Genomic DNA, 144,179 nt, shown 5'->3' on the forward strand with positions numbered 1-144,179 from the left:
TTGGGAACTTCCTCCAAAGGAAGTTTTCTTCCACCCAAATTTTGTGGAAGTATATACGTGCTTAGAGGAATGGCAGTGTTCTGAAAAGGCCTCATGGCTATGGCTAGCTGATAGCTTAATATGAGATAAATCTTGAGTGATGGTTTACCAAATGCCTAAAACTCCTTGTCTAGTCCATGGTTTGAAAGAATGAAAAATGCTTCTGCTACCTTAAAGGATGAATCGAGCTAACTAAGGGCTTATGGCAAACTCAACGTAGGGCGAGAAATGGATTGAAAAGTCAGCCCATGACAATATGAGACATTCATATTTAATTCACATATTGAAGCATGCTTTCAGTGCATATTCATTTTGCTCATGTGATTTATTTATTGAACGTTCAACTGATATAAACATTTTACATAGCATGACTGAATTGTATTGACTAGCATAGCAAACACCATCATAACCAATTATAATCACATGAAAAAAATTGTTAACCGACAACATGAATTTCAAATCCAAAATCAAACGACTCATGACATGGTAAGACCATAATCACATACACATATCCACTAACTTGCACACAGATATATACCAAATTACTTTGATTCATATCAATTCGATGTAATTAAAACATATGGGATCTATATCCATATCTATTGGTCTAATACAATCATTACTTTATCTTTAATGCAAAATTACCTTTCATTTTTAACTCAGTAAAACACAAAAAATAGAATCTGGACTAGTGTACGTTTAGCAAACTAGGGTAAGTTAAATGTAAGCCCATATCATAATAGACGAATCCAAAATGCACGTATTCTCAAAATGAAGCAAATTTAATTCCAAACCGAAATATATAGGTCCTAAACAAGTGAGATCCATATTCAAATCCATTTACAACACCCATGATATCTAGTTTAAAACAAGTTGGATCTGAATCCAGATAGGTTTACAACATATAAAACAAGTTGGATCTAAATCCAAATAGGTTCACAACATAAATATATAAGGTTTTGAATAAATTGAACACATATTGAAATATATTGACAATGGCTAAATATACAGATATATATTTTAAAAACAATTGGACCCATTTTGAAATCCCTTTGCATCCACTAAAATACATAGCATATGGATTTGCATCGGAATCTTAATTTAATTGAAACTACGATGCTTTCATTTCAAGGTAAATTCAAACATGGATCCAAATCTATTTGGATTTCAAAAATCTCATCTTGGCATTTCTAAAGATGTGTTAAAAATTAACATAATAGAGAGAATAGAAAACTAGACTGTAAATAATGTTGGACTAAATCATGCTTTTACTGATTCAATTTACATCATATTTAAAAGAAAATAGAATTGAGACCAACACTTTTCTGAAAAAATTATATATTAGCAAAGGTAGAACCTGTTGAAATCATATTTATGTCAAAATTTGTCTAGAACAATTAAAACATATACTTAAAAACAATGGATCTAGCTCCAACCTTGTGGTCCTTTATGCTACAAATATTGTATATATTTCAGGATAATTCATCTCAAAAATAGTGATATGAACATGTGAAGATATGAGCACTGAAATATTGTTTAGTAAAGTTAGCCAAATTAGGCCCAAGTCCATATCTAAATATAAATCTTGTTGAAAATAATAAAGTCATGAATAGGACTATTATCCTATAATTAACTATATTGTCAATTAAATCGGCCAATCATATACCCCTTTATATGATATTGTAATAAATAAGTGAGATAAAATGCCAATAAGTAGCATTTTAAAATTGAAGGAAAATCATATCATAGAATTTGCATAAAAATGATGAAAAAAAACTGCATTCAAATTCCTTCAACTTAACTTGACTGAAGTGAAATTTATTTTCCAAGTGCAAATGCCTCTTTTAAAATTTAAACAAGTATAGTATTTTCAATTTTCAATTTTACATAAAATTGGTTGGTTCAGAAGTAGGGATTCAATATATTCAATTTGAATTGGATATCCGATCAACTGATCCAAAAAGATCATATATGAAATAAAATTTACTATTTGATTAACAAATCAATCATATTCAGATTTTAAAAAATCACATCTGATAGGATTCCTCACAAAAAACACTATTTTTCAAAAAACAAACACGTATTATACGCCGGAAACCCCTCTGGCTAATAAAATGGAAATAAGACATGTCTTTTCAAAAAAATGGCAAAAAATAAAGACGCGTATAAAATGCATTTTGTACACATCTTTGATGATTTTTTTTAAGGCACGAGGTTAGTTTTAAAAAATGGCACAACGTGTAATCTTTATAAAAAAAGTTGGCTTTTTTTTTTTTACTTGATCACCCCTTTCAATGGCAAAAATGTATTTTTAGATAGGAAAAGACGGGTTAGGTTAAAAACTTAAAATCGATCCTGGCTTTCGTCTCCTTCTCATTCTCACAGACTGAAGAGGGCAATCGAGTGAAGAGGGGACGCCGGACGGACGAGCGGTGAGAGGGGTCGACAGGAGTCGCCGGAGGCTGACGTGAATCGCGATCGTCTCCTTCATCTCCTTCTCGTTCTCATTCGACTGAAGAGGTGAGTCGTCGGATGGACGAGCGCTGAGAGGGCTCTGTTTTACAATTTAAACTTTACACTGTACTTTTATTATGTTATTTGTTGGTTAGGTGAGCATAATGGTGTTGGGAATGACTTCATTTATTAATCAGGTTGGGTCGACGCCCGACAGTTTATTAGGCCTCGAGCTTTTTATTGTACTTAAAATACTTTCTGGCCATCTCCGCTTACTGTTGTTCCTTCAATTTCTAGCTGATTAAGTTTGGCATCTATTTACGACAACTGTAAATTCTGCAACTGTGGCATGAAACAGTCGACATCAAAATCAAAGCACTCAAACTCTGACTGCTCAGGGACATCAAAAAATTCATCAGCTGCATCATTCAATTGAACAAAAGAGCCAGCCAGCCAGACATGCTGGTTTGACGTATCACGTATGCCGCTTCCTGTGATTCTTCTGCCTGCGAATCCTCACTTTCCACAGCCTGAATTCTTGAAGATCGCGGTTAAATTTTGTCCGCCTGTTCAGACTGTGAGAGCCAACCAGAATGCTAAATTTATAATGCAAAATTTTGTCTAGCTATTCACAGCAGATGCCTCTGGGGTTCATTGTCATGCTGAGAGAACATGTGTAAAGTGGTGTGTTTCTGCCTTTTCTTTTTTTCTTTTCTGTTGCTTAATTTCTTCTTGCATACACGACCCACTTTGATGATATTTGGTTTGTTTAGGGTTCAAAACTTTATCTGTCCTCTGGCTTGAAGCCTTGAACTAAGTTCTTTGATTCTTTCTTAATTTGTTAACTTGCTGAATGGTTTATGTTGTGAAATAAATTTTTAATCATGCCTAAAGGCAAAGACATATTTTGGCAACATGTATAATTAAATGAGATGGAAAATTGATTTGCAATTTCTGTGGAGATAAAATATGCAGGAGGAATTACTCAGTTTAAGTATAATTTATCAAGCCTTCTATGTCATGTCATCATGTGCCAGAAAATATGAGACAAATGGCACTAAAAGCTTTGCAAGGTATTAATGAGAGGCCTAGAAAAAGGAGAAAAATGCAAAGCTGCCCAATAAGTTCAAGTGGAAGTGGAGCATATTTAGGTTCTTTCGGTTCAGAGGACAACATCAAACAATTTCAAACATGTTCAAAAAAAAAGAAAAGGATAATATTGATAGGCTCCTCTTTAAAGCTATGGTTATGAATAATCTACCATTCAACTTACTTCGATCGAATGATTTCAAGAATTTTGTTGTTGTTGTTTCACAGCATGGCCCAGCATACTTCCCACCAAATAGTGAAACATCGAAAAGAACTAGATGATGCAAGGAAAGAGGTTGAAGCATATATTGAAGAAACAAAATCTACATGGGCATAATATGGGTGCCCTATTATGTCAGATATTTGGGAGGATACAATTAGAAGCAGATCATACTTAAATTTGTTGGTAAGTTGTCCAACAAGTACAATATTTTGAAAAGCAAAACATGTAGAAAAGGTTCCTAAAAATGCAGAACTTATAACTGAATTTTTATCTTCAGCTATTAAAGAAATAAGACAAAAAAATATTATATAGATTGTGACAGACAATAGAAGCAATTACAGAAAGGCAAAACTTATCCTTGAAGAAAGGTATTCAAATATTTTTACTACATCATGTGCTGCTCATTGCGTTGATTTAATGTTTGAAGATATCGATACTTTGAAAAATGTAGCATCTATCATGACAAAAGCTAGACAAATTGCCAAATTCATATACAATAAGCAGCAAACTTTAGATATAGTGAGAACTTACACAAAAGGAACAAAGTTAAAAAGGCCAGGTGCAACAAGGTTTGCTTCTCATTTCATTTGTTTACATTCTATTTTAAAACAAGAAGAAAATTTGAGGTTCATGGTTGCCTCCAATGATTGGAGACTTGTAGAAGAAGTGGAAAAAGATCGTGCAAGAGATATTATATATCTTATTCAAAATGAAGACTTTTGGAATATGAGTAAAGAAATAATCATGTTTGTTGAACCATTAATGAAAGTATTGAAAATGGTAGATGGAGAAGTAGCCAATATAGGATATTTGTATGAGGCACTTGATAGAGCTAAAGAAGCTATAAAGACTGCAAGTAAGGACAACAAGGAAAAGTATATACTATATTCGAAAATATTTGATAGGAGATGGACTCGTAACTTGCACAATCCAGTACATGTTGCAGCTGTTTTTTTAAATCCTCATTTATTTTAGAATAAAATGGTAAAAATGGATGAACAAGTTCGTGAGGGTTTGGAACTTTGGACATAGTGACAAGAAAACTTGTACCTCATGAAGATTATTTTGAAATAGCTAATGAGTTGGTCAAATAACATTGTTTTGCGAGGGATTAACTATGATAATTATTCATATGCACATCCATGTAAGTGTCTCATTTTACTAGTTTGTCTATTTATGCAATCAACATCCATTATTTGTTATGCACTTCTTCTTTTAAATTTTGTTTTGTTTTTAATTATATTAGAGATTTGGTGGGAGATGTTCGGTTCTTCTGTTTTGTGCTTCAAAGTATAGCAATCAAAATATTAAGTCAACCATGCAGCACTTTACCCTGCCTGTAAAAGAAATTGGAGTGCATTTGATGCTGCAAACATGAAGAAAAGAAACAATCTTGCACTATCAAGATTAACAAATTTGGTCTTTGATAGAATGCATATGCATTTGCAAAGCATGGGTCTAGAATTGAAGAAGACCAATGCAAATCCTATCTACATTGAACATGTGAACCCATTTGTTGAAGAAGAAAATTTAAATACTGAGATAGCGAACTTGTCTTCAGATTCAAAAGAGAAAAATATTGATGAAAGTGAGACAAAAAACTTCAAGGCGTACAAGAAATGAAGAAGAGGACTCCACTTCTTGGGATGAAGACTAGGACATGTTTTTTTTCACTTTCCAAGTGAAGAATGACTTCATTTGTGTTGTAAAGCCATGAAGGCAATAGAGTTTTGTTAGTAACATAGTTATGTATGTGTTTAGTTTTCATTATCTAATTTTAATTTGTTGCTTATCTAGTCATTTTTCAATTTTTTTAATTTCTCATTTATTTTATTTTTATATAATTGTCAGGATTTTTTATTTATTTTTTAAAAATTTGTTCTCCTTTTTCCCATTTGATTCTCGAGATATACAACTTTGTCGTATTATATCCATTTTTTTCTTTGCCATATAATACTCGTACATATTTTTTGTGACAATTATTCAAACTTTGATCTGGACATACATAAGTATTCGATTGGATTCAGAGATGGATTTGGATTAGACTTATTGTCAAAAAATTATCTCATATCCAACTCTTACATTTTGAAAATTGGCAAATTTCAGTTCAAAATTCGAATTTTGATTCAGATAGATTATAGAAATTAGGTTTTAGATCAGATTTGGATTTTGAAATTGGATTTCAGATTTAGATTTGAATATGACTTTTATTTAATCGTATTCAAATCCGAATATGTGAATATTCGAAAAAATGAATATGATTAAGGGTATATCCAATTTGAATCCAATCAGTTGACATCCCTATTCGAAAGCTCTTTTGCTAACTATTTCTAAATTTGAGAATAAAGCATAGTAAAATTCTCTAAGGTCGAACCTTATTTCAAAAATTATAAATGTATGAACATTCTCATCGTTGCTAAGCAAATTCCAAAAACCTTTTTCTGTAAACAAAATCTTAGAAAAATGTGGAAACAAAAGATTCAAATTTTAAGCCTGTTTCTGAACATTTCATCAAATTAGTGGGTTGATTTTGAATTTTATTTTCCAAAGGTATGTTAACCTAATGTCGGACGAAACCTGCAATTTTTCAGGATTGAGTTACATGTGCCGCTTTGGCACGCAATGAGCATAAGCTGGGGGTAGACTAAAATTTCAATATTGACCTTATTGAATGAAATGATATTCACCATATTTAATTGAATATCGTTATAGGGTGGTTCACACTATGTATATGTAAAGTTTTAGTGATGACCTTTGTGCCATAAAAGGTGCATGTGCATATTTACTTGAATGCCCTTGCATTGTACAGATGCAACATATGCATACTTAACCTTCACGTCGCATGCATTATTTCATGCAAATGAAGGAAGATGGTCAGAAAGAAACAAGAGAAAGAGGTTCCCGCTAGAGGAAGGAAGAAGAGTGGAGGTTGCCGGTGAAGAAAGCTTGGCATTGAAGCAAAAATGATTGGAATAGCAACAAATGGAAAGAACAGTGAATTCACAAGTTTTTTTGTTTGTAGACATTAAATGACAAAGGTAATGGCTTTTACAAGGATTTTTTCGATGGTTGGACATTCGAAGAAATCAAAAGAGCAGTTCCTGATGAACTGAAGGCAAAGGTGATGACAAAGCTTAAAAAGAAGAAATGTTGATGCAACAAATAATGAATGCTCCAGTTCATGTGGGAGATAATGTTACAGACAAAATAACGAGTGCATCCCAGTCCATGTGATAGATAATGTTACAATGTAATGGGTTTGAGATAGTCGGCTTGAGATAACGAAATCATGGCGTAACGAATGTGTGAGATAACAATTTCAAGTGATAAGTTTATGCATCCCAGTTTATTTCATTATTTCATAACCATTCCTATCATTATTGATCGATGGAATGGGAGAAGATATGTATAGTAAGTAGGCAATAAGTAAACAAAGACAAGATAATGCAATCACATTATGAAATGAATGTTTACGATGTAATGAGATAACAACAAGTCTACCACAAAGGTCAAAAATGGTAACGAAGGAAAGAGATAACATTGAGTCTACCACTAAATGGCGTGAGATAATGTTCTTTATTGATCAATAGACTTTATCATGAGATAATGTTGAATGTTATTTGATGGAAGGTATTTATGAGTAAAACAAATAATTTGTGAGATAATGTTAAAATGTTTTTTATTTTCTCTTAACTTTATCTATTGTAGATGACACAGTGTATGAAATATCTACATCATCGAATCGAATGACAACAAACAAGAGATTGAATTCCTCTGCGAGGAAATGAAGTATCCTGAATAACATGCTCCTTCTATAGGAATAGAGTTCAAGATGGATGAAATAAAAAATTGTAGTCCTACTATAGGATTGGATTTTCCCACTATGGAAATGGAGTCTGAGATGGAGTATTTCGATGAACATGTTCATCTTTGTAGGAATGGAATTTGATAAGGAGGACATAACATATAGTTTCTATAATTCTTATGCTTTTCGTCATGGATTCAGTATAAAGAATGGCAGGATGGAGAGAAATGTATAGGGTGTAGTTGTGCAAAGGTCATATGCTTGTTCGAAACAAGGATGACAAAGATCATTAACATGTTTAACCAAACATAGGATTGATACAAGGTGCGGTTGTGCTGCCAATTTGGAGTTGGGAAGGCATCTAAATGGAAAATATTATATTCACGCAATGACGATTGAACACAACCATCCATTAGCACCTTCTTGCATGAGTTGCATGTTGAGGTCGCATCACAAATTGTCATTGTCACGTGTTGAAATAAGTGAGCTGGCTGATAGTATAGATATAATACCGCCAAAGAAGGCATATGAATTGTTTGTTAAAGCATAAGGTGGTAGTGAGAATGTTCCATTCACATGCATAGATCATAGAAACCACTTGAAGAGAAAAAGGATAGAATCGATGTCACATTGGTCGAATCCATTCAAAAAAGATTAAGCAAAGACACAAGTTTTTACAATGCCATTTAGATGAACGATGATGGTTTATATTACAAATGTCTTCTAGGTAGATTCAAGGTATAGATTACATTGTGGATGCTTCTGTGATATGCTTATTTTTTACACAACTGTGAAGGTCAATACCCACGGGTGGCCCTTTGCTAAGTTTTTGAGGGTGAACCATTACTAGAAAAGTTGTATTTCGAGGGTCCATTCTACTTTGATCAGACTACTATGACATTTGAGTGATTGTTTAAGGTATTCACCGAGGCCATGAATGAGAAGCACCTCAAATTTGTATTAACAGATGGTGACAGTGCAGTAGCAGCTGTAGTGTCCCTTGCATGGCCAGAAGCACATCATCGTTTGTGTTTATGGCATATATTCTAAAATGCAGTGATGAACATTGTAATGAATCAGAAAACTGTCTTTAAGGAGAGTTTTGCAAATTGTGTCCTTAAATGCAAAGATAGTTAGATATGTTTGAGTGAATGTGGACACAAATGGCTGAAGCATATAACCTATAAACAATATGTGGTTTCAAAAATTATATAAGGACAATGAAAAGTTGACATTGGCATATGGAAGATAATATTTTGTGTAGGCATAATAAGCAACACACAGAGTACTGCATGCACGCTGCATTGAAAGAGGGATTGTACTCTTGCTCACAAATATTTCAATTTATGAAACACTATGACAGATTTTTGGATGGTCTTAGGGATTGTGAACTTGAAAAAAATGTCAAAACATTTGTTTGTTGGTCTCAAAGTCTGGGTATGAATATCATTGAGCGAGTTGTAGCTGTGTACACACCAACTGCATTTGAATGGTTTAAGGATTCAAGCAACTAACTGTGACATAGAATTACATGCACAACAATCAAGTTTTCGCATATATCATATGATAAAAAGGAAGTGATATTCGATTAAGATCAATGATGTGTTCATGACCTATGTCAGTGAAACATGTGATGTCAAATGTTCATGTAAGAAATTTGAATTTAAAGGTTTTTTTTGCTGCCACACTTTAAAGACTCTCGATCGAGAGAACATTCGGGAACTGCTAGAAAGATATATCCTAGATAGATAGACAAAAAAAATTAAACCTAGAGTTAATGAAGATTTCTCTCGAAATTCCTTCCTGTGATTGTCATAAGTCTCGCAACCTATCCCGCTACTAGCATCTATGCAAGACACTGACGTATGTGTAGACCTGGCAGCAAGAAATGACCATATTTATAAATACATGATGCAGTTGGCAAAGGTTGCTATAGGGAATGTTTCAATCTATGTTGTGACAGCAAGACGACAATTAAAAGCTAGCCTGAAGCTACAAGTCCTGTCACATCTCCTCGAAGAAGAAGAAGAAGAAGAGCCATGGTTTTGCTAATATGGTATTCGATAATGTTGGGGTGAAAGTTGCAAAATATGAGGTCACTAGTCTACCAGTACTTTCAAGAGAAAGCCAAATAGGAGTTTGCTAGGAAAAAAAACACCCTAGAGAAAAGAGGCAGAACTGGAAAAATCAAAAAAGAAAATCACCATAAAAAAGTTGATTGTGTTTTGTATACAAACAATGTAGTTGAGACTTGCATGTCATTGACATGTAGGCAAGATGTATATGATCGTGGCGGTTTTACGAAACTCCTGGTAATTTTTTTGTATTATGCGCATTATATATGTTTGAACTTTAAACACGTTCCGATAATCAACTTTGTTTAATTGTTATAGTGCCACATAGATTCAATTTGTCCTTCACAATAGTAGCCAAATATTGCAATGTATCATACAGTAAATGATTTTGTAACAACCATTGAAATATTAACGAAATAATGCGATAACTACACACAAACCTGATGTAGGGAAGGGTATGACAAGGCACATAGTGCCAAAAGCGAATGAGATTACAACGAGTATATCATAACGATACAACATGATAACGACTGGAATAGCCGGAATGGATACGAGAGAATAAGATAACAATGTGTCTGTTGCCATCTGCTGCCAAGAAAACAATTAAGTAAATGAAGTCGAATTAATGTGATAACGATAGGAAGGGTCGGAATGGCACCAAGTGATGAGCAAATGAAATAACAACAGAATGTGATAAGTGAATTGACACCAAAAATACGATAAATTAACATAACAAAATAATGAGATAACAATGAGTCTATCATAACGATAGAACGTGATAATGACCGAACCTGGCAATATGCGCCATATTGAAGGGCTATCATGGATAAGAAATAAGAAGATAACAATGTGTCTGCTGCCAAGAAAACAATAAGTAAACAGAGACAAATTAATGCAACAAAGGCAGGAAGGATGAACTCTTAGTTCACACTGCACAAGGTCACGAGCAAATGAGATAACAATAGAAGGTGATAAGTAAACTGACGCTAACAATGTGATAAATTAACACAATGTAATGAGATAACAACGAGCCTACCATAACAAAAGAATGCAATAACAACTGAACCTGGTAATATGTGCAATATTGAAGCACCGGAATGGATGTGAGAGAACGAGAGAGAGACAAATTAATGCGATAACATCCAGAAAGGTAATACGAATGAGATAACAACGAAAGATGATAAGTAAATGGACACCAAAAATGCAATAAATTAACGTAAAGAAACAATGAGATAACAACGAGTCTACCAAATGATAGAACACGATATGGCCAGAATGGATACGAGAAAATGAGATAACAATGTGTTTACTGCCAAGAAAACGATAAGTGAACGAAGGGAGTTAATGCGATAATGATAGGAGGGGCTGGATTGGATACAACAATGCACACAATGATGAGTGAATGAGATAACAACGAAAGGCGATAAGTACAAAAATGTAATAAATTAATGTAATGAAATAATGAGACAACAAAGAGTCTACCATAACGATAGAATGTGATAATGACCAAACCTAGTTATATGAGCCATATTGAAGGGTTGGAATGGATAAGAGAGAATGAGATAGCAATGCATCTACTGCCAAGACATGATAGGTAAACAAAGAGAAATTAATGTGATAACAATAGGAAAGGCTGGATTGGACACAACAATGCACACGGTGATGAGCAAATGAGATAAAAATAGAAGGTGATAAGTAAACTAACACAAATTTGTGAAAAATTAGCATAAGAAAACAATGAGATAACGAGTCTACAACAATGATATAACATAATAACGATAGGAAGAGCCATAATGGATACGAGAGAATAAGATAACAATGTGTTTGCTGAAAAGATGATAAGTAAATTGAAACAAATTAATGCGAGAAGCACATTACTTATCGAATCTCCAAATCTTCTTTTTGTTGTTTTTGTTTAAAAACTCATTTTTATATTAACCATGGGCTTTTTTTGTTATACCTAAAATAGCACACAAAATTACATACACAAACGAGGCGTACATGACCAGCTTCTCAACTTTTCCCCAACTTTTTCTTTCTCCTCTCCATTATTTTCTTTTCCATGACCACTGTCAGCAGTTAGTTCCAGCCATTGGCTCATGGTAACACACCGATGAGAGCCTATCTTTCTCTCTCTTCACCCAATCTCTTCTTTCCTTTTTTTTTCATTCCTTCTTTTGTTTATCTCACATTTTAAGGGTTTGTTTCTCAGTCGATATTGCAATGGCTGTCTCCGACAACAGCCCATGTCCTACGAGACTGCAAGCGTGCCATAGGCCTCCGCCATTTTCCCTTCCCTCTCCCCTCCCCTCCCACCACTTTTTTTTTTTTTGGTTAGTGGGTCAAGCAGCAAAGGCTTTGTCACTTCCTACTAACAGTGCAGAGATGGTCGACTTTATTTCTTACTGATATTAGTTATCTTTTTTTTTAGATGTTGAAACAAAAGTGCTTCAGAGCTTCGACTTTAGCATGCATAGGCTATGGTTAATTCGTCATGGCCTACTAAAGAAAACATCGTTTATGCATTTACATAAGGTGATACTTAAAATGGACATACCAATAAATAGATGGTACCAAGATAAAATGAAAAGAACTAAAATATGTAGTAAGCATGCACATGAACATTGTCCACATATTTCACACTAAGTGCTAAACATGTTTTAGCATTCATTTCAATATCAATTATTTTCGATCATGTATGGTGGATACATTGAAAACATGTGTGGATTCTATTAAACTTGGTACGTAGACAGGCATACTTTCCTCACGCTAGCACCATACCAGACGTCTTATAAACTGACAATATACGTACATTCCTAAAAATGAAACAATGCATAGTTATTTCACTCACGGTAGAGGTAAAGGCACACAATCAATGAATGTACCATACAATGTACAATATACTAATACCTATAAAAGGGCACAAACTAAAAGGGTTAGCAGTAGACCTGGGCATCCGGCCAGCCCGGCCCACTACAAGTGTGCTTGATTCCAATGGCCGGCCGGCTTGCTATCCAGCCCGCCGTTAAACAGGCAAGGCTAGGCCAGATATCGAGCCAACATCATCCAGCCCAAGGCCCGGTCGAGCTTGGACTGTCACGAGGAACATCGGCTTTTGTCTCGAGAGTTCATTTCTTCGCTGGAGTAGCAATAATGGTCGAACAGCAGGTTCTTCGGCGAGGCCACCAGCTGCCAGTACTACACGATCAGGTTCAATCTCACCGTCGTGCTTTCGGCGAGCGACTGGAACACCTCCTCTACTCAACTTCATTCCAGACATCACGGAGGACATCAACAAGAAAATAAAAAATAATAGGAAACCGACTGATGCCATGAGAAAAAAAGAGTTGAGGAGAAGCACAAGTGGAGAGGATGGGTGGCACACGTTTTAGATGGGGCATGTCAGTGGGAATAGACTGGAGTTGCCACACCTTGCATCGAGGAGCTGTCTCTAGATCTGCTTGGGGGTGGTGGGCAAACAAGACGACGAAGAAGAAAAGGAGGACGAAGACATAGAGGAGGGCATGGTGCATTTCCATTTTATTCTTATCCATTTTCATCAGCATTATTTTCGAAAGCTACCCATGTCACGAGCTAACTTTTTCAAGTCTTATTTGGCCCGCGTGGCGCCGAAGGCTTCCCCAATTCTTCAACCAGCATGACTCAATCTCGATGTAGCGAAAACATTCATCTATCTTCTGGGACTGTGGACTAGACGAGGAGTGCTACGCACTCGGCACACCATTAGCCAGGTTTATCCCATAGTAGACCATCGGCAAAGCCGTAGCCATGAGGCTTTGTCAAAACATCGTCATTCTTCCAAGTGTCTATCTACTTCCATACGAAATCTAGGTGGGGGTAGACTTCCCTTGGGAGGAAGTCCCCAGCCGAAACCAGTTGACGACTATATATCATTAAGCAAGGCGGCTGACCATCGCCCTAAGCAAGGCGGCTGACCATCGCCCTACTCGACGACGAGTATTCACTTACTCGCCCCCGTGTGACTCTACGCAGTTGTGGACACAACATATGCGTCCACTGGGGGAATTGCCCCTAACCCACGCGCACCCCCTTGCGCATCCAAATGCTACGCGTGGTAAACCCATCTGATTCCCCATTGACAGACTTGCACTTTCAAATAGACTGATGACCATGATGCATTTCTACGCTTCGTTGCTGCACCACTGCACTGCACATCTACGTGCATTGCTTTCTGCTTGACTTAGCGTTTGACTGAATCTCACATGCTTCCCGAGCAATGCCTAAGCTGGCCAAGCAGCATATCCTTCTACTGACTTGGCCGGGCCATACACAGTCGGTCTGCAACATTCTCCCACCACCAAATCGTCACTGTCCTCAGTGACTTTGCCCCTGGCAAGAGAAATTCTGCAGTCATCCCCCTTCATTTCCTTTCAATTGAGCCTACATTCGTCTGATTGATGCACTTGTCACGTCGCGACTGCCTGCCTTATCGGGTGTTTTGCCTCTAGTCCATCCTTAATTTCTTCTCACTTTTTTGTCACTGTATGTACTTTTCCTTAATAAAGCTTGGAACATCTCCGACGACCACTAAGTCTCAAATTTCTGAGTTGTGTTGCCAACCTTCCTCGAGTCATGTCAACACCAAGGGCCCTTACCCTTCCTGGACAATCCTTTTTCACGTCGGGCCTCTTATCCTATCTGCCTCAGCGAATGGCTCTCCTGGCCCTTCTGCTCCTGACACCTAGATGTCGTCTTCATAACGTGTGATCTCCATCTGGCCAACACCAACACGGTCACTTGAACTAGTGTCCGACGAACATGCCTAAACCATGGGCACCAAACAAGCCAATGTTTTTCAGAACCACTTGTTGATTATGTCTTTTTGCAGCATTCTCATTTTTCAAGTTCTTTTCAAGAAATCGTCTGCTCTGATACCACTTGTCACGGGCTGACTTTTTCAAGCTTTATTTGACCTGTGCGGTGCCGAAGGCTTCCCCAATCCTTCGGTCAGCCTGACTCAATTTCAATGTAGCGGAAGCATTCATCTATCTTCTGGGACTGTGGACTAGACAATGAGTGCTACGCACTCGGCACACCATCACTTAGGTTTATCCCATAGTAGACCATCGGCAAGTCGTGGCCATGAGGCCCTATCAGAACATTATCATTCCTCCAAGTGTCTATCTACTTGCATACGAAATCTGGGTGAGAGTAAACTTTCCTTGGGAGGAAGTCACCAACCGAATCCAGTTGACACTATATATCATTAAGCAAGGCGACCGACCATCGCCCTACTCGACGACGAGTATTCACTTACTCGCCCCCGCGTGACTCTACGCGGTTGTGGACGCAGCATATGTATCCACCGGGGGAATTGCCCCTAACCCACGTGCACCCCCTTGCACATCCAAACGCTACGCGTGGAGAACTCATCTGATTCCCTATTGACGAATTTCCACTTTCAAAGGGACTGATGACCATGATGCATTTATACGCTTTGTCATTGCACCACCGCGTTGCACATCCACGTGCATTGCTTTTTGCTTGACTTAGTGTTCGATTGGATCCCACATGCTTTCTGAACAATGCCTAGGTTGGCCAAGCAGCATATCCTTCTACTGGCTTGGTCGGGCCATACACAGTCGGTCTGCAACAACCTAGGCCTGACCAGTTGTTTTGTTGGGCCAAACTTGGCTGGATGGGTTGAAACCAACCTAATCCATCACCATACCCAGACCCGGGTAAGGCCGGCTACCAGGTGCCAGTCTAAGCTTAGGTGCCAGTCTAAGCTTAGTTAGCAGTGTACCTTCTATAAAGCAGACTTTTGACATCATTAGTAAGTAAGAAACCAAATAAGCAAAGAAAAAAAAAAACTTAGTGAAGACCCCCCTTTTATAAAATTTGAAGATATCACCATAGGTTTCTCTTATTTCTCACCACTAAAAGAAAAGAAAATAAAAATAATTTTAATTAAAAAGATAGTTATGAACATAAGAAAATCTCTTTAACTCCTTAGAAAAATAGTAGTCTGAAGAGCTGAAACAATAAAGTTATAAAAACATTGTAGTTGCAATAGCAGTAAAAACTAGTAACAAGAGAATAATTCTCTTATCCTAACTTGCAGTGATAAGAAAAAAATGATAAATCCATTGAAAGAATCTTGCTCAAGGCAGAAAATCAACATTACGAAATCAACCTTTCAATTGTGAGTAAAGTAGAAGCAATATAAATATCCAAAAAGACTAAATTATGAGAAGAAAGACTATACAACTAGACTATGCAGAAAATATTGCCAACAAAGGAAATACTATATCAACGAACGGTGGAAAACAAACTCATAATTATCTGCTAAACCAATCAAGTTACCCTCAAAAGTTTAACACCAGCCTTGATTATTATTTCCATTGTATAGAAGTTTTAAGAATGCATAAAACGTAAAAGAAAAGAAAGAAGGCTGACACTGGCTGGCTTCAATGTTACTAAACAAATCAAATGTACAAAAAAATGCGTTTCGTCAGATTCTTAGTAGAAGGGCAATAAAATACAAAAAAAAAAAATGTCAACGAAAATCTTATTATGTCGTCTTTGTTCCTAGCTAAAAAAACCAAGCAAGAGAGAGAGTTCTTGCCTGACTGTTAGAGAGAGATGATTCAGATGTGAGACGGCAAAGGACGATCCCCTGATACATCGCATCAAGAAATTGAGAGACATTAGGGCTGAGGATAGTAAATTGGGTCGGGCTGGGGAAGGAGTGTGTTATTATGGAAAATTGAAATATACTGGCTGTCGAATATTGTCAGCGAATATTTAAAAGTCGTGACCAAGCTGTTGCTAAAAATGCTATAAACCGTTGTCATGCTTGTATTTTTATTGCATGGTACTTTTTAGCTATAGTTTTTCAATATTTTGTCATCTTGTAATATTGGACAACTGACAATTTCTCATGTTATTAAATTCGTCAGGTTTTATAAGGTAATGGTTCACCCATCTGCCATGGCTTTCATGCAGGCAGCATCCTTGGCAAACAAGCCAACTTGGTGTAGCATAATCGTGCAATATATAGAACATTTGATAAATCAGATATGAATATGAAGGGCTTATATGATTTAACTCCAATATACTGTCATTTACGAGAAAGACAAGTATAGTTGAACGATAAGAAGAGAAGAAAATGAAAAGGTAATGCCAGGGAGAGATCGATGACAATTAAGGGTGGGTAATGGGTCAGGTATTTAAGGGTGGGTAATGGGTCAGGTATCCATTGAATAGTTTGGTACCCTGCCCACGGTGGATGGGCTGGCTATTTGACATTCCAACCGCCGCGATAAAAAAAAAACCTTGCCAGGTTGGGTATTGAGGGCTCTACCTGCCTGAATATGTAATTAAAATTCATTTCTCCATATTCTCTCTCTCTCTTTATATATATATATATATATATATGAGAGAGAGAGAGAGAGAGAGAGAGAGAGGATTGGCAAAAATCAGACACCTATGTTAAAGAATAGAAACCAGACCCTTTGATTTTGATTTCAACAATCATTTTAAATATAATATGAATATCTTCATATATTTATAAAGATTATTTTGATATAAAACATGCTCAGAATTCAATTTGTTTTAATGAAAATATTGATTCTTTTAGTATCTGTTCATTTTTTTTTATGAAAACACCACTAAAGTCTAACAAATGATCAACTTAGTATTTATTTTGCATCAGCTCAATCTTAAGATCATGTCAATATGGTTGGATTGCAAAGAAAAGAATACTTTAAAAATCAAAATCATAGGGCCTAATTTTTACCACTAACACTAGGTGCCTTGCTTTTACCAACTTCTCTTTCTCTCTCTCTCTCTCTCTCTCTCTCTCTATATATATATATATATATATATATATATATATATATATATATATATATATATATATATATATATATATATATATATATATACTTGTTTAAGCTCATTTATCAACTCCCCTTTTCACTTGATCTCTAAATCTAAAAATTACAAAAAAAAAAAAAAAGTAACGTAACTTAAACTAGCTTAGTGAGTCTAATTGAGCAGAGCTCCTGTAACTCGAACTGGATTTATTTATAAAATCGAGTTCTCAGTTAAGTTCAAGCCTAACCAAACGAGTGTGAGTTGATCTTGAGTGGACTGGACTAGTTGTGCAGCCTTAAAATAGGATCTCAATTGGGTTCGGCGCCAGAGAGGTAGCTCGCTGGAGCAAAATATTACGAGGAGAAACGGTGGCTGCCGGAGAATGATACAACTGCATGGAGGGCAGAAGCTCGAAAGTCATCTAGAGCTCAATCAGGTGAAAATTTTCCCGAGCTATGTTCCAATTACACTTGTTAATATAATCCACAAACAAATAAATAAATAAGCATATATTAGGTATAGACAAACTTTGCGTTAGCTTCATCGAGGCTTTTGTTTGTAATTGTTCACATAAATCATTTATTTACATATTAATACTTCCTAATGAAATTATTTCTTTATTTGCATATTGCAGTCCCGAGCCGTTGATATTTTGTAGGGCCTGCCCCTCGGTTACTCGCTGCACCGTTGGTTCCCCATTTTTTAATTCAACCGAGGCGTTTCTTTTTCCAGTCAAGGGTCCGACTGCTGGGTTGGGATCTACTCCGGAGACTTCCCAGGGGATCCGGGTCTGAACCACCCAATGTAGAAAGAAACCGACCCGTTGCAGCCTCTTTCCCTAACCCAATCTCCAGTCGCGTGGGTCCATCCAGGGAAGGGTTAAATTTCAGAAGGGTATTTTAGCCTTATACAAAACCTCGCGAGCTTCTTCCCGGGCCCCCTCCCTGCAGCTCCACCAAACCCTGACTATAGCCCTACTTCACCGGAACCCCGGCCGTCCCTTGCCGGAAAATGAGCCGCTGCGGCCTCTTCTTCTTCCTTCTCTTCCTCCTTGCCACTTCCACCTCGTACGCCTTTCCGCCCATCCTCGGGCTTGACTCCTTCTTCTCCAACCAGCTCCTGCGTGACCCGAATGCCGTTAACGACTCCTTCAGCTTCCTCCCTCCCTCTCTCCGTCGATCTCTTTCTTCCACCTCCTTCTCCCACCTCCATGACTACCTCTCCTTCCTCTCCGACCTCACCGTGGCTGTCCACGTCGACCTCACCCTCGTTGGCTTCCCCCCATCCGTGTCCAACGACCACCTGTCCGGGTTTCTCTCCGCCGCTCACGATGCCGACGAATTCTCCGTCATCGCCTCCTCCTTCCTGCCGGAAACTCACCGTCTCGCCGTGAAGCATCGACTCCAGGTTGGGTTCGTGCCGGCAGCATCACCGTCGCTCGAGGTTGCTATCCAAGACGCTATCCGCCGTCACATCGACTCCTCAGCCTCCACCATGCGGTTCCCCTCCGCCCTCCATGCCGTTCCATTCCACGTTGTCGATCGGATCATCGGCGAGGACTTCGCTAAGCGGAAACAGAAACTGGGTTACACAATGTATCTACTGAATTTGAGCCCTAGCTCGAAGCCTTATGCGTACACGTCGAACCAGAACGACGACTCGCTGGCGTTCTCGCGGTGTCTGGGGACGGTGTGGATGGCGAACGAGAGGTACATGTGGGTGGATCTCGCTGCAGGTCCAGTGAATTACGGGCCATCGATTTCCGGCGATGGACTCATTGCTCCTGGCGAGTTCCACCCCTTGGCGGCCCTTCACGGCCGGCCTAAGTCGGAGAAGGCTTTCTTTGCGGACGTCGCCTCTTTGATCTGGAGCGCGTACCGATCCTTGCTGGTGCCTTCACTCAGGATACCTGTCTTTTTTGAGGAGAATTTGATCGTTCGTTTTGTTCACGTCTTTGAGTCGGAGACGAAGGATCCTCGCGGCCTGGATTTTCAAACAATTGAGAAGGCGTTCATCGATGAGGCACGAAGTGGCGGTATGTTGTTGGGCCGTCAGAAACTGAAGTTCGAGAAGTACGAGGTGAAACTCTCAAGCTGTGCTATCTGCTCGTTCGCCGTCTCAAAGGCGATGAATTCTTACACTTCACGGTTCCTGTTCGAAAACTACACCTTGATCGTGAACGAATACCTGGATTCGAAGAGCTTGCACGATATCATATCGAGATCCGGGGAGGAATTGAAGCGGTCCGCTGGAGTGCCTCCCGTCGATGAAGAATTGGGCAGAATTATTCCTGTTTACGTGTTTGACCTCGAGTTCGATAAGCTGTTGATGCTTGATCGCTACCATCAAGCTGTCGCATTCAAGGATATGGTCATTGCCGTGAGGACTCGGGGCTCGCAGAGCGTCAGTGACTACAGCTGCAATGGCCGCCATGTGATTGTTCAAGCTCGTGAACTTGAGAGATCGATTGTTGGTTCCATTCTTCAGAGCATGTGGGGAGTATCCCCTACCCATATAACATGGAGTCCTCGTCATAACAGTACTCTAATTGACTACACTTGGAGCATAGGGCAGACGCCATTTGGCCCCTTTTCGGATCTTCACTCCCTCTCCTTCGTTCAGAAGGATGCTGCCAGGAGGAACGTCCTTCTTACGACGTTGAATTATACAATAACAAGCGCAATTGATGTGCTTGATGCGGTTGCGAGATACGGGGGGAGAAGAAACTTCTAAAGATGAACAACTTTGTTGAGTTTGTGCAAAGGTGGAATGTGCTAAAGTACAAAATTGAGAGGACAATATCCGCCATCTCCCATCTTGATTTTGAAACTGCCTTGTTTTTCACGAAGGCCTCAGATCATGACCTGTATGCTATCCACACGCTGGTTTATCAGGCCTCACAAGAACTGGAGGCTTCCCTTGATTGTTTCAAGGATCCACCGTTCCCATGGGTATCCGTTGGCTCGAGCATGATGATTTTCTCTGCTTTGTTGTATGCTTACCTAAGAAGGGATACGATCTTCAGGAGCAAAAGAAAACAATTTTGATGTGCATCACAGCCTGTGCTTCGCTTGTCAATCCGGTAAGCAATTAAATTTAAGCGGCGGATTTTGGTCTTTTTGTGAAAGTATTCTTGCCCCAAAGCTGTTCGCAAGTACTGTACGAGATTTTGCATTGGGTTGTCTTCTTTCTTTGCCTTGTCAACCTTTTGCATTGCATTGAGAGTATGCTTTGTTCCCTGAATGGCAATATCATCTTGGTAGATGTTGCACTTTGGTCTACTTGTCTATGCAATGCTTTGGTCTACTATCTACTTTGGTCATGATCGATGAGGAGCATAATGTACTACATGTTTTCCGGGATGTTCTCATCTAGCTAGATTTGTGTTGCCAAACTGTTATTTGCTTGTGCTGTTGAAAGTCTAACTTTTAGAGTCTTAATCCATCCTTCCAATATTTTTATTGTCCATTTTATAAATGATAATTTCATATGAAGACAGGCATATACAAATGCTTAGACACATGATTATATCTTCCCTAAATGGCATTTGTATGACCATCGCTTGGATGTGTTTGTTGAGAACTTGAGATTGAAAACAATATTTTCCTGTAGCTTGACTGGTTTTGGATAGCAATGGCAGAGGACGTACATAGCAAATTAAATCAAAATTAGCAACATGCCAACATGTTAGCCGTTGGCTAACAAGGGCCGTGAGGGAGGAAAGAGAAGAGAAGAGGGAATGAGAGAGAGAAAGGCAATAAAAAACCATGCTTAATTAGGCCAAATCTCAAGCTTAAGTACAAGTAATAACTGGTTCGGACTGGACCGACTCTTACTGATCCATACTGGAAACGTCAAATAACAAGACCTAGTAGAAATAAACTCATTCTGTCTCCCACGATCCCTAGATGGATCGTAACAAATACTCCCCCCTTTAATAACACCTTGTCGTCAAGGTGTGAACGATGGAAACCGCTTCTGTATGTCCTCCGAATCTTCCCATGAAGCTGGTAACTCCTCCTCGGAGAGCCACTCAATCAGCCACTGTACCATCCACTTTTCATTCGCCTTGAGTCGTCGTACTCCTACTCGACGTAGGGGTTGTATACCAAAAGGGGTCGCCAAGGCGGGCGACTGCTACAACTTCTCCTTCTGTCGGTGGCTTGAGGCAAGCTTGGAGTTTGGAAACATGAAAGACCGAATGTATGGTGCTGCCCAATGGTAATTGCAGTTCGTAGGCAAGATTACCGACCCTCTTTAAAATCTGATAAGGACCAACATACCTTGACAGCAACTTAGTTTGGCCTGCCCCTCGCATTCCTAGCAGCCGTTGGGGGGGCCGTCTTAGGAAAACCCATTCCCCTTCTTGAAATTGAAGTGCTCGATGATGGCGGTTGTACTGGATTATCATGCAATTCCGTGCTGCTGACAGGTGTTCTTTTATATCCTTAAGAATCACATCGCGACACTTCAACTCCGTATCAACCAACTCATCTCGTGCTGTCCCCAACTGATATCGACGAATAGTAGGAGGAGGGCGCCTGTAGCCTACCTCAAAAGGGGTGGTGTTCGTGGATGTATGCCAACTTGTATTGTAAGCGAACTCTGCTCATGATAGATAGTTGACCCAGGTTTTGGGACGCCCCCACAAAGCATCTCAAATAAGTCTCAAGGCTTCGGTTTACGACCTCTGTCTGCCCATCCGTTTGCGGATGATACGCGGTACTCATCTTAAGTTGAGTCCCCTGTAGTTTAAAATACTACTGCCAAAAAAACTAAAGAAAATCGAGTCACAGTCACTTACAATGGAGCGTGGCATACCGTGAAGCTTCCCCACTTGCTCTTGAAAGGTCTGCGCTACTGTTTTGGCTGAAAAAGGGTGTGCAAGCGCTATGAAGTGGGCATATTTGGAGATATAACAGATTTTTCCCGAGTGGGGTACCCTCGATGATCCATGTATATGTCTTCCCAAATTTGCTCGAGAAGAGGAAGTGGCTGTAAAAGCCAGCATGTCGAGTGGTCTCATACTTATTGCGTTGACATACATCACATTGTCGCACATAATCCCGCACGGTGCGCTTCATTCTTGCCCAGAAAAACGCCGTCCTTAAACGCCGATAAGTCCCTTCTACTCATTCATGGCCTGCGCTTTTTGAGTCATGATAATGTGAGATTAAAATACCTGGCAGGGCTGTCCCGGGCGGGATATATACCCGACTATGGAAGTAGAGGTAAGGAAGGTGTCACTCGTAACCATACCGTCTCGTAGGATTCTGTAGAAGGTCGGTTCGTATTCTTTGCACTGACACTGTTGACTGGTGGACGTGCTGAATGCCTGTTCAAATGTTGCACTGAATGGCCGATAAAGTCCAGAAGCCGTGACCCTCCTGCACCTGTCGAGAGAGACTGTCTGCTGTCGGGTTTTCTTTCCCGCTGCGATGCCTAATCTCAAAATCAAAACTGAGCAGTTTCATCACTCAACGCTGCACCGCCGGTACCAATGTTTTCTACTGTAGACAGTAACGCAGGCTGTGATGGTTCGTGAGCACCACAAATTTCTTACCCAACAAATAATGCTGTCATCTAAGAACCGCCAATACCATAGCAATGAGTTCGTGCTCGTAGGCTGATTTGCTGCTGAACGTGTGTCCCATGGTGCAACTGAAAAATGCTATCGGATATTGGTCTTGGCTCAAAACTCGGATGCATCCGTCTCTATTTCAAACTGCATAGTGAAGTCGAGCATGCGTAGGACCGACGCTGACATGGTAGCCTCTTTGAGTTTGGCAAATGCTTCCTCAGCTTGGTCAGACTATCGAAACTGATCCTTTTTGGTGAGATGTGTCAAAGGTGCTGCGATACTGCCAAAGTTGCGCACGAACTTACGGTAATAACTAGCCAATCCAAGGAAACCACGTAATTCTCTAACCGACCAAGGAATGGCCCAGTTGCGCACTGCCAGGACTTTATCATCTTCCATCTTCACGCAACCCTTGCCAATCACATGGCCGAGGTAAGTGACTTCACTCATTCCGAACGAGCACTTGGAAAGTCTGGTGTGAAGGGTGTGCTGTCATTTGCACTAATGCGCTTCTTCATCTGCATTAAAGACAAGGATGTCATCAAAGAAGACCAGTACGAACCTGTGCAGGTGCGGTCGGAAGATATCATTCATGAGAGACTGGAACGTCGCAGGAGCGTTCGTGAGGCTGAATGGCATCACTCAGAACTCATAATGCCCATTCCGGGTTAAAAAAGCTGTTTTAGGGGCATTCTGTGGTGCGATCCGTATCTGATGATACCCGACGCGAAGATCCAATTTCGAAAATAGGGCTGCACCCCTGAGTGCATCAATGAGGTCTTCCACAATAGGGATGGGGTAGCGATCTTTTATCGTTATAGCATTCAAGGCGTGGTAGTCTACACAGAACCGCCAATTGCCATCCTTCTTGCGAACAAGGAGCGCAAGAGACGCAAAAAGGCTGCGACTAGGTTGGATGGTTGCAGCTCTATGTAGTGGTCATAGGCGCATGGAGGAGGTAATCCCTGGCGAACATCGAACACATCTGAAAACTCCTCCAGCAGGGTAGGTAGTCGCGCATCTGTGAGGGTGGGGCCTGGCCTCTCTTTCCCCATGGCGCTGGTCATGAGTAGCACGTACGAAGCGGCTGCCCCATGTAGCATCTTGGACGTGGCGGTCCCTTGGACTGGTTGTCTTGGAGTAGCCGACGGGGTTAGGTGTCTCCCATCCGGTTGTGTAACATGCATTTTCATGTTAACGAAGTCCCACACCACTTTGCCCAGCCCCTTCAGCCAGTGGATGCCCAGGACGAGGTCTGCTCCCGCCATGACTAGTGTATACAACTGTACCGAGAACCCATGACCCTGTATCTCCAATTTCTCATCGGTGCACCGCCCTTGACATTTTAGGGTACTTCCATCTCCCACGACCACATCAAACATGGGCTGATGGTTAATTGTACACCCCAAGGTTCTAGCGGATTTCTCACAAATGAAGTTATGTGTGGACCTGGTATCCACTAGTACGCTGACCTTTCGACCTCAGAGACGGCCCTCAACGCTCATCAACTGTGGTACTTCGTGACCTGATAAAGCATGGAGGGATATTTCGGGCGGCTGAGCGAGCTCCACTTTACCTTGCTCCTGTTCGCCAAGAGTCTCCGCCAGGGACTGAAGGGGTTGGAGATGGATAAATAGACACATCCCATTGCACTGATCGGGGGGTGGTCGTAGTGACTGTGGGGGTCGGAGTCCAAGAAGTGAGTTATTTATACCAAGCATTCTTCTTATGGCTAGATCCCGTGGAAAAAGAATTTCACGTTCTTCCTTTCGTTTTCGAGAAGGAAAGATTAGGGAAATCCTATTGATTGCTGCTTTCTCCAGACCTCCGGGAAAAACATGAAAAAAAGGCTCGAATGGTACGATCCCTCCGTCACCCCTTTCATTCTGGGGTGATCTCGTAGTTCTTGGTTTGTGAAGATGCGTTGTTAGGTGCTCCATTTTCCCCATTGAGGCCGAACCTAAACCTGTGCTCGAGAGATAGCTGTCCATACACTGATAAGGGATGTATGGATTGTACACTCCAAGGCTCTAGCGGATTTCTCACAAATGAAGTTATGTGTGGACCCGGTATACACTAGTACGTTGACCTTTCGACCTCAGAGCCGGCCCTCAACGCGCATCAACTGTGGTACTTGGTGACCCAATAAGGCATGGAAGGAATTTCGGGCGGCTGAGCGAGCTCCACTTCACCTTGCTCCGTTCGCCAAGAGTCTCCGCCAAGGCGTCCTCACCCTCTTCCTCAACTAAGTACATGTGAAGTCGTCTACAGGCGTGTCGCGGTGTCCATGGTTGGTCACAGTAAAAGCAAATATTTTGACGCCGTTTTTCACGTATATGTTCTGGAGTAACGCGGCGAATAATAGGGTGGCTTGTTGGTTTGCCTGTGTTCGCCCGGCCTAGTGGTACCTCTGAGCTCGCAGCGGTTGCGCCATGAGGACGAACGACGGTCGCCCCTCGCCCGAGGCTCTGATATCAATGCTGCTTCTCCTCCACCATACGAGCTATGGCAAAACAATCATGCAGGTTGAGGGGTCACATTCCTTGCACCTCAAAACGATTCTCGTCCTTGAGTCCTCCAACAAAGGCACCGATTAAGGCTTTCATGGGCCATCCCCGCACCATATTGCTCAGTTCTTCGAAACACTCTTGGTAGTCGACGACCGACCCCGTGACTTATTTTGGAGAGCTCTTGGTTGTAGTTGTAGAAACACGAACACGGAGAAAAAGAATACGAAGAACACGAACACGGAGAAAAAGAATACGAAGAACACGATGTAACGTGGAAAAACCCTCAACAAGAGGAAAAAAACCACGGGTGAGGAGGAGCTGGTTGCCCACTAGACTCTCTCTCTCTTAAGATTTCATTACTCATAAGGATTAGGGTTACACGACTTAAGTAATGCCCAACAAGGGCTACAAGATGGATCGGGTATGGATCTGGACCCGGTCCCGAGACCCGTCTAACATACTTCAACACTCCCCCACAAGTTGGGCATACATATCAAACATGCCCAACTTGGATACATTCCTCTCGAACAAAGTCAAGGATAGAGCCTTCGTCAGAACATCGGCGATTTGGTCTTCAGACTTCATGTAAGGTAGGATTAATTCCTTAGCATCAATCTTTTCACGAATGAAGTAACGGTCAATCTCAACATGCTTTGTTCTGTCGTGTAGAACAGGGTTGTTGGCTAAATAACAAAGTTGAAATAAACTCCTTCTGCCTCCCACGATCCCCATATGGATCGTAACACAACATGAGGTCTTTCTTTTCAAATCGTTATGGGGAGCTTTTAGCAATATTCAGGAGCTTTTGATACAATTTCCTGCAAATATGTCTGAGATAAACCTGCCTTCATAAGTGAAGTTCATTGGTTTCATTTGGTATCTATGTAGCTGCTGGCTAGATGTACAGGGCGCTTCCACACATTGTACATATAAATCTGGTCTGGGTATTTCATTTAGACAATAGAATTGAGTCGCTTATTCATCTTTTAGTCTTTTACCATAACATGCTCATTTGGAAAGATCAATTCAGACAATTGTGAGGAGTTCGGTTAGCTTTTAGAAGTTTTTGGATAGTTCCGGTTTAAGTATCATTGGTAATAATTGTTTTGTGATTCCGTTATATCAGGTTGATATGAATATCTAAACTGTTAAATTGCCTTGCACCCGTCCCACAGGTGCGGGTGCAGCAATTTTCAGAAAAGACTTAGTCAGCAGGTGTGGCCAAGATAGATACATGCACACACAATTATCCCCAAACAAGGAAGTTTTCAATTAACAAGGTATCATTTATCCATGATTCAATGGAAAATAATAATTGTTACATAACTAAGCAATCAAGTAATATAGTTTTTAGCTTGGAATCAACCTCATTAGAATCATATTTATGATTCTTCTATTGTCCCATTAATATCTTTGAGGCTTTCAATGTCAACAATAAAGTCATCAAAAGAAGGAATAACAGTTTAGACTAATCCCATGTTAACATTGTTACAGCCGGCAGCCTTAGAGAGAGAAACATACCTTCATTCACTAACCCTAATCTCCATAATAAAGAGATTAGGGTTGAAGAGAGATTTACAAAGTACATCAACAGAGGAATGTTTAAAGAGACCTCCTAACTATTAAATATTGCAAAGAACCACCTAGAAACATAAACTCTTCTAATTCAACACTTTCCTTCAAGCTGGAGCATACATATTAAACATGATCAGCTTGTTACAACGTCTAGAAAAATCACCAATAGGGAGAGCTTTGGTGAAGATATCTGCAGTTTGATCTTTTGAAGGGACATGAATAGTGGCAATGGTTCCATCTTGAACGAGATCCCGAATGTAATGGCAGTCCACTTCAATATGTTTCGTTCTCTCATGGAAAACCGGATTGTTTACAATGTATGTGGTTGCTCGATTGTCACAATACATCTTCATGGGAAGCAGAATCGACACACTTAGGCTAGATAGCATGGATTTAGCCCAAGTCATTTCAGCGGCAGTTTAAGCCATAGCTCTGTACTTCTCCAGGATATAAGGTTGCCTCCCAAATACACATAATCCTGTGGTAGATTTCCTGTCTTCGATTGAGCCAGCATAGTCAGCATCACTATAGGCTTCCACTTCCAGGGTCTTGCCTTTTGTGAACAAAAGTCCTTTGCCAGGAGATGATTTCAGATATTTGACCACCATTAAAGCAGCATCCCAATGAACTTTCTTGGGTCTTTTCATAAATTGACTTAGTTTTTCCATTGCAAAGCTAATGTTTGGTCTGGTCACAGTAACATAGAGGAGCTTTCCAATAAGAGACCTGTATGATCGAGAATCGACTAATTCTGATTGGTCATCATGAAGATGTATGCGTGGATTCATAGGTAGATTGACCGGTTTAGCTCCTAGCATCCCGGTGTCTTGCAATAAATTCATAACATACTTTCGTTGAGAGAGAACTACACCTTTCCTGTTGCGAGCCACCTCTATTCCCAAGAAATATCGTAGTTGACCAAGATCTTTCGTCACAAAGTGTTTTTGAAGGAACAACTTTTTATCAGAAATTTCTTGATCGGAGTCACCTGTTAGGATAATATTATCAACATAAACCACTAGAACAGTCATACCCTTGGAATTCTTCTTGATAAACAGAGAATGATTAAGAGGGGATCTCGCAAAGCCACACTTTGGGACTACCTCAGAGAACTTGTGAAACCATGCACGAGGACTCTGTTTGAGTCCATAAATAGCTTTTTTCAGTTTGCACTTTTCCATACTCCCCCTGTCGGTGGTTGTTGCATATTGATAGTCTCATCGAGATCAACGTACAAAAAAGCATTTTTGACATCAAGCTGATACATGTGCCAGTCATGGTGTACAGCCACAGAGATGATAAGACGATGGTCCCCAACCAAGCAACAAGAGAGAAAGTCTCGAAGAAATCAACCCCGTAAGTCTGCGTGTAGCCCTTAGTAACCAACCGAGCTTTGTATCTTTCCATAGAACCATCAGAATTATATTTCACTGTGAATATCCACTTGGAGCCAACAATGTCAGAACCAGGAAGAGGATCAACAAGTTCCCAAGTGTTTCGCTGAACTAATGCATCCATCTCATCTTGCATAGCTTGTTTCCATTGGGTACCTAATAAGACCTGTTGGTGACAAGTAGGAACTGCATGGGCCGCCAGAGCTTGAATAAACTGTTGCATACTTTTACCAACACCGTAAGTAGAAACAAAATGAGATATAGGATGTAGAGTACATTGTCGCTTGCCTTTGCGAAGAGCAATAGGTAAGTCTTGACAGAGATCAGATGGACTAGGTATACTCACTTCAGATGTACTTACTGATAGAAATCTAGCACCAATATCTGTAACCAGAAAACAGTACTCACGCAGGAAGATAGATATATATATATAGAGAGAGAGAGAGAGAGAGAGAATGAAAACAAGAAGAAACTGAGGAGAAGAAGCCGTAGCCAAAATGGTTTGCACGGCCTCTATTTATAATCCCATTTCCAGAATTCTAAGAGTCTCCAATCATAGAATCCTAGGAGATTTCACAAGCTCCAAGGACATTAATTACATCATAGAAACCTAAGAGACTTCACATGTTACAAGGATATTAACTACAACATAGAATCCTAAGAGACTTCACATATAACAAGGATATTAACTACAACATAAAATCTTAGGAGACTCTTCACATGTTACAAGGACATTAAATATCTTAACACATTCTACAAGGAGGTGGAATCCTAAGAGACTCCTCTTCAACGTGCTGGTGAAGGATTTATATTTTAACACCCTCCCTCAAGTTGTGCATGGTTTTGCACCATGTACAACTTGCCTTTTAGAAACCAGAATCGTTCCTTTGTTAATCCTTTTGTAAATAAGTTTGCAACTTGTTTATCTGTACGAACATAAATAGGCTGAATCTCCTTGTCTTCCACCTTTTGTCTAACAAAGTGTTGATAAATCTCAATATGCTTTGTTCGACCATGTTGTACGGGATTAAAGGCAATGTTAATAGCGCTTTGATTATCGCACATTAACATTGATGTTTTAATCTTTTCTCCAATGTCTTCTAGCAAATGTCTAACCCATGTAACTTCAGCAGTACCTGCAGCCATGCATCTGTATTCAGCTTCAGTGCTGGATCTTGCTACTGCCTTTTGCTTTCGACAACTCCAAGACACAAGATTACGTCCAATGAAAATACAAAAACCAGAAATGGACTTTCTTTGATCGGGATCTCCAGCCCAATCTGCATCTGTGAATGTCATAAGTTGATGTCCAGTAGTTATATTTTCACTCTTACCATAAACTAAGCCATCTCCTGCTGTCCCTTTAAGATATCTTAATATTCTTTTGACAGCATCCATGTGAGTATCTCTAGGTGCATGCATAAATTGAGATACTTGATTCACAGCATATATAATATCTGGTCTAGTAAATGTAAGATTTTGAATAGCCCCAACAATACTTCGATATTGCGTAGGATCTTCATATAACTCCCCATCTTGAGCACTTAGTCTTTGATTTAGAACACTAGGAGTTCCAACAGGCTTACAATCAGACATACCTGACTTTTTCAGCAGATCCAACGTGTATTTCTATTGTGTCAATGTGAGGCGATTATTGTGCCTATCAATCTCCACTCCAAGAAAGAATCGTAAATCACCAAGCTCTTTCATTTTGAAGTTTTGCATCATCAAAACTTTAGCTTCTTCTATGTGTTTTTCTGAATTGCGTGTGATAACAATATCATCAACATATATAATAAGTAAAGTAAATATGTTTTCCTTTCGATAAATGAAAAGAGAGTGATCTAGAGGACATCTCCAAAAACCACATTCTTGAATCTTGCAGGAGAAACTGTCAAACCACGAACGTGAGGCCTGTTTAAGTCCATAAATAGATTTTCTTAGTTTGCAATATACTTCCTCCCTTAAATCACCATGAAGAAAAGCATTCTTGACGTCCATTTGATGTAGTCTCCATCCATATTCAACTGCCAATGATATAATCACGCAAATTGTTCCCATTTTGATCACAGGGCTGAATGTCTCATCATAATCTTCTCCATATTGTTGTGTAAACCCTTTTGCTATTGACCTTGCTTTGTGTCTTTCTATGCTGCCGTTAGGTTTGTATTTAATTTTGTATACCCATTTGGAGCCCACTACGTTCTTTTCGTGTGGCCTCAGAACGATCTCCCATGTTCCACATTCATGCAAGGCATCCATTTCTTCTTTCATAGCCTTTCTCCAATGATGTGATTTTGATGCTTGATCAAATGAAGTAGGTTCTTCCTCCTTGCCAACTTTTGCCATGAATAACTGAAAATCAAGTGATAAAGAATCATAGCTAACCCACCTGTGAATGGGATGACGAATGCGTTGGGATCTTCTAAGGTGGGGCATGTTGTCTTCTTCACTGTGAGCATCTCTGTCCCTTAGTCGTCGACTGTAGATAAGACTCGAATACCGATGTGCATCGTTGCTCTATTCTTCATTATTGCTTTCGTGATGACTTGATGACTGTGTTGGATCTTCTTGATTTTCACTTTGAGCCATATCCGACGGTTGTATTGCTCTCTCTGGATCTTCATTTTGAGGCACATCATTTTCTATAACAGGATCTGCATTGAATAACTGTGTACTGGTCCAGAGATCATAAGATTCAATGGTCATAGGCATTTCATTTGTATTATCAAAACTATGTTCATCTAAAATGACATTTCTTGAAGTTTTGATACGTTTAGTTGTTGGATCATAGCATCGAAAACCTTTATATTCATCAGCATATCCAACGAATCTACATTGGATAGCTTTGTCTTGAAACTTGTTCCTCAAGGAAGCATCAACGTGAACATAGCATACACAACCAAAAACCTTCAAGTTCTTGTAATCAGGTTGTTTGCCTAAGAGTGTAAAATATGGCGATTTAGACATCAAGAGTGTCATAGGCAAACACTTTATTATGTATACAGCAGTATGGAAGGCTTCAGTCCACAAGGAAATGGGTACATTAGTATCATGCATCATGCTCATGGCGCTTTCAACTATATGTCGATGTTTCTGCTCAACTACACCATTTTGTTGTGGTGTGTAAGGGCAGGAAATTTGTCTAGTTATCCATTTTTCACGTAGAAATTCAATAAAATCAAGCGAGGAATATTCTCCCCCTCCATCACATTGAAAATGCACCACATTGGATGAAAATTTAGTTTGAATCATGGCATAAAAGTTTCGAAATATGTGGGGTACTTCTGGTTTGTGTTTCATGAAGTAAATCCAGTTTAAACGTGAGTAAGAGTCAATGAATAAGACATAATATCTTGACCCAGACATGGAATCAATAGGGGCTGGCCCCTATACATCAGAAAAAATAGTTTCAAAAGGTTTGGAAGCCCTTTGATTTATATTATGGAAAGGTAAAACATGACTCTTACAAAGTCCACAACTTGAACATTTTTTGACACTTGAAGTAAGAGGTAAACTTGATCTTGGAATGAGACTATCTGTGACAAGTTTTTCAATGAAATGTCGACCACAGTGTCCTAGCCGACTATGCCACAAATCAGACTCCAAAAATTGGTTAGGGCCCCTTACTTTTGATTGAAAATGGCAAGAACTTGGCACTGATGACGCATTATGAGATAGAGAAAATGTCTTCAATCCTATATCAAAAGTGGATGAATCCTTGGGTAGACATTCCTTGAGGACGTACATATTCCCTTGACGCTCCCCTCTAGCGAACATTTTCTTCGTTTGGAGGTCCTTGACATAGACAGAAGAAGGTGTGAATTCAACAGAAGAGCTTGTATCATCAATGAGTTTAGAAATGGATATGATGTTCTTTTTGATATTGGGAGCAAGAACAACATTAGACAGTGATAGAGACGAGGATGACAATGGAATATGTGCATTTCCAATATGTGTAATGGGATGAGATTTTCCATCACCTGTTATAATGCAACTTCTACCGTAATGAGGGGATAAGTTAGTCAATTTACCTGCATTTCCTGTCACATGGGTAGCTGTACCTGAATCCAAGAACCATTCTCCCTGCTCATTTTGCTTTATAGTCATCTTTGAGAATGCAGTCATCAATAGCTGTTGCATATCTTCAGCGATGGATTTAGAACTTTGTCCTCCTTGTTTATAATCATGTCTTACCCCTTTGTTTTTATTTTGAGGATTAAACCAACACGGTGCCTTCATGTGTCCTTTCTTGTTGCACTGAAAACAAATTGATATTTTTCTTGAAGTATCCAAAGGAGATATACCTTGGTTATGTGGTGTTGGTAGAATGCCACGACCACCATGGTTGGAGTTCCCATGGCTCTTACCAAACTTTACATTCATAGCCAACACATTTTGGGAGTTCCCTTGATCAGTCCTTTCAATGACTCTTTTCATATTCATTTCATGTTGGAGAAGTTTACCTTGTAGTTCGTTGAAGGAAGGCAGAACATGAAGGACCTCAAGAGCTGTAATAAAAGCATGATAATCATGCCCAAGTCCATTCAAGGTTTGCTGCACCTTTTCCTTATCAGAAATGTTATTCTCTGAGGCAGCAAGTTGGTCTGCGACGGCCTTAATACGCCTCAAATAATCCATGATAGACATTGAACCTTTGCTCAAATTCTGAAATTCTTTTTTTAAGTACATAATTCGAGCTTCTGATATTTGGGAAAAGGTATCAGCAAGGGTTTCCCATAATTCTTCTGCAGTACAATCATCAGAAACTGAAAGTAACACTTGTTGAGATAAAGTGGACAAAATATACGCAACCAGACTTTGATCACGTCTCATCCACATAGCATGTTCAGGATTGCTGTCTTCATGAACAGCAATAACTTCTCCTGCCTCATTTTTTATTTCCTGTAAAACGGATATTGGTGGAGCCTTTGTTGAACCATTGATGTAAAACGGATATTGGTGGAGCCTTTGTTGAACCATCGAGATGTCCAAAGAGGCCTTGACTTCTTATGAAAGGCATGATTTGTCTTTTCCAGATCAGATAATTCTCATGGTTGAGTTTTTCGGTAATAAGGTGAGGAAGAAAACTTGAGGACATGCCAGAATGCGAAAGGTTTTCCATGACAGCAGAAAGGAATGGTATATAGGTAGAAGATGTGAGGGAAAGAAGACACGATATAACAAGATGTGTCCTTGGGTAAGCAAGAAGAAAAAGGAACAAGAATTGCGCAAGAGAAAAGTAAATTCAGGATAGAGACAAGATGAGAAAAGAGTTCTAACCAGATTAGACCTGTTTGGGCATTTCGTTTGGTAGAGATAACGTAACCTGGCGCTCTGATACCATGATAGAAATCTAGCACCAATATCTGTAATCAGAAAAAAGTACTCACGCAGGAAGATAGAGATAGATAGAGAGAGAGAGAGAGAGAGAGAGAGAGAATGAAAACAAGAAGAAACTGAGGAGAAGAAGTCGTAGCCAAAATGGTTTGCACGGCCTCTATTTATAATCCCATTTCCAGAATTCTAAGAGTCTCCAATCGTAGAATCCTAGGAGATTTCACAAGCTCCAAGGACATTAATTACATCATAGAAACCTAAGAGACTTCACATATTACAAGGATATTAACTACAACATAGAATCCTAGGAGACTTCATATATAACAAGGATATTAACTACAACATAGAATCCTAGGAGACTCTTCACATGTTACAAGGACATTAAATATCTTAACACATTTTACAAGGAGGTGGAATCCTAAGAGACTCCTCTTCAACGTGCTGGTGAAGGATTTATATTTTAACACTTACCTCCTGAGAAGCGGTTGGGAAAGGATCATGAGAAGGGTCCTGTCGACGTGTGTAGACCAGCGGAGGATCACGAAAGTTGGACACTACAACGGGAGAATCCCCAGAATGAGACTTGTAAGGACATGACTCCAAAGGAATAGGAGGAATAGGTAGTGGGTAAGATGACAATGACCTCTTCTCAGTAGAGGTAGGTAAGGAACTATAATAAGGCTGAGACTCAAAGAATGTCACATCCACACTGATATACTCCTTTTGAGTTAAGGGATCAAAGCATTTGTAACCTTTATGATTTGTGGAGTAGCCAATAAAAATACACTTAATGGCTTGGGCACTCAATTTAGCACGTGTGGGTCCAAGTATGTGAATGAAGCATGTGCAACCAAATACTTTGGGAGCTACTGGAAACAAGGAACGTTGTGGGTATACAAGTTTAATGGGATCCTTGTTGCCAATGGAGGATGAGGGTAAACGGTTGGTCAAGTAACAGGCAGTGAGGATGGCATCTCCCAAAAAATATGCAGGTAGATTAGTATGAAGCATTAGGGAGCGTGCCACATTTAAAAGTTGGCGATGTTTCCGCTCAGCTATTCCATTTTGTTGGGAGGTATGGGGACAAGTAAACTGAGGAGAAATGTCATTATCAGAGTAAAATTCATTAAGGTAGATGCCTTGAACTCAAGAGCATTATCAGTGCGAACGCTTTTAACAAGAATACCAAATTGGCTCTTTATTTCAATAATAAGGTTCTTGAGAGTACATATGACCTCAGACCTTTCTTTCAAAAGAAAATTCAAGTGACTCAAGAATAATCATCAACAATGACGAGGAAATAACGAAATCTAGACCTACTAGCAACTCTGCTAGGACCCCACACATCAACATGAAGAAGATCAAATAGTCCAGAACTGGACGAACTAAGACTTGATGAATAACTGCTACGGGTGTGCTTGCCAAGTTGACATGCCTCACACTAGAACGACTCTGGAACTGGTAGATGAGAAAGTAGGTGACAGAGCTTAGAGACAGATGGATGACCAAGTCTGAGATGCCATTGGAAGGAGGAGGACAATGAAAAAGTCGAGACGACTGCAATACCCACAGAATCAGACAGGAAGTAGATGCCCCCTTTCTCATAGCCTCTACCAATCGTCTTCCCAGTTTGCAAGTTCTGAAATGAACATACACCAGAGTCAAATGTAACACGACAATATAAATCATTAATCAATTGTCCAACTGATAAAAGATTAATGGGAAACTTAGGAGCATATAACACATTAGGAATTGTCATAGACTGAGAAATCTTAATATCTCCATAACCCATAATAGGAGACCATCTACTATCTGCAAGTCTCACATGACGTGTCTGAAGTAATGAGTGTAGCACGATAAACATAGAAGGCCTACTACAAAAGTGTCTCGATGCTCCTGAATCAATAATCCAAGTAGTACCTGTATCATGTGGAGCAGTATCAACGGACATAGCACTGTCTATCATAACTGTAGAGGCCAACGGTTGAGTAGATCTGTGTGCTAAAAACTCCTCATACTCTAACTTATTGATATTCACAGTCACAGTCTCAGGATTGGAAGAAGGTAAAGACCCCTCTACTACTGATGAAGCTGCCTGGATAGATCCAATAGGAGACTGTAATGAATTATTGTCGTGCTTAGATGCAACACCTTTTCCTAGGGGTATAGCGGAAGGACGACCAAGCTTATCCCAACATCTGTCTTCCAACTTAGGAGCATCTAACTTTACAGTAGAGCCATAAGAAAAGAGATTGTCTGTGTTCTTATGCTCATACTGCGTCTCTGTCTTGCCTTCAACGGCCATAGTTCACGACTTGACAATGTGATCTTAATCTGGTTGCACTGCGATACAATCAAGAGTATAGCATGCAGCAATCAACTTGAAAAAACTTAGGCAGTATATATATATATATATATATATATATATATATATATATATATATATATATATATATATATATTTTTTTTTTTTTTTTTTTTTTTTTTTTTTTCTCGCACCAAAAGCGGTCCTTAAAAGAATTTCTGTGAACTTGCTGCTCAGTGAATCAGTCCACCAATCACAGCAATCAATAAATGAACAAGAATATATGAACTTGTTCAAAACAGGCCACCAGGCTTCTACGAATCCACATATGCATATAAAAAAAACTTTGTTGTTCAAATCAGTCCACCAATCACAACAATCTATAACTGAACAAGAATATATGAATGAAGTTGCTGTTCAAAACAGTCCACCAGGCTTCTACGGATCCACATATGCATATAAAAAAAAACTTTGTTGTTCAAAATCAGTCCACCAGATTATAAAACAGACATTCAATCTGATAAAAAAAAATATACCAATGTTCAGCTACTCCACTTGAAGCCACTTTTCCAGAGTCATCAAAAAATATGATAAGAATATGGTCCACGTGCATTTAATCTTCCACGAGCTTAGATCTGAATAATAATGGAGTCCATGTGCTGCTATTCATCCACAAAGCTAGATCTGACTTACAACTTTCCACTGCAACTCCCACGCAGTTGCTTACGCTCCACTACATCCACGTTGGGGACCTAATCACAAATACCTCTCACATGTGATTAGGTTCCCCTTTCACGCTGCTTCACTAACTTTCAATCAGCAGAGAGAAGAGAGAAAGGAAGGATAGAGGAAAAGAAGAAGTGGGAAGAGATGGGAGAGGAAGAGGAGAAGGGGTCGCCGGAAAATCACGACAGCCGCCGACGGGGAAGGGTGGAGATCGCCGGCTCTGATACCATGTTACATCCGGCAGCCTTAGAGAGAGAAACGTACCTTCATTCACTAACCTTAATCTCCATAATAAAGAGATTAGGGTTGAAGAGAGATTTACAAAGTACATCAACAAAAAATAGAGAAATGTTTAAAGAGACCTCCTAACTATAAAATATTGCAAAGAGCCACCTAGAAACATAAACTCTTCTAATTCAACAAACATTGTGGAAGGTGCTATGTCTGTCTCAAAGTCAAATTCTTCTAGGTCTGTATCCCTAAAATTTGAATGATCCGAAGCAACCTGTAATATATAGAATGAAAAATAGAAAATATTAAACATAAAAACATAATGACTCTGATATAACACAAGAAAAGCAATAAACTGAAGTAACCAAACAAATACAATACCCATATTCTTTTCCCTTTTGTGCAAGAAGATGTAAATTAAAATGCAGAAAAACTAACTGCTCTGCATGCTTGGTAGTAAAGGTTTTCCTTTTGATATTATGCTTTTGAGAATTCATGGCTCAATTTCTCTCAACAGGATGATGTAGTAGGATGAGATAGTAATCTCATAGAAAGTTTTTGGAGCATGAGTATTTGTGGTCAATATGACACTCAAAAGGATTTTGTTCTTCGTCTTCTCTTGCCAAAACTGCATCTAAATGTCCAACCTTCAAGTACAAAAATGTTGCACGTTCAGGAGCATTTTCTTTTCTGATATAAGGTCTGAATAGTCTCTACATGGTAGTCTATTTTTAGATTCTTATAATCTTGATATGAAGGGACATGTCTTAGAGCTTCTCTTAGCCATTTCTTTGAAGTTAGAATGGTATTTTGGATTCAAATAATGAACTTTTTGTACAAATGCCTTTGTCCCATCTTGCTACTAATATTTAATGTATATGACAAAAAAATCTTGATGATCAAGTGTAATGTTTTTCTCTCATGCTTAAAATTTATAAATTTGATTTGCTCAATCATATTATCCAACATCTCATCAACTTTATGAAGCATGGGCTCGTCTTCATCAATTTCCGTCAACATGTCCCAATTGGGCTTTGTAAACTGTACAAGTTCTGGCAGTCTCCCACCCCAAGATCATCAAGAATGATGTTTTTACTTTTTAATCGCTTAAGCTTTTATCTCATGTTCAGCATGACAAAAATTTTAAGCTTTATCAGTCACCATGAAATCAATGCATTCTTTACTTTCTCAATTCTTTGCATTACAACAATGACAAAAACAATCTGTCTCAGCAACTGTTGGCCACTTCAATTTGGAAAAGCTATTAGATAAAGATAATGCATGTTGGTAATTCGCAATAATGTTTGTCACATCTCTTTTGAATGTTCAATCCATGAAAGTAACTCATATGCACCAAGATCTTCTGCTCTTGGTGCTTGTTGATTGAATATACATTTGGGGCTAAATTTAAAGTATCTGCTACTCATGGAGTCGAAAAGATCCGAGGAAAATTACTTTTCAATTTTAATTACATAAAAGAGCAGTGTCTTTGATGATCTGTATTACCTTATCAAGACCAAATTCTTTGATCACTTTACAAATGGCTGCCTCAAATGTTCAACATCTTTAGATTCTTCAGATGCAGCAACTATTCTGGAAACAGTTTCTTATCACATGTAACTGCAACAAAATTAACTTGTGGATGCTTTTGAATGTCTATTTGCTCACAAAAAGTAATCAATATACTAGTTGCATGCCATCCAAACTTTATATCAAAATTAAATCTTTTCCGTGTCATCTTTCTCATCTTCGAGAACTGATGTTCTTAGTCTTTTTAAACTTAGAGGCACATATCTAGATAATCTACAATTTTTGAGTGAGGTTACTGAACCTTTTCAATGAGGATTTCTTGCCATATTGAAAGGAATGAGGCTGGAAAAATAAATTCTTCTCATTTTTCAATTTGTTTATGCTCTTCCAAAAGTATTCTAACTTGTGTGTGGCACTTTACTCGTCAAGCTGGCCTTTTTCTTGTCTTTTGAAAACCATCATGCTTAAGAGTCATGGGAGCATTTCTTGCAATTCTATTGGTTCTATCTCTTTCCTTGAATTAAATCCCCATGTTCTTTCTACTTAAGTTCTTTAATGTATCTTCTATATTGTTCTTACATGCTCCAATTCGATAGTGTGGCATCTTTAATATATGCACCTTCTCTCTTGTGTGAGATCTAACGACAGAACCATCACAAAAAACTGCAAACAGAGTGCACATTCTTACCATCACTGGATGCATCTTTTGATACTACACTTGTTGCCTTCCAGAATGGTTGTTTCTCAATTGTATACACAACACTAGTTCGTGAGGCAGGTTTTCAAGTGCTAATATTCGCACTAGAAGAACCTCTATTAAAGTCTGAGAATTTATTTTCCTTTTCTCCATCAGTCGTCTTGCAAATCCTACCTTTGAAATTTCAAATTTAACTACGTTATAAGTAAAGCAATCAATTAAGAAGTTAAACTCATAACAATAATAATTAGAAAGAAATATAGCTTAAAGTGAGAGGATTACAACTCACGAACCAGAAAGGAGTCCAAAGGCTCCAATTCCCCTTACCTCAAACCAGAAAGGAGTCCAAAGGCTCCAATTCCCCTTACCTCAAGGGTCTTGGGCTGTGTTGGCATCAGCAATGATAGTGGGGCATTTATAGTGGTGCACTTTTCAAATTAAGAACTCTGCCCCAGCACTTGTAGACGCGAAATATGACTTGGTTATAAGTCTAAAATGCTACCTCTCTCTCTCAGAAGGCGTCAAAGCAAGAAAAAATCATCGATAGAGCGCACTAGATAGAGGTGGCCATGGAAAGGAAGAAAGGTGATTGGATTAGAGAAAGCATGTGGGAGAGCGAAAGACATAGAGAGGAGGTCGTCGGGGATAAGAAGCTGCAACATGAAACGTTGTGATGTCTCACAACAGAGCAAGTTGGTCAGAGAGAGAGAGAGGTCGTCAATAGAGAGAGCACTGGGGAGCTGGTGGTCGGAGAGATTGGGCGGGAGAAAGGTCGTCTATGTTTTACCAGAAAGAGGAGTTGATCGCCGGTGGTCAGCAATGGGATGCTGCGACTTGAGGAAACACATTCCCTCGCAGCGAGCACCAGAGAGTGATAGTTGTAGAGAGAGAGAGAGAGAGAGAGAGATAAGGAAGTTCTTTATGTTCTGCCAAAGAGAGTTTTTGGTTTCTGGCCTCAGTTCGTTGGTGATCGGTGGATGGAGGACACATGCTTGTGAGAGAAAGGAGGCAAGGCGATGAACTGATTAAAAAAAGGGTTCCATCAAACCCTCTTCATATTGCCGTTTCTTTCTAATTTAGACGAGGACAATTTCAGACCTCTCAGAAATGAACACACCCGACTTGCTGTTGACACGAGTCGGGTGTGCACCTGAATTTGGGCGAAAGAAGACTGGTTTCTGCTGGCCGTACCAGACAAGCACAAGTGTTGTATAGCCTTGCATCCAACTGAGAACTCAATAATACATGTGTCTTTGCTCATTATTTGCATTTTGCAAGAATTAATATATGGTGGCACGAATAGTTAACAGTTGAACTTCAAGGTACCTTCTCTAGGTGACTTGGAAGGTGCTGTCATAATTGCACCTCCAAGCCCATCTCGGTATTCGTCTGCTAACTAAAGGGAATATACTAATGGATGTGAAAAATTGGGAAGCTTCCTTTGCAAAACGAAACTAACAAAAAATATACTATCTTAACGATCTTTTGCATTTTGTAATCCAGTGTAAGTTCCAACACTAAGCCTTGGTTTAGGAACAATTGATCCTGACGAAGTGAATTGTTTGTCTTCATCAAGTATGTTAAGTTCTTCTAGAGGCGGGTGGTGGATTAATGTCATAGGCTAGTATGCCACTCTCGAGGCCCCCTTGGTAGTCGACGCACCTAAAAACCAAATTTAAGAGAATCCATTTTTGGAGACATAAATTACCGGTTTTCAGGGTAAGAAATGTATTGGACTAGAGAGGAATTGAGATCATGTGACTCCTTGTTTTGCACTCACTATATGGACCGTGCACTTGTGCTTGTTGGATTTCTTGGTGTATTAATGATTAATAGGCTAATGAGTAAACAGATGGCTTTCATACCACTCGGTAGCCGCACAATTGCAATGGGGCCATATACATTGTCAATTGATTTTAAAACCATTGATGAAAGCTTACAATGTAACCACCATATGAAATGGACACATGGTTAATGACATGACAAACAACTAGTTGGCATGCTTGGCTGCAGCTGGGCTTAGCGCTTATTCACCTCCTCCATGTCTCTAAGAGAGAGAGAGAGGCTCAGAGACTCCGACTGACCATGGCTGCTATATGCCCCGCACCCACCGTGCACCACCATGCTTGCAATAGAGCCCCCTTTTTTTGACGTGGACAAGGAAGAATAGAAAAGTATTGAGTTGTTGCATACTGCTCATTGACGGGGTCTCTATAATGGGCGCCTCCATTGGACGTTGAAAGAACTTGGGAGGAGAGGTTCCTTTAAAAGGACATGGTAGAAGAATGGCTTTTCCTCGTTGCTGCCACTAAATTGCAGCCATGGATGCCAATCCTCCAAAACATTGGCCATGATGGCGCATAACCTCTTAATCCCATCCTCTCTCTCTCTCTCTCTCCCTCCCTATATATATATATATATATAGGGAGAGAGAGAGAGAGAGAGAGAGAGAGAGAGAGGACTTCAAAGCCCCCAATCAGCCATGACGGGCTGTGATGTCATCCCTTCTTTGAGGTCCCAGGTCATGGCTTCTCATAGGTCATGGTTATGAAAGAGGCCTTTTCATTCTCTCTCTCTCTCTTTTTCCTTGACAAAGGGCACTTCCACCTCTTAGGAAGGAAGGGCCATGGTAAAATGATGTCTTCCCTCTTAAATCACATGGGTATTTTCGTATGGTCCACGTACTCATCCAAAGTGGCTACTTAGGCATACTTGGGTACTAAATAGAAACTGATATGAATTGCTTAAATTTACTTGATTTAGTTTTTTTTTAATCAGTTTTCATTTTATTTTTAGAGTTATTGTTCATTAAAATGTTTTTATTTTTATGTTGCTTTCATTTTTATTTTATTATGCTATTTTGCATATATTGCCCTACCGTACCCACATGTACTAAAGTTGTAGTGTCCATACCCATACCCATGTAACGTAGCTTCCCTCACTACATGTACTAAAGTTGTAGTGTCTCCCTCACTACTACCACCATATTGCAGCCATGGCTGCCACTTCTCCAAAGGACAGCACCCATTGCTACTCCCTTCTCTTTTTTTTTTTTTTTTTTGATGGATAGAGCATTCATATGAACTTTTGATTTAAATTACTTAAAATCAATCAATATACTTGTGATGACAAGTGAACTCATTAGAAACATTTAAATCAATCAATATGGATGTGATTACAAGTTAAACTGAATGAATGAACTATAATGGAGCAAATGCTTGACATTAGTCCTATTTGTATTTATGCAAACTTGTGACTACAATCATTTAAATCAACCAACATAGATGTGATGACATGTTAAACTCATTGGATCGACTATAATTGAGCAAATAAATACTTTAAATCTCATTCATATTAATATGAACTTGTGATTAAAATAATTTAAATCAAATAGTATAGAAAAGAACAGTAAATCAACTCATTCATTGTACTATAAGAAAGCAAATGGACTGCTGAAATTCTATTTGTATTCACATGAACTTATTACTGCAATTATTTATATCAAAGAATGTAGATGTTATTATATGTTCAATTGGTTGGATGAACTATAATGGAGAAAATGATTGGCTTTATTGCCACTTGTGTTCACACGAACTTGTAATTACAATTAATTAAATCTATCAATACAGATGTGATTACAAGTTAAGCTTGATGGATGAATTATAATGGAGCAAATAAATGACTAAATTTCCGCCTTATTCATACGTACTTAAGATTACAATCAAATAAATGAATCAATATAGATGTGATTACATATTTAACTCATTGAAACAACTATGATTGAACAAATGAATTGCTTTAATCTCATTCTTATTCATACGAACTTACGATTAAAATAATTTATATCAATGAATGTAGATATGATTACAAGTTAAAGTCATTGGATTAACTACAATGGAGCAAAAAAAAAACATAAATCTCATTCATTTTCATATGGCCTTGTGATTAAAATCATTTATATCAATCAACATAGATGTGATTACAAGTTAAACTATTCGATTGACTACAATTCAACAACTGAATGAGTTACAATTCAACAACTGAATGAGTTATCTCACTGGTATTCATATGGACTTGTGACTACAATTATTTAAATCCATCAATATAAATGTGAATACAAGTTTGACTCATTGGACAAAGTACAATTAAGCAAATGAATGACTTAAACCTCATTCGTATTCATACAAACTTGTGAATAAAATCATTTACATCAAATCATATAGATGTGATTACAAGTTAAACTCATTGGATGAACTAGAATTGAGCAAATAAATCCGTCAACATTCAACAAATTAATAATTTAAATGTCATTCGTGTTTATTCGAACTTGTGATTTCAATCATTTAAATTAATCAATATAGAAGTGATTACAAATTTCACTCATTGGATTAATTATAATAAAGCAAATAAGTAACTTAAATCTCATTTGTGTTTATACAAACTTGTAACTATAATTTAAACTCATTTGATTAAGTACAATTGAACAAATGGATGATCATCTTCAAGTTCAGTAGAACTACAAAAACTTTTGAACCAGATCAGAATAAGTGTACAAGGATTGACAAATTCATGCAAAAGCAATAAACAAAAGCTCATGAAAAAAAAAGAAGAATAAATAATCTTCATCTCTTAATAGTGAAACTTTTAACAACATTGCTATAAAAGCAAACAGTGAAGAAGATAAGAAAACTCCCAAAGAAAAAAGAAAAAGGAGACATATAAAAGTAAAATTGCAAAAGAACTACTGAAAACATTTATTGTAGGGGTTTGAATCTTATCCCATTATTTGGGTTGTGCAAACATAAAGTAATTACTAAAAAAATGCATTACTTTAACTGACAGTATCAAACCATCAATAAAAATTGACTTGCTGCATATTCACGTCAATAAAAGGGGAAGTTACTGGAAGAAAGCCCTAATGTCAATATAACTAGACCTATAATGATGAGCAAGAGCCGCCAGTGAATATAATATTTATTGATGAATGCAACTGTTAGTAAATATCTAGGATTTACTGATATTCTACAACCATTAGTAAAGGTTTGAATTTTACTAGTGTTTTTCGTTTTACATTTATTGTAGGGGTTTGAATTTTATCCCATTATTTGGGTTGTGCAAACATAATGTAATTACTAAAAAAAATACATTACTTTAACTGACAGTATCACACCATCAGTAAAAATTGACTTGCTTCATATTCACGTTAGTAAAAGGGGAAGTTACTGGAAAAAACCCTAATGTCAATATAACTAGACCTACAATGATGGGCAAGAGCTGCTAGTAAATACAATATTTATTGATGAATGCATCTGTCAGTAAATATCTAGGATTTATTGAGTAAATATCTAGGATTTATTGATATTCTACAGTAAACCATTAGTAAAGGTATGATACTAGTGTACTTTTTTGTTAGTAAATGTGGAAGTATGCTGACGTTGTTTGAATCTGTGATTGAAAGTTTCAGTGACAATGTTTATACTGATGGGCTGTGACTTATGCTAGTGATACTTATATTAACGAGTTTTTCTTCTTTACTGACACTTTCATCTCATTAGTAAATCTTTCTTTTTTGTATTGGAAAGAAACACATAGTTTACAAGGCTGAATTTAATCAATCAAAAGATTAATCTCTAATCTGACTATGAGATGTGAATCTTTCAACCAACTCTTAAGAACTAGAGTAAAATTTGAATAGAGACAAGAATGCTAGGCATCATTTGAAATGATCAAGAAATACCTTCTTGACCACCAATATTAAAGCCCTGCAGCTTTGGGAAAACCATTATTGAACTACATCATAGTCAATTATTCGCCTTGTGTTGGTTTGCTAGCACAATATAACGAAGGATATTGAATACAACATATCATCTATTATGTCAACATGACGTTTGTGCAATATGAGAAAAATTAATTCCACATGAAGAAAACTTGCTTGACATTAGTTTGAATGTGTCAGAAATTGAGACACTATCTATTGTCATGCGATGTTAAAATTCTATCGAAGTTAAATCCACTTAAATACATTATCGAACAACCATTCATATATGAGAGGATGGAAAAGTAGTAGGTTTTGTTTACATAGTATGATTTGGAATATATATCACATACATTAATCAAGAGACAAGCCATCACATATCAGGTGGCAGATTTCTCTCTATTAGAAAAAAATCTAAGTAAATGATGACTTTCCATAAAATAAATCACGATGATAGAACCATCTCTTTTTGTGAAACATGTACTTTGATGTTTCTATAAGCGCTACAAGAGCAAGCATTGGATTTCTTTTCATTACGCCAAAGAATGAAGTGATTTGTTACTCACTCAATCTGAATTTCTCTTGCATACACAATAGGACTGAATATGAATTCTTAGTTCAGGGGCTTAAAATGTTTCGCAAATTCAAAGTGCAAGAATTCACTTTTTTGGAGATTCTTCTATTAGAAGAAATTAAATTAAATGATAAAGTCATAATGATAGAACCGGCTCTTTTGTGAAACATGTACTTTGATGTTTCTAGAAGCACTGCAACAACAAGCATTGGAGTACTTTTCGTTGCACCAAAGAATGAAATGATTTGTTACTCTATCAAACTGAATTTCTCTAGCACGAATATGAATGTTTAATTTAGGGGCTTAAAATGTTTCATAAATTCAAAGTGCAAGAATTCACTTTTTCACATATTCCCTCATAGTTGTCAGCTAGGCTATAATGGTTTATAACAAGTCAAAGATTAAAAACTAATCCCTTATCAAGAATTTGAAACATCCCTCATAAGATAATTTGAGGAATACCAACTTTCACCTATCAAATGAGAACTTAACCTAATTGCTATGATTTGGCTAGGTTAAGTTCTAGCATCACATTCAAACATGAAAAGTCGATCAGATCTTTTGAAATAGGTAAACTCGAATAACTAGCATATATCCACAAGAGATGTCTCACAAAGAGAAAAAGGTTATAGGACACATGTCTATAGTTATTTTATTATTGCTAAGGTTCTCTACATAAGTGGTTCAATTGTTGAGGATAGCAAGATACCAAACCCTCGTCAAACAAATTGTTAGAACATGATGCTATTGACCCACTATGCAAAAGGGTTGCCATTAATTTTTCAAGAAGTGAATTAAATGTCAATTGCTTGCACCATCAATTCATGCTCCCGTAGCATAACTCAATTCGGTCAGCTCGGTCAGCTCAACTTGACGTGGTTGGTGCAATCAATCCACTTGCTTCAAATAGACATAAGTATTTTCTAGCAACTACTAGCTATTTCATCAAATGGTTGAAACAATCACCCTAAAAATAATTGAAGGATGACATAGGGTGCCTTTCATCCACAAAAACTTTCTATGCAAATTTGGCATCCCTATGACATTGTTTCAGATAATGGCACTCATTTTATATAAAATGTGCAATCTCTGCTATAATTATCAAGTACAACTCAAATAAAATTTTGATTCAAACATTAGAAAGAATTCTTCAAATAGGTCAAGATTGACATAAAAAATTTCATGATGCACTGTTAGTGTAGCAAATTACTATTTAAACAACAACAAATGCAACATCGCTATAATTGGTGTATAGCATGGAAATTATCCTTCCATTTCCCATCCAAAAGCCTGTAATGGAGTTCACTGCTCTCATTGAACTTCTCATCCATAAGTACAAGTGAGGAAGATTAACACAACTCGATCTCCTTGATGAAAAAGGCTACAAGCAATAGAACATAATGAAGCGACTTGCAGTAGAGTGACTTGGGATTCTACCGAATTTGTCATTGAAACAAAATTTCAAGTAAATGACAGTTCTTAGATCTATCGCTCCTCTCAAGAGTAAGCCTAATGGCAAATGAGTACCAAATTGACAAGGACCTTATGTTATTAAGGAAGTCTCACCTTGCAATTCTTATTGGCTAATTGATGCCGACATGGTTGAAATCTTTGATCCAATCAATGCATTTTACTTCAAGGAATTACAAGCTTAAGTGTAATCACAAATCAAAATTGCCAACTTTTGAAAAATAAGTTCTCCAACAAATGAATGCCTTTACATTCTCCCCAACCTTTTTACCCCATCCTTTGGAGCATCGATGCTGAGAAAAAAATTCAAGAGAAAGGGATCTGCCTATCAGTGTGAGGTCCAACCATTCTTGCCTCCTTTGACAAAGGTAATAAAAGATTCATCAATTTCAGCATATTCTCTTTTGGGAGAAAATAAGATTTGAATTTGAATATGATTTTAGAGCATTTTGAGTTGTTGATTAATATCATGGAAGATCTAGAAATATATAAAGAAAACCAATGACTAAAATATTCTCAGGGTGTCGGTTTGAATGAGATTAGAACTTTCTCTAGTTCCATGGAAGATAGCCACTTTGTGGCTAGAAATTAGCATTTCAATAGTTCAAACTTTAGAGTTTTAAGATAAATTTTATGAAAGTATGGTATGATCTTAACAATATACGTGCATTTCATACATGTATTACTGGAATTGATAAAGTTTTAAGATGAAATATTGAGTGATCTTATATTTTTTAGACTATGAAGATCTAAATGAAGTTCTCTTTCTTTAAAATCAGTTTGGAAACATGTTCCAACCTAACTTTAAAAAAGAAAAATGATTTTGAATAAGAGGTTATACATGCATATATAATATAATATATATATACACACACGTATCTTACCTCTCAAAATGAGATATTTGACAAGGGACTACTTAGCTTATGACCCATGAGGATTCATAGCGGGGCTCTTTAATGTAGAAAGATTGAAAACTAGTTTTTAATCTCCTTTCCCACCTTTAATCAACTAAATCAAGATTGCATGAATCAAAATGGCACAAAATGGAAGGAAACAAGAGAATAATCAAACTTGTTTGTCTATGATTTCGCCTTGCATGAGTGAATCACATTCATAAGAATGTATCTATCTATAATCATATATGTTGCAGCAAATATAAATTACTCTCTCACGGTGGGATTCACTCATGGTGAGGAGTTAAAGATGGTTTAGGCTATCTATTTTGAAATGGACTTGGCCATGAGACCCTTTTCAAAACTTTTCATGGGTTCTTTTTTTAGAAAAACCAATTTATGCACGTGTTATTTATTAAAATATACATTGATCGTAGCTTTTCTTAGTTGGACATTATTCCCAGCTATAAATAAGAATGAAAATGAGTCAATGCCAACATGATGTGATGCTTTCATGCATTGAAGTTGGTTCCATTGAGTCTTTTGGTCTTGGCTAGTGCTAAGGCTCCCACTCTAGAAGTCATTTTGGAATTTGACAAACGTGGCTTTGATACCAATGATGGAGTTGTAGTAGCGGAACGACGCCTTTGTTCAGACATGTCCCCTCAGCAAGTTCACTACCAGAATCTCCAGAATGTATATGCGAGCATCAAGTTGCAGAGGCAACAATGACTAAAAAGGAAGAACACAAAAACCAGAGGATTGTAGATATCCTGGTTTGCTTATGTGAGGCATCGATTAGGGCAAAAATCAATTCAGATACCTAGATGGTGAAGTGCTTAATAAAATATTTAAATATTTATTTACAAACCAGTTTGCAAGTTTATCTTGTTACTGTGAGTGGCCCCCTCACAGTTAGGAGATGGAAGGGATAGGGCACATGGCCACTATCCAACAACCTGCTGCTAGGAAACTTGGGTACCCTCATTTTAATATGTGTGTATTCTTCTGTCCGCTGACCCTAAGGTCATAGGTATTCTTTGGCCGACGACTCGATAGTATCCTCCCTAAGTTCTGTCTGACCTCAGCAGAGTTCTCTGCCTGGATCCTTCATTTGCATCGTCTATAGCAGCGTCGACCAGAAGGGGTGAACAAGTCAGGCCTTCGATCGCCCTTCTGGGCACCGGTGGGTTCGGTCGAGCCTTTCCTCAATCTCTCATTTTTAACCTCCCATACGCTCAACATGTTCCCAAGCCCCGGGTTGCCTTCAGATGGGCCTCTGATGTGTGATCTCGCCTGGCGACTACAAGACCCCTCGGCATCCTCTTGGCACCTGACAACAGCAATTGGTGTGCAAAGCAGAGGAGCAGTACTCTGCTTCCCGGATATGCTGGACCTTGCTGCAGTCGGCAAGACATTACTTTCCCCCTTGTAGCCGTGGGAAGTTTGGGCCTCAGCCTACGGGCTTGGACGTCTGTGACTAGCCTTGGTTGGCACTGGACTTCCGGTGCTAGTCTTAGTCGTAGGGTGGTGTGCATGTTAGCTTTGGTTTGTATGTGGTTGTGGAATGCTGAGTGAGGTAGAAATTGAAGCATTCTATAATTCTTAAGACCTTTTTCTTTTCTGTAGTCTCTGTAATAGGTTGTGGGCAGGGATCATTTGTACCGAGGGTATTTAGCCGGGAATCCTGTCCAGTAAGGATAACCTCCTCCATTGTAAAAGCGTCTGCACCCAGCCATAGTCGGCATCCTAGGGAGGAGTCAATCACCTAGCCACTTATCCCTTGCCAGATGCCCACCACCAAAGGCCACTGGCCGGACACAAACTAAGTAGTTGAGCTAGCTGACAGTGACAAGCATACATAACTCAAGGTTGATTGCACAATTGAGGCCAGTGACAGAGCTAGAATTTTTTTTGGCTGTGGGGCGTATACTAACTAGTGGAAAAATTTGCATAGATACTAAAGATAGGGGTTAGAGCAGTGCAAAATCTTCAACTGCACCCATATATACCAACCCAATGTAAGGGACATTTCAGTCAATTTAAAAAAAAAAATGGACAATTTAGAGATTTTAAAATGAACTATATTTCGTGGTGTTTGTTGTGGGGCTCGACTCAAGTGGCAGTGGCAATGCATGGTGTTTGACTGGGTTTCAAGGGGAGCTTTAATGGGAGGTAGCTCCGCTACTTATCGTGGCCCATCCTGCCAAGGGAGAAAGGTCAAAGATCAATCGTGTCCCTGATTGGCTGAGCAGCCATGGCCAACCTTGCCAAGGGGCACGACTGGCAAGCGACTACCCTTGGTGGTGGGTGGTCTGTCGTCCACATTTTAATTGGACTCGGTCGCCAACTACTTGTGTCTATGGCTGAACGTTTTGAATCGTGAAGCAAATTAGTTAACCAGCTCATAATAAGTTCTTATGCATACCAAACTGTTAGCTAAGATTTTTTTCCTCCTGAGGGCACTATACAAATTAAAATTTTTGGTTATATTAACCAATAAAATTTAATTTTCAAAACCAATTTTAATTTTCAAAATCTTAGAGCCCAAGCTGGTTTGAACAAATGCCGACCCTTGTGGGAAACACATTGGGCTATCTATCTCATACACACCTTCGGTTGGGAACCTTTTTTAATCGACTGTTATATTTTCTTCCAGTTATATCCTTGTTTCCGTTTGGAAACGGCAAAGTATATGAGATAAAATTTTGTTAGAAATTAAAGAATATGCAGGAAACTGCATATAACATGATACTCGAAAATAGTACTCCTTAAAATAAACAACATTTAAAAATATAGAATGGAAACTTTTTCAAATGTTGCGTGCGACTTGGACGTACTTTTAATTAATCCTGTTAGAAAAAGTAATTGAGCAAAATAGAAGTAGTCCACAACAAGTTTAAAATTAATACTATTGTGAAAATTTCTTTAATTATTTTGTGGGATCGGAGGAGATGCGTATAATCTTTGAATGATTCTCATATCAATCGAAATCCGAGGCTCCAAACAATATCGTTTTTGTCGTTGCGAAAAATAAAATACGAAAAATATAAATTTATGACTATGTGAAGAGCCCCGATGAAATTTTTAGAACCGGCACTTCCTTTTTGGCAACAATTGACAAGGAATATGCTTTTATTACAAAGTCATCTTCTTGCAGAGTTTTTATTTTCTTTTTCCTACTCTCGGGACCACTCTCTTTCTGTAGATCAACATTAAGCGTGCTTCTACATATATGTAAAAGCTAAAAAGAACGTTAGTTACTATTATCAAAATTAGCCATCTAAACAAGAATTTCTCTTTCTCCTAGATGGCCACCCTTTTATATATGTATTGTTGGGACCACCACCATCAATTTCATCAAAATGAATTAAAATGCACATCTCGATCCAAAAAAGATCGAGCATGAAAAAACAATTAATGTCCGATTAAAAAAGTGGATCAAATTCGGATTTAATGAATGACATTTGATCAAATTCGAACATACATAACTATCTGATCTGATTCGAATAAGAATTCGGATCAGATTCACTTTTAGACAAATATATTATATCTAATGCTATTACATTTTAAAAATTGACAAAATCTGGTTCAAAGTTTGGATTTGGATATTAATATAAAAATCGGATTAAGATCAAATTCAGCTTGTAAAATCAGATTTCATTCCTATTTGAATATGACTTCTCTTTATTGGAAATTCAAATCTGAATACCTGAACATAAAAAAAAAAAAAGCGGATATGATTAAATGTATAACCACAACCATATCAAATCATGAGCCACATTTCAAACTTATCTATTGCCATGTTCTTTTTCCTCATCATGATCGCATAAGCGATTAAGCAGAACAAAAGGCAAGAAAAGAAAGGGAAAAGAAATCAGAAAGCACATTGATCGTTCCCATTTTCGACTCCTATTTAGTTAGAGACCAAGTAATTAAAAATCATCACCATAGCCCAAGTCGCCCTCCACTTTCTCAGCAGCCTCCTCGGCGATCTTGTCCTCCACGTAGTCGACACCCTCGGCCAATGCCAGCCCACCCAATACGCCCGCCACCGCGCCCACCGCCAGCCCCGTTCCTACCCCGTACTTGCTTCCCTTTGAAGGCGCCGAAGCCGTCGGCGCACTCCCATACCCCGAATCGTATCCTCCGCCGTAATACTGCGGCTGCGGTGGGGCGGCACCGTATCCGCTTCCATACGCACAGGGATATCCGTAGGGAGCCGGAGGCGCGCCGTAGGGAGCCGGCGGCGCGCCGTAGGGAGCCGGTGGCGCTCCGTAGGGAGCCGCGTATGGGTAACCAGCAGGCGGCTGGTAATCCCTGGTGGCTTGGCCATAAGGCGGCGCGTATGCACCCGGTGCAGGATAGCGCATCTCGCGGACGGTGGCGCGGACGATGAGTTTGCCCTGGGGCCGGCCGGACGGGCGCTTGAGCTTGAGCGTCGTCTCGTACGGCTCGCTGAAGCCGACCTCGTCGACGATGTCCTTGAGGGGAAGCTTAGCGGATCCGACGAGCGGCTTGGTGTCGCCGGAGGAGCCGGCGTGGACGACGTCGATGTGGAGAACGGCGTCGTCGAGAGGGGCGCCGCGGAGGGGGATGGTCAGCTTCTCGTTCCAGGCGGGAGAGGTGTCGCCCTCCTCGTCCGCCCTCGTGGTCAGCTTCGACGACGGGTCGATCCAGGCGACCACGTAGGGTTTGAGATCGCCGTTGCGCCAATTGACGTTCTTGAGGTCCTTGGCGGAGGAGAACGTGATGTCCAGCTCGAGAGGGTACGCCATTGAAGGGAAAGGGAAGGAAGGAGATGTGCTTGGGAAAACGAGCAACGATGAGGGTGAGGTGGTGGGATGGGGAAATCAGGCTTTATATAAAGAGGGGACAACCGGTCGAGATGCTGCTTTCCTGGCTTGCGCTGGACACTCTCGTCAGTCCCACCGTGAAAATTCACCTTGCCCCATTGTTCTTTTAAGATATTACCTTAACGCAGCTGCTTGTAGATGTATAAAATATAAAATGGATTGCTAATTTATTATCTTTTTTGGAAATAAGTCATTACAATTTGCAACAAAACAAAATCAGGACTTCCATTGTAAAATGTTCACAAAGTAAACCCCGAAAACTTTTTAGAACAACCAAGTTTCGTTCTAACGGTTTTTATGTTGTAAAACGTGACGTCAAAAAATATGTTCTAATTCAGGTTTTGTAAAAATGCGAATTATGGATTTTTAATTGTTTAAGTGTAATAAAACATTACTATGATTTGTTTTTAACAAATTTAAGCCAAAAATATTAAAACATATATTTATTTTTAAAAAGAGGAGCAGTTTCCGAGACCGCGTATAGCAGAGATATTGTCTGATAAACTTTAAATGGCGGTGCAAAAGGGCATTCCATCATCGGCGAAACCAGTAGCGCTTCGTAATTTTATTGCCAAGGCGTCCCTTTGTGAACTGGTGGCGCACCTTTCCTCAGCCCGGACCGCCACGTGGCGGTAGACTGGTGAGTGGTGACAACCGGTTGTTGACTTGATTGCAAGGACGTAAGAGGCAAGGCATATTCGAGAAAGGAGAACCGTCCGATTCTCTTAAATTTCCTTTTGAAAGTGACATGTGTTAACCAACACGGAGTGTACACGGGGTATCTGCTTTTGCTTTCAGATTACCATTTAACCCAACTTGCCTTGCTCGAGTGATCAAAGAAGACTTTTCCGGTCGCTCTAGAAAGGGATTTTTTCTTGTTTTGCTCCAACTTTAGTTATAATTTGAAAAGCCCGAAGTATTTGGAAACCATGTCTTGCATGCTTTTTAATGATCCCCGTTAGTTTGAAAATGGAATTTTTTTTTAGCAAAAAAGGTAAAATTATAATTTAATGATAAAAAAATTTTACTTCGAGTTTTTATTTTACAGATTTAAAATAATTAAGTCTTTCTTTTATAAAAAAAAAAAAAGTTACGAAAGTTAAAAAACAAAAACACGAAAACGGATGTCCCCGAACTATAAGACCTTCGATTCCAAGTCACAAGGTAAAAAAAGAGTGACGTCTAAACGCTGGATCTACGTACGATGAAGACTTATATATTTGTCATTTTCAGCTGCACTAAATGCATCAAAACCAAAATTTTCGCATAAATCTGCCACCAATCTGATTTACTCATACCTCCCCATGCTGTGAAAAGGAAATCATTGAGATCAAAAGGGAATATAAACTATGAAGGCCTGTGACTACTTCATATTTGAAATCCATGAATTTAACGTGAATCTGACTCGGCATAATTTCCCTAATGTGGTAAAAGATTCACTCTAAAATCCATGATTTATCAAAATAATGGTCTTATATTAGACCTAAGATCCACACACAAAGTCTTTGTTTTACTTTTGTACGTTGAAAAAAAAAAAAAAACTGATTTAAGAAGGGAACGGCCTGATCTTAAATGTCTGGATCTCGAATATGGAGGATTTTAGATCAGAGACAATTTAGGGTGCTTTGCTTTGTGGTTCTTTTTGTTGTATTGGACTCATTATTTAGACAAAAAAGTAAATTGTAAAGCAAGAGAAAACATGACTATGATATTCACATTTATTCTTATCTAAGGTCCAACGAAAGAGAATCTCAGGTCCGCAGATCTAAGATCATTGGGGATATTACATCACCAAGGATCTCAAATACTCGATTTAAGAAATGCACCATAAGCATACCTCTATATTTGTTGGCCGTGAGCTATCACAAGTTACATGACTACGAACAAAGAATATGAGTGTTTGTTAAGTCAATTGCTGAATTAGTAGAACAACGTGAGTATAAACTACTATCAAGCCTGAAATTCACGTTTCAAGTTCTATTTGACGAAAGCAGAGTGTATAACTATAATTGAATTCTTACACTGATTGTTCTCATAAGCTTATATGAACTGACTTAAATTTAGAGCTACCTCATGTGTTTGCACCATTCACCTAGAAAACTAAGCACACGCAACAAGTACATGCTTTTTTCTCCATTTAACCTTATAAACCGGGAAGAAGCAAGAAGTTTTTTCTCCTATGGTAAGTTGAAAATTTTCAAAGAAATTAAAACAATTCTTTCTTGGCCCATCAAGGAAAAGGAAAACTATCTATGCATACGTGTAAAATTATCCAATCATAAGAACTTTAGATTGCATTAAACTTGGTCACATATATACACATTGATCTGTTCCGGCGCACGATTTTGAAGACAGCATATTATCAGAAAAGTGGAGAGCAGGTGGTAAGAGGAAAATCATAAATAAAGATCTAGAATCAACCTGCAATCTGATGTTTAATTCGTTCCTCTAACGGAGAGGTAAGAATGGTTACCACATGGTTTATTTGAGATTTTTTTTCTCTTCTTTTGCTGTACCAGGAAGGCAATGGCTTTGATCTACATATTAAAAAAAGCCAGAAACCTTTCTGGATTGTAAAGTCCTCCAGTGTGCAAAAATACTCAAGAAGTACGAGTTGGTATTGACCCCGTTTAAACTTGAGGATGATCTTCCTCATGAATTACGGACCAAGAGTTCATATTTTCTCCTGCAGGTCCCAAGTACATAAATCTTGTACAGCCAAAATTGATTTGGGTTTTCTTTTCTACTAAAAAAGGAAAAGAAAGGCACAAGCAGGCATCCTAAAACCACTTAAAAAAACACAAAAAGTTTATTTATTCTCATTATTTAAGGCAGTTCAATTTTGTAGACAAGCTGGTCCATGATGCTACTAGTGCTATTATTGATCACCACCATTCATTATTAATATCGTAAATAGGGTTTCGTATGCACTCCTATGCTGCAAGGCTTTTAGAAGCAATCTCATAGACGTTCTCTGACAGCCCATTGGCACAGACAATTTTCTCTAATTGAGCCTGCAATTGGAAAAAAATGATATATCAAAATGAGTGAGAAAAAAAAAGGATAACCACATTGAACCAATAGATTGCTCACATCTTCAAGTTGTCGAAATGCTTAATTTTAAATCTCAAGCATCAGCGGAAAATTTTGACAACAGAATTTTTTCATGGAAGCACAGTTTAGCACATGTTGCACATTAAATCTACCTTCGCAAGTGTCTGTCGATCCTTGTCATAACGCTTCCATCTTGAGAATGCAGATACCATGCGTGAGGCAACCTGCAAACAGCACACATAAACAACTAATTGCTAAAAAAAAAAGACCGCTATAAATACCAAAACTTCTTCCTGTTTCGTAACTTTTCTTGCCTCGAAGCACAAGGTTCACCAAAATGATATGGATACAGACCTGAGGATTTAGTTTGTCAAGTTGTGTGACAATATCTCCCAAGAACTCATAACCAGAACCATCCTTTGCATGGAAGTTCACAGGCGACCCACAGAATCCACCAATGAGAGAATAGACCTAACATCCAAATACAATGTTCTCCAGAATAAAACAACTGAACGGGTAGGTTGCAAAGTTTGTACAATTAAAATTCAAACAGGTTCAAATGCACAAGTCCACATAGATTCAATACCAAACTGAAAAGGAAAAAAGTAGCTTCTCTGCATCCAAATGCTATTAAGTATTTATGAGCAAGAAACCGCTTGAACCTTGTTGGGATTACGAAGATCGAAGGCTGGGTGGTCCAACAACTTCTGCACATTCTTCACATTCCCAGGGATGTCAGAGACAGCTTGGAGAGCAAGCCATTTATTCACAACCTACAGAACAGGAATTCTGTTAGAATTCTGCAAGCTCTCTCTCTCAACAAACAACCTATACTAGCAACATTCTACGAACAGAAACAAAAAGGATCTCAAAGTTCTGCAAAAATTTTTCAACAATTCGATATTCAAAATAATATATATATATATATATATATATATATATATGGTTATGACTGGTAAGAAATGGATGACCTGTACAAATGATACAGAGTTGCCACCATGTAAAAGGTCATTTCCATACCTACAAAAAGCTCTAGAGGCATTCAAAAAAGTTATTGCCACTTCCACTGCAGAACACACACCTTGACTGCACTTCAAAATCACAGTTAAGGAACCATATGGTCATTGTTTCCTTTTGGCTTCTAAACTGTCATTTTCTTTCCATTCCAGCATCAGGACACCAGGACAGGATGCAGCCAGAATACCAAGCACGTAGACAACAAACAAAACATCATCAAGTATCTTCTGGAGACCACATACGGAGGCTTTTGCAGCCATAGAAACTGTCTTGACGTCCTACTTTAGTCATCAATTTGGGAAAGGCAATTCATACAGTCAAGAAAAAAGGACATTGTTATTAAATCTTTTTTCAAAATTTCAAACTGAAATTTTATTCTTGAGCATGCAATAGAACCATAATGAGTATTAACAGCAGAGAACCCAATGAATTTCCTATTCATGGCCAACTAAAATTTGCATATCATAGTTATCAGAATGAACAATAAATTGATAAGGTACTCTCTCGACAATGAAAATTTCCAAAAGAAAGAACAAATAAGCAAGGTGTTAGAACCCCAGGTTTTCATAGGTCAATAACATATAAAGAACACTTACAAGTTAATCAAGACAGCAAAAAAGAAAAAAAAATCCAAAAAAGCTTAAAATATATAACACCCTTAAAATCATGAAAATTTTCAATATAGCATCACTTTTGAAAAATAATGTCGTTTTTGCATTATTATTCTACTTGAAAAATATTGTTGTTTTTTTATCGTTATTCTACTTATGTAAGTCGTAAGATGACATTTGAAAATCAATTATGTCTGAATCAATAAAAAAACAGAAAAGTTCAGACGAACATGAAAATACTAACCAAAAAATCATGTTCCCACTTCTTATAGAAGTCTGACAAAACCTCATCACGAACGTCACCAGGGTTTTGTGCTAATGCTGCTAGAGCTGCAAACTGCTCAGTCATGTTAGTTGCATTTTTGTATTCCTGCCGAGCCAATTCTGTAAGCTCCAGATCGTTCAGAGAAGCAAGATACACTGCATGACGAGGTAATTCAGAGTTGAAATATATGATAGAACACAACACACACAAGGGAGAACACATGGACACAGGCACAAAGCACACACTCATGTAGGTAAAAAATACAAGCATACATCAAGAAGTGCACGTAATAAATATGATTGTGGAAATAGCGCGACTGAACTGTAGGCAAGAAACATATGACCTGACCCAACCTCAGCAATCTGTTCAGCATGCCCAACTTCAATAAATTCCTTGGATTGTGTTTTCAAAACAAAATATGATACTCTGGTTGTAAAAGTTGGAACATCTATGGGGCATTCGTTTCTCTGAGTGCTGGGAAAACCACATCCCGCACTGACAGCCCTGTAGATTACATATTTGGTCTCTGAAGTTGCCAAAAGAAATAGCATTTTCAACTCCACATATATATACATACGTAAACATATATACACACATGCATATATATATATATATATATATAAGAATGAAAAAAAATCTCGAAGTCTTGATATGTATATTGATTTTGTGAGCCAAGAAAGTTAAGAAAATATTTAATTTTTAAACCTTATCAAATCTAATTTATGCATCTTATGTTCATGAATTTTTTTTAAGCCTCATAAATGTTAACATATTTCCATCCATCAATATTATTGGATTTACAAAGAGCAGCAGTTACAGTGCTTGAAAGCAAGGAGGAAGATAAATTGGGAGACATGATTCTCTCTATCTCTCTCTTATATATAACACAAAAAAGAAGATTGATGGAATGGTGTGCCCCAACTTTTTATGTCCCTGCATTATCTGCCCTAAAACCATTTGGTTAAGTGATCAAATAAGCAAAATAAGTTGCTAAATGTGGTCTACATATGCTTAACAAAGAAGATATTTTTTTAAGCATATCATTTCAAGGTGCAAAAAGAATGATAATGTGCATAAAAAATCAACAGCTCATAATGCATGACAAGAAAAACATGATGATTCATTTCCAAATATAACAAGGAAACTATGCTCAATTAAATAAAATGAAACACTGTCTTTCAACATTGGGCACAAACGAACTTAGGAACATTCACCCTCTTGCAATATATATATATATACATATATATATATATATATATATATATATATATATATATATACTTATTTATTTATTTCATGCCAAGTGTCATATACCCCACTTTTTTCTATGTCCATGTGTTTTGTGAAACTAAATGCATGGACTAATTGATCTCCATGAGCAAAAATACAGGAATCAATTTTGAGTTTACGTATAGGAATTTATAAGCTAAAGAAGATCAAGAGTTGATATTATGTTTTCGGCTATGTCACATGGGTGTGGGTATGATATGGGTACGGGTACGACGATACAGGTATGGACATGGCAATTTTGAAAATTTTGGATACACGGATACGGCAAATTTTATATTCTCAAAAATAATAAAATGAAAAAAAAAACATTAAATTAATAGTTCACTCTTAGAAGAAAGTTTTTTTTATCATAAAAGTGCTGAGTATTTGAAAGGATTGTTCATGGTGGATGCATCACAAAAAAATGATAAAATGAAAAAAACATTAAATTAATAGTTTATTTTTTGGCGTGTCCCACCCGTATCCCATATCCGGATACGCGTGTCCGCGTATTGGACATGGGTACGTTGGCTAAACCCACGTATCCGTGTGACAGAGGTGTACAGGAACCAAAACAAAGGTGCAAACTCCAATTTATGTACAAGAGTTTGTAATCTGTTTGCCAATTTATTTATAAGATTCGATAAGCCATCCGTTTTCAATTTATGTACAGGTTTTTATGAGCCAAGGAAGCTCAATAGTTGGTTTCTAAACTTATAAATCTGACCTACACATTTACAAAACATGGTTTTCATGCCAACTGCTAGGTTTTGAGGTATAGAGACCACAAACATATGGTTAATTTTGTGACAAACATGACCATAAATGTGAAAACAGATAGTGTGTTACACTCATGACCGTCATGCTTTAATTTTCCTATATAAATGGGAAATTCGAAATATTTCAAGTCAGATTCTCTAAGCCAGATTAAGCAAGCAAACAATTAGAGAGGATGAGCATCAACCAACATGGATGTGTCATTGTCGCGGAACCATTGCGAGTTCATAGATAAATGCAGAAGTCTAAAAATGATAAAGAAGACCTTTCATTGACATGATTTACATTGCTGGTGCCACCCACAGTCTGAAGGACATTAATGAATACTACCTGTGAATGCTACCTGGTAATTTATTGTCAGGATTTCCTAGAGTATCTTGTGTAGGAGAAAAAGCAAAAAAAAAAAAAAAATGCAACACCACTTATAGCTTAAAAGTATGGAATACCTACCCAGTGCTGTATTCTTCAAGGCACGTCTTGCCATATTCTTATGGTTGAACACATAAAGTTCTCGGCTTGTGTTCTCTTTGACCTGACCATTTAAACTGCAGGTTAATATTCATAGAATATAGAAAGAAAGGAAACCAGAAAGCAATTCAGGAAGAGTTTCCTGATCCTTAGATAAGTTCTCAGAAAAAAAAGAGGAAGAGACGAAGAAATTGCTGAAGACCATTGGTAGACCCAAATACCCATCGGTCGCCATTAACTAAAATAACTTTTTTGACCTGTGATCAGGGGGTGCAAATGAATTAGATAAAGGGACATTGGCAATTTTTAGCTGTACCAGATCAAATTTGAACAGACTACTCAATGTACATCAAGGATCCAAGACTGATCTGTTTATGTTCTTTCCTGCAATGCTTGACAGTTTGGGGGGGGGGGGGGGGGGGGGGGGGGGGTGGGGGTGGGGGTGTGTGTTGGGGGAGGGGGGGTTGTGGAGGAATAACATTTTCATATGGCTCTTAATTCTTAAGTAGTTGAGAAGCATTTTAAGTTTAAACGTTAAAATTAGTCTTATTCTTCATGTTTTTACAAACCAGTTTAGGTCGCTTACCACAATACAAAACTTTGCATTAATAAAGTTGGGGATGCCTCTCGTTCAACAGCCAGCAATTGGAAGTATTAGGAACCAGTTTAGTTTATCCAGTTTTATCTTTAGTCATCTCCTGTGAAAAATCCATCCAGTTCACATATGCATTCTTGACTATAATTGTATTTGATGTCTTAAGAAACTACAATTACTTGAAATAGGACTATTGTTTTATTGTGTACCTAAATATCATGTCTCAGTTCTTCTAAATCTTTCCTATGTTATTTTCACATAAAAACCACAATCTTTATGATAGCAACTGGACTAATCAGAGCATGATAAACATTGAACAGAACCTGCAGACATGCTGGTGGAGCAACAGGAGATGAAGAGATTGCTCCAAGGAAATGCTAAGCAAAATCACCGTGCAGCCCTAGTTCAGCTGCAGGCATCAAAAGGAGCTTTGCATCACCACCTCTGAAAGGAGCATTACTGTCAGTCATGTTGAGAAAGGCAACCTAAAGCTTGGCATGGTCATCACCTTTGGACCACTGGATTGACCATTGAAGTTAGGTTGTTGAGATGCACCATGAAGCTCTTCGGGAGGCCCTACCTAGAAACGATGTTGGCTTCAATGTCAAGAATGTTGCTGCCAAGACCTCAAACATGGCCACATTACTTCCAACTTGGATGTTTCTTCATTGATGCCTGCTGATCAGGCTAGGCATCCAAGTTCCACTAAAGCTTTGGCTAAAAAATGGAGCTCTTACTTGTTCGTTGATGATAAGATCGTAGGAGAGACAACTGCCTTCTAGTAGTCAATGGTTTGGCCTCTGCGTCTAAAGATTAGAAGAGAGAGACTTCCCTTGCACAAAAAATGAGTTTGAACCCTAGATCTACAAACATGGCATTGGCAAGAAGAAATACTATAGTACCCTTCTGGAGGATGGCAGGAATGAGCGCCTCTTGCATCAGTGGCCCCCTCGAGGAGCCTCACTAGAGCGAGCTCCTCTCTCAGAAAGGGGCCCACTTCTCTATCTTCAAATGGGTCGAGGGCAAGCAGGAAAAGCAGCTGTTCACCTTGATTCAATTTATGATTCTTTGCTGAAAAATCGTTTGTGGTTTCTGGTGAGTAGAAGTCCCTCTATTGACTTCAGAAAATCAAAGAAAAAAGGAAACTCGTACTGCAGCATGCCAATCAGGTGCAAGAACATTGCCACGAAGAATGCTCGTTGCAATCGGGAAAACCTCCGTGGTAACAGCTTGAGGGTGTCACAATAATGAGGGGTTTGGCAATGCAATCGGACAACATGCAGAGGTACACTTCCTTCCTCGACTTCAACAGATACTGCAGCATGTCAAGCAGGTGCAAGAACATTGGCACGAAGAATGCTCGTTGCAATCGGGAAGACAACCATAGTAACAGCTTGAGGGTGTCACGATGATGAGGGGTTTGGCAATGCAGTCGGACAACATGCAGAGGTACACTACCTTCCCCGACTTCAATGGACAAGGCAACAACCATAGTGGATTTTTGAAGACAACTATTCATAAAGACCACGCAGCAAGTGGGAACATCATGCAGACAGATGGTGGGTCCCCAGCAAAGGTTCGAGAGTGCAAGGACAGATTTTGCTTCAATCCAGAGGAGCACTCATGGTTTATCACCCATATTCATGGAGTCAACGAAATGAGTGACAATGAATCATTCCATTCTTGTATCAGCTACCGGTTGGTCTTTCCATAAGACTGATATATTGTATTGAGGAACCATGATGCTTGGGAATATTGTAACAAGAGGTGAGGGTGTGATACTGCCCACCAATGTGGATGCCAGTAATTTAATGTCAGTAATTAGAAGTGATAAGACAACTGGAGATGGTAAAGATGATATGATAATTTTAGGAGTTTGTGTAGCTAATGTCTCTGACAAAAAAATTATGCTTGGAAAGTTTGAGGATAGTGAAAGGCATCCCATTCTTTGATCGATCCATGCTGAGTTTAGGTAAGCTAAACTTATTAAACCTTCTAAGATGCTCATTCATGAAATTAAAAAGGTGCTGCGGGATAACACAAGGAATCCTTTATCTCATATTTTGATTCCAGATATAGAATTTTGGGATACCCACCAAACTCTTTTTGTTGACCAGAAGGGTTTACAAGCAAATCACGTTGTCTAGATCCTCAGGTCCAAGTAAAGTTAACATATCCGATAATCTTGACATAGTCAGTAAGAACACAAGTTAAGGCCATAAGTCTTTGATTGAGTTGGAAAGTGCAGCTGTGAGTGGCCAAAATGTTCTCTCTACTTTTGGTGGCTGTCCTTTTATCTAAGACAAGCATTGTCATCAATGTGCAACATCTGAGTTTCTTACATGTTCAGGGTTCTTAGATATATCTTAGATGTCATACATAACACTGGATGCCTATGCTCGAGAGAATGTTAATATTTTTTGAGAACAGTGAGAGATCCTCAGGGACACTCTTTTGCACAGTTAGGTTGCTGTGTTACTTCTTTTGGGAATAAATTACTTAAGAATTTGGCTTGCACGACCTCTTTGTGATGCTAAATGGATTTTAGAGCACCAAGCTGCAATCACATATTTAAAACATGGTGATTTTGATTTTGTTCTTGAGTTCCGAGAATTATTGTCTAAGGTTGGAGGCTTGCTAGTCTCTTTACCAATAGTGAGGCTAGTGGAGTAAACACTAATAGAGCTATTCTTTATAAAGATGGTGCAAAAAGGCAGGTTCAGGGCTTTCTTACGGCTATGTGTTAGCCGGTGCCTAACAAGCGGCGTGAAGGAGAAAGAAGAAGAGAGGAGAGAACAAGAGAAAAGAAAATCAACTTCAAGACTGATTAATATCTCAAGCTTAAGTACAAAACAACTACGGGTCTGGACCGGACCGACACCTACTGAAAACAGATCCGTATTGGACCAATCTAACACCGACACCTACTGAAAACAGATCCGTATTGGACCAATCTAACATAAAACTTAAAGACACAACTAAGGAACACAAATACTGATGCTCAACCCCCACGTATTACAATCCATACATGGATCGTAACAAATACTCCCCCCTTCCAAAAACACCTTGTCCTCAAGGTGTGAAGGATGGGAATCGCTGTTGTAGATCCTCTAGATCTTCCCATGTAGCTGGTAACTCCTCCTCGGTGAGCCATTCAATAAGCCACTGCGACTTTCACCTTCCGTCTACTTTGAGGCGACATACCCCTACTCGGTGTAAGGGATGCATGCCAGTGGGGATCACCAGGGCTGGTACTGCAGAGACTTCTCCTTTTGTCGGTGGCTTGAGGCACACTTTTAGCTTAGACACATGAAAGACCGGGTGTATGGTGCTGCCCAATGGTAACCGCAGTTCGTAGGCAAGGGGGCCTACCTTTTTCAGAATTTTATAGGGGCCAACATACCTCGAAAGCAATTTACTTTTACCGGCCTCTCGCATCCCTACTAACCGTTGGGGTGGCCGCCTTAGGAATACCCATTCTCCTTCCTGGAACTGAAGGTCTCGATGGCGCCGGTTGTATTGGATTACCATACGATTTCTTGCTGCTGCAAGGTGTTCCTTAAGATCCTTAAGGATCACATCGCGGCACCGCAGCTACCCATCTAGTGACTCCTCCCGTGTCGTACCCGGCTGATACCTGCGAATCGTGGGAGGGGGTTGCCCATAAACGGCCTCAAAGGGGGTGATGTTAGTGGAAGTATGTCAACTTGTATTATAAGCAAACTCCGCCCAAGATAAGAAGTTAACCCATGTTTTGGGACGCTCCCCAACAAAACACCTCAAATAAGTCTCCAGGCTCCAGTTTACAACCTTTGTCTGTCCATCTGTTTGTGGGTGATATGCCGTACTCATCTTAAGTTGAGTGCCCTATAGTCTGAAATACTCTTGCCAAAAAAGCACTAAGGAACATCGAGTCACGGTCACTCACAATGGAACGTGACATCCCATGTAGTTTGCCCACTTGTTTTTGAAAAGTCTGCGCTACTGTTTTGGCTGAAAAAGGGTGTGCGAGAGCTATGAAATGGGCATACTTAGAAAGTTTGTCCACCACCACCAATAGGACGGACTTACCATGGGAGCTGGGTAAGCCTTCGATAAAATCCATGGATATGTCCTCCCAAATCTGCTCGGGAATGGGAAGGGGCTGCAATAAGCCCGCTGGACACGTCGTCTCATACTTGTGGCGTTGACATACCTCACACTGCCACACATACTCCCGCCCTCAACCGTTTGTAAGTCCCCTCTACGCCTTCATGACCTGCACCTTTCGAATCATGAAAATGTGAGATCAAAATGTCTGACAAGTCTGTTTCGGCTGGAATAAATATTCTATTGCGGAAGTAGAGGTAAGGGGGGCTGCCATTCATAACCATATCGTCTCGTAGAATCTTGTGTTAGCTCAGTTCGTATGCGCTGCACAGATGCGGCCGATCGGTGAACTTGCTGAATATCCACCCATATGTCACAATGAATGACTAAGAATGTCCAAAAGCCTTGCCCTTCCTGCACTTGTCGAGATAGTCCATCTGTTGCTGGATTTTCTTTCCCACTACGATGTCGAATCTCGAAATCGAAACTGAGCAACTTCATCACCCAACGCTGCACGGCGGGTACCAAGGTTTTCTGTTGGAGACAATATCGCTGGCTATGGTGGTCTATGATCACCACAAACTTCTCCCAGTAAGTAATGATGCCATCTAATAACAGCCAGCACCATAGCGATGAGCTCGCGCTCGTAGGCAGATTTACTGCAAAAGGTAGGCCCCATTGCGTAACTGAAGAACGCCACAAGGTGCTTGCCTTGGCTCAAAACAGCTCCTACCCCTACGTCTAAGGCGTCCATTTCTACCTCGAACTACATGGTGAAAACGGGCATGCGTAAGACTGGAACGTGATGACATTTTTGAGTTTGGCAAACACTTCCTCAACCTGGTCGGTCCATCGAAACTGGTCCCTTTTTGTCAGATGTGTCAATGGTGCGGCCATACTCCCAAAATTTCGCACGAACTTGCTGTAGTATCCTGCCAAACCCAGAAAACCACGTAACTCCGACTGCAGAGTGGCCTAATTACGCACGGCCAACACTTTATCCCCTTCCATTTTCACACTGCCCTTGCCGATCACATGGCCAACATATCTGACTTGGCTTGTTACGAATGAGCACTTGGATAGCTCGGCATGAAGGAAGTGATGCCTTAGTGTAGATAACACCACCTGCAGATGATCTAAATGTGTCCCTTCATCTGCACTCAAGACAAGGATGTCATCAAAGAAGACCAATACGAACCTGTGGGTGCAGCCGAAAAATATCGTTCATGAGCGACTGGAATGTCGTCGGGGCGTTAGTGAGACCGAACGGCATAACACGGAACTCGTAATGCCCATTCGGTGTTAAAAAGGCTGTCTTAGGAACGTCCTGCAGCGCAATCCGTATCTGATGATATCCTGCGTGAATATCCAACTTGGAAAATAGGGATGCACCCTTGAGTGCATCTAGGAGATCTTCCACGATAGGGATGGGGTAGCGATCCTTCACAGTGATAGTATTCAAGGCACGGTAATCCACACAAAACCGCCAGTTGCCATCCTTCTTGCGAACAATGAGGGCGGAGATTCAAACGGGCTGTGACTTGGCTGAATAATTCCCTGCTCTAGCATTTCCTGCAGCAGTCGAGTTAGGGCATCACGTTGGGTCAGGTTATACCTGTATGGTCTCCTCTTCACGGCTTCGGCTCCCGATTGAAGTTCTATGTGGTGGTCATAGGCCCGTGGAGGAGGTAATCCATGAGGAACATCAAACACGTCTGAAAATTTGTCTAGTAGGGCAGGTAGTCGTGCGCTCGTGAGGGTGGTGGCCGGCCTCTCTTCTGTCACGGTGCTGGTCATGAATAGCACATACGAAGCGGCTGCCCCTTGCAACATCTTGGATACAGCGGTCTCCTGGACTGGTTGTCTTGGAGTAAAAGACAGGGTTAGGCGCCTGCCATCCGGTTGTGTAAAGTGCATTTTCATGTTAACGAAGTCCCACAATACCTCGCTCGGCCCTTTCAACCAATGAATCCCCAAGACAAGGTCTGCCCCGGCCATGGCTAGTGTATACAACTGCACTGAAAACCCATGACCCTGGATCTCTAGCTTCTCGTTGGTTTACCGCCCTTGACATTTTAGGGTGCTTCCGTCTCCCACGACTACATCAAACGCCGGTTGGTGGTCTATTGTACATCCCAGGGCTCTAACGGATTTCTCACGAATAAAGTTATGTGTGGAACCCGTATCCACTAGTACACTGACCTTTCGACCTCGAAGCCGACCCTCAACGTGCATCAAGTCATCAACTGCGGTACATCGTGTCCTGATAGAGCATGGAGGAATATTTCGGGCGAATGGGCGAGCTCTTCATCACCTTGCCCTAGCTCGCCGCTTGTTTCCTCAGGGGTATCGTCCCCTTCTTCCTCCACTAGGTACATGTGGAGTCGCCTACAGGCATGGACCGACGTCCATGGTTGATCACAATGAAAGCAAATATTTTGACGTCGTTTTTCACATATCTGTTATGGAGTAAGATGGCGAACAATAGGGTGGCTCGCTGGTTTGCCCATGTTAGCCCTGGCTGGTGGCACTTCCGAGCTCGTGGCGGCTACCCCTTGAGGATGAACCATGTTCGGCCCCCGCCCGAGGACCTGATATCGACGATGCTTCTCTTCCACCATCCGAGCTATCGCAAAACAATCATGCAAGTTGAGGGGTCGCATGCTCTGCATCTCAATACGGATCTCCTCCTTGAGTACCCCAACAAAGGTGCCAATCAAAGCGTCTGTGGGCCAGCCACGAACCATGTTGCTGAGTTCTTCGAAGCTCTCTTGGTACTCGACCAGTGTCCCCTTTTGCCGGATTTTGGATAGCTCAATGTTATAGTCAATATAAGCCGAAGGGCCAAAGCGCTGTGCCATGGCTACGATTAAGGACCTCCAATCTGCGCGTCCGTGTTGCGCCACTAGCCAACGGTACCAACGAATGGCCACCCCTTCGAAATTCATGGCACCGTGAGCCACCTTTATTGTTTCCAAAATCCCATGGCACTCAAAGAATTGCTCTGCCTTGAATGTCCAACTATGTCGATCTTCTCCATTGAATCGAGGGAAGTCAATCTTAGCGGGTTTGAAGCGCGTCGAATCGGTTCCCCCATAAGTGCAGATAGATTTGTAAGGGCCAGTGGAATTAGGGAAAAATCTCGCAGGACAATCCGGTCCTATGCTGCCCCACCCTGGATTTGCCCCTGCATTCATACCGACAGGACGGAGGAGTGGTGTAACTAGGGGAGGGTAGGGGCGTGCCGAAGGAGCCAAAGGCAACGCCAGATCAGCTAGGTGGTGATGGAAAAAGAGGCACGGCGCTGAGCGGTGGGGCCGGCAGCTCCTGAACCACGTCGACGGCGCTGGGCGGACGGAACATACTGTGAAAAGTGACTATAACAGTCACAAAAGATGTATATAATACTAAAAAGGCACTAAGGCCAAGTGGAGAAGAGTAATACTCATTCAATAAACTATATGAAGGCTGTAAAAAACAGCTTATCTAGTACAAGGGGCAGCTCTACTATTTATACAAGAAGGAAGAGACAAGAGAAGGAGTTAGAGGAGGCTGTTCTAGCCGTTGGAGGTTCCAACAGCTCATAAAAGAGCCATTGGAACTCCCAACGGCTAGAACATTAGGTTAAAAAGAATAAAAATAAAAGAATAAAATACATGAAAAATAAAACAGAAAAATAAAACCTAACCTAGCTAAGCCTAGCTATGATATGCTAACATCTAAGTCTAGCTATGATATGCTAACATATCTTATTTTCTAACACATACCAGGGGCCGAGTGCGCAGGCGAGCGGCTGCTGGTCGATTGATCTCCCGACGGAGGACTGCCTAGGGCGACGGACACCAGAATTGAGGGATGCGGGGCGGGCTTTTGAAGCAAGTCCCGAAAGCCCGCCGTGATCGCAGCATGCAGGCGATTCTCGGCCTCGACCTGAGAGCGTTCCATGTTTTGCAGTCGGCGATTAATCTCGATGATCGTCTCCTCCATCCAGGCACGGTGCGCTTCTACCGCGGCGAAGGCGGCGTTATTGAAAGACGGTGTGTCATGATCATTGGACGTCAGCGGCGACGATGCAGCCATATGCAACTCTGATACCATTTGTTAGTCGGCGCCTAACAAGTGGCGTGAAGGAGAAAGAAGAAGAGAGGAGAGAACGAGAGAAAAGAAAATCAACTTCAAAACTGATTAATTAGGGCAAATCTCAAGCTTAAGTACAAAACAACTACGGGTCTGGATCGGACCGACACCTACTGAAAACAGATCCGTATTGGACCAATCTAACATAAAACTTAAAGAACACAACTAAGGAACACAAATACTGATGCTCAAACCCCATGTATTACGATCCATACACGGATCGTAACACTATGTGAGGTTACCAAATGATGGATCAATCCTGTGCTTTATTTAGCAACATCCAAGAAGACTTGATGTCAACTACACTGAAATGCTTGTTGATCAGTTATTTCTTCCTAGACACATAACCTGTTTTGACGCATTCCAAGGATGTTTTGGGCCGCAGTTGCTAAGATTAAAACTAATCTAATGAGATATTTGAAGGAACAATAAAATTGGCTGGAGATAGCTCAGTTGCTGATGTCACTAGGAGAAAAGATAGATATGTCGTAGAGGTCCCTGAGGATTTGTAGGGGAGAATTCCTACAAAACATCAGCTACGGTCCTCAAAGAAGGATGCAGGCATTACTATGTTAGGCATTGACCCTAGTTTAGTGCAATACTGGAGAAGTTTTAACTGCGTGGTACAAGAGTAGTAAATGGAAGGACTTGGCTCTTTTGTGTTTTCGAACTCTTCAGGTTGTAGATAAGGACAGGATTGAAACCTCTCGGCTGAACTGGTCATTCCTTTCAGACTAAAAGCCATGGTGGAACCATAGAGGGTGTAGCTGAGGGCCTCAAGAATTGCTTGCTATGGAAATGCCAAGGATACCCGTATACATGCTCATGGAGTTTGGGTGCTGATTAAGAAGACAAGTTTGTCACCTCATGCCCTGCACTTGTGGTTTCCAGGTCAACCTAGATGCAGGACCAATTTGCAGGAAACAGATCATTTACTTATTTCTGTTTGGGCAAGGCAATATGTCACATGTTGGATTTATTACTAAAGAAACAAATCAAAGTGGCCACAAAAGATGCAGGCAGTAGTAGTGGAAATGTACATTTTGTGTGTTCACATTGACAAAATTCACTTGTTGGATCTTATACAAGAGTAAAGGCACATCTGTTGAAGTTGCCACATTTTGGAATTTAAGCATGAATAAGATTTCTATAGAAAAAGCTAGAGAGTTCAACAAGTTGCAAGACCATGCTAATGCAATCCAAAACAACAAATAAACAAATGCTAGTGTGACAAATACTTATATGCCTCCTAAGATTATTAACAAGAAAAAAAAGACTATAGAGACATGTTTTGATTCTGATAGGTTTTTCTTTTCTAAATGTATTTCTTTCAATGTAGATAGAGATCCATACTGGAAGAAGTATGTGGCTGCACTAGAACATAGCAAGCTATCAGGATATGTGCCTCAGAGTCTAGAAAGGCTCCGAACATCACTTCTTAAGGATGAGAAGAGTGATGTCGAGCAACATGTAGAAAGAAAAAGTTTAAATGGAACACGACTTATGTATCAATTGTTTTTGATGGGTGAGCAGACATTCAAAGACATCCATTTATTAATTTTATTGTCATTGCATGTGATAAACCAAAATAATGTAACGCAATTAATGCATCTGGAGAATATAAAAATATTGAATATTTGAAGTGATTCTTCATAGATGATGCCAAAGATGTTGGTCCTGATAACGTAATACAGCTCATCAGTCATCGCAGACAATGAGGTTGTATGCAAAAGTGCTGGATGGAGTTTGATAAGTGATATTTCACATATATTTTGGATCTTGCACATACTCTAAATTTAGCACTGAAAGCCATTTGCAATGTCCAAGTCAAGAACTAAGTCACACGGGTGCGATACGAGGATACGGGTACGGACACGGCAATTTTCACAATTCTCGGATACGGCAAATATAATATCATCAAAAAATTATAAATTGAAAAAAAAAACATTAAATTAATAGTTCACTATTAAAATCACACACAAAACATTGTTTATCACAAAACATTGTTTATCAATATCATCATTCTAGTCATTTATCAGAAAAACAGAAAAAAAAAAAACCCGAAAGAGAAAGGGTTATGAAGCATAGGCTCATCTTTATCAACTTCCCTCAACATGTACCAAATTGTCGATGTAAAATCCATAAAATATGCAATTTTGTCCTACCATTTATCATGCACAATAATGTTTTTAATTGCTTGAGCCTTAACTTCATCTTCAGCAGGGCAGAAGTTTCACTTTCTAATTCTATCAGCCACCTTATCAATTAATGCTTCCTGCACTCTTTGAATTCTTTTCAACATGACGATTATAAAAGCAAACTATGTCTCTACAACTTTTAACAATTTCACATCAGAATAACCATAAAAAAGAGCAATGTGTGCTGGTGACTGTTTTTTTTTTGTTCGGATCGGGTCTAATCCAGACCCGATCCAAAACGTATCCATGCCGTATCCGCACCCGTATCCCCGTATTGACACGGATACATGGGCCAAATAGGTGTATCCGTGTGACTTATGTCAAGAAGAAGATCCTCCGGATATGAGCTATTTTCATGAATTCAAGATACAGAAAGATGCAAAATATCACCATCAATCACCAGCACACATTGCTCTTTTTTATGGTTATTCTGATGTGAAATTGTTAAAAGTTGTAGAGACATGGTTTGCTTTTATAATCGTCATGTTGAAAAGAATTCAAAGAGTGCAGGAAGCATTAATTTGATAAGGTGGCTGATAGAATTAGAAAGTGAAACTTATGCCCTGCTGAAGATGAAGTTAAGGCTCAAGCAATTAAAAACATTATTGTGCATGATAAATGGTAGGACAAAATTGCATATTTTTTGGATTTTACAACACCAATTTGGTACATGTTGAGGGAAGTTGATAAAGATGAGCCTATGCTTCATAAAGTTTATGAAAACTTGGATAATGTGATTGAGGAAATTCAATCTAGTTTTTAAGCACGATAAAAAAGACATTGCAGTTGATAATTTAAAGTTTTTTTTATCGCATACATACAATATTAGTTAAAAGATGGAATAAGAAATAGTACTCTCTTGCACTGCATGGCTTATTCTTTAAATCCCTAATATTTTAAGAAAAAGTGGATGGACTGAGCTCTTTGACGTGTCGCTCCAAATCTAGATAATGAATTATCTAGGAACAAAATATCATGTATGGAGAGACTTTTTACAAATTCTTATATCCAAAGACAAACTATTTGTGAATATACAAGGTTTTCTTTAGGAGAGAATTTAGTTATGAACATGCATGCAGTAGTAGCAAGAAAAAGATGATGGCTTAAGCCCTTTTGATTGGTGGGCATCCTATGGACTAGATATGTCCATGCTCTAAAAACTTGCAATGAGGTTACTATCACAATCAATTATATCATCATGTTGCAAAAAAAATCAGAACCCATACTCTCATATACACAACATTAAAAGGAATAAGCTCACTAGCCAATGTAAAGAGGACTCAGTTTTTGTGCATTCTAATTTTTGTCTTATTTCAAGAAAGGAAAAAGAATACACCTATTGTTCATTTGATATTTCTTTATGTTATTTTGTAATTTTGTTGCTTTGATCATTTTCTTGTGTTACATACTTGTATTACATTTGTTAGATTTTTGTGGTCGATTTTTCAACTTTTTAGTTCTCATATTATAACAAAATGCAGTTGTGCATCATCTTAATATTGGGATGTGGACCCAAAAGAATTTGATTTCAAACGGGGACGTAACTTATATACTGCCAACATGGGCTTAGTTGATCCAGCTATTTCATGATGATTTCAATGAAAGCATTGAAAAAATCGAGATATTGGTGGAACATCCCTTTGACCGATGAAGAATGAACTATAAACTCAAAACTTAAAGACTCTCTTCCTCCTTGAATTGTTGATTTGCAATTTCAAATTTGTTATTTGATAATTTTGTTGTTTACAAACAATTTTATTATTATTATTATTATATATACCCGTGCCACACCCCTGCCCAATTTGGGATGTAAAGCTTCAATACCTATATCCGGACTGCACTGCATGCCTACATGACATAGATGGTGATGCTTTTACAAGACTGTCAGAAATACAGGACTTCAGGTTGAGTAGTAAATCTCAAACCCGCATCAAAGATGGATGTAGAAGAAAGAGCATGTGTACCTTGCTTATGAGTTCTCCTCTCAGTTCAGAAGCTAGTTGTTTTATAATAAAACGTCGAACAGCATGAACAGCATCTGGATCAGCAACTTCCATCAGGTCCATGATTTCCCCCTCACCAGGCAAAGAAATTGCCCTTGTTATAAATTCCTTACAATCAATAGAAGAAAAATCTGTTAATATTCTCCATTTTTAACAACATTGTTCATGCTAAAATGGACTGAATGTTTTACCTTATCCAAACTTGAGTCAGAAAGGATGCTCCTTATTCCATCTACAAATTTGGAATTTAGTTTCAGTGGTTTGTTCTGCTGAAAGTCTGAGACCATAGTCAGCATTAATTTCCTTGCCAATGTTTGACCTGCTTCCCACCTGAGTGAATAATATTAAGCCTGCCTTATTAGTTGATTCTTTGAAAAATCAGAAGGTTATGAAAGCGAAAAAAATTGATCTACTAAAAGGAAAGAATGAACACATACCGATTGAACTCATCAGAATCATGAGCAAGAAGGAAAGATAAGTCTGCATCAGTAAGATCAGAATCGAGACGAACAGGAGCACTGAAGCCACGCAAGAGGGAAGGAATCGGCCTCTCAGGTATATCAACAAAAACAAATTCTTCTTCTTTCTGATCAATTTCCAAACAGGTTGCTTAAGGACATGAGAATTGGCTGACAGTGAGAAAACACAAAATCTTAAAAACATCAAGTCTCCTGGCTGTTAGAATTAGCAATGACACCCACATTTTTGGTGAAAAGTATTCATGAATCATATCTTCAGTCCCAATAATAAGAACTTAAAATTGAAATCAGCATTCAAATTACTTAAAACACTTGGTTTTTTTTTCCCAACAAAACGGCATTGTGTATCAGCAGTTGAATAGGAGGAAAAAGAAAGCCTCACTGCATGAGTTCATGTGAATAACATTAGGAAAGCAAAGATAGGGCGGTTCGACAAAAATAATTGAAAGACCACAGTTTACTTATTGATACAGACGATATCCCAGCAGTACTCATCTCTAGAAGGTGAAAGCTAAAACGCACTTGGACTGGAAAACTTGCCTTAGTTACATGAAGCACTGTGGTGAACACAGGGCCTTTATCTGCAACAGGCCTCAGCATTCCTTCATGATATAAAGTGGTAAGTGGTAGATCCTTTCCAGTAGAATCCAACAGACCAAGGGCAACTGGGATGAACATAGGCTCTTTAGTAGGCTGTCCTGGAGTTGCAGGCACTTCTTGACTGCAAGAATCAATGAATGTTGCAAATAGTTTTGTCATAAAGCTCCACGGTTGTCCAGAAAAAGGAAAATGGACATATTAAGCAATTGGCCAGCCCAAGGATATATCCAAACCTGGACGTAGTCCACATGAAACCACCATAGACAGAGATACTCTTGCAAGTAAACCAAAACAGTAAACGTCTTAACTATCTCAAGATTGAACCCCTAAGAGAAAATGCTAGAACCACGTTCTTTCATTCCAAAAAATTGGTAGTTTCTAGAATTCAAGATATCTGATTTTGGGATTACAAAACCGAGTTTTAAAACATAGCCACGGACATCATCATTTTAAAAATATCAAATAATTTTTGGCATTTTGTAGCTGACTGATAGTATCAGCAAATGTTTGTGATATTTAAGCATATTACCAGAAAATAAATATTGTGAAATTTTTATTTTCATTCTTTTGCCATTTAGACCTTTTTATTTTCATTCTTTTGCCATTTAGAAATTTTTACCAATATTTGTCAATGTTTTGTAAGATAAGAATAGTAAAGAACTCATAATTTCACATCTTTCTATTGGCATTCATATTTGTTAATATTTTTATTTTCCAAGATTTTCCAAATATGAATGAAATTTAAAAAATGCTTCTGGAAACTTCACCAGAAGCTCATGAGAACAATATTTGCGACTGTGCTCCAAATAAGATAATTTCATCTTGCACATATCTTTATATTTGTAGAATAACAAATGAACATCTACAGTTGTTACCACAAATGAACATCTATAGATAATATGGACTTAATCATCCATAACCTATGTGACACAGATACGTGCCACGTACCCGCTCCGACACGCCGATCCAGATATGGGACACGGCTGGATACGGGCTGGATCGGGTCTGGGTCAGACCCGATCCGAACCAAAAAAAAAACCCAACTTTACCTCGAACAACATCGTTCTCTCCACTTCACCGGCAATGATTTCTGCAGCAGAGCATCAGCAACTATGGCTGGTGACCACGACGACATCCGGTCGTGTCCGGCATCAGCCGATGACAAGCAGGTAAGTGTCTTCTTTCTTCTTTTCGATATTAGAACTTAGGGTTTCATGTTCTTCATTTGGGTTTTTTTTTTTTTTTTGGATTTGCCGATTTGGGGATGAAGAAAGGGTTTATGTGTTTTTTCAGGGAAATAAAGTTTCTCTTGAGCTAAGATTCGGCTGATATTAAGACTCATGCCAAAGTTGACTACTAGAAAGTTAGAAACAGGAAATTCAATTTTTTCATGAAGCCACTGATTCACAGTTGCATTGCTGCATGTTCGCCAACTGTAGCCAATTTATTCTTGTTCCTAACCCTTATTTTGTATCCTCTCTGGTTTCTAGACAACGTTTTCAGTAGTTCCCTGCCCTAACTCCTTCCCTGTGCAACTATCCTTAGTTACATTACAGTTTGAGTGAACTTCAAAGAAAACGTTATTGTCACTATGAACTGAAAACAACTTATGTATCATGTGTGGCAAACATAGGACATTGGATCGTTTGAAACAAGAATCTGAAATTTCAAGAAGAGGAAAACCAACATTATTGATTAGATGAGATCATTGGTGATGCAATGGGTCATCTAGAATCAAGAAACCAGTTTGAATCTTCAATTGAATGTGCTGTTGCAAGAAAGTCTTGGGGCATGTTAGAACTTTCTCTAGATGAGTGAGTCAATGAGGTGTCTATTGATTAATTTCTCCTTTGAGTTATTCAAAAACAGTTTTCCACAACGTGGCCGTGTTTGTTGTTATACTTCCTTATGCACTTATAATGTTCAGATGTTGAACTATTGTGTATTGTTTTATTCCTTCAATTTTATGTTCATTATATGTTTTTTGCATCTTTTTATTATTTTTAATGTAGTATGGCGAACAAAAGAAAAGGAGTCTCTCAACCTACAAGTTCAAGTTGTGGATCTGGATCAGCTACATCTATTGCACAGGAAGACCGATCACCATTATGGTCATACGTGAAAATAATAGGGAAAGCTTTTAGCGGTGGTGGAAATGTTGTTTTCTTTGTTCTTTTTGTGGGAAAGAGTTCAATGGACCATACACAAGAGCGAAAGCTCGTATGTTAAAAATCAATAAACAAGGAATTCAAGTATGTAAACAAATCAGTAATGAGAGTTTGGATTAGTTGAAGAAAGAACAAGAAGCCTTTGAGAAAAAGAAAAGCATGACATCATCCGGTTATATTGACATTGCTTCAATTTTACATGATAATGTTAAGGATGGTCTAAAAAAAAAAAAGTTGTTGATGTTACTCAGAAATCAATTAAGAAGTCATTTAGTTTACAAGAACAGCGAAAATTAGATCTAAAAGTGGTGACATTTTTTTATGCTAATTGCATACCATTTAAGTAGCTAGAAGTCCATATTGGAGAGATTTAGTTCCATATATTGCAATTGTAAATTGTCTGGGTATGTTTCTCCTAGTTTTGAAAGGCTTCGCTGTAACGCTCGTCATGTTTTGGGCAGGTCGGGTCGGATCGGGACTCAGACCCGAACCCGAACCCTTGGCGTGAAAGAGCCTGACGCGAGGGCTCTTCTCCCTCGCCTTTCCCTCTTTTCTCTCGTCTATCTCCTGGGTACTCACGGCCAGTGCAGAGAAGAAGAAGACAGAGGTGGTGCAGGCGGTGACTGGACCGGCAGCGGCGGAGGTGGCGACGGCAGCAGCGTGGGTAAGCTCTCCTCTGCTGCCCTATCTTCTCCCTCTCTCGTTATTTCTGCGGCCTTTCCCGTTACCTCTTTTTCCCCTTTCGTCTGCTCTCTCTTGCATCTCTCTCTGCCCACGCCCACTCTTTTTCTCGTCTCCTTCCCCTTTCTCATTCACGCTCACCTCACTGCTGGCCTTTTTCCCCTTTGACTGAACCCTCTCCCCTATCAATCCCCCTCTGTTTTTCTCTCTCTCTCCCTCTACTCGACCTCCCTCTCTATCCACGCTTCATGCTCTCTCCCCATTTTCTGCTTGTTTTTCTATTTTCTCCAATCGAGCACTCTCTCTCACTGATTTTCACTATCACTGTTTGATCTGATTTCAGCTTGGGGATTTGTCCTCGCCCTCGTAACAGCGATTAGAGAAGACCTTGGTGGTGGCGGCATTGGAGGATTTTAGCCATTTGGGGACCACTTGGACTCGTGAAGTGGCTGCTGGGAGGATTACAGCAGTTTAGACCTTCAAATTGGGGTGAGCAAGGCGAAATTGAACCTATTTTATGATGTATTTTTCTTTGGAACGCGTATAATTATTGTTTGAGCATGCTAGAAGGTAGAATTGATAGTTAGGGACGCATACAAGCGACCTTGCTTTTTGGGAAAAGTGTAGGATGATGGGAGAGAAGAGATGATTCGTGTTTATTATGATCTTTTATGCATGATAGGTTGTTTTCGATGCTATAGGGAAGCATGGTAGAGTTAGAGATGTTGTGGAGAAGCGTAGGACCGCCTTTGGGGAAGGCTTGGAGCACCCTTGATGTCGTGGGTGGTATGTGTAGTGGGAAGAGGGTGCGCATGTTGGGAAGACACCTCAACTAACAGAAAGTTTATGAGAAATGCGTTAAGGATGGTTTGATCGAAGCATTGGGGTTTTGACGTTGGGTGGAAACGGCAAGAAGTTGCGTAGTGGCCTATTAGAGGGTGTGTAGGTCGACACTACCCGTCGACACCCTCTTGAGGCGAGGACACGTGCCTCAAGGATTTTGTTTGGTATTTGTTTGAATTGTTTAGGTATCTAGTAGGAGTCTTACCTTTTGTTTATGTCTGCAGGTGCTCCGGGCACGTCCCGTCGACCTTGAGTTCGAAGCTCGAGGAGTTTTGAAGAATTTGGTGAGCGCACCACAGGTGATGCTAATTGATTGATTTCCTTGTGAATGAGTATACGTATGTTGCTTATATGATATGAATGGTTTAGAAAGATTATTAGTCGTTTGTTTTGAAAAGGTTTTTTTTCCGCATTTTGGGTGGGCGGATGCCTGGTGGCAGATACAAAGGCCAACAGTGGGTCGGGTATATGATAGGTAGTTAGGTATCTGATTAATGATAAGTGAATTTAAGCAGGTTAGTGACACTTGAGCCGACCCAATTAAAAAATTTATTGGGGCCGACTGGCCCATATATATATATATATATATATATATATATATATATATATATATATATATATCTTCATCCAAATATGACATTAGCAATCAGCTCACTTAAAAATTTTCGGTGAATCGCCAATAACTTCCTTAAAAAATCTTCATGTATTCACCCTGATCTCCTCGACCTCAATTGTGCATTAGAAAGCATCATAGAATGATAACTGCATATGACAGCTACGAGCCAACCGCAGATCGAGACTACTATCTGTGGTTTGGCTAAGTTTTTCAAAAGATGTGATTGATGTGATTGATGAGATGATTGTTATGAATGTGTATGTTGTTGCATATCCATTGCCATGGGCAATGATGCAAATGGATGATTTGGAGGGTAGTTGTACCCGTATGGTATGACGGCTAGCAATGACTGTTACTGTATGTATAGACCTCATGTGGAGGTAATTAGAGGTATGGGTGCACTCGTAAAGTGTACTAACCTCATGTGCTAGCCAGTCATCTTGTGAATGTGTAACTATAATGATAAGAATGAATGAATAAGAGATGAGAGGCCAATGGGATGTGGCTGTGTTTGGGAGTTGTTCCGCTTTTGCCACTGGTCTCGCCTGTTCGGAGCGCAGGCAGTGCAAGGCCCCAGGGTTCTGTTGTGTGATGTGCTTGGAGCATAGGCTCCCGCCTTCCTAACCTGGGTGTCCTAGGGAAGGTTGAGTGTCTCTCCTTGGAACTCACACATCCATGGATGAGTGTTCTACCGCTGCAGCGGATGGATGGATCCATACTATTCTGGGCCACCACGGGGGTTGTTTCTCGGCTGTAGGCCACCCGCGGTGTGCACGTGCCTGTGTTTGCACCCACAGGAACTGTTAATACATTGAAGTTAATGAAAATGTGATGTATATGATGGAATGCATGTGACTGATGTGTATGTGAATGATCTGAATGTAAGTGTTATGTTTAAGCATGCTTCGCATGTGATTGACATTGTGTTAGTGTGGCCGTCAAGTGGTCTTTACGTGTTATTCTCTGACACGACATGATGATAGATGGGTTGATATTTGTTCTTTTATTTGAGCCTTACTTGAGAAGGTTTGGCATTTTCCTGGCTTGTTGCCATACTGCGAAGGCTGAACCTTCAGTTGCTTTCTTTTTCAGGTTTTGGCGAACCCCGGGCAGCAGGTTGAGCAGATGGCTTCACTCACGTCCTACTAGGGAGGTTTTGGGTTTTGTTTGTATAGTGTCGTCTTGCTTCGTTTGTATTGATGTCTTATTTTGTTAGGCATCAATGTTAGGATTTTGAAGCATTTTTGTCATGTATAGAGATGTGATTTTGTATGAAATGACGCTGTTCTATAAATGAAAGTTCGCCCCATTGTTTTGAGTTGCTTGGCTCATTTCCTTTGAACTGTTGTGTAGTCACACCTCGATGTTTGATGTTTAGAAAAAAAAAATGGTTGTGTCAAAAGGTCGGGGTGTGACAGTTTTTGGTATCAGAGTCATGGCAAACCCCAATAGGGATGTGAGTTAAAGCCTATCTTTGAAGCCGTGTTGCCCAGGTACGCATTGTTTGTTATTGTAGTTTTGATTTTTCAAGTATGAGTACCTAATGTAATCTATGTTTTGAACTTCGTGCTAATGCACGTTGTGATTTGACCTGTGAGTTGGTCTTAGACGTGATTTGAGAATGAAGTTTCTTGTTTGTACAGATGGAATATCAACGTAGGGGTAAGAAGCGAGCTGGGCCATCTACAGAGGCACACAGAGAGCCCAATCCGGCCCATTCTGATGCGCATACTCCTCCAGATGACAGTGCGTCAGAGCCCCAGTATGCCCAGCTTGGTGCGGGTGCCCGAACCCCACCGAGGCAGACTCCGCCTGTGGATCAGCAGACTATATTGCTGACCACGTTGCAGACGCTGACCTCGTTAGTGCAATCGATGGTCGGTAATCAGAGGAGTAATGCATCTCCTAGCAGTTTGATGTATAATTTGTATATATAAATATATGTGTGTATACATAGGACTTCTTGTATTTATTTTTCTTTATTTTTCGTGCATTTTTCTGAATTTTTTTCCTTTTTTATTTTACAAAGGAAATAGCTGTTGGGAGTTCCCAACGGCTAGATTTCTAGCCATTGGGAGCTCCAACAGCCATTTCCTCTCCCTCCTTTCTTCTTTATTTCTTGTATAAATAGGGCACTTGGGACCCTTATTATTATATGGCTTTTTAGCCTCTTTTTGTATACTTTTGTCAAGATTAATACATTCTTCTTCTCCTCAAGATTGAGGTTCTTTGTGTGTGCTATTTATTGAAGTTATTGGAAGCTTCAAGAGTGTTTCTCTTGAAGCATTTGTCTTGACAAGTTTGGGCCTGATTTACATGGTATCAGAGCCACGTTTTAGCTCTTCGTCTTGCTGTCCTTCAAGGTTTGAAGTTTTCAGCACGTGTTCGTCCTTTGGAGCAGTGAAGCACTCCAAGTGTTTGATATATTGCTAGCTGCGATTTGACTCACGGAGGTGTTTTTTTCTCCTTTTGCTGGCTCTTGGAAATTACTTCCTGAAGATTTAAAGTGATCTACGTGACGGGATTGAGCACATCTTATCAAGCTTCCGTGGCTGTCAAAGTTGTGACTGTTTTCCTAGTAATATCTTCCCTCGTGGTAGCAAGCTCTTCATATTTTTGGAGCTACCCTCTTGCTGTTTTGTGGTGGCTGATTTCGTGGATTTTTCACCAATGTTGAGAGTTGTTTTGACACTACTCTTGTGGCTACATCAACTTCATCTTACAAGGTACACATTATGGATGATAGAACTTCTACTCCTCTCCCTAAACTTACTTCATCAAATTACGTTTCTTGGGCAAAAACTATGGAACATTTCATTAGAAGTAAAGGTTTATGGGGACTTGTTGATGGTTCTAAAAGTGAACCACAATTAGTCCTAACCAAAACCATAGATGGAAAAGCCCAAGAACTAGATGGAGTAGAAAAAGATAAGGTCATGAATGAATATGAAAGAAAATGAGAAGAGTGGAAGATAGGACATCACAAGATTATCACATGGATTATTGCTTGGGAATTCCTCAAGAAAACCCACACTATGAAAGATGTAGCTTACATGTGTAATCTTCAAATGAAGATTGCAAGTCTCCAACAAGGAGATAAGTCTCTTAAGGAATATGTTGGAGAAATGGAACAATTATGGGATGAACTTGCCCTATTTGAACCCGAATGGTATGATCCAAGAGACATTGGAGTAAGGGAAAAACAAATTCAAAGAGAAAAATTTTATAAATTCATTCTTGGTCTTAGACCGGAATATGATAGAGTCAAAACTTTCTTGCTCCATAGACATAAGGTGTCATCTACGAATGAAGCTATAGCGGAGCTTCAAATGAAAGAAAATAGACTCAATTTTTCTAAAGAAAAGAGTGAAAGTGTTCTTGCTACCTCAAGACCCGGCGCTCATATGAGAACTTATAGGCCTCCTCACTTTAATCGAAATTATGAGGATAAAGGCAACAAGAAGATTATATGTTTTCATTGTTAAGAAGAAGAACATACTAAACCTAGATGACCTAAATTGAGGAAATTTGATAGAAAGACAAGTATGGCTGGGACAATGTATGAAGAAAGCAATCGATTTGACATAGACAAGCTTGTAAGTGCTCTCCAACCAAAGCTTATTGATGCTCTTCAACCACTTTTCAAAGGAGGAGGGGCTTCTCCAACTTCTGGAGCAACGGTGGCATCTACATCATCAAGTAAGTACTCTTGGATATTTGATTCCGGAGCTTCATTTCATATGACCCCTTGTAGTTCACTACTTACCGAATGCACTAAGGAAGAATCGTGCCCTTTTGTTAAAACCGCCAATGGAACTCCTCTTGAAATCAAATATGTTGGGAATAGTGATCAAAATTTTAATTCAAAAATTTTCAAAATACCAAAAGTTAGATTTATTCCCAAACTTAACTTAAATCTCTTGTCGGTTTCTCAAATAACCAATCATGGATGTGATATTATCTTCTCACAAAATAAATTTTTGATACATGACCATTTTTCTAAGAGGACGATTGGGGAAGGTTCTAGGAAAAAAAATCTCTACTATGTGGATTATTTGGATCTTTCCAAACCTACTTGCAATGTAGTCAAGAAAAGTGACATTCAAATTTGGCATCAAAGATTTGGGCATTCAAGTGTAGGAAAAATGTCTTGTATCCCTTTTTTGGAAGATAAATGTAAAGGCTTTACCTTTTGGAAATAGAAATTTTGTTGCAAAAGCACCCTTTGAATTAGTGCATTCGGATGTATGGGGACCCACTCCTATTATGTCTAAAGGTGGTTTGCTTTATTATGTCATTTTTGTGGATGATTACTCTCGATATGCTTGGGTTTACTTTCTTAAACGCAAATCGGACGTATTTATGAATTTCAAAAACTTTTACAACATGATCAAAACACAATTTGTTGCAAACCTTAAAATTTTTAGAAGTGATTCTGGGGGAGAATTCATTTCAAATGAATTTGAAGAATTCCTAAAGGAAAAGGGAATTATACACCAAAAATCTTGTCCCAAAACCCCACAACAAAATGGAGTCGCCGAAAGAAAACATGGACATATTCTTGAAACAACAAGAGCTCTTCTCATATCAAAAAATGTTCCAAAAAATTTTTGGGCTGAAGCAATTCTAACATCAATCTATTTGATTAACAGAATGCCCACTAAAGTTTTAGAAAACATTTCCCCCTTTCAAAAACTTTTTAATTTGGAGCCAACTTATAAAAGATTTAAAGTCTTTGGTTGCAAATGCCACATTCTAAATGACAAAAATGACAAACTTTCATCTAAAGCTATTCAATGTGTCTTTATTGGCGATTCCGAAACTCAAAAAGGATATAGATGCTATGATATTGAAAAAGATAAGGTGTATGTTTCAAGAAATGTGATATTTTTAGAAGAAGAAAATGGCTTTAATGAAAATAAATCCAAGCATGAAGATGATTATTCTTTCTTATGGATAAATGATGATGAAGATAATGATGATGATGTTTTGCATTCTTCATATGATAATGCTTTAAATGAGGTTGATAGCACTTCTTTTGCTAGGTCACCAAGAGAAGTTATAGTCTATAGGAGAAGGTCTCAACAAAACACCCAAGATCCTCAACTTACTCTTAGGAGATCTCAAAGAGATATTCATCCACCTAAAAAATTTGTCTCCTATGAGTCTTTTTCCCCAAAACATAGGGCATGCTTATTAGCTATTCACTCCTTTGATGAACCTTCATCCTATCTCGAAGCCAAAACTAACCCACATTGGACTGAAGCCATGAACAATGAACTTAAAGCCCTTGAAGACAATAAAACTTGGGACATTGTTTCTCTTTCCATCGGAAAAAAGACAATAGGGTGTAGGTGGGTATATAAAGTCAAGACTAGAAGTGATGGGTCACTTGAAAGGTATAAAGCTAGACTTGTTGCTAAAGGATATGCTCAAGCATAGACTACGAGGAAACCCTTGCTCCTGTTGCTAGAATGACATCCGTCAGAACCCTAATGGCCGTTGCCGCCATCAAGCAATGGACCATATATCAATTGGATGTCAAAAATGCTTTTTTGAATGCTTACTTAAATGAGGAGGTTTACATGGACACACCCCCTGGACTTGCTTTACCTAAAGGCAAAGTTCTTTATCTTAGAATAGCACTGTATGGTTTGAAACAAGCTCCAAAAGCTTGGTTTGATTTGTTTAGCAATGTTATGTTTAAACAAGGTTTTAAATCATCTTTTTCTTGACACTGCTATGTTTGTTAAAAATACTGGAATAGGTACAATTGTGTTGATTTTATATGTAGATGATATGATTATTACAGGTAACGATGCCAACGGAATTATGCATGTAAAGGCTTTCCTTAAGAATGAATTTGAAATGACTGATTTGGGTAAACTAACATATTTCCTTGGTATTGAAGTTGCTTATAGTAGGAGAGGATACTTCCTCTCACAAATGAAGTTTGCCAATAACATTATAAGCAGATCAGCAATCACTGATGACAAGATAGTGGACACTCCTGAAGCTTTAGGAGTAAAGATGAAGATTGATGATGGAGAAATTTTAGAAAATCTCACCCCCTTTCGTCAATTGGTGGGCGCTCTCACATATTTATCCATCACAAGGCCTGACATATCACATGTTGTACATGTCATAAGTCAGTTTCAACAAAGACCCACTTCTGTACACATGGGGGCTGCATTGAGGATTGTTCGATATGTCAAACACACTATCACTAAGGGGCCGTTTGATGGCCAGGAAAATATATTTCTGGAAATATATTTCTGGAAATATAGGAAATAGAAAAATGGAATGGGAAAAATCTTTTCGATTCCAATTTTGGTGTGTGTTTGATTTGTTGGAAATATATTTCCAATTCTATATTTCTGAGTTTGATGGTATAGAAATATATTTCTAGATTTGAGCACATATTAAGAACAATGAGCAAATCTACTAGAAAAGACCTGAACCTATTTGAAATTCTACGAAAGGATAGTGTAGGATTGTGAGAACTCATAAACTTAAACCTTCTGAAATCCTAACTGTGCTCATTTTATGCAACTGCATTTGAGGAGGAAATCAAAATTACACATCTTCGTCCATTTTATGCAACTGCATTTGAAAGCAATTGAAGACTGATCACAGGTTGGCCATTATATAACAGCCCTTCCCATCAATGTATTTTATTTTGATTCTAGTACCAAAAGAAAGGAAGAAACCAAAATAATTATAATAATGATAATAACGCCACCAGCAATATAAGAAATTCATTGTGAATTGGCTAGAAGCAAATTCATACATTTTTTAATGTTTTAGTCCAACTGCAACAAGGCAGCTAATTTTGCTGGACTGTCTTTGGAGAACAGGGTATACGAAACAAGGACCCAACAGTTATTGACACCAGTTTTCCTTGACAATCCTTAACTTTTCCAAGACCGATTACAGACACGATTAATACACTATGGTGAAAATAGTTACTCGCTTTGAGTACAAGATCTATGACTACTGCAGAGATGTTACTCGCTTTGTTGTCAAACCAGTTGAATGTTAAGCTCCATATTGAATCCTTTCCAATGAAATCATGCTGGGAGGGGACTCCCACCCTTTATCAGAAAAGAATAGAATATGAACACAAATAATACAGAAGCATTAAAAAAAAAAAGGGATGCGTAGCATCAAAGCCAATGAAGAAACAGGTAATCCAAACACAGAGAACAACCAGACAATATAATTCAGGATACTAATAACAACCCCAAGCAATCACACCTACAGAGGATCAACCAAATTCAGATCTCCAATCTGCTTGTCTGTATTGCAGCAATCGATGGGCAATATGTGCTGAGAGCAGATTATTGTTCAGCTCTATCGATGAAGCGTCTGCTCCAAAAATTTCTACTCCACAGGCCATGACCTCCTGCCACTCAACGTCGAATTCAACCTCCTTTTCCAGACTGCATTATTAACATTGATAGACAGAAATGCACCCTCCCCACCTGTTGCATTCAATCCCCACTCTAGCATTAAAATTTTTATGAATCCTTTTATTTCACAACCACATCAGAGCCAGTGCAAAGCTGAAAATTGTTACCAACTGGCCATATCTTCAGAGAGATCCGATTCCCACACCGAAATTAAGTCCTAAGCAATAACAAATCAAGTCGAAGGAAAAAAGAGTTGAACCCCACTTTTAACAGACGGAATAGATGCTCATAATAGAAGATACATGGAAAATGAGCAAAACCCATCTTAGCAACTTAGCAACTTAGAACGGAGAAAGTCATTAAAAAAATTAAGAACAAAAATTAAGAAAGAAGAAAAAAGAAAAGCTGGAAAACCCAGCATCAAAATGAGAAGTTTAATCCACATCAACAAAACCTGGAGAACGAATTTGAGAAATGAGGATAGAAAAATACTCGTATACGCTTAATCCACAAAATCGTCTTGCCGTCGTTGATGATGCAGCCGCCCTCATGCTCCGACGCCATAGTATCTCCAATCAATGTCCTCCGACGAGGGGAGCTGGAGAATGAGAGGGCGAGAGGCTTTCGTGTGCAGGCAAGAGGGAGGCGACGAAGGGAGGCGATGTCCTCCGGAGAGGGGAGCAGGAGAGTGAGAGAGGGAGAGAGGCGATGAAGGGAGCAGGAGCGACATGAGGGAAGAGATGCGAGTGTGCCCTAACGGGTAAAAAAAAAATTCTGGAAGATCGACGGGATGATTTGTGCCTCCTCTTCTTGCCGTCCTTCTCGTTGCCCTTTGTCAGACTGCAAGAGAACTGGAAAATAAGAGATGGAGGATTTTCAGAGAGGAACGAAGACCTTCCTCCTGTGAGGCAGCAGCGGAGGATGAAGCGTCGAAGAGGAAGACGAGCGAAGCCCAACGTGCTAACGGGCAAAAAATTATTTCTGGAAACATTTTTCCACCTCTTCCGGTGGAAACATGTTTCCGGAAATTTTTTTCCGGAAACGCTTTCAACGGGCAAAAAATTATTTCTTCGTTTGATAAGGAGGGAAAATTTTTAGAATTTGAATTTTTTCTCTTCTGCTACAGTACTTTTCCACGCCATCAAACGGCCCCTAAGGGACTTTTTCTATCATCCTCATCAAACTTGAATATGATTGCCTATACTGACGCTGATTGGGGTGGAGATCCTAATAATAGGCATTCCACCACTGGTTTTTGTGTTTTTCTAGGTGACTCTCATTTCTTGGACATGCAAAAAACAACATAAAGTCTCTCTATCTTCAACCGAAGCTAAGTATCGTGCCATGGCTACCACCACGATGGAGATTGTATGGTTGAAAAGCTTATTGAAAGACATTGGAATTGACCTCAATGACCTCAATGAAACCACCAAGCTCTGCTGCGACAATAAAAGTGTCATCTACATTGCTAGCAATCATACTTTTCATGAAAGGACAAAACATATTGAAATGGATTGTCACTATGTGAGAGAGGAATATCTTAGCAGAACAATTGATCTATCTTTTGTCCCTTCTGAATATCAACTTGGAGATTTCTTCACCAAACCACTTGCTTCCGCAAGATTTCAGTTTCTTCTTGGCAAACTTTCGGTGATTACACCGTAAGTTTGAGGGGGGGTGTTAGAATTTATAATGTAAGTATACATACATGTTTTGATATCTACTATCATATATCTTAAACTCCTAGCAGTTTGATGTATGATTTGTATATATAAATATATGTGTGTATACATAGGACTTCTTGTATTTATTTTTTTTTATTTTTTCTTTATTTTTCGTGCATTTTTCTGAATTTTTTTCCTTTTTTATTTTACAAAGGAAACAGCTGTTGGGAGTTCCCAACGGCTAGATTTCTAGCCGTTGGGAGCTCCAACAGCAACAGCCATTTCCTCTCCCTCCTTTCTTCTTTATTTCTTGTATAAATAGGGCACTTGGGACCCTTATTATTATATGGCTTTTTAGCCTCTTTTTGTATACTTTTGTCAAGACTAATACATTCTTATTCTCCTCAAGATTGAGGTTTTTTGTGTGTGCTATTTATTGAAGTTATTGGAAGCTTCAAGAGTGTTTCTCTTGAAGCATTTGTCTTGACAAGTTTGGGCCTGATTTACACCTACCTCCAACCATGTAACTGTTGAGTCACTGGAGACAGCAACATAGCTGTGATTCTAACATCACAAATTTAAAGGGGTGAGATAACACTGTCAGGAAATTAAAATATACATATGGAATAATATACTGGTAATATGAATACGACATTATAGTGTGAGGATAGAGAAGCTAACATTTCTCAGACACAATGCAACAGATCATCAAAATCAAGCATGCAAGGGTTTCGTGAAGGAAACATGTTTCGCGGAGAAACCAAGCAAGATTTATCTTCTAGTGTGAAATGCCAAAGCGCTTAGCAAAAGCCTCAGAAATACAGAACAATAATAAATTATCATCAGAATGGTGCAATTTTACCTAAATTTCAGGGTAAAAGAATGAGTTTCTGAGTTATATGATGATGACACCTTTACGAGAGGTGTACCAGCCTGAGAGTACCTGCAATCACACAGCATAATTATTAAGCAAATAAACGTTGAGGTATTCAAAAAATGAATGTTTCTGTCCGCTTGCAGGATGAAGAGGACTATACCATAAAAGAAAATTTGCCAAATCTGCATCATTTGCATCTCTCATAGCAGCAAAGAAATCTTCACAAGTTACAGCTTGCCCATCGTGTCTTTTGAAGTAGAGATCCATACCCTGGAAAAACAGATGGAGATGACTCACTAGAAAGCAAAAATAGAAGCACAATCATCTAAAATTCTGAAAAGAATCACAGAATAAAGAATATTTGAGAAAATATAAGAGATATAATTTTACAGAAATACTCCATCATCACTGAAAAATGAAGGAAAAAATGCAAGTTAAAACAGTCAATCTGATGCATGCATTCTCCTAAAGAAATTGACTGACAGAAACATATCAACATTTTGTACCATACAGGAGTCATTTACAGATTCTGCTTTTCAGACATCATTTCAAGCACAGCACGTGAAGCAGTTCTTCATGTCAAACCAAACAAGTGTGTGGTAGAAAAGGGTTTGAGGTGAAAAGGAGTCCAAGACAAACACACAGATTCGATTGCCAGTGGCAAAAATGAGAAAGTTGAGTCCATTATCACTTACATTGTTAAAGTAGAAAAAGAAAATTATCATCTACCTCCAGAAGGTATCAATGAGAAAACAAAGTTCATCTTCATTTAAAAAAAAGCAATTTAAAAGCAAAAGGGACATCGAGAACACATGCACCAATGAAAGGGAAATCTCGTGGAGAAGACTTAGATCAAAAAGCTCGAGTGAAAATTCAATGTACATCATTTGTGCCAAACTAGTCAATACAGGCATAGGCATCCATCCGTGCACCATTCCAAGGCCTCTTAACACATTATTTATAACCAGTTAAAATTATCCTAAAGTTTGTGGTAGTGAGTCTAGTGACTAATGAATCTGCTGCAGGAGCAATACAAGTCTGTATACATAGGTCATACCTTGCGGAACCCTGCGCTTCCAAGCAAGGTTTTGTACATCCTGACAACTTCAGCACCCTGACAGTTAATATGACATAGTTAGTAATCATCCATAAACAAGCTCCTCAGAAATTTAAAGAAGCTTAAAATATTAAAAATCTACAAAGCATGCAAATGTTCTGACCTTTTCATACACCTACATCATGTGATACCACGAGCATCAGTGACCACAGATTTATGAAATTACAAATAAAAGATTGATAAGAAGCCAGGTTGATTTAGAGAATGATCTCAATAGCATGAGAAGCAAAAAGAGGAAAGACAAAAGGAGATGCAGAAAAGCATACCGTCACTGCAGTTGATTTTACAATCACGAACCAAGGCCATTATCCACAGAAGCAGAGAAGCAAACCAGGGGATTAGATGGCTATGCAAGTGAACAAGAAAATATTTTCAAACCTAATGACAACAGGTAAGAAAAGAAAGCATCTTGAACCGCTGAACAAGTAATGCTTTGCAAATACTAAAATCCAATCAAAACCCCATGATTGAAGAAAATAACCACAAGTGCAACCCACCAGTATAAAAGTTGTCCATCTGCAAAAAAAAAAAATATATATTAGATGACATAAGCAGCCTTACCAAGAGCTGCAGCTTCTTTTTGGGAAACAGCAATCTGAGTTCCAAACACGTACCTTGATATATGAGTGTGGTCGTACAGGATGGGCCATAGGTCCAGCATCCTGCAAGATATTTGATTATGAAAATTGCTAAAGACCAAAGCGGAGAAATGACTAACATTATGCTTATATGCCCACTACATGATAGATCTCACATGAACAATGAATACGCTACAGAATGACATCCAAAATGAATAAATCAAGAAACAAGATAACAAATGAGCCGTCTAGACATGAGCAGGGGTGTCCTTTAAGCTTATAATAAATGTTCAAAAATTTCCCTACTCAGACTTATGAGATATTGATCATGGTTAAAAACATAACCACAAATATCATTCTCAGGTTTTTGTCGGTGAGGTTTTTCTCAGGTATTTTTTGGCAAAGTTTTTTTAGAAAAATCTCGAGAAAAATCTTGGAATTTTTTTAAATAAAAAAATAAAATGTTACGTAAAATACAAAAAATGAAAAATTAATAAGTATTGTATTGCATTTAGGAGGTCATGTTAAATACCTAAAATAAGAGGAAATAAAACAATGAAACAAAAGTTGAAAAAAATAAAAACAGAAAATGAAATAAAAATAAATGAAAAAATCACGAAAAAAATTGAGATAAATTCACTTTTCAACATTTTTTCACAATATCACGATATTTTTCCTTTTTCGATTTCTTTATTTTTCTCGTTAATATCACAACATTTTCAAAAATGTCATGATATTTGCGGTTACGCTCCAAAAAACAGAAGAAGCTTCTACATCACAAAACTAACGCTTTTATGTTTCAAGATTTTTTATAGAAATTTCGTGCAGTGTGCATGTTTTACTACATTTTGAGGCACCAATATACTGAGAGAAGAGATCATGCATGCAACCATTGTAAATCATTTTACAAAGAGAACCAGTTGATTAACACATGTAACCACTATGATAGAGAAGTTCATGAGGACTTTGTAGAAACAAAACATCACTTCACACAAACAACATAAATCATGGCTCTTAACTCGACCAAATTGCCTGAGGTTCTACATTTCCAAATGACAATATCCCTACAAGCCTCAGCAGTCTTCACCAGGGAAATCACTACAAGAGACATGAAAAAATATAAAATATAAAAACAAAGGAAATTGTTGGTCATATTTAGTCAAGCCATGGGAAGAGTGCATGCCGAGGTTAAGGAAAGGCGGCGGGTGGTGATGAGGCTAGTGACTTCTGCATCCATGTAATGGACAAGCAAGTTTAATAGTAGTTATATTCCTTTTGATTTTCACATCCTTTAACATTGCAGAAACAACATTTGATCGATAACCAATATAGAACGGCTGTAAGAAATATTGAGTGGCAGAATTTTTAACTACTACTCAGCAGAGAGGGTTATGGGATGCCAAGTAAGTTTTCAAAGACTACACGTTGCACTCTTCCAATAAATGAATGCACAAAGCACAAGAAAATGAATGTCATACTTTTTGGTTCCTTACTATTCTTCCAATGAGGAACAAGAAGCCAACCCCCCACCAAACCCTGCACATCCCACCCCACCCCCGCACCCCCCCCCCCCCAACAGCAACACTCTCTTCCCCTTGCCCTTAGCGTGGCTGCATCTTGCACAGGAGATTGCTGCCCATGAGAATCAACACAACTAGCCTTCTACCAGTCTGGTTTCTTAATATTCTTACTTGGTCTATTGCAAACAGAAGGATCCCCTGAGAATCTTGAAGGATCCTAAAATTCAGTCTACCAAGTACCAAGAGATATCAGTAATGGAAGTTATTATCAGATCTCCATGGAAGCATAGAAATTGAATATATGTAAGCAACAACTTTTATGGGCAAGTGATACACCACAGGGATATCCACAAACAAAGTATTGACATTTGAATATAAGCAACAACATTTATGGGAAAGTGATACAACATAGGGATATTCACAAACAAAGCAATATTATAAACTGAATTGCAAGAATACTCGATAGACATTGGATAAATACTTTGAAGCAACCTGATTCATCATACTGTCATAAAAAATGATCATATGGGGATATCACTTTCACATCTGCAAACACCGTTCATTTATGGCTTTCCATGCATGTCAGTGTCCACAACCTCCATTATAACAAATAGTACTTGCTCATTGGTCCAATGTGGAGTGGGAATAAACTACAAAGATATGGTGGCGCCTCCGAGGCCTTATTAGGTTGCAGAACAACACTTTGAAAGTTCATCTCAACATGCTTCAGGTCCCATCCATTTTTTTCTGGGAAGCGAAGTGTCTTTCTAATTCTTAGACAAATTTCATCCAGTTCTCTTGGAAAGAGCAATCCAACTTTTTCTCCATAATGTAAGTTTTACCCAGGTAAAGCTTTCAACAAAAAGATCTAATCAAGATGGACAAATATTTCGTAGAATCCAACAAATTTTCCTGCATTAGCAGGATAAACCCTCTCAACTTTGCACCAGAGAATTAGAAAATCTAACTGACATGAGAAGAAGGAAATTATAAAACCAAAATGAAACATCAAAAGTTGAAACCTGTGGATACTGATAAATGCGAAGCTTTGAAACATCTGAAATTCTCTTCACTGTACGGCTTCCCATATCAGAAGAAAATTCCTGCACAGTAGTAGATCAACTTAATATAATGCATGAACCTGTTTCCAGGTGCAGCTCAATGATGGAAATTAACTTATTCAAAATTCGAAAAAAAAATTAAACAGAACAAGGCCATGACACCTGATCTCTGAAGACAGTAAGACCTTCCTTCAAGCTAAGCTGGAACCAGTCACGGCAAGTTACCCTGCAATCATTGCAGCCTTCAGATTTATGAAATAGAGAATGTGGAAAGGTCAAAGTCTGTGATAGTAAAGTAATATATATAGATACACTTAAGCATACACCAGAATGCTTTGAAAGTAAATACCAGAAAATATACCATTCAAATGTTAAATCAAGCTTATGGCGTTTGATAAGAATGTCACTACCCACGTAGACTAGGACATATATGGCTTCAACATTAAATTGACACCAATTTAGAAAAGATCGTTACCTGTTTCCTGTCCAATTGTGGAAATACTGCAACATGCACCACCAACATAAAAAATCAAGATAAATAAGCAAAATTTCAAAAACAAAATAACTGAACTAGTAAACCTTTTCAGAAGAGGAAAGCTAGAATTAACCTCATGACCAATCACACCCAATATAGCAGCATAATCAGCATCAGTCGCTGTCTGTGGAGATGCCAAAACAAGTTTGGAGTTGAATATCTGTTCAAGACAACATAGCAAGAGTATCAAGAAGACCTCCATCACTCTGATTAACCTACTTCAGTAGAAGTCTACCGTGAAAAAGTACATACATTCAGGCTTTTGTTTTCCATAGCACCCCTGGAAGATGGTCCAACAAAAGGAAATTAGGGCAGTTTCTTTAAAACCGAAAGTACACAAAATTTTACAAGATGAAGAACAGCATCTAATCATCCAGAAAGCAGCCGCATACACAGGTGAAAAGAAATTTCAATAACTTTAACCCTTCATCCATCAAATGCTCACAAATACTACCCTTGATCCATCAAATGCTGATGACTCCCAAGTGCTTAATTGGCCAGTGCATCCAGTCATAATCATCAACATCGCTCTTGGCAATCACTAGGCAAGTTTTTCTAAGGAGATTTTCAAAATTTATATTTCTCAGAAAAATATTGGGAAAGTCAAACTTAAAAAACTATGTAAATAAGAGAAAATATGACATAATAGTCCTTGCAAAAATATAGAGAAACAAGTTTAAAAATTTTGGCAACATAAGGAAAAAGCAAAATAAAGAACTGACATGCTTAAAAATATGAACGAGACTTCCTGAAATGCTTGTAAAAATATTGAAAAATGTCCCAGGAAAATATCATGGTAGTCTCCTTTCTGGTGATACTGGCTTAAAACTAGCAATGCCATCAGGATATTTTCAAAATAATTGGAAATATTTATGACCATGTGTCAAGTGCAAACCCACAGATGTCACCAACACATTGGACATATTGGCCTATAATTCTGCGTTTTATTTCTTTTGCATTCATTGAATATGTTTTTTCATTTTTAATACTTTTTACTTATTTCTTTTATTTTATTTTCTAGATGCCTCTTTGTTACATAACCTTCTATCAAATTTTGCTATTTCTACTCTTGTCCTGTGATAAAATTTCCCAGAAATTCACTTTAAAGTCCATATTTTTTGTGATTTTTTTTTTTACATCACTGAACATACCTGAGATAGACATTTGTGAATACAGTCCAGCTTATATATCTTACTGTACCATGCAAATAAATGATAACATCCCATTATGGACAACAAAAAATCTGCTTCAAGTTTGGACCTAGTCACAAATATCATTCATGGAAATTTCTGGAGAAGGACTCGTCAGAAATTTTCTCAAATTTTGATTCCTCCAGGAAATCTTAAGAAATCAATAAACAATAAATGAAAACTATAAAAACATTACAAGAATATGAGCTTTTGGTCAATTTTCTGACAAAAAGAACTGAGAAACATCCTAAAGAATTTTTAAAAATAACATATAAAATATGATCTTATCTTAGTCAAAAGGATTTTTAGGAAAATATGAATCTCTCATTATTGCAATCGAAATATTTATTTTTGAGATATCTTGAAAATTCATAATATTTTCCCAACACCAAATGTTTCCTTTTTGTGGTAAAGAAGCATGATTTTTCAAAGTATTGCCAACATTTGTGATGATATTTCAAACACATGCGCAACCAAAAGCACCATACACAAACAGGTTCTGAAATCTGGATACTCACATGTTAAAATCTGGAACGGCCACAATATTGAAGAGGTCCAGGTCATACTCCAAACCAAAAACCTATTTGAAGAATAAACATAGCAAATACATTAATTCAATAGCATTGATCCATTGGAATGAAACTTATGCACCACAGAGATGGGGCACTAACTTCCTCATCCCATTTCATGGCTGCCTTCAGAGCATACATTGCATGTGCAGTTTTTGGTACATCTTCTGCACGGGTCCAAATCCTAAGAGACACTTTGCGGTCACTACATGTGACAAAAGTATCATCTCTGCTTTCTAGTTGTCCAGCAACCAACGCGAACAAGTAACTAGGTTTTTTGAAAGGATCCTCCCAAACAGCATAGTGTTTGCCACCCTAAAGCACCAGATATTTCAGGTCCAATATCTCTCAATTAAAAATCATAATGAAAAGACCATTATTCTGCCACAGGAGAATACTCACCTCAAGGTCTCCATGGTCTATCAAATTACCATTAGATAGTAAAACTGGATATAAAGATTTATCAGCCTCAATCCAGCAAGTGTATTTTGCCATGATATCTGGACGGTCCTGTAAGTCATACAAGAGATTCTTTAAGATTCTAATCATTCATTTTCCAACTTCAGAAAGATCTACAATTTACAATTACTCCACATTCATCATCACCAGGGATATAACATCACCCACATAGACATGAAATTGTGCAGAAGAATATACCACTGGCAGGCATTGAAAAAAACCTGGTAGAATGTAATCTTTCGGAAGCCCTCTGCTTCACATTGTGTACAGAAATTTCCAGAAGATTTGTATAATCCCTGCATTTAAATCCGTTGCTGTTAATAGTAAATAGACCAACTAATGATGTAAAACTTGGCACAACCAAAAAAAGCAAAGGATGCTTCACCTCCAAGGAAGTGTTATTTTGAGGATGTATCTCTGTCACAAATTCCAGAGAGAAAGTAGACTTTGGAGGTGAAATAACCGTTAGATGGCGTGAATCTAAGCAGTACTCGTCCTCCTGCAGCGATCAATCAAGCCATGAACTACTTAAAGCATGGTTTCAACTGAACTCAAGGGGGTCATTTATCAGCACTGTAGCATATTGTCTAGTTGTAAGAAGTTTTTTCTAATCTTCATCTGTTATAAACATGACAATTTTTCTCCTCATCTATTTACAGATTAAAGATGTTATTCACGTGTCCAGAAAGGAATTCAGATGGAAGCCTATATCACAAAAGCTGCTCACCATGTCAACAACAAAATATGGAAGAAAACCCTTTTCTCCAAAAGCACAGTACAAGATGGAATTAACAGAAAATTTTCTGATATTGTTTATAAGGTTAGCAGCCTACCAAAAAAATTGCAGGCCTATTTTGCTGAAACATCATAAGAAAACAAAAAGACCTTGGCATATCATGACCATCATAGCATTAATTCTGTTGACTCAAAAGGATAAATGACACAATAAATGACACAAAAAAACAGGATACCTTCAACTCTTTGCCATCAATTTTGATGGATAACAGCTTAAGATCTTGGCCATCCAAAACCAACGGACAGGAGACACCTGCTTGTCACTCATTAAAAACCAACATGTGAATGCGCACTTCAAATTGCAGTGGGGGAAAAAAAAAGTACATGGTTAGAAGTTAAATAACTAAACCCACATCTGAGATCACCATATATGCCTGCTTAACCATGCAAGCAACATTGACAAAGAAACAAAAAATAACTACCCAACACCAAGTAAAATACCTTCAAGTCTGTGCAAAACGGATATTTTTGAGGTCACAATCGTCTTCTCCTCGCCTAATGAAAACTTCAAATCAACCTAATATTTCATACAATATATACATATATCACATTATATGTTAAGAACAACATATAAATAGTTCAAACTGAACTCCAGCAAAACTTTTAATATAGACAACAAGACAACAAAAAAGCAATATGTACAAATGCAACAAACTAATTTTGAGGTCACAATCTGAAATATGCATTGCTTGAAACCAAAATATACAGAGAGGGCAGCACACCACTAAAGTGTGTAAGACTACATAAAGCTTCTGACTGAAAGTACATGCAGTAGAGATATAGTACCTCGATACAGGTACTGGTGCAGCCATGCTGGTTGGGAGCAATTTCAAAGAACTTGAGTGCAGAGAAACAGGTACAATACAGTCACAAATAATGTCTTGGACTTTTAAACGCGAGGTTATTCTCGGGTATAATACGGCGAGCATGAAAAAAGCGGGAAGAAAAAGGAAAAAATATAGTAAATTTTTTAAAATTTTTAAAAAGATGAGGGAAAAATAAAATAAAATAAGTGAGAAAACAATAACGCAAACATCACAAGATAAGTAGATTTGCAACAAATAAAAAATGAAAAAAAAAACTGTTTGGCATTAAAAAAACTGAAAAAATGAAAAAGGTGAAAAAAACGTGTTAAAACGCATTAAAAACGTGTTTTTTTCGTTTTTAAAGTTTTTTCCAAAAAACGCATTTCTTTTAAGTTTTAAACGGCCATTTAATTTATCGCTTTTTTTTCGAAAAAAAACGCGTTTTTTGTGACTATTATAAATATAGGGAGAGTCGATCCATCCACGAAAATCATGGCCAGATCAACTTCCAATATTTGGGACCATTCAATCTCTTTTAATCGGACGGTCCTAAACTGTTCATCCCTTCCCTTCTTTCTCTCTCTCTCTCTTTTTTATCCCCACCCCCACCCAACCCATTTCATCTCTCCTTTTTTTCACAATCAAACACCCTCACATTGATCTCAGGTATGCCCTGGCACCTCTCTCTCTTTATCTCTATCTCTCTCATGGTTGCCCAATGCGGATTCCCCTTTCTGTGCTGGACATCCACCATGGCCAATGCCCAGAAGAAAGTGGCACCTACAATGGCCAACACCCACCAAAAAGTCACGTCAGCCATGGCCGACCCATTTTGTGCTGCCGAGTGCCGACCATGGCTGAAGTCCAGCATGGCAGACTCCTAGGCTCGACCATGGCCGATGCATAGCAGAATGCTGATGTTTGTCATAAACATCTGGAGGCGGCAGCAGCAGTCCCCTTGCGCTGCATGTTAGCCACTGCAGCCCCCTTGCGCTGCATATTGGTAAACTCAGTTGACCAACTCTAGCACCCAAGTCAGCTCAGGTCAGATAAATGGGTCATGATTCAATGTTTGACCCCTATAAATTCGAGCTCTAAAGGAACCAGGTTTGGATCATTCCAATCATCGGACTGCTGAGTTGGATCGAGATACCCTGAGTTTGGTTTGATCCGATGCAATTATTGGCAATTCATACTGCATTGAAGACTCAGTTTTCCACTTAAAAGTGGTTAATTCACATACATATAAACCTGCACTGAAGGCTATGGCCCCTTTAAACTCAGATGGAAGCCAAGGTTTGATGGCCAGAAGTCTTACTTTCGGCCACCATGTCCAAGGTCATCGGTGCTGGAAATCTGCCATTCTACAAATCTGTTATGGGTCTCTCTGTCTCTCTCCCTCTCTCTCGTGCTTAAGCCTTCATGCATTAAGTTGTTCCCAGCAAATACCATTTGAGCACCATCTGATTTAAGTTTGAATCCAGTACTTATGCTTGACTAATTTCATGAGAGACATGCTCCATTTCACATGTTTGCCACTCTTTCTTTTATGGTTTTAACTGCAATCTTGTTAATTCATTTAGCTCTGATTCTAGGCAAAACTTCTTTCTTGTTGGATGTTATAATTGCTATTTATTTTGTAGTTGTGCAGCAGTAATTTGTATTCAATGCTCACAAACTATGGTTATTTGATTGTGTATACCTGATAATTACTTGTTCTTCTATAAATATGTTCAACTTCTTAATCAATTTGTAGTAAAAACTAAAAAGTATACTACGAAAATTTATGACCTGACTTGGCCAAGTTACTCAGTCAGCTAGCTGTAGCCAAGTTACTCAGTCCGCTAGCTGACCTGGCAACTCAAAGGTCAGCCAATCTGAGTCCAATTCACAGTTCACCCACTATGGCAAGAATGAAATCAAACAACAGTTTTCAGATCATACCGTATCAAAGAAGTAATCAGGCTTCTTATAATCCTTCAAAAAGATCTCTTTGGGCCCCACCATCTTGGACTCTTCAGCTGGAACTGGAAGGGTTTGTGTTGCAGTGGAATAAGCTACAGTGCAATTTTTCCTCCTACCTTTTTGGGTACCCTGATACGACAAATGTATATACATATATAAATTTCTTTTAAGTCAACCAAGAAAAGCAAAGCAAAATTTAATGTACTTTACAGTGCAAGGGGAAAAGCTGGAAAGAGCATAGATGTGAACCAACAGCACACCCAATCATACCTGAAGGTTGACATTGCATATGCAAAGACTCTTAAACAGCTAAGTCACATGGTTCACCAAAACAATAGCCACACTCAGTCCAAACAACAGGGTGGAGGTGCAGCTGCTGCAACTAACATGTTTTCTTTTTGTAGGATCATCAATGGAGTGATAGTTTCTAATTGTTGATTTTGTTGTTTCTGGACAATATATTTACGCATGGCTGCACCCACACTCAAGATTTTGGAAATGAAATTCACAGTGTGACAGATGAGATGCAACCTCCCACAAAGATATGAACCCTTATTCAATTCACTAACTTGGAAATAGTAGAATATCATTAATATCTTGACATTTTATTAAAATGATACAAAATGACCTCCTCCCCTCCCAAGACCCACACACATAAATCCCATTGTGTAGAAAATTTTACGATTCCATGCCTCGTATGCAAGTAATATTTTAAGGTATAGGCAAATCAGGCAATACAAGTGTGGTTTGATAGATTATGCAAAAGTGGGAAGCGGATCGACTTCATGAACCATAAAAGTTCCATCAACTCTTAGATGTTAATTTAAATTTCCTGAGGATGACACCATCATTCTACTGCTTTAAGGCAGATAATAGGTCCAAAAGAAGATATAAAGACTGTCAAAACCAAGAGAGCAGTAGTAGACCCAGCCCTAATGCCCAGCGAAGAAGTAGATGACAGTATCAGACATATGTGGGAGGAAGTGGTGAACCAGTTGTGACGTCACTTTTTGCCTCAAAAGGTATTAGTATTCTCATTCCAATGCAACATGCCTGATGAGGACATGTTATCAGACCATAAAATGCCTATTTATCTATTTTTATCATTTGAATTTGGATGTCCACTTTTAGCAATAAGAAATGACTGTTTCTAGAAAATCAGGGCAACAGAAAAACAACACCAAGATATCCCTCTATTGTCTCATAGATAGCATATAACACCACAACAAAGAGAAAATAAGGGGAAAAAGGAAACCTCAATTTTGTAACTTTTCAAACGGTTGTCATGCAGCAACAGCTGTGTGGATTGTTGAAAACTGTTAGTTGCTATTTAAAGGATACGGGAAACCTATGTAACACGGGTACTGCTCTGAAGGAGCAGTACCGGCACCGTACCGGTACGATATCGGTATGGGTACGGGTATGACCTCGTTTACGTCTCAGGTACGCCGTTGACTGTATCGGGTACGTTCAATGTACACGAGGATAAATCCGTCCACTTTTGGACTCGGTCAAAGTTGACCGAGTCCAAAAGCATCCATCACACGTTTTAAAAATCCATTTCTTTCCCTCTCTCATGCACAATACCTTCATCTCGCCTCTCCCCTCCCGCTCCTCTTGCCCTCTCGCCCCTCTCCTCTCTCTCACCCCTCGCCCTCTTGCCCTCACTCTTGCCCTCTTGCCATGTGCCCTCTCTCTCGCCCTGTGCACAGCAGAAGAAGACACCTCGTGAGGAAGAACACCAGGTCCATTTCATTCCCACCGCATGTATTTTCCTCGGTCTTTCCCCTTCTTTCTAGGCCTCTGTTTTTTATCATGGGGCTGCATTTCGTCTGACCGATCAGAGATATACTGTTGTTGGTATATATATCTATTATATCCATTATTGTCATGTTGTTTCTCTCTCTGCTCTCAACCGGCAATTTTTTCAGCAGTCGGCATCGGCTGATGGTGGCATTACTGGAGTCAAGGAGGAAATCCACACCATGAACAGTTGGAACAGCCATGGAACTTGGAAGTAGGCTACCAGTCCCTTGGAACTCCCAAAGGACAGATTTTTTTTTCTTGGAATTCTTGTCCCACCCAAGAGTTTCTAAAATGAAAGCTGATATATTTTGTATGTTAATTACTTTCATGCTTTGTTTAGTAGTATCTATAAATTTTGGATCATGATTTAATGATTTATAAATATGCTATTTTGTTTGTAATTTATATATATATATGTGTGTGTGTGTGTGTGTGTGTGTGTGTGTGTGTGTACGGTTGTACCCCCGCACCCAAGTTTTTGGAAAATAATCCATACCCGTACCCGTACCTATGTGACATAGCCGGAAACCTGGTTATATCTAAGTTTGGATGTCAATCTTAATTGAAAATGGGTTATGTGGATTGTTTGTTGGATGTCCAGCATTGACAAAACTCAGTTGTTAGACAAAATTAGTTTCTAACCCAGTCTTGGAAACTTGAGAGGGGAAAAGCCTTTCACCCTCTACGTAAGTCTTTTCAGGGGTAGAGAAGGGTCATGCTTTACACCCCCTACCTGCATCTTCATGTGAGGGCCCATAATACATGACACCCTCCCCCCTCATTTCCCCTTGCCTTTGCCAGTTATGGTGGCAGAAAGGTTATTCTTTCTTCATCTGTTCTTGGCCAGCTGCTGGTCAGGATGATCCTGGACAGCTGATGTTAATCCATCTATACTTAAAGAAAGACATAATATAATAAAAAAGACTAACAATACATAATAGTATACATATAAGTACATAACCATACTAACGTATACATATAACAGGTATCACAATACTACATATTATATAATAGGCTAACAGTATATACATACAATAGGTTGATGCAATAATATATAACAGGTGAACAGACTGTACATAACAGTATATAGTTATAACATGTATTGCAATACATATAACAGGAATAACAAATTGTGTTACAATACAATTTAACATAATAGTATATACATATAAGTTTATAACAGGTATAACAAATTAACAATACATATAACTATATGATATAAGTATGTAACATACCGTACTAATGTCTACATATAACAGGTATGAGGTATCCCAATACTATATAACAGACTTAGTGACTAACAGTATATACATATAACAGCATAATCGACATAACAATACATAAAAATATGTAATCAGTACGATATAAAGGACCTAACAATATATACTCAATTAAGAAACTTTAATTGAAAGGAAATGTGACTTTTCACTTTCACATGGACTAAGTATGTTGGAGCCCAAGCCAGCCTAGGTGAGCTTAGGCCCCAGGCTAGGCACCAACACATATCCCATTGCGTAAGTGGTGGACTTAGGCGACAGGTGTGGACTCACGTTTAGTCACGCCTAGGCGAGGCCTTAACAACATAGAACAGGTGTGAGGTATCCCAATACTATATAATAGACTAAGTGACTGATAGTACATATATATAACAGCTATGTCACATAAGTACGGGTGCGGGTGCCGGTGCCGGTACGGGTACGGGTACGGGTACGAATCATTTTTCAAAAACTTGGGTACGGGGGTACGGCCGTACACACATATATAAATAAATAAATAAATATATACATATATATATATATATATCAAAAAAATTACAAACAAAATAGCATATTCATAAATCATTAAATCATGATCTAAAATTTGTAGATACTACGAATTTCAAGACAAAAAATCTGTCCTTTGGGAATTCCAAGGGGCGAAAAGGCGAGGAATGAGAGGGGCAAGGGGGGAGAGGTGAGAGGATGAGAAAGGCAAGAGGGGTGAAAGAGGCGAGAAGGCAAGGGGCGAGAGGGGTGAGGGGGGTGAGACAAGAGGGCAAAGGCATCGTGCGAGAGAGAGGGAAAAAAATGGTTTTTTAAAACGTGCAATGGACGATTTTGGACTCGGTCAACTTTGACCGTACCCGACACGGTCAACGCCGCACCCATACCCGTACCAGTGTCGTACCGGTACGGTACTGGTACTGCTCCTTTGGAGCAGTACCCGTGTTACATAGTATAACAGTATATATATAACAACATAATCAACATAACATTGCATAAAAGTATGTAATCAATACGACAGAAAGTACATAACAATATATAGTATATAGACAATTAAGAAACTTTAATTGAAATGCAATGTGACTTTTCACTTTCCCATGGAACAGGCGTGTTGGAGACTAGGCCAGCCTAGGCGAGCTTAAGTGCCAGCCTAGGCGTGCTTAAGTGCCAGCCTAGGCACCAACACATATCCCATCACCTAAGTGTTGGCGGGTGTGGACTCACGCTTAGTGCACACCTAGGTGAGGCCTTAACAACATAGTCTACATTTAACCATTCCACAGCTATAGACTGGACAAAATGTGGGCCCACTAAGGTTACCTGACATGGGCAATCTTAGCCAACTCATTTCCTGGACACCATTCAAAAGGAAATGGGTATGCAAACTTTTCATTTTCGTTTTTTCTCTCTTTAACAGCAAACCATTGGTCAGCCAAAGGACCATAGTGCAAAGTTCCAAACCAACTAATGGTGAATCAGGAAATTGGCTGTCCTTTATCGAACTCTAGATTATCGGATGACTTGATCAGTTTCCTACCATCCACCAGCCTGAGAATGCCAGTCCGATTCTAGCTGACAATTTTCCGGCAGGTAGGTGGCTGAAAATGGCTGGCATTTTGTTATTAAATTTTTCCTTTTTTTTTTTATCAAAGCCTAAATATTTCACATCCAAACAAGAAAGAACTTGGGTTTTGACCAAGTCTTTGATTATAAGCAAAATTAACTATCTTATAACGAGGTTTTGGCCACCTACCATCTAAACAGGACGTCAGGTTGGAATGCAGCAATAAACTTGATTTTCATATAGTGAACAGCTAGCTATTATACAATTCCAGTTGCAGCATGTAGTTTACTTTCTTATTGTGGTCATCTTCTTCAAATGGAACTATGACAACAGATGAGCACACACTATAGTAACACATGCACTTTCAGAATTATCTATCCGCGATATGGAGTAAATTTTTCAGGTTAAGATAAATGATTAATGACTTAAGGACAACTTGAAACAAATTGGAAAAATATGCATATAATAGAAAATGATTTCCACAGACAACGTACTTAGAAACATTAGCTTTCTAAGCCAGATATTGAGTCCCTTTTCAAATTTTTAATCAACACTAGAAATACACACAAACCATAAAAACCTTTGGACCAGCTTCTTCTCATTCAAAACTGGTTCTGAATTTCAATAAGACAAATTTAAAATATCAACACCAAGAAAATTTTGACAGCTTCCTAGATGAAATCAGGTGTCACCTAGAATTCTAATGATACAGAAATGTTCAAATTCAGCAACATTAGATAAAAAGAAATTTCTGATTAAAATAAAAGTAAGACGAGTAATTTTGCAATTTCAATCAAATCGACTGCGCCTAACAAATCATACAGCATTAGTATGTCAGATACTAATTGACACACTAAAAAGTAAGAAGAAAAATGCAAACAAGAAGGATTGATTCAACTTACAGCTAAGGTGAATATACACTGGCTTCTTTTCCAATGTGCAGCCTGCAAACAAATCCCTAATGAACAATCATGAAAGTCATACATTCTAGGCGTCAAATTAAAACATAGTCGCCAAAACTGTTCTCAGAAATTTCTCCAAAAGATTAGATTTATTTCATTTGTTTTTACTGAAAAAATCTCAAAAACTCAAAAAAAAGAAAATAAAAAATAGAGGATAAAAATAATAAATTATGAGTTTTTTACTGTTTTTACTTTTTATTATAAAAGTATTGGCAAACATTCATAAAGGTTTTTAAGATTATACAATGACGAAACAATTAAACACCAAAAATGTATATAAAAAATCAACATGACTATTGTGACAGTATTGCCACGTTTATTTTCAGGCAATTTTGAAAAAAATATTGTGATATTTTGTGGTTCTTTTCATTCAGAGGCATGTAGCAATAAGAACAGTGACATTTTCATAATGTTTTTAAACTTATATGCCTACAAATATCAAAAATACCCTTTGCAATAAAAGAAACATTGAAGAACAAAATCAAATATAGAAATACGTCACCTCCTTGATGTTGTTAAACCTGCAGCTATGAAGATTTCTCACTGATTTGCATGCAAAACTACTGTTTTTTGTTGTATGAACCTATCAAATTAAAAATGACAAGTCAGTGAAAAAACCCATTAAGGTTCTTCATGACGATGCTACCAAAATAACAAGATAACAAAAGCAAGTAACTAATCGAATTTTCAGAGTGGCAAGCAGTGAAATTCATCACTCGTAGAATCCAGCAGACAACAAATTTTTTATCATTTTACAAAATAACAATGATTTTTTTAATGAGTTGGTAAATGGTGATTCATGCCAGTTTCATTAACTTCACGAACAATGCCAAGCATAGTGAGTAGCACAATCAGCTGTCTATAGTCAGTAGCACGATCAGCTATCCATGGTTCAGTAAATTGAAGAAAATGAAATAAGACAAGAGGCAACTTGACTATCCAGCTACCTTTGGAGTGACTCTAGGCCTAAGTTTCTTCCAATATGAAACTTTCTTTTCTCCCAAGCATGGCGAAAGAAAGTGGCACAAGTTAGCAGTCAATGACAAAAATATGTTGAATTCTAGAGTCATATAAATTGTAACTTGTAAGAGAAAGCATTGATCAGCACAAACTTGAGTCTTCATGTCCATCTCACAAATGCCTAGGTTATTTATTCCACAACCTAGAGGTTCAAATATCAAGCTAAGCTAATAATAATTGTTATAAAGATTATGTTATTGTCAATAGCAATGCAAAAGAATAGGTAACTTCACCAAATATAAGCGACTAAAATCAAGATTATTAATGAAATTATTCATTTGAAGGATAACAGAGTCTTACAATAAATCTGCACCATGTAAGGAAATTAACCAAATGCATGCAATAGATGTGCAACAGAGGTGGCAGAGGGGCAGAGAGAGAGAGAGAGAGAGACGGGTTTGGGGGGGTGGGGTGTGTGGGGGGAAGGGTAGATAAACAGTATCTAAACAGAAGACGATTTCACCATAGGTGGCTTACCTAAATAAAACCATAAGCGGCCTATTTAAACAAAAAGCCATCTCGATATAGGTGTGCTTATCTACCATAAAAGGCAGTTTCTTATAGGTGGCACACATACCAAGTCTTGATTGGTAAAAGATCTAGTTGCTCGCTTGTTATGACGGGGGAATGCCACTTTTTGCACCTCCCTGCGGGACTCGTAGACATGCCATGACATTCCGGCACTGACACGTACAACCAGTACTTTGTCTTCTATATAAATCTAGATAAAGTTTAAAAGATGCCTTTTTTATTGTTAAAGAAATCGAAACTGCATGATTTGACTAAAAGCAAAAAAGGAAAAACTCTCCTCGTTTTCTACCAAAAAGCTTAAACACCCACGTCATGCGTGCATATATCCACATATCACTGTGACGGAAATCTGGTCCACTCAACAGTATCCTACACTGCTGTAGTTCTGGCTCTTTAAAACCAAGAAGTCCTCATTGACATGCAAAACCGTCGTAACTACAAGACTCGAGCCTGATGAAAACTCACATTCAGAAAAACATCACCAGTAATAATTTGATGCCTACCGTAAATGATCTTACAACTACACCTCCCTAGGCACCAAAGCGTCCAGAAGCTTAACCAACATCATATTCTATTGAACCTCTGTTTAGCTATGATAGTGTTAGAGCTCTTTTGCACAAAAGAAAAATATAAACGAAGAAGGGAAATAGAAGAAAACCACATGAAGACAAGCATTCAATCAGACAAAAAAAAACGAGAGTGGAAAAATAAACAAACATAAGCAACTGAACAAGTACTTGGCGCGCGATATCGAATCGAAAATCACAAACTGGAAGCCCGCAATGCATTCTTCAATCACATGTAAACCAACCATCCATCGATTGAGATGTCGCAGCAAAGAGAAAAGAAAAAGCAGTTAACCCAACCCGATTCGATGCAAAACGAAAAAACGAAGTAATCACATGAAACGAAGGGAATAACTCCCAAATCCTTCTCTCTGCCAAGAAACCCGAGCCTCGATGCGACAGAAACATCCGTGCCATCTACTCAAACCCTTATAATAACGATCATAACGGAGAAAACATCGATGACCAAGTTGAAGAAAAGCAACACTCAACAACGGACAACCGAGTTCGGGATTGCAGGAGCGACGGAACCCAGAGAGAAATGGGAAAAGGAAGATAAGATAATCGATATAAATACCCATGTAAATATGGTGGCGGGAGATTTTTCTGTCTTTTTTCAGATAAAACCGAACAAATAAATAGGCTAGGAAACAAATGCCAGGAAGACTGCGAAAGGGCAAAAAAGAAACATGATTACCTTGGTTGGGGAGAAAGAAAGTGGGAGAGAGGAAGATCAGACGATGGACGTCCGATAACAGAAATCTGCACGACGGGCACGAGAGGGAGAGGGAGAGGGAGTGGGAGAGGTGACGTGACCGGATAAGTAACGTCGAAAAATATCTACGCGCCGTTATTTTTTTGGTGAATGACCAATGAGGCTTTTGTTACTATAAAAACTAATAAAAAAAACCGTCCTTTTCGTCTTTGCCAGCTTTCATTTCGTGAATTCGCATTAAATCTGTTGGCTACTGAATTGTGATCCCCATGTGGCTTGAAACTTTGAAGATGACATCTGGCTTTTTGGCTTATTAACCTGATGCTCTGCTCTTCTCCTATTTCTTTTCACCGGTAGGTTACTAAGAGAGCCTAAAACATACTAATGACTGCCAGGCCTCTAAACATACCACAACACGAACTTAAGTTCGTACTCTCGCCTACAAGTGGATGACTGGCATTTAGGAGTGAAAGATGAGGGTGGTCTATTCAGCAGAAAGCCGCTTGTGAGCCTGGAAGATGTAGAAACACAATTTAACAAGTTAACGTAAATATAACTGTACAACCCGAAGGAGAACTTGATGCTTGGACGTCAAGCACGTGTTGCCTCGCCTGCCAGCTTTTCTTCAGTTGAAGTGCTGCCCCGCTTTTCCTGCCTAGATTCAAATTTTGGACATCTAGGCAGTCTAGTTGGCCTATACACTTTTTACATCAGAATTTTGTATCATCCTATGGGATATTGGACGATCAATCCGTTGTGTCACACACACTTCTGTTGCACGGGCTCGGTCAACCATGTTTTAGATCTTTCAATAACTTTGCCCTAAGTATCCCCTCGAAGGGATCAGTCTTACTCGCAACCATTGAATCTCTGTCATTCACTAAATACCCAATAACTTGGTTGGCCTTTATCTCTAAGTTCTGATAGGTGTACGCTGCAGACTATGCCAACTTTAGACAATGTCAAGTCTGTCCTGGCTAAAAGGCATCAAGTTTCATGCCGACACCAATCTGCCTAACTCAAGAATCACTTCGAAGGGAGGCTAAGGCTAACTGGCTCGGCACGGTGGCCTAAGCAACAAGACTACATGTTAGGCCTCGTATGGTTGAGCTAAGTGGCTGCATGCAAAGGGCACCATCCACCTGCTGAATGGCAGTCAGTTTTGTTACTTGTCCTCAAAATGTGTAAATATTGTCTAAGGCTTAGGGAGGGATGCACCCTTCCCTTTGCTAGGAACGAATTCCCAAAGTCAAACGAAAAGTTTGGATGATATTTTCTTCTAACTTACTTTTGTGAAAACTTGATTTAAGTTTTTTTTTATTGAGTTTCTAAAACATGGTTTATTTGTTTGGGTAAGATATCAATACCTGGTTTTTACGAATAACCTAAGGGGGTTTAGGTTCTTCACTCCCTTTTATAAAACCAGGTTTGTCAAATTTGGACTTTTTTTTTCTTTATTTGAACCCTTCCTTGATGGAACTCAAACACTTCAAAACCTGGTTTTTGAGGTAAACGTCCAAAACCTGGTTTAAGGATGTCATTCAGACGTCCCTTAGGATTTTTGACTTGTATGTATTTGCCTTTGTTTTGATTTCTTCTTGTAAGACATTAGTAGTACATCGAGAAGAGCTAGTACTAACCAAGTTATTGGTACCGCTTGTTCAAGAGGTTTCCATTTCATGCTTAAGCAATCAATTCCTTCCAAAACAGGTTGCTCAAGGTGTATTTGATAAACATATGGATCTTTTTCTGGCAATTCAGCTTTTTTCAAACAAAAGAGAAGTGCCTTTTAGTAGATTTTGAGAAGAAAAAACAGAAAAAAAGTTTAAACCAAAAAGATCAAATTGTTTTATATGGAATTTTTTGTGCTCAATAGGGCGTCATCTCCTTTATGCATCTTTGCTTGCTTCCTCCTATTTGCTCGAATTGGTAAATCAGGTTATAGAAGCCCTCATGTCTCTCTCTCTTCGTCAACTAAAACTGTGCCTGATTCAAACCTGTGCTACTAGAATCTATCTAGGAATCACAAGCGGCCAGGTTGTTTGTGTTTTGCTTTTTCTTGTTTGCTTTTTGTTTTTCTTAGTAATTGTTTTTTACTGTATTGTCATGATTTCCAATATTATCTTTGTTGCCTATTTGTTATTGTAGTTTTTTATTTCAAAACTTGTTTAGCACCAATTTTTTGTACTGAAGGCTATGAATCATAGCCATCCTTACACATGTAAGTTGATGGAAGCATCTTTGTACGATTGATTTTGTAGATGGTTGTCTGAATGTTTTGGCATTGTAGTAAAAGAAGAACCATAATCAAAGAAACATATACCAGATACCATTAAACTTGACATTTCTTTCGTAGGCTTCAATACATTGTTAGATGACAGCAATGCAAGTTTTGGTTGTTCTGCTTTGAAGTCGAAGTTTCATTCACATGTGCAAGTAGCTTCTTTCTTGCAAATCATCTTGATTTGTACATACATGATTGTGGTTTACTTTTTCCATGGTTTATGACTCTTTGAGACATCTCTTGTTAAATAAAGTTGTGTTTTTCTTTTTCATTGGTGAAACTTGAAATTTTTTCTAGTTTAAGGTATACCAAGTTACTTCTAGTTGCATGTTTATTGGGTTTTTGGCATCTACAAGTTCATGTAGGTTTCTTGTGAGCTACCATCTAATAGCTCATGTAACAAAGTTAATGATTTGATATTTATTTGGATTTACTTTGTTATGTTATTTTTGATATATTCCCAATTATGTGGCATTTTATACTTTTTTTTACTTTGGATCTAGACATTTAGCAGGCTTGTTCATATTATGGTTTATTCTAATATTGCGGTGTGAGCATATGTTTTATTTCCCAATAGGCATTTGCTAGGAATGTGTAATTAAGCATCATAATTCTCAACAATCAAGTATGATGTAGTTGGAAGATATCTAGAGAATTTTGAACTTTTCATATTGCTAATATGGTTTATTGTTGTCTGGAGTTTACATAAGTAGGCACAATTTCCTTGTGTAGTGTAAACACATTTAGTAGCAACTTGTAGTGTCTGATTCAATTTTGTTGACACACTGTACTTAATTATTGTTATAAATGCATTACTCTAGATGTCATTCAAATTACATGTGTTAAATTTGTAGTTCATGTCTCTATCAACATAGTTGTTTCTTATGTTATTTATGACTATATAATAAATTGTATTTGTTGTCTCATATTTACTATAAGTTTAGATATTAGAAGTTTATCATATTTGAGGACGAAGAATATGACTTAAAACAATGAACAAGTGAACTATTTAGTACAACACCTATTGAAGCAAACTTATATACCTAGCATGACATCAAGAGGTAGTCACAAGAGAAGCACATATACAGATATTAAAAGGAAAATTATTGAAAGTACTGCCCGATATTCACAAAGGACAAAATTAAGAATAAATTAAAAATGTAAATGAAGTTTGACAATCTCTAAGAAATTTGCAATACAAGTGGATTAAGATAATACCCAAACAAAAAGTATATGGAAGTTAATCTAAAGGTATGGACAACTATATCTACGTAACTGTATGATATTTGCGTTATTTTTGTGTTATGAATGAAGTTTTACCTCAATGTTTGACTACAGAGTATATTGCACAGATACCCAGATAGAAGGAAATACAAGAACACAAAGTAAAGGAGCTATAACGAATGCCTTGAGATATTCAGGTTGTCCAATGCCACTGGTAGGACCAGAGACACATGCAACAACATGTTCATGAATTAACTAATGATAAGAGCCCAATAATTCCACATATTTTGGCCTCAAATTTGATGAGAATCAATCATTCCCACACATGCTAAATGTTGAAAGTCTTAAGATTGCCTAAATTAATTCCCTTCAAATTCAAGTATCTCAAGTGCCTTCAACATTAAATAGTAGAAACATGCACAAAGCAAGAAAAAGGAAATTGGGTTAAAATGAAGGCTATTTTTGCACTCTCAAGCATCATTGTTAATAATGTGCAAACAATTGCCGAATGTCCCAAGTGTTATCAACTTTCACTTCAAAAAATTAGTATTTTACAGACATCCAAAAAAAACATTGGTAAATGTGCAACAAACATCGACAAAATCTTTATCGATGTTTCCTTCAGACATTAGTGAACAAAAAGTCAGTAATAGTATTAGCGGCCACTATAAAAATGTTAGTGCCACCGACATTTGTAAGAATTTTTATCGATACTTGGCTGGACGTCAATCAAAAGTATATCGATGTTTGCCTTGATGTTGATAAATCTTTAATCAATGTTTAGTTTAACATCAGTAATAATCTTTATTGATGCATTTCCATGTATCAATAAAGAGTTGTAAATCTTTATTTTTTTAATTGACAATTGAAATAAGCTTCAAAAATCAGAAATATATCTAGAAATATAAACCTACTTATAATAAAGCAATATAAGTGCTTACATGTCCATAACTAAACACACACACACACACACACACATATATATATATATATATATATTGAAGTTACAATTACATATTAAATGAGGTTACGTACGTATCCTCAATGCTATAACCTAAAACCAATCATCGCTGAGGTAAAAATGGTGTAAAGTTTGGTGATGTTGGCATGCTTAAAATGAACATTAAGAAAACAAGTTAGAATGATTAAGAATGAAGTTTAACAAATATAACTCATAACTGAAAGTTAAACTTTACGTAACTGGAATTGCATGGCTGTTGTGCTATAAATTGAGTAATATTAACTTGAAATTCATGAAATTGGGACTTGGGCTTGGAAAGTTTATCCTTTAGTACGATATTTTCTTCTTTTGGAGCACATATCATGCTTATGTTAGAGGATGAACCAACTTGAGAATGACTGACACTAATCGCCATCATTCATACTCAACCATGTCTCTCTTGCCCCATCGTCCTAGAGTAGACATCATTACTTTTTAGTGTATCTTCTGTCCCTTGAGGCAACCTTGGAAGTTATTTTTTTATTTGATCATACAAAATATAATGATATATATCATGGATTCAAATTTGCAACTGCTAAGATAGAAGAATGTAATTATTTGATTGACACTTACAATGACACTATTGGTTTTTGGGTTTGAGTAATTCGGGTTCCTATTAGTTCTAGCATCAATGAACTACTCAACATGTGATAGATGCTTTGAACATTCCCTAAATTGTACTTTGCAACACAATTTATAAGTTGATATTAATATGTTTAGTTATAGAATATACAAACCATGAAAACATTTACCTCACTATGTGTGCTTGTTGTATGCAAATATTTTTATTTAGCATGTGGTTGTGCACTTTTTTTTTACTAATTTCTTAAAACACGAAAACACATATATTTTTTATGTTGTCCTTATGTGGAAAACCCTGTAATATACATAATATATTCATATGTTTGACTTCTCTTCAACAAATAATTTGTAATGGACTTTCAATGATCTTATGGATATTGTATTAGTTGACCATTGCATTACTATGAAGAGGTGCAAGTAGTTTGAATATTTTTCTACACTTATGCCTTCAATACCTGTACATGTGTGCATATCCATGCATAACCACTTATACAGGTGTCTTGTTTCTTCATATGAGAATTTATAATTCTTCTTTTTTCATCAAATAAAGTAGATATCAGTATAAACCTTTGTATTTCATAATATTTATTTATGAAAATATTACATGCCTATACACACTGCCAAATATCTATCTTGAATGATGATGGTAGTTTAGAAAAATTGTAACATACTAGCGACATAACAAAATGATATGCCTGTGTATCGATGTATGTCATCAAATGTTGAGTTTCTTCCACTACGTTGGGCCAACAAGTTCATTATTATTTTGTACTTCAAGCCATTTCTTAAATTGGCTGTAACTAGAGCTCGAGCGATCCTACATGTATTTCTACTTGGAGGCTCTACAAATAAATTAGATAATGTTAATACATATTAACAACAATATGTTGATAGACTAACCAACTATGAAGTTGATCATATTTGTTACTAGAAGGACGTGCATCATATGTTTGATCTTCACTACCTGCAACTTCCTGCTCGATGGTTTTGTATTTATCATCTATCTCATTGTCAGTCTCGTATGTTGGTGGAATAACACGCCTTCTCCTACATGTTCTCATCATATGTAAAACGTGAACAAAATATATACTAGTTATTAACCAATGTTGCATATTCATTATACCTAACCCAATCAATTTCATTGTCGATGTTGTCAGCTTGACTACTTGATGAGTTTTGTACATATATATCACATCTGTTATATGTCTTAGTATGTTGTCTAATTTCTAGGTTTTGATTTAATGACAACATGCCAATTATTGTCTACTGGATCATCCACATAAAAAGCTTATTAATGCTAAGGCGCTAAAACAAATGGTTCATCCACATCTGTAGCTTGTGTTAATACATGTGAACCCAAGTTCATCAACTTTAATGTCCCTTTGACATGCACTCAAGACATCATATCATTTGCATCTGAATATAACATACTCTAATTTCTCATAGTAATTGACCTTCATGTTTAGTGATGTATCGATAATATTCAACTTCACCAACATTAGGGGTATGTGCATTAACAAGAATGTGAGTATGTGCATCAACAAGAACACCACTATTTTGGTATTTCATGTATGTATCTTTATCCCTTGTAAGTATGTGCATCAACAAGAACACCACTATTCTAGTATTTCATGTATGTATCTTTATCCCTTGTACGAAATTTGAGACAATTAAGCAATATCTTCTAGTATATGTTGATTTCCTTGATCTTGTTTTTCTATTATATAACATGACATACAAAATATATAAATATCACAAATAATGTAAATGGCTAAGAGTTATGTAAATATATGTGAAGTTTACATGCTTTTCAAACAAATCTTAAAACTTTGTTTTGTGGAGACGTTGCACGTCATTGGAATTCTTGAAACATTGTTTTGTAGTCAATCATAAGTGTTGCCTATAACAAAAAAAGTTTTACGTTATAGCATCAATATATATTATATAAATAATGTATTATACATAAGTGACGTTTATGATATTCTTACGTAATATATGGTAGAACAACCTTGCGATTAAATAGTATATAAGTATGCATTTGCTAGAGAGTTAAGGTGTTACCAACTCTGATGTACCTAATGGGCACCCCACTCTCTCTACACTAGATTCATCTTCTAGATGAACAATAGTATTTTTAGCATTCCTTTTAGGTCTATTCATTCTTAATTTTATATCCTGGTATATGTTAAACATAATGTCATATTTCATTCATCTTGCATTCCATATGCATTTGCATACCGTTCTTTCATTTCATATTCATGCATCTAGACTAAACTAATATTGCATAAGGGTGTGCGTGCCATCCTTTATCACATGCATGACTCTAGGGATCCTCGATAGGAGCCATCGTTGCATGGGTCCCACATGGCATGCATATAGTGAATATGTCTTCATTTTAGACAGACTATTCCTTGCGTCGTATTACTTAGGCTTAGTTATTTCATTCATGCATTTATAGCTCATGTACGCACCATCTAGTACATAAATTCATGCGACATATAGTGCATTGTACATGCACTGTATGCATTATGTTAGGATTTTAACATGTTAATGTGTTTCGGGGTTTATGTGTTAAATCTGGGTTTCTTAGTATCATAGACTAGGACTTACTTGGATATTGTTCTTTCAATCTTGAGCTAGGGTTGTATGTTTACTATAGTTAATGTTTGGTTTTAAGGTGTATTTTGAGTGGGAATTAAGTAGATGCATCTTATGTAATGTACAAATTGCAACAACCTTGAAGCGCTTATTTATGTCGAAAACCAAAATTTTCAACCAACTTTAATGCTTCATTTGATGTAGTTTTCTGATGAATTTTAACTTCCAAATTTCACATTGTCTTGGCCCTTAGGTCCACCTTCACCAAACCAATTTTTACTAAGTTTAGACTTGATCTGATAAGGTTCTGGAAGGCATCCTAAATTTTAGTTTATGTTATTTTTAAATTTGTAAGCAAGCAAAATTTTACCCCTCCACACACAATAGGGGAGGCCGTATTACATGCAAGTGGGGATTTTGAAAAATAGTTTGAAAAGCTTTAACTTACCTTCATTTAAAAATCCAGGTCCAAAATAAGGAGATGAGATCCATCCTATTGGTACAAGGTCCAACTATTCTTAGCACCTTTTACCATGGGTGATCATACCATGATTAAATTTGTGTCCCTTAAATTTAAATGATCTAAACAATACTTAAAGAGTGCAACCTTCAATATGTAAAGTTGGTGCATTTAGAAATGGCGTTAAGTTACCAATAAAAATTTATTTTGATATAAGGTTTTTGCAAAAATTTCTGAAATTGACTAGGTGCATTTCAATTGGTATTAGAGACATAGTACATTTTCTACAATTGGAGTCCCATTCAAAAGTCTGGGCACCAATTTTGTAATCTCTTAGAAGATAGTGGTGTGTGTACGCATTCATATCATCCCATGGGTGCAAATATGCATGCACATCTTATATGTGTCATCTTACAAATTCTTAGAGAGATCAGATTATACTAAAAGGTCTGATTCACTTAGGTCAAGAATCGAGTTGGATTTAAATGAGGATTTGACCAGACTTGGATTGAATCAAGAACATGCCATTAGGTAGAGTTCATATTGGGGGTCTAATCTGATCCGGATGTTGTTGAATATGGATACAGACTTCAAATTACCATTTTAATCTGATCTGAACTCGGATTGTTGGATCCAGATCTGAGGTTTCCACCAAATTACCATTTTAATCTGATCTGAACTCGGATTGTTGGATCCAGATCTGAAGTTTCCACCATCAGCCGGATTAGGATAGGGTGTCAAATCCAGATTTGGACCTAAGGATTGGATCAAATATCTGATTCAATCTGGTTCAAGATGTTTAATATGTATTTGGACCTAATGTTTACATCATAATATGGATTTAGGTCTAATATTTGGATCAGAGGCCCGATCTGATCTGGTCTACTATGGGATTGGACCTAAAGTTTGGATTCAAGGTATAATCTAATCGGGTCTAAGATATAGAATATGGAGTTGGACCTAAGTTTGGATTAGATGTCGGATCTGACCTGGTTTAGGATGTTGAATATGGCTTTAGTTTTAAGGTTTAGGTCTGAGGTCTGATTTGATTCGATTTAGGATGTTGACTTCCAAGCGAAGGTTTGGGTCAAGGGTGATCAGGTTTACAATGTTCGATTTGGGTCTAATCTAATCTAGTATGGAATATTATATTTGGATCTGATTTCGTTAAGCACGAAAGTTACATTTGGCATGGTTAGTTTTAAATATAATTTTAAAATCTTGATTATATTCAAGATCAAATTTTGAAAAAGAAAATTTGATCTTGGTTTAAGTATGTGGATCAGACGAAATAGACTTAGGCTAGAAAGCACCTAAGTATTTTCCCGCATGGGACCATGAGCTCATTAAGGAAGAACACAAACCAAGCTTATGTTAAAAGAGAATTTATTTTAAAGGCCAAGTCCATAACCTTAGAGACTTTTTTGAAGTTTGCAAGATAGGTTGTCCGATAAGGGTGCCCAACCCAACCCATACTGGTTTTTATGAAAAGACTTAGAGTATAAAAGGGGAATGATTTAAAAAATCTAATTTTATATTTTAAATTATGGATCGGAACTAGAAGCTTTGGAAAATTAGAAATGGTTTTAAAGCCCTTAAAGTTTTGACAAGACAGTTAATGTTGCCTTGAAGAGAGGGAGGGAGCTTTAATATTTCGTGATTTTGAAAATGGTTTCCACAACAACTGGAAAGATTTTAAGAATAATTTAAAACATAAAGAACGATTATTAAATAGAAGTGAAATTCATCATGAATATCTATTAAGGAGGGGAAGCCATCTAACTAAATTTCTTAACTACCGGATAGGGTGACATACTCGAACTAGCATTCTGCTCCAAACTGCCATATAGGAACAGTAACTAGCTTGTTGGGTGCCCTCTACCTAATTGAACAACTTCTAGCACTAAGATACTGACTGAAATCTCCCTCTTATGCCTGTGTAGAATTACATAATTGATGTATCAAGTCTCAGAGATCATCAGCTTAATGTCGTTACTTGAAACCCTGCCATACATGACAACAATGCACAGGTACTTGTGTCGTGTGGGCCTAAAGAGTAGAAAACTAAGACCCACTAGACAGAACCTCTAATTAAAAGAACCCCATATTAGTCCCTATCCCATGCGAGCAACCAATCAGGGTCTACACGAGTATCCATAACACAAGAGAATACAAAATCCATCGAGATTGGAACTATACGGGATACACGTTAGCACGAGTTGCAACCCAAGGGCCCATGAGCATGCAAAATGTATCCCACATGTGTTTGACATGGATAGACAAAAGCGGCATTAAAATGGTGTACAGAATTGAAAATCAGGCATAAAAGAAAATAAAAGGACTCTTTATCAACAAAAACTGAAAGTGAACAAAATCACCAGAATGAAGGACAAAGGCGAGATATTCAAAGCAGTAAAACAACGTAAAGGAGGAAGACTAGGAAAATAGAGAGATTAATGCTTTTACTAACCACAAAAAACGCTTTATAGAAAATAATAGACCGCGAGATCACTATCACAATATTGAGGAACATGGGTTTAAATAGGGAACCATAGGTCGTAACACCCACAAGATTATGGGCACCCAGCTACAAATACATGAACTAAGAAAAATATTAAGTCATATTATAAGTAATCCTTAAAATAAGTACAATCGAAATTGAGAAAATATTGGTTGATATTCACTTATGAGACAACCAAACCACAAAGGGGATTCAAAAACGATTTCGTAAGTATAAAATGGCAGAAATGAGCATAAAAATGGGATATAATGTAGATTAGTTATATGAAGACTTTAAGATCTATCATAAAGAAGCCTAAATCCCGATTAATTTAAATGAACCATAAACAAATGAAGGACAAAATCATCAACAAAAGGTATTCAAATCACAGTAAGGAGATCAATCAAATAAGTTAAACATGTGGTCTAAAGTCAATAAAATAGAGTTAAAAGTGGGAGAAACAGGTGAGAGAAGTACACAGAAGGAAGATATCTAAACATTTGTTCACTAGCAACAATAATGAGAAACAAGGCAACCGGACCAAATTCAGGGCATCACAAAGAGTTTATTAGACAGTTGAAGAAATTGAAAGGGGGAGAATCACAAAATCAAAGACAACAATCAACCACATAAAATATATAGAAAGAAGGCTCGCCATGTAATCAGCTGACGAGGATGACAATTATAGGCAATGTCATAGTGTCGGATCCGGCCAGTGCACAGAAGGGGACAAGGTAATATATATAGATCAAAAGGGAAGAATTACTAAGCAATTAAATAAAAGATGGGAAAAGAGGGTTTCAGACTGTGTGGATCCTAGTAGTCGGAGATGAAGGCAAGATCAAAGCGGCTATACAAATAAAGAGAGGGAAACCGAGGGCTTGCCTATGTGGATCTTGGTTGTTGGAGACGAATGCCGGAAAAAAGCACAACGATCACCATCTTCCGGCAGAGACAAGAAACCAAAAATTTAAACAAGGATAACAAGACATGCAAAGAAGATACAGAAATAAAGAAAGGGAAACCGAGGGCTCACACGTGTGGGTCCCGGAACATCGAAAATGAAGACTAGAAAAGGCATAGCGGCCACTGGATCCAAGCAGAGACAAGAAACCAAAAATCAGAGGGATAACATGACAAGCAAAGAGGATATAGAAATAAAGAGAGAGATGAAGGCCAGAAAAAGTACAGTGGCCATCGGATTTTGGCAGAGACAAGAAACCAAAAATCAATCAAAAGAAGGATAACAAGACAAGTAAAGAGACTACAGAAATAGACGGAAACCAAGGATTCACCTATGTAGGCCCTAGTCGATGCAGACCAACGCCAAAAAAACCGTAGCGGCCACTGGATCTGTCAGAGATGAGAAACATAAGCTGAGAAAGAAAACAAAGAGAGGAAGAAGAGCAACGAACCTAATTGAAGACTCACCGAGGCATGATATATATTGGCATCAGTGGCGGAGCCAGGACAGTCCACCTCTGGATCCGGGTAGGGCTAAACTGAATTTAAATTTAAAAAATACATAGTGATTAAAAAATAATATTTTTTTCAATATAAAAGTTTTTTTTTTCATTGGCCAGGGTGGGGCCATGGCCTAGGCACCCCCCCTCCCTCCGCCCCTGATTGGCATCATGTGGTCATAGCCGTCTGTGGTTGCTGATAGCATAACATTGACGACAATTATGGGGACTAGGACTTGCAAACTGATGGTGACAAAGCAGAAATGGTAGATGACAAGGTCACAAGTAGGAAACACCAACGGATGCCATGCCTTTTTTCCGTCTCTCTCTTTCTCGATTTATTTCTAGCAAGCTCTGAGTCTAAGCGAAGAGTACTAGATGGTCACCGCAGGGCCAGGGTCCAAGCCCAGCCTGGCAACAATACGATATAGAATTTATCACAACGCTAGGCTCACTCCAAACCAAAGTCTAAAAGTTTGGTTCAGGCGGACCCTACTAGGGCTTAGTTGAACCCAACTGAAATTCAGGTGAGTGGAACTGGCAATTCGAATGAATCACAGTCGAATTAAGTCGCATATATCATGATACGCTAGATCGAATAAGGTGCAGGTAGATCATTTAAAGATCACATTTTGAAGCCAATTTAGTGTTCTCTTGAGAAATTAAGTGGGTTTGAGACTTTGCTCTAATTCAATTCCTACCTAACTAGAACTCCATCTCATCTTGCTTAAGTTCTTTTAGAGATGTGCTTGTGATCATTTGTGATTTCATAAGTGAATGTATGGATGCATTGACCCTACATGATTAGGAGTAAATAATTCATTCTTACCATAACATTCATCTAAAAGCATTTATACCATCGCATGTATCTAAGTTTCTCATTTTATATTTTTCATAAATATTTTTGATAAAAAAAATTTTGAAAATGGAATGAGTTGTAGACCATCAAACATGATTCCAATATTAGGTCATTACTGAGTTTTAGTCTTGGTGAAGTCGTCAAATGAAAAGATCTTGAGAGAAAAATATTTAGAAAATAAAAAAGAGAAAAAACTTTAATCCGAAAGGAATAGGAAAAAAGAGAGAAAGAAAGAGATTTTAAAATCATAAAATAAAGATTTTTTAAAAGAAAGAGAGAGAGGTATGTATACATATACATACTTATATATATATATATATATATGAATTATGAATGTTTGTGAAAAGAAAGTATTAAATTGAATGGAAAGGGATAGGAAGATTTTAAAAAAAGAAAGAGAGGTTTTAGAAAGAGAGAGAAAGTAGAACACACGTATATATATATTCATTTATATATATATGTGTATAAGAATTTGTGAAAGAATATGTTAAATAATAAAGAGAGAAAGATAAAGAGAAATAGTCATGTGTACATCTACGTATATAACATGTATATACACATATGCTTTCATGAAAGTTGAAATCAAGAAATAACTTGAAAATATCGGACTTCAATTTTCTATGTAGGCCGGATAGAACTTAGGCTCATGCAAGAGCCTAGGCTAAGTCTCCATGACCTCATTAAAGTGAGTTCTAGCTTTTGAAAGTCTTTTGAAAAACATGATTTTAAATATTTTGATACATAAACATAAAACCATTATTATTTTGCTTGTTACAAAAGAATATATTTCTCCCACCATTAGGTATGAAAGAATATCAAGCAACATAATAAAGCACTTATTGGGGGTCCCTAATTGGGTGATTAAAAAAGAAACTAAATGTGAGAATGACATGAAGAAGAATTTTAACATGTACATATTCTTGAAGGGCTTTTTTGAGTTGGATAAATCCCAACCTTAAAATCAACATAATAATGAAGAAAAATCTCAAATCAAACACTCATTTTTACCTTGCATTTGTTCATTAATTAAAGAAAATTAATCTATCACACATGGACATCATTTTAAGCATAAGCGATGAATAAAACAACATAACAAACATATTTTTGAAAATAAATGAAGAAATGAAATTTATTTCACTTTGCTCATACTCCCGATGTACTCAAAAGCAGCTTTCGACTTTTGATAAAAAATCTTTAGAGCTTTCTTGCACGACCATGAGGAAGTGACAAGCGGCAATGAAAATAAAAATAAAAAAAGAATGACTACATACCCCTAATATAGATGATTTTATCAATGGGTCTCATTCTTCAGATGATCCTAGGGTTGCCTTCGGTGAAGCTCTAAAATGATGAAGATGTTCCTCCAAAGAGATCTTCTTATGCTTCAAGAGTTAGAACTTGGAAAAGCTAGCTACCATGGTTGGAGAAGAAGAAGAGAAGAAAGAAATGGAAAGAAAACTAAAGAAAACTCTACATTCTATTGGTTCCCCAAGGGTTAGCTTATGTTTAAGAGGGAATATTATGAGGGTATTTATGAGGTGTTTTGAAGCCAAAAGTCAAAATTTGATTTTTTTTTAATTTAACAACATTTTTATGAGAATTGTAAGTATTTTTAATTTTTCTTTTAAATAGGTTTTGACTAAGTGGGATTGGCCATTAGTACTGCCAATACCCCTTTGAGGTGTGGGTAAGGCTAAAGACAGAAAAATAAAATGAATAAATATATAAATAAATAAATAATAAAAAACTTTGTTTATTTAAGAAGCATAAAACCATTTTTTATTTAAAATGTGTATAAAAATGGTTTTTGTTAGAATGTGTGGCCGACTCTGTTTTGAGTGACTCCCGGCTCGTTTTAAATTTAGATTGGGTTTAACTGGTCGCCAACTTGTTCTGGTGAGTGATTTAAGCTCAAAAGCACATCTTAGCATGAGAACAAAACATAAAACAAAAGGAACGACCATACCCATGCGCGGGGCGCTCAATAACATCAAATTTTGTTGTTTTGGTCTCGATTTTGGATTTTGAGTTTGAAATTCTCGATTTAGATCTAAACTTGGGTTTCAGATCTAATTTGGATCGAGAGTTGGATTTTGGGTTTTGAATTTGAATTTTGTGTTTGAATTCAAACAAGGGTTTAGAGACGAATTTGTTTTAGGTCTAGGATTGGGCTTAGGGTCTAAAAATTTAAATACAAATAATTGAGAATTTTGTTTGGGTGAAAATAAAATAGTCTTTTTGAAAAAAATTGGGGTGATAAGGAAGTGCATGTATGCTTGCGAATCTCTATTCACACCATCCTGGGTCCTTGGCAACCATGTGCATGGTTGAAGGACAATCGCGTGCGAATCTGTAGAATTTGGGTTTTTATTGAAAGCTAGATTTTAGGAGAAAGGGACCGCCCATTGGTGTGAGGATCGATTGCTCTTGCCACCTTTAATAGGGGTAATCGATCCAAGGTCTAGTTTTTCTCAGTCTTTGACAAGTTATTTTTCCTAGATGCATGTGCATGGATTGGATTTTAGAATTCTTTTTGAACAAGAATGAGAATATTTCAAAATCTTGGAAATTGAAAGATTGAAAATTTGTGTGGGATCTTTGGATTAATCTCAAATTGTAGTAATTGATCTTTGATTCGGTCCAAAAATTGGAATTTGAGAAATTGAGAATTTTAATCTTGGCTAGGAAATTGAATTTTTGAATGGAATTAGGATTTGAAATTAAATTTCTAATAGAATTGGGATTGAAATTGAAAGGATTGAATTTGGATATTGAAATCGGATTTTTGAAGAATTGGGATAGGATTTTGAAATTGAAATATTGAGTTGGATATTGAAAATTGGAGATTGAGACTAGATCTTGTAAATTCTTGTGTTGGAACTTGTTTTTGAAACCAATGGTTGGTTTTAGAAAATTGAATTTGGATCTTACAAATTGAAATTTCTAAGTTTGGAATGGCCGGAAATGGACCAGCATTTTGAACTTGATTTTTTGGGAAAAACTTGATTTCATTGGTTGATGATTTTGGAAATTGGAATTTAGGATTGTTTTGTTTTGGGCAACTTGATTTTGGGAACTTTGATCATGAAATTTGTCGGGTTTGGGTTTGAAATGTGATTTCGTTTTGGAGAAAATCCAATCATAGATTTGAAATTAATTTTGAAAATATAGGTTTTTGTAATCATTTTAGAAATTTGGTGTTTTTTGCAACAAAATAAGTGAGGCGTTTAAGTTTTTTTTGTCGCAATATGACTTGGTCATGGTACCAACTCAGACTTGACTCACTTAGATTTTGTGAAAGTAAGCAGGTGCATTGGTGAAGTGAGTGTATATGCATGCATGAAATAAACTGTATGTTTATTAATGCTTCATTTGATTTCTCTTCATGCATAATTTAATTTGGATCTCGACGTTATTCTTAATATCAAGAAAAGTTTTTTAGAGATAATGTCAATGGGCTTAAGTTTTAGAAAATTTGGTTTTTAAATATGAGTTCCAAAATGAATTGGGACGAGCTTCAATGATCCAAACTTATTGTTTGGAATTTTTGGATTCTTGAGAAAAACTTCTCTTTGGGTGAGGAAAGTTTATGAATTCCTTTAGGATTGAGCATTGGCTCTTGGCTTCAAAATAGAATTGGTTTCAATAAGTTGATCTCAACTTGTTTTTTGGCATAAGATATTGGTAAAGTCAGGATTTTTGTATCAAAACCTAATATTTGAAAATTCTAGAAATTGGGTCTAAGGAAATTTTAGAAACTTCTCTAGATTGGCATTTTGTAAGATTAATTTTTTAATTGAAAATGGATTGGCTTTAGATATAAATGATTTGAAAATGGTGGGATCTTGGAAAATTCATTTTCCCAAATGATTCTTGATTCTATGGGTTTTGGATTTGGTTCAAACACCTGTTTTGGATCTAGGAGATTCTTTTGAAACCCAACTAGATGACTTTGTAAATAATTGATTTTTAAAATCATTGATATTTCTGAAAATTTCAGAAATGAGATAAGTTTTAAATGAGCCCATTTGGATTGATTTGTTTCACTTTCAGATGGATCATGCTCATGGATTGAGTAGATCCAATCTTTGATGGAATCATTTTGTGAGATTGTGAGATCCAATCCATCAAACATCTATGCTTCATCTCTGTGTGTGTGTGTGTGTGTGCATTGCATTCATTCATTCAAATGCATATATGAAAGGATGACATTTTTGCTCAAACCATTGTAGTATTTTCTCGACACTTATTTTTCATGTTTTGACAGTCTTGCTTGGGCTAACTCAGTCTTTTGCTCTCCGATGAATATTAATAAGTTCTTGTTTTACTAATAGGGGTCAACATAAATGACTTCTCCTAGACTTCAACTCCCTTTGTTTCCATGAACTCTCTTTCTGCCTTATAATATGGTCCTATCAAAATTTTCATCTTTCGATGATCATCAAATCATTGGCTGAATTTTTTTTGTCATTTTGGAGTAATTTAAATCATTTTAGTACTTGCAAAATATAACATAGAAACTTGTCAGTCATGTTTATCAGACTTGTAATGTTTGTAATACTTTTGTGCAGCGAGACATGAAAATGTGCACCAAAATGCAAAATCTAGTGTTGAGATACATGTACTTGTGTGTACCAAAGTGAAAAATTTTATGCAATAGTACATTTACTTGTGTGCATCAAGACATGAACATGTGCACCAAAGTGCGAAATCTTCTGTTGAGATATGTGTACTTGTGTCTACTGCAGTGAAAAATTTTATGCAATAGTACACTTACTTGTGTGTGCTGAAGTGTGAAAACTTGACTTATGTGCGCTATAACATGAAATCTTATGCCGAAACACGTTTACTAGGGTTTACTGAAATGAAAAATCTTATATTAAAGCACGTTTGCTTGTGTGAACCAAAGCACAAAATCTTACACCAAAATAGAAAGCCTTATGTACGATGAAACACAAAAATTTATGCATTAATATGTTACTTGTACGCATTGAAATACAAAATCTTATGTTAAGGCACATTTACTTGTGTCTGCCAAACCACGAAATTTTATACCAGAGCATGCCATTATAAAACTTGTCTGCACCGAGATGCAAAAAGGGTGTGCCAAAGCATGGAATCATTTTAAGAACTTGTGAAATTTAGGTGTTTCAAAGTGTGAAATCATGTGTAAAAACATGAAACTTTAGAAACTTGTGTGGAATTGGAAAACATGAATGCATCAATGTGCGAAATTAGAAAATGTGCGTATAAAATTTGAAACCTATATGCACTAAGGTGGAAAATGGGAAAACTTGTGTCTGATGTGCGAAATTGAAAAACTTGTAGGTACCAAGATGAAAACTTTGAAGAGTCTGTGAAATGGAAAAACTCATGAACATTGATGTGTGAAATTTGGAAATTTATATGCACCAAAGTACAAAAATGGGAAACATATGTGTATCAAAGTGTGAAATTTAAACCCCTATATCAAATGCTTGGAAACTTGAGTTTTATAAAAAATCAGAAAATTTGGAAAATTGAAGACTTATGGACTGATTGCCTTTGGATTGGAAAGGTTTGAAAGTTTTCTTGTTAAAAAACCTTTTGTGACTATTTTCTTGTATTGGAATGCAACTGCAGTATTCTTAGTATGAGAAAACACCCAGTATAAAGGGCGGTGGAGAGAATGTATGAGATCATAAGAAATGTCTGACCACCAAGGAATAAATTGCACGCAAGAATACAAAGATGTTTGAATATAAAAGAAGAATAAACTTCTATTACCCAATACATTGTAGAGGGAACCCCACTATCCCTATAGTGTATGGAAAAATAAAAAAAAAAGCAATAATAGTTCAACTTAGGCCCCAACATTTTCCTCAAGCATCACTTCTTCCACCAGAAGCCCATTGTGATGCAACCTTATATGAGGTGCTTGAGAGGAATACAATCCTCAGTATTGTGGCCAAAACTTTTGTGAAACTTATAGAATTGATTACTGTTTTTTTTTTTCCTTTGTTGCTAGAGGGTCAGCCACCTTAGGGAGTTTACAAAGCCCTTTCTCTGTGAAGTTATTCCAAAATTTCCTCCCTCTTTTGCTCATGGGTGAACTTTCTGTTATTCGTCCAACCTAGATATTTCTTATTGCCGCCGATTGGTAAAGATACCTTAATTGCTTGTTCACATTTTTGTCCAATAGTGGCTAGCTCTGCACAGTGCTGACTTGTGGGTTCTTGACCACAAAGACAGTGTGTACTTGTGATTTGTTCAGCTGATTTGCCAACTTCTGATTTGAGATAAACATTTCTGATGGCTGTCACGATCTTCTCTGCTTTCTTTGTTGAATCATACAAATTCTTTACTTACGCTATATGATATGATGCCAAAGATGCTCCTATAATCCTTCAAAATCATAGTGAGTATATGGACCTCAGCCATTGAGGTTCTAAGTTTGAGGATTGCTGTCCGCCACTTCTGCATGTAATCATAAGTAGATTCCTAGGTTATTGCCGAAGGTTTATGAGGGTATCTATTGTTGGAACAATAAAAATTCAACTCATACATATATTTTTGTGAAGACATTAACCACCTCATCAAAATCCTTCATTTGTGTAGGGTCAGTCTCTATGAATCACTGAGCACCGTTCTCCTGAAGGCTTCATCAAAAGCAAATGAATAAGGCCTCGTTGTTATTTCTGAATTTTCTACACTCGGCAAAAGAAATTGGACCGGTGGGTTTGAGGTTTGTGTATCCTTGAATTTATTGAACTTGTGTGGCAATCCATCAAGGTCCATGTCATTTATCCCTTTATAGGAATCTCTTCGTGAGTGAACTTTTTCATCCCTTTTCTCAATTTAATGACAGTCTTTTCCATTTTCTTTGACTCTGAATTATATGGGATATTGTGTCCTACTTGTAGATGTCTCAGGGTTCTTCTCTTTGTTGAACCTTTAGAGGTCTTGTGGCCATGTTCTCCAATGGGTCCACCTTATTCTTTTATCATATGTTGTATAATTTTTTGAATGGCTATTATTAATGCTGAATTGACTTCATGTCCCTTTGTTTCTGGAATCTCTAGCTCTCTTTTCTCATCTGCTTGTGATTTTGTACATAGGGACATGATGAATACTTGTGGTGTCTTGCTTTTGATGGATGACAATGAGTCCCAAAATAAAAAGGGAAATCATGATGAGAGAATGGTATTATGACTGGATAAAATATATAAGGATATACATTCAAGAAATTAAAAATAAAATAGGGAGGTGGCCAGACTTTATTAAGAGACTGTGCTTGCCAAGGTCGACCTTTCAATTTGGACATTGACAAGCACGAGATCCTAGGGGACGACACAAAGACCTGTAATGCTAAAGGGTTTTGACATAGGAAAAATAAAGGTTTCTTTGAAATTCTGACCCAATTTTTTGATGAAACTATCATGTGTGACTTAGGTGAAATGCAATTGATACGTAAAGCAGCATAATCAAACATACATGCGTAAAACAATTAGACAACATTTCCTAATAACACAGCTCCATCATGCAAATTTTGCAATCAGCTTGGTATCCAAAACTAGATGTCTATTGATATGAAATTTGCGGTGGTTCCATATGTCAGATATGCCTATATAGATGGACAAAAAATCTAGAGTACATGGCGTAGATTTCTCCAAGTGGCTTTTCAGAGTTATGGATCTTCGTTTTCCTTGATCACTCACCAATATACAGAGCTATTGCCTCGGTATGGGTGAAGGGATGGTCAATACCCGCCTCTAGTAGATTGTTTCTGTTGTTGAAGCACCTCAAGCTAATGCATACAAGGAGTATTGACTATGACATATAGGTAAATGGAAATTTTAAAATATGCATGCACACACACAATCAGTTAGCTCTAGTTCAATAAGGCATAAGATGAAGGTTAAAAACAAAGAGATGCAAACATTGTATCAAACAACTCCTAAATTGAGAAGGATAGTATGCAATCCTATATCTATATGAGCATAAAAAATCAATCTCAATGTTAAGTCCTAATACACATAAAAAATATACATTCATCAATCATGAAGATAACTAAGTAGCTCTAGGGGTGGGGTGACACCTAAAGCATAGAAATTTGGAATAATTTTTTGTAGTTAGATAGTAATAGGTCCCATCACGGTCACCACTTCTGTTTACATGTAAAATTTTATTTTACATGCAAACCATATAAATGAGATAAATTACCTATACTCGCTTTTGTTTCCTCAAGCAGGATTCCAAGAGACAAGACCTGACCTATCTATACCTTTACTAGAAGTAACTAGATGAATGACTAGATCAACACGTTCCAATTCCCAAGTTTAAATGTTGTCTAAGTCCCAAGAAAGCAAATATGCCATAATTTGAAATCATGCATGTTTTAAAATATAAGTAGATATTAGAAATGGACTGATGAACAAGAAACAATTAATTTATGTTTGTTCATGTTTGGATAATCAAAGATTCATGCAAAATGACATACTAAATCTAATATTATGCATGAAAAATTAAGTTATGTAGATTTGGAGTCTAGTCAATACTAGCACTCAAGTGAGGGATGTGGAACTATTTTTGAGATCTAAATCCAAGAATTTATGATCATGGCCCGAAAGATTCCACACAATTCTTGTTCTAAGTTCAAAATAGAAAATACCATGAAAATCCAAAATATATAACATGGTATTGAAATTCAGAATTCACAATTTAATCTTCAAGCTTTGGAATCCAATAAATCTTGTCTATAATCCACATTAAACTAAGGATTATCCAAATTTACCTACCATTAGGGTTTGAAATCCTCAGCCTGGTTCGATTCAATGGGGATCAACACAGGGTTTTATAATTCATCGATCAATATTCAAAATCCAAAGCTTGAGATTTAAAAGTCAAAGTCTAATATCAAGGATCCAAAACCTAGAGGTTTCCGATCCAAAATCTAAGATCTAAAATTTGAGACCCGAAATCTAATTCTTGAGATCTAGTGGCGTATGGGTTTTAATACCATGATTAGGATTTTTCTGAACCTATAGTTAAATCCAATCCCCATTTGAACAAAAAATCTAGGATTTGAATGGCTACATGCTAGCTTGGTCAACGGGCTAGGTCTGGCAATTGGACTAGGTTGGACCTATCTAGGGTGAGCCTAATTGGGGTAAATGGTGTTGATCATAACTAGGGTTCATAACTAGGGTTTTGGAGAGGTAACATCTCAAAGATGTCGCTTCATGATCCTATGTTTAACATGAAATTGGCTAAGTCATAGTTTTAGGATTTGGATTTGAATAGTGGACTATAAGACCATTCTGAGCTAGGTCTTAAAGGACTTGACTAGGGCTAGACTGCACGCCTACTAGGGCTTTTGAAATCATCTGGAAAGTTGATTTTGAAATAGTTTTGAAGAAACTTACATTTTAGAAAGTGATCATGAATAAGGACTGGACCGAGCAAAAGTGTTCACATGCTAAGGCTAATGCCACAGGGTTTGCTACTAGACTGACTAGTCTACTTTTAGACAGGGGAAGCATATGGCTATAAGGTGTTCTAAAAACATTGTGCGATGCATGACTAATGAAAGAAGGGAAGAAACATGGTCTATATGCATGATTTAAGAGGTAAACTAATTAAGTAAAGACAATGAATTAAAAGAAGGAAGGGATTGGAGGGGAATACCTAACCCCTGTGCTTAGCCTAAAAACATTAATTTAAATTTATCCTACGAAACTAAATAAGGTAAACTATAGTATTACTAAAGCAAATAATGAAAACCTAGGAGATAAGCAAGAAATAAACTATACATGTAGAAAAAGCAGAAAGCAGAAAGAAAAACCCAAAACATGAAATATCCTACGAACCACTCTAGATGGTAATCTTAATGTGGCCGATTTACCCTCTTTTGCAAGCTAAAAGCAGAAAGAAAAACCCAAAACATGTAGAAAAAGAAAAGAAAAATAGGAAAAACACTAAATTGCAAATAAGAAAAGAAAGAGTAAGGGAAAAAGAAATTACTAGAACCTAGAGACCTGACCGACCCCGCTTCCATGATATGTACCGAGCCTGGTTGGGTGTTGGTTGAGTGCTAATGCAGCACAAACCAAAACTTAGACCAAAGACACAAAAATATTTAACTTGAAAAGAGCCAAGCTTTTTACGCACCAAACTAGAAAATTACCAAGTTTATTGAGCTTTTATAGCAGCTCAAATTCATGGAGAGAAAGGGGGGTACAAGCTTCCAATTATAATGGCTGAGGAGATTTCTCTCCCAAGGTCAGTATGAGACTAAACTTTTCTCCTCTCTTCTACACTCAAAAACACACAGACGTTAAAATTGTGTTTTCAACAGGAAAATATCTACACTCTAAATTCTAATCCGGATTCTATCTCAAGAAAAGCATCATGTGTAAGAAAAGTGCTAATCGATCCATGATAAAAGATTTGGATTGACGTTAAGTACGAATAACGAACAATGCATGAATATGGAGAAGAGAAAACACACACTGAAAGCATAGTTTAAAATAGGTATACGAGAGAAAAATGTTCATTCAAAACATGTATGGAACGATTTTGATTTTGTTTGCACCAGAGTGCACATCAAAGGTTTTGCATGATTCATGTTCCATCGTATGAACTAAAATTAAGCAGAGAGTGAGAAAATGATGGCCAATTCTTAAAATATAATGTGCATTAAGCTAACAAGTGGATCCTGGTTGTGGGATTTGATATTGGGACCTAGATCCAAGTCTGGATTTGAAGGATACTCTAGAAGATGAATTGGGATATGATATGAAAATTTAGATCATGATCTCATACTGAGATTTGAAACTTGAAATGATGGACCAGATCTATGAAAATTTATTACAGATCTGAAATTTGGATATGATATTTAGATATGAAAATGACACTTGGACATGGATTTAAAATTAAGATCTGAAAATGGCATGAGCCTTGACCTACCTCGACCTGCAGTAGGTGGGTTCTGGCTGGTTTACTTGTGCTAGACCTGGGTTCGGCTCAGCTTTGAAAATGTTCTCAGACCTCGATTGGCTGTTGGTTTACTTGGAAACGTTAGTTCAGTGAAAACTTGAAGTGGCTTGAGCCTAGGCTTGAGCATACTGGTTCATGTGAAAAATATGTGCATAGTCAAATGACCAAAATTTCCCTTGCAAGGAAATTAAAATCGGAGGGTCATGTAGGTGTGGCCTCACTAGGATGTGCGTAGGGTAAAGGTAAGGCATCCTATTAAATTTGGCGAAAAAATGACTTCATTTACCCTTTCAAACTTAAACATTCAAATTTTACAAGTAGTAAGATAGCCCTTTTCTGATGCCTGAGCAACGGCAAAATGGAAGATCTGAGCCATCTTCATCTGATCCAAAGATAGAAATTCTCTCTTTAAGTGTTGTTGGTTGCAACCATGTAAGAAATTCATTAGCTAATTGATCAGCTCAGAAGATTGAGATACACTGAAACCAAGTGTCTGGAACTGGATTAAACTTAGTAAATCCATAAAATGAAAATTGAACCCAAATCTGGGTGAAAAAACTGAAATCAAAGTTCAAAATACTTAGGTTAGATGTCAAAGAACGTTATCCCAGCTTGGCGATATTTAACATGGTCAAGATTGTGAGAATTATAGCTCAGACCTACTAGAGCTAATAACAAAGTGTTACCATGATTTAGGACACAGTTCTAGAACTTAAATTTGGATTATGGAATTGAAAATAACTGAAGAAATACTTTGTATGCATTGAGTGGAGCTATATTTAACCTGATTTGGATTTATATGGTCTTGTTGTTCTAGAATTGATAGGTGTGTTGTTTTAGTAAGCAGATAGAAATAGAGTGAGGTGAGGGAGTTGTCTCTAATGACTCCTAAGGTCTTGTGAAGTTGAGAAATAGCTTAATCAAATGTTAGTCATTCTCAAAAAACTTGGTGAAACTACTTGCTTTCTAGGTTAGTGACATGACACAAGGGCAAAATGGTCATTTTAACAGTTAGGTGATCTAGGTCTAGGTGTTCAATGCTGATGTAAAATATACCAACGTGGTTCTGTAATGACCTTTTTTTAGTGTTTGGTCTTTGAAAACCAATTTGAAAATCTCATGATGAAAGGTAAAATGATCTTTTGGACCTGATGCAAATTGGTGTGTTCACAGCAAGGATTCGATGAGTCACAAGTTGGACATTGACTAGACTAATCTAACATGAGTCTGAAGTCGGACATTGACTCAAAGAATCTTATACAATCAGACATCGAATCATCAAATTGAACATGATTTGACTAGCTCAAACATTATCAAAATGGTTCAATTACTGATTGATCAATTTATGGGTTCAAGGCTGGTTCAACCAGTTAGGAGGCCAATTTTGACCAGTTTGGGGCTCATCCAACTGATTCAGTAATCAATTCAATTGATATAGAGCTGTTTCAACCGATTTAGAGTCTTGTTCAGTCAATTTTAGAGGTTGTTTCGATCAATATGCTAATTTGGACACAAATCTGGTTGATTGGAGAACAAGAAAAAGAAGCCTAATCAGTGACATTTTGCACCGCTATAGATCTATTCCAGCAATTATTTTAGCCATTAAGTTCACCGGCCATTTCTGCTACAGACTTTATAGTGAATTTTGTGTATATCCATACTATACTGGTGTATCTTATCACTGCTATAAAGCAATACCAGTGCATTTACCACTGGTTTAGTTATCATAAGCAAACCAGAATATAGTGTTTATGCAAGTGACTGACATTTTCCTAATTTTCGTATGTATTACAATAATTAGTATTGGAATGAACCAAAATAATATAATGTTCCTCTTTCGACCATCTTGATCATTATCAAGGGGCTCAACAATGCCTGACTATATAGGGTAATATTTCTTTCTCTCAATTGAAGAAATAATTGGAAAATAAAAAGCAAGTACAAAAATGAGTAATAACCCCCAGTGGAGACTAGTACGATTCAATTCAACATCTTTACCATGTCTAATAGTTATAACAAGAAAAGCATATAAAAAAATTTCCATCTAAACCAAAAGAGGAAATATAGTGAAAGCATTAAAATACCTCGCTGAGAACGTCAAAACTAAACTCGAACAATGTGATTGATGATTTACTACATAGCTCCAATGTATTTGCACTCATTTCATGGTGACTTATGGGAGCAGAAAGCAGGCATCAATAAGGATTGTTTGACATTTCTATGGGATTGAATCAACAACAAAAAATTGATCACATGAACATTACAATTGAGCCACAATTTTCTAATAGAAATAAACCTTTAAGTGAACGTTTTTCATAAATTGCCGTAGATACATACCTTATACAAGAACAACAAATGTTACCTGACTATCCATCATGTTTTTCAATTTAACGCCAAACTGAAAATATAGTGCCTGCAATTGGGCGAGTAAAAGAAAATTGGAGATTATATATATATATAGCAAAAGATGAATTATTGCATGGGCTAGTTGAGGGTGCTATTCAACTTGTTTTGATGAGCAAGTATAGTCACAATACCGATGTGGATATAGCAGTCATGAAGCCTAAGTCGACATAAAGCATAAGTTGACGATTGCCCAAAAATTTCATGTGTTCATGTTTACTATAAAAGCCTATAACTTATGCTTTAAAAGACAAGATGAAATCTGATTTAGTTTCCAACTAAAATATTAAAACAATACTATATTAGGTTATGGTTTTGTTTGATGCTATAATTCATGTCATTTTTGTCGTCATTGCCTGAATGCTTTAGGCGCTTATCCAGGTATGTTTTCACATGGCATGTTATTTATTTGTGGTATTTTTTTTATACCATTTCAGATGATAATATTTCCAGATTTCTATATGTTTGTAAATTAAGTGGTTTAGTCAGGGACAAAACTCGAGCATGAAAAATTTCCCGATGAAGCTTACGCCAACTTCTTAGGCCAAGAAGAAGTAGGTTCTTCTAACATACTTCAAGACATTCCCAAAAATCTTGAGAATCATATTGTGCTAATCTACAAGTCATTTAATTAAATCAAATCAATAAATAAAAATTTGTTGACATAGATACCAAACATTTTGTTCACCATACTTGCATTCTTGTAATTTTTTTTTTCTATCAAGAACGTTAAAATGTCAAATAAAAAAGGAACAAATTCATAATCATAGAAGAAAGTTATTTGACTAATTCGTAATAAAAGCAAACAGTATCGTTGATTCATACCCACTCATACAGGAGGTTCATTAGATGAAGTTTTCTGATACAAACTACCAAAGAGTCATATTGGGAGCACCGATGGCCAGCTAAAGCCTCAGGTGATTTACTGGTTGCACTTGTAAATAAATATGATTGGATGGACCAGTCAACTGTTCCTACTCATATGTGTGTACATTCCTTATAGGAGCAAGCATTATGTCAATTTATAAAGTTGAATATCCTAGTGTTTATGTGTTAAACTCTAGGTTTCTTGGTTAAAGAAACCAATTTAATAATCTACAAATTAAAATCTGAAAGCTGTTGGAATCATTTCGTTCCAGCTAGAAAAGTCTTGATTAGAGATGACATAATTAAATATGTTGACTATTGATCATAAAACAATGGAAGAAGCTAGTAATGCTAACAAGCTAAACTGGACTACCTGAAGATTCTTATGCACTGCTACTGGTAGGCTTCTTGTACCATTCTTTCTGCCAACTGAAGCAGTATTGGCAATTGTCTACATGCGACAAGTGTTGGGAGTGCTTGAACCTTAACACATGCACCTTTTACTTCTGTACTGTGACCATTGTTTGTTTTCTTACTCTGCGTTGCTGGCGATCCTTTTGATGGCTGCATAGAGTCTGGAAGGCACTCAAACAGAAGATGAGGCTGAACAACCTCACTAGAATTGCAGAAGAAAATAATTTCGGAATGCTGCTATAAACTAAAAAAATATTATTTAAAGACAGGGAAACAAAAAAGCAATGAACAGAAAGGTTGGTTCAATGGGTATAAAAATCAAACAAAAGAAGGAACCATGAAGATTTTAAGGCCATGCATGATCATGATTCTTTACAGTAGCATATGCACAAATAACTAAAGCTAAAGCACAATAAATAAAGGAACATCTTCTGTAAGTCATTTCTGCTGATTAAAGCCTGGTGAAATGTTGGTGGTTTTATCATGGTAAAAAAACATTAATGTAAAGGAAGAACCATCAGCGTGAGAGAATTAAGTGATGTCCATAGGCCATAATCAAGAACCTTTGGCATGTAAAATGACACTTGACCTCATGTTCACTGGCATTAATTAACCACAAGCCTTGGACATCATGAAGAAGATCACATAAAAGTAACCAGTGATATGCAGTTGTTAAAAAAAAAAAAAAAGACTCAAGCCGAACGGAGATGCTAGGCAAACCAAATCCACTGGTTGTGATTAGGTGCACCTATAAGAAAACAACAGCTGTTTAAAAAATTTTCTCCAAGCTTCTGAATGGCTGTAGCTATTGATATGGTGACTGGGTAAGAGCATTGAGTTATCTTTTCTTCTTACTGTCTAACAAGCATGGTTTTATCAGCGCGCAAAGCATTGTTTCTTTTGCAGAAGTAGTGGTTTATGGTTCCTAATTTTCTGTATCATAATATTTTCCCAATAAGGGTTGGGGGAGCAGATCTATTATTGGAAGTAACAGTAACTGCCCAAGTGAAGCTGCACCTTTTACTACGCCCCAATTGTTGAGGTACCCTTATAAGATCCCTGGTGGATGCTGAATTGGGGAAGATTTGCATGGGACATGAGGTCCCTCAAACGTGCTCCCTACAACTGTTCTCAGCTGATTCACATGCAATGCACCTATACTCCAAATATTATTTGGTCATTTCCATATGCAGTTTTTGAACTTTCATTCCCATTCTCTTATTTTGGATCGAAAAGGACACTCTTATCCACCTTGATTACATCTTAATCTACAAGATATTGAGTCATTGGAATTAATATATGTGAGAGATTTTCCAAAACCTCTAACCATCCATATTTTCATGTATAGAAACTTATAGGAAATGATGTTTTCTTAGAAAAAAAATGGAAACAATAAATATTGTTTCGATGTATAAGCTGAGAAACTTGTGCCACTGAATTTCAAATCCTCAGAAAATCTTATTTGTGATGAAAAATAATTTTTAACTCATAGGTTTAATTTCTCATATAGACATATGTGGTTTCATAAAGGTTACTTAATTGTATACATACTCATCTAATCTCGTCACCTAGTGAAAGATATGAAAGTTGCAACCTGATCATTCATAGCAAAATGATTTTCCAATATTATAAAAGAAATTCAACTCAGATCCTATTTGAGCAACACCTAATCAATTGGAACTGCATGAATACATGTTTTCCAATTTGAGAAAAGAATTGCTTGATGGGATCCAAGATTGACAACCTATTCATTAATTAGTTTAGTTTAATTACTTTGTATTTACAGCGAACATGAAGATCATCAAGGCCCATATCACCAGTTTCTTCATACATAGAAAGCAAATCTCTTGGTTTTGTCTATATGACAACTTTCCAATCTTTGTTTAAAGGGTCTTCAGCATAGAAAACTTTGTGAACTTAAAATGCCAGAACAAAAGGTTCATCTTGCATACATTTGTGAGTACTATTAACAAGTGTGAATCTGAACTCATCCTTTTTCATATCTTGTAGTCCAAGAATATCAAACCATTCACATTTAAAAAACACAAATCTGAATTATTCATAATATTGCAACTCAATTATATCTTCAATAACACCATAGTAAGTGACATTTCCTATTCTAGGTCGAGTTGTTAAGATTGTATGATTTGGATCGGGTCAACCAGACCCGACCCATCTTCTCCACACGCCCAATCATAATGGGCAGTGGCATACTTGTATTTTTTAACATTGTTTTGTGTACTTTGTTGTATACCAAATCAGTATATAATGAAATCAAGAGGCAGACGTTAGGGTTGCTGCTCTTTTTCTTTTCTTCCTCTCTCTTGTACGTGCAGCCCGTTCCTCTTCTCCTTTTGCATCTAACTTCATCCGATGGTTGGGCATTAGATATCAAAATCTTACATGGTATCAAAGTAGGTTTTGCCATTGAGAATGTTCAGTAAGAATCTCTAATTTCAACTCTAGTCTTTGTTTTCCTAATCCCTAGATATCTGCTCTAACCCTAATTTCTACCGTCTGCCCTAATCTGAAATTTCTGCCCTAATCCCAGGTATCTGCCCTAATCCCTAAATTTCTACCCTAATCTCTACAGCATGCCCTAATCCCCAACTTTCTACATTAATCCCCAAATTTCATCCCCAACTTTATGCCCTAATTCCCAAATTTTTGCCTATCTCTATCTTGTGCCCTAATCTCCAACCTTCTGATTACTGCAAGTATGAATCACAACCGAAATTCCAACATCTTGTCGTCCAATTTTCTCTCTCAACTCATCTCACAAAAGCTAAACCATACCAACTACTTGACATGAAAATGTCAAATAGTCTCGTTCACCAAGAGTCATCGTCTCTATGGACATCTCAATGACACTACACCTGCGCCACCTAACTGGGTCATGCAAGAGGTGAAGAATGCTGCAGGGCAAGTTCAAGAAACCGTTGTAGAAGTCAATCCTGAATATGAGACGTGGATGACACATGATGAATCTCTTGTTGCCTATATCACCTCCACATTATCAGAGGAAGTTCTGATGGGTGTTGATGATGATAACACTTGACTTGTGGAATGTTCTCGCTACCATGTATTCTCAACTATCAGAAGCCAGATTTCTACAACTCAAGAGGCAATTTCAAGATATTAAGCATAGAACACGTTTAGTCTTGGAGTACATACATGAAATCAAAAATGTCAGCGATCAGCTTGCAATCATAAGGCATCCAGTCAGCGACAAGGACAAGGTACAACAAGCTTTGAGTGGATTGGGGTTTGAATTTGATGTTTCCTGCACTACTTTAGAAGTATTGCCTATTCTTCCCTCTTTTGAAGATCTAAAAACGAAATTGATTCAACATGAAACGAGTCATGTACAACGACAAAAATTAGTGCATTCTAGCAGTCACAATGTGTTGGTCACTGAACCCATACTTTTCATGGTAGTCATCAAAGAGTTTGGAACTCACAAGCAGGGATGGGGAAATGTATTCTTCCTACACCTAACAAAAATACACATGCAAATGTACCACGAAGAATACTTACTTGTTTCTATTGCAATAAGAAATGATATGTGAAGTCAGAATGTTGGCATAATTCTCAAAACAAGGGAAATCAGGTCAAGCGTGACAATAGGGCAGTAGGGTCGACTGTATCGAACATGATTGCAACATCGAACATTTCTCCTGATGTGCAGTAGATTTTAGTGACAACTTTGTCTAAAGTTAATCTCAGGCAAAATGAGGAAGAACAATGGTACGTGGATTTTGGTGTGGTAGCTCATGTGAGTGGTGATGCAGGTAAGCTTTCTAGTGTTCTCCCTTATTTAGCTAAAGGCTCAAATGTTACAGGAGATGGTCTCCATCACAAAATATCACACATTGAAAATGCACACATATCCATGGTTCATTCCTCCATACCTTTAATGAATGTTCTTGTTGTTCCAAATGTCAAGAAAAATATCATTTCCGTGTCAAAGCTTATCGATGACACCCATTCGTCTGTTGAGTTTACTCCTTCTCTGTTTATGTCAAGGATGCTCGAACCAACAAGACATTCATTGAAGGTGTTCGCAAAGGAGACATGTACGTCATTGAAGAAGCTCCAAAGGTGTCCAAGTTTTGTGTTTCAGATTTATCCTTTCCCAGTCATAGTGAAGTCAACATAAGAGAGTATGATAAACCATCCATTTGGCATTGTCGTCTAGCCCATTGTAGTCGGTCTTTCATTCAAAGTCTTGTTGCAGATAGACTATGTAACGTTCGATGTCTTTCAGGTGGGCCGGCTCGGGTCCAGATCCGGACCCGAACCCAAGTGCGTGAGAAGCCTAACGCGAGGGCCCATCTCCCTCGCGTCTCCCTCTTCTTCCTCGTCGCTTTTCTTTCCTCTGTTTCGACCGTGTGAGACCAGGAGGAGGACGAGGGTGCAGTGGCAACGCTTGGGCCGGCAGAGGAAGGAACGGCGGTGGCGGCGGCGTTCGGGTAAGCCCTCAACCTCTCCCTAACTCTTCCTTCTTCTCCTCCTCCCTCTCCCACTTTTTTGCCGTCTCCCCTCTCTGCCGCACGGCCTCCTCTTGCGCAGCCTCTCCCCTTCCGTTTCTTTTTTGTTGTTTCTCTCCCTCTCCTGTCTGCTCGAGCTCTCACTCCCACACTCTCTCATCCTCTCTGCTGCACCCAATCCCTTTTTTTCCACCCGTTTTCTTGCTGTTTTTGACTGTTTTGGGGCTGTTGGTTTGAATTTCAATGGGGAACACATCATTTTCCCCTCATACCAATGAAGTGAAAGCATTGGTGGTGGAGGCAGCGATCAATCGTTGACATTGGAGCTCAATCGAACTCTTGAAGTGGTTGTCGGGAGCATTACGAGAGTTTGAATTCTAAGATTGGGGTGAGAAAGGCCTAATCGAGCTTAGATTGTTGTAAATTTTCTATTGGAGTACGTATAATTATTGTTTGAGCATGCTAGAATTAGAATTTGATGTTTAGGGATGCATGTTAGCGACTTTGTTTTTTTGGAAAAGTTTAGGATTATGTTGGAGAAGCGATGATTCATGTATATATTGATCTTTTAAGCGTGAGGTGTTGATTTACGAAGCAATAGGGAAGCATGGTAGAGATTGTGATGTTGTGGGGAAGATTTAAAACCGTCTTAGTGAGCATGTGACACATGATTTTGTGAACGGGTGTATTTTGGAGTCCGAGGGGAAAACATACGTAAGTTGGATGTAACTATGGGGTTGACGCCTCGACTAAAGAAAGCAAATGAGAATTGGGTTGTGATAGATTGATCGAAACGGTGAATTTTGACGTTTGGTGGCAATGTGAAGAGGTTAGGAGGAGGTCTATTGGAGGGCTTGTAGGTCGATACTATCCGTCGACACCTTCTTGAGGCAATGACATGTGCCTCAATGATTTTGTTTTATGTTTGTTTGGATCGTAAAGGTAACTAGTAGAAATTTTATCATGTGGTTATGTCTGCATGTACACCGGGCATGTTATGTAGACCTTGAGCGATCAGTTTCGAAGCTCGAGGCATTTTGAAGAGTTTTGTAGGCGCACGACAGGTATGGCAGCATTCCAGGCAAAGCCATGCCTGGGCAAATGTGTGAATGTGTGTTCCTAGGATCGAGGGATCCTATGATTTTGATGTGATTGATGGATTGTTTTGTGAACGAATGTGTGTATGCATGCAAATAGTTTGATACATGATATGATTTGTTTTGAAAGACTATTATAAGCATATATTTTGAAAATGTTACGCATTTGCATGTGCATGCTAGAATTGATAACTGTTTGGGATAGATGAGGTGGGGTATCGAGTCGAGTGTCTCCTCGACCACAATTGTGCATTAGAAAGCATCCTAGAATGATAATGACATAGGACATCTACGAGCCAATCACAGATCAAGACGACTCTCTGTGGTTTGGCTAAGTTTTTCAAAGAGGTAATTTTTGTGATAATTGATGTGAAGGTTGTGTTTTGTTGCATACACATTACCGCGGGTAATGAAGCAAATGAATGAATTGGAGGGTAATTGTACCCGTATTATATGACGCTAGCTATGTCTGTTAAATGTTATATGTAGACCCCGTGTGGAGGAAATTGGAGGTGTGGGTGCACTCGTGAAGTGAACCAACCTCATGACCTAGCCAGTCATTTTATGAATGTGCATTTGTAATGATAATAATGTAAGAATAAGAGATAACAGGCCAGCGAGTTGTGGCAATGTGTTTAGGAGACGTCCCGCTTTCGCACTGGTCTCGCCTATTCAGAGTGCAGGCGGTGCAAGGCCCCAGGGTACTATTGTTTGTTGTGCTTGGAGCATTGGGCTCCCGCCTACCCAACCTGGGTGTCTTAGGGAAGGCTGAGTATCTCTCCGTGGAATTCACACACCCATGGATGAGTGCTCTACCACTGCTACAGATGGATGGATCCATATCATTATGGGCTACCATGGGGGTTGTCTCTCGGCTATGGGCCGCCCATGGTGTGCACGTGTCTGTGTTTGCACCCACAGGAACTGTCAATTCACTAAAGCTAATGTAAATGAAAGTATGTGAATGAAATGTGTGTGAACGAATGAATGTGATTGATGGACATGTGAATGATATGAATGAAATGAAATGTTTAAGCATGCCTTGCATGTGAATGAGATTGTGTTACTGTGGCTCTTGAGTGGCCTTTACATGTCATGGTCTATGTTAGGTGTTTTCTTGGCAAATGATGTGGCTATGCCCTGACACGACATGATGATAGATTATTTTTATGATTGTTCTCAGATTTGAGCCCTACCTAAGAGGGTTTGAAATTTTCTTGGCTTGTTGCCATACTGTGAAGCTAAGCCTTCTGTTGTTTCATTTTTCAGGTTTTGGTAGACCAGGTGCAGCAGGTTGAGCAGATGGATTCAGTCACGTCCTACTAGGGAGGTTTTGGGTCTTTTGTAGTGCCGGTGCATCTTATTTTGATTGTATTGATGTCTTGTTTTTGTTAGACATCAAGTATATGTTTTGGGGCATTTTTGTCATACACTTAGATGTCATTTTGTATGAATCAAAATTGTTACATGAATGAAAGTTCGCCCCATTGTTTTGAATGACATAGCTCCCTCTTTTGAGTTGTTGTGTCGTCACACTTCAATGCTTTATGTTAGAAAAACAAAATGTGTTTGAGGGTCAAAAAGGTTGGGGTGTGACAGCTTTGGTATTAGAGCTATGGAAAACCCCACTATGGATGTGAGTTAAAGCCTATCTTTGAAGCCGTGTTGCCTAAGTATGCATTTATTTGATTAAATTATTATTGTAGTTTGATTTTACAAGTATAAGTACATAATGTGATCGATGTTTTGAACTTTGTGCTTATGCACGTTTATGATTGGATTTGCAAGTTTGGTCATATACTTGATTTGAGAACAAGGGTTCTTGTTTGTACAGATGGATTATCAACGTAGGGTTAAGAAGCGTGCTGAGCCTTCTACAGAGGCACAAAGAGAGCCAAGTTCGGCCCATTTTGATGCACGTACCCCAGTGGATGACAGTACATCAGGGCAACAGAATGCCGTGTGGGTACCCAAACCCCACTGAGACAGACTCCACCTGTGGATCAGCAGACTATACTACTGACAACGTTGCAGACACTGACCACCCTTATACAGTCGATGGTCAGTAATAAGAGGAGCCATACATCCCCTACTAGAGACACCAGTGTGCCACTTCGGGAGAAGGCAACGACGGTATCGTACCAACGGTTTATGGCAATGCAGCTGCCTATCTTTACAGGAGAAGGCAATCCAGACAAGGCAAAAGAATGGATTGAGGAAGTTGAACACATCTTTGGGCTTCTGAAGATGCCAGAAGAAGACAAAGTGAATTATGGCTCTTATCTGTTGAAGGGTGATGCCAAGAATTGGTGGCAATCGACTAATGAGATCCGGTTTGTGAGCCAACTGTCAATCTCTTAGAAACAGTTTAGAGATTCGTTCTTCAGCACTTACTTTCCAGTGCATGCTAGAGACAAGAAAATGCAAGAGTTTCTTAATTTGCAGCAGAATTAGTTGAGCCTAGACGAATACATTACGAAATATCGACACTTGGAGGTGTATTACCTGCACCTTTACACTACAGATGAGGCCAGAGCAGGAAAGTTTGTGCGCGGGCTGCGGGATGGACTGTGAAGCAAAGTCTTGACAAACAGACCTCGTGACTTGGACAAGGCGGTCACCATGGCAAAATGCATAGAAGAGGACTAGGCAATGACACAGAAGGATCACCACAAGAAGGCAGACCAGCAATCACACGGTGGGCGAAAGTAGGTCAAGCACCAACCCTTTGCAGGCAGGGCAAGGCCTTATGAGAGGCGTGATGACAAAATGTTCAGACGAAACCAGCCAACCTGTAGTGAGGCCACACATGGGTTAGTGGCCACTCCGAGTTCACCAAGCTGCCCAACTTGCTCACGTGTGCACCCCGAAAAGCCATGTTATCGAGTGACCGGGGCGTGTTTACATTGTGGAGGGATGGAGCACTTCATCAAAGATTGCCCCATAAGACAAGAAAAAGAATTGAAGAAGCTTGAGGCCGGTCCTTCTAGTGCACGACAGATGACGGGACGTGTCTATGCGACTACTGTGGAGGAGCTTCAGGCACACGACCTTGTTGAAGGTATTTTACTTATTGGTTCTCATATTGCTAAAGTGTTGTTTGATGCAGGGGTGACTCATTCATTTATATCT

General features: G+C 38.0%; 4 protein-coding genes and 1 long non-coding RNA gene across 8 annotated transcripts; 2 read left to right on the forward strand and 3 right to left on the reverse strand.

Moving 5' to 3' along the window:
* The first annotated feature begins 2,406 nt into the window (after nt 1-2,406).
* On the forward strand, nt 2,407-7,063 carry LOC126410624 (uncharacterized). Of its 3 annotated transcripts, none has more exons than XR_007575040.1 (3): nt 2,407-2,559; nt 2,791-3,177; nt 6,615-7,063. It is a non-coding gene; the product is annotated as an uncharacterized LOC126410624 (long non-coding RNA). The 3 variants fall into 3 exon arrangements; XR_007575039.1 differs by having other exon boundaries at nt 6,672-7,063; XR_007575038.1 differs by lacking the exon at nt 6,615-7,063 and adding an exon at nt 5,052-5,325.
* Nucleotides 7,064-18,449: 11,386 nt separating this feature from the next.
* LOC116265781 (uncharacterized) lies at nt 18,450-38,133 on the forward strand. The gene is given in 3 exon segments (XM_031646690.2): nt 18,450-20,264; nt 20,267-20,630; nt 37,728-38,133. Coding segments are annotated over 2 exon segments (2,034 nt in total). The 5' UTR covers nt 18,450-18,559; the 3' UTR covers nt 20,596-20,630; nt 37,728-38,133.
* A 13,762-nt stretch (nt 38,134-51,895) lies between these two features.
* On the reverse strand, nt 51,896-52,976 carry LOC116265863 (probable calcium-binding protein CML50). The gene has a single exon (XM_031646817.2). It carries the CDS (start codon nt 52,905-52,907, stop codon nt 52,065-52,067), a length of 843 nt encoding a protein of 280 aa, XP_031502677.1. The 5' UTR covers nt 52,908-52,976; the 3' UTR covers nt 51,896-52,064.
* A 2,606-nt stretch (nt 52,977-55,582) lies between these two features.
* On the reverse strand, nt 55,583-105,964 carry LOC116265540 (puromycin-sensitive aminopeptidase). Its single transcript, XM_050080867.1, is given in 31 exon segments — nt 55,583-55,999; nt 56,192-56,263; nt 56,394-56,510; nt 56,702-56,812; nt 57,912-58,087; nt 60,429-60,510; nt 73,430-73,576; nt 73,660-73,798; nt 73,906-74,054; nt 74,488-74,668; nt 88,794-88,874; nt 88,969-89,078; nt 89,866-89,965; nt 90,386-90,441; nt 90,540-90,587; nt 93,046-93,126; nt 93,247-93,310; nt 93,560-93,585; nt 93,693-93,779; nt 93,872-93,899; nt 95,328-95,389; nt 95,481-95,693; nt 95,781-95,888; nt 96,059-96,133; nt 96,223-96,336; nt 96,809-96,885; nt 97,074-97,149; nt 99,383-99,532; nt 104,938-104,979; nt 105,500-105,580; nt 105,945-105,964. Coding segments are annotated over 28 exon segments (2,724 nt in total). The 5' UTR covers nt 99,446-99,532; nt 104,938-104,979; nt 105,500-105,580; nt 105,945-105,964; the 3' UTR covers nt 55,583-55,918.
* LOC116265541 (uncharacterized) lies at nt 60,916-71,126 on the reverse strand. Of its 2 annotated transcripts, XR_004175091.2 has the most exons (3): nt 68,898-71,126; nt 61,550-68,494; nt 60,916-61,450 (listed from the first exon to the last, which is right to left on the reverse strand). XR_004175091.2 is itself a non-coding variant. In XM_031646222.2 (2 exons), exons 1-2 carry the CDS (start codon nt 69,226-69,228, stop codon nt 67,593-67,595), a joined length of 1,233 nt encoding a protein of 410 aa, XP_031502082.1. In that variant the 5' UTR covers nt 69,229-71,126; the 3' UTR covers nt 60,916-67,592. The 2 variants fall into 2 exon arrangements, 1 of the variants encoding a protein (XP_031502082.1); XM_031646222.2 differs by having other exon boundaries at nt 60,916-68,494.
* Nucleotides 105,965-144,179: the final 38,215 nt, after the last annotated feature.

This window comes from Nymphaea colorata, chromosome 12, assembly GCF_008831285.2.
Source record: "Nymphaea colorata isolate Beijing-Zhang1983 chromosome 12, ASM883128v2, whole genome shotgun sequence".
In the NCBI taxonomy this organism is placed as follows: domain Eukaryota; kingdom Viridiplantae; phylum Streptophyta; class Magnoliopsida; order Nymphaeales; family Nymphaeaceae; genus Nymphaea; species Nymphaea colorata.

What these genes read in the sequence shown, in the direction of transcription:
- LOC116265863 (XM_031646817.2), bottom strand. Translation starts at nt 52,907, where the DNA reads ATGGCGTACCCTCTCGAGCTGGACATCACGTTCTCCTCCGCCAAGGAC.
- LOC116265541 (XM_031646222.2), bottom strand. Translation starts at nt 69,228, where the DNA reads ATGGTATCAGAGTTGCATATGGCTGCATCGTCGCCGCTGACGTCCAAT. An exon ending in GCCTGCGCACTCGGCCCCTG is followed by an intron (nt 68,495 to 68,897) that starts GTATGTGTTAGA and finishes CACTTTTCACAG; the next exon opens with TATGTTCCGTCCGCCCAGCG.